Raw genomic sequence first — 144,179 nt, 5'->3', positions numbered from 1 at the left:
GAGAAGTGCCGGTACTCTCCAATTTTTTTATTTTTTTATTTTTTTTTATTAATCTTTATTTCGGCCAATTTGGCCATAAAAGATGTACACAAAAAACACACATATGAACATGTAGAACCATCAAGGAAAAGTAAACAGGAAACACATCAGATAAAAGACCATACAATTAAAAATAAAAACTTAAAATTAGATAGGAGCCTGCAACTTTAAAATACGGGTACGAATATGCCAGACATTGGTAAGGAATTTGGCTAGTGCAAACACAATTGGACCTGAAACATCAGTTTTTAAAATTCTGTAGACCGGGAGGAACTCCCTAAAACCAAGGTTTCTAATAAGTGGTAGGAGCCAATATTTCCTGGCGGCCTTGTAAGTTGGACAAAACAAGACCACATGCAGATCGCTTTCCTCTGCTCCCACACATGTCGGACATAGCTTGGTAGATGGCAGTGTTGACCAGGAGCAGGTGTAAGATCGCAGAGGCAATGTGCCATATCTCCATTGGAGAAATAGCTTCCTGGCCAGCACAGGAGACATAGCATCCAGAACCCTCTCCAGGCGGTATGAGTCCTTGCTTTGCGCGAATACAGATGTTAATGACCCCTCATTCTTGCAGTCTAGGGCCATAGCTAATTTCTGCTCGTGGTAAGCACTGACCAAAGCTCTTCGTGGGATCCTTAGTGAGGCGTTAGCTGGATCCGACCACAGATCAGGGAGGCCCAATCCCATACAGGACTTTTTTATATATTTTATCCACGGGATCTGTAAAGCTTTAGGGTGGGTTAAAAACTCCCTCAGTTCCGCCCTATAAGTAGAGAGTTCTTCAGTGCTCCATAGCCTTCGCCAGAAGACTATGGGTCTGAGACCTAATTCATCTACTATTGGTCTCAGACCCAGATCCATCCTCAGGCGAGGAGCGGAGTACTGGACGGGAGTGCTACTATCTGTCTAATGAAGTTGTTCTCAGTTATAGACAAACTGCAGGAAGCTGTGTGACCCCACAGTTCCGCCCCGTACATCAGAGCTCCTCTAGCCTGTGCCTTGTATATCTGGATAAGCGGCCCCAGCGGTCGATATGTGGAGCTTCTCATCAACCGAGCAATGCCGCCAGTGGTCTGCACTAATTTAAGATTAACCCTAGTCTGGTGGGTTCCCCAGGACATGGTTTCATTCAACGTTACACCTAGATATTCAAAGGTGGAGACTCTCTCTAAACGTGAAGCTCCCAGTAAGGGGTTCGGGCGTGATCTTGGGGTTGGGTTCATAACCATAAACTTGGTTTTGTTAGCATTGATTTCTAACCCCCTATCTGTGCAAAAAGCCACAAAAGAATCAAGGATCCTCTGTATCCCCATAGGGGTTTTGGACAGCAGCAGGGTGTCATCTGCAAACATGAATGCAGGCACCCTGCTGCCATTCAATTTTGGGGCATCAGTGTATTCAGTTCCATTGAGATGGGCGATTACCCCGTTGACGAAGAGGCAGAACAGGGTCGGTGCCAATACACAGCCCTGTCTAACCCCCCTGTCAACGGGGAATCTGTCCGTTAATTCCCCGTGTTTCCCGCACCTGACCCGGGCATAGTTGTTATGGTGCAATCTCTTTAAAATTATCAGGATGTCTGGGGGGACCCCCATCTCAGCCAGAACACTCCAGAGTTTCCCTCTGGGCACGAGGTCGAACGCAGCCCTCAGGTCCACAAATATAGTGTATAAACTACCCCCTTCCAATATTGCTGCCCTCCAATAGATAACGTTCAGACGAAAAACCTGGTCCACTGTAGAAACTCCCTTTCTAAATCCCGCCTGATACGGACTGAGGGCACCCGTTTCTTCCACCCAGTCCTGAAGCCGATTCAGCAGTATCCTGCCAAACAGCTTCTGTGACACGTCAATTAGACTGATTGGTCTGTAGTTGGCTGGGAGCAGGGGCGAGCCCTTTTTAAATGTAGGAACCACCTCTGCCCCCAGCCAAGTACTCGGAAGTTCCATGCCACACAAAACTCCATTAAACACTGCAGCCAGATAGGGGGCCCAAACACCGGGCTCCTGCTTGAACAGGTCCCCGGGCAGGCCGTCCAATCCTGGCGCCTTTCCAGCTTTAAGTCCCATTAGTGCTACCTTCACCTCCCCCACTGTTATCAAATCCCCGCCATACTCTACCAGTCCAGTACCGAAATCAATCTTAGTTTCTCCCTGCTCGGAACTGTAGAGAGACTGGAAGTGTGCCTGCCACACCCCTGCTGCAATATTTGGTTCTATTGCCGAATGGAGGTTCCCGACCCCCGTTTACTACTCTCCAAAACATTCGGTGGTCTCTTGTTGCGAGGGAAGTGGTAAGCTCCTCCCACTGGTTCTCCTCCCATTCGGTTTTAGCATGGATGACCAGTTTTTTATAAGGCCGTCTACTTTCTCGCAGCTTCTCTCTATCTGTTCCCTCCTTGATGCATCTGAGGAGTTCTCCCTTTGCCTTCCTACAGACTGCATTGTACCATAAGGAGTTATGTTGTTGGATCCTCTTCTGATTCTGGACCCTGGTAAAAAGCTCAGAGGCCGCTCCCTTTATAAGGTCCTCATGGGCCTGATATAATTTCTCATGGTGGACTATATTGCCCACATCGTTGGCTAGCTCTCCCACTTTTTCCAAAATGGGGATTAAACCTGCGTAGAGCTTCGAAAGTTTCACTTGGCTCGTAGCTAGTTTATCCCACCTGATTCTTCTCCTGTTATTGTCTAATAGTAGTTCAGGTTTGAACTCCCCCATGGTTGTTATGGAGGCCTTTGGCCCAGGATGGCTAAGATCGAGTTCAAGGGCGTTATGGTCACTATCCAGTCTCTCCACCACCCTAAAGTCCAGGATAGAAGACCAGTTCACTATCTGTAGAAGAGCATAGTCCAAGCGGGACTCTCTTCCCACTCTGTTGTACGTGGTTTTGCTTGGTACATCAGACTTAATACGTCCATTGCAGGCTCTAATTCCATGCTTTAAGGTGAGAGCAGTAATCTGCAAAGCCACAGGCGTCCATGCCTTTGGGGAAGGTGCTACAACAGAGGGTACTGACCACCTGGACTCTTCTTCCGTGGGAAATCCCTCTACGAGACCGACCAACGGCTCGAAATGGGAATTTAAATCCCCTCCCACTATGTAAGGGATATCTCTTGGCATTTCCGCTAAATATACTGAAAGCTCCTCTATAGTGGGGGATTCACGCGAAGCTCCCACTGGCCTGGAGTAAATATTTATCAGGGCAAGTTTTGCTAGGTTCGGCCAGGCTAATAAAACCACTAGGATATCATCTGATGGCACCGGTAGGCGTGAAGCCTGACATCCTAAGTGGGAAGCCACCCAAGTTGTGAGTCCAACAGAGGGGCGGCCCTTACCCTCCCACCTAGCCGAGATGGAAAATGACTCGTAACCTTGATGGTTGTAATCTTCCCTTGCCCAAGTCTCTTGGAACATGCAAACATCCCCGGACTCAGTGTAAGTTATCCAATCTTGGGTGCCCAGTTTGCTGACTAAACCAGCCACATTCCACCAAATTAGTCTCATGTGCGCTGGAGAAGCCACAGAACAGATTGCAGGGATGGAGTGGGGGGAAGAGCCAGTACCAAAGCCAGAAACTACACCAATTACTCTAACAGGGTCATTTACAGAAGTGGGTTCAGCCGGATCAGGCAGTTTACTGGGACCATTATCCAAGGTCACAGGATTTGAGTTCGGGTTTGGGGGCAGTCAGTCCACACCATCCAGACCATTCAGGCAGTTAAAACGATTGTGGTCCAAAAAGGGAGTCTCCAAAGGTCGATAAACTGGACGTGGAGCATATCCCCTGTATCTAGATCTTCGTTCCACCCTTTTCCAATTACCTTGTGACAAGTCATGGTGCAAGCGAATGGGAGGGAAAAAGAAAGAAACTGGCAAAGTCTGTATGGTAGAATCCAGTGATCTATTTTACCCAGCACAAATGTATAGTACTGTTCCAGGGTCTCGAAAAGACACAATGATACAGTCCCCTGCTATTGATTTCCCCGACTTCCCCAGCCATGGTATCCTTCTTACCATAATGATCTCATTGTTGAGGTGAGCTGGAAGAGGTCTGTTCCAATTCAACCATTTAATGGTTTTCCTCTTGAGTGAGTGATAGTTCTCATTTTCACCCAATTCTAGAGAGGGAACACCAGCCAACACCACCATGAGGCTGTTAGCCTCTGGTGGTAAATCGGGTCCTCGTGGTCTAGGGGCAGGCTTACCAGGGAGTATACGTTGGAGTGCTGGGCCATCTGTTTCTGATGGTAGGATGTTAGAGTTAGTAGGTAAAATTGGAACTGGGATAGCCATAAGTGGCTGTAAAAGAGGGGCGGCAGTAGTGCCCGAGGGAGGCCCCGTGTGGATCGGTGGGTTTTGTATATTGGGGAAGGTTCCTATTGGTAGATTGGACTCAGTGGTTCTACTCTGTTTGTTGTCCAAAATTTTCAGGGTGGTTAAAGTTGCCTCCAGAGTGGTCAGCCTGAATTCTATTTTCTGCAAGCTCTCGCTAATGGGCAACAAGAGTGATCTAATTAAAGATTCAATGCTCCCCAAAGAGCTACCGTGAAGTAATGTGTTAAGTGGGCTCTTCCCTTTGTCGCTAATGGAAGTAGTGGTAATAATATTAGTACCCTTGGGGGGAGTAGCCTTCTGCACATTAACTAAAGGCCTGTCCAACATAGGTACGGACTTGAGTGACTTTCCAAAATCAGAGTGGGGGATCTTTTTCTTCCCCTGACCACCCCTCATCTTCCTTCTGCGTTTATTTGGTGGTAGGTCATACACCTCTGCCACCACAGTTTGCTTTAGCTTATTAATCTTGATTTTGGCTCTGGTGTGTGTTTGGGTGAATAAGTCAACTGCCGAACTACTGGCAACTAATAGCGGAGTGGTGTCCGTAGTTTGTTTAGGAGGTGGGCCAGAAATGGGAGTGCTATCCCGGAGTAATAGGGGAACGTCTTCTTGGGATGAAAGATCCGGGCTGCCATTGAGGGAACCTTCCTCTTGGGAGATAGGATAGGGAGTTATGTCACTGAGGGGCCTATTTTTCATGTGTTCAATCGAGCGACGACGCTCTGTCCTACGCATCTCCAGAGAGGTTTCGATTCCCCCATCATCCTTTACCGATTTAAAGTAATTGTCCAGAGTCCCAGTGTTGGCTCCCCCCTCCTTCGCTGCTGTTCCACCTAGGGCTGATGATGGCATACCCAGAACCTTTTTCGCATATCAAGTAGGATCAAGGAAATGCAGGTGAAAGAGAGTGGGCCCAACCCAGCCTCCTGCGTGCCCTGTTCTCTCCAATTAAAAGTATTACGTTTTTCTTGAGATATGCCGGTACTCTCCCTCTCAAAATAAAAAAGTGCCGGTACTCAGTACCGGAGAGTACCGGCCCATTTAAAGCACTGAGTAGCAGGATTACCTGACACTTTGTTACAAATTGACTATGGGTGGATTTTATTTGGGCATAGTTAAAAGGTAGAGATTAAATTAACTTGTATACGCAAGGCCACCGGCAGTATAAGATTATGCTGCTGCAGTTTTTTTTTTCATAATTATGTATTTCCCGCATTTGCCACATAATCCAACATATGCTGCATAGTCTGCAGATTGTAAGGAAAAATGTGTCTGGCTCGAACAGTTAAAATGTTACTAAAAACGCAGCAACGTGTTGCTGTGTAGTTGAACGCCTTTTGCACAGTTTGCCTAATCAACTTTATTGCTGTATTGGGAGCCAGCCCGACACTAATGAGGTGCAAACTATGCCCAATGTTAATTAGTGTAAAAATGAGAAAATAATAAGGCAACACGATCACAGAACGTGCCGCATTATTTGGGTATAATTTCTTGCCGCATAATTTGGCCCTCCTTTGCCGCATACTTCTAGTGGTCCTGGGTATATGTAAATGATTAGAGACGAGCATCGTTCTATCGCTGCCGTTCACCTCACTGTAATATTGTGCATTGCTAATGAGAGAAGTGTAAATTGCTCCCACTGCACCATTTTAGTAAACGCAAAGGCGCTTTGTGGATTAGCCTACGCAAGCTATATTCTTTTATTTCAACCAGCAGGCACGTTTTGCACCCGCGAGTTCAATTTTGTTAATCTGACCCCTTGCAGGCCAGCTTGGGTAACGCGTACGGCACCCTACAAACAGCGGCGCCGCCTCTTAAATTCACATTAATTTGGCTTGAAAGCTGTTGCTGGAGTTCTGCATTTCATTAGAATACTCGGTGGTGTGTGGCTCGGGGAGTTATCACGGCTCTGCGCTCCAAGGAGAGCATTCTTCTGATGATGGAAATAAAGTGGGGCTTTACTTAATAGCAGGAAGCTGATGGCCGACAAATCGCTTTTCCTTCCAAGCATGAGATGACGTATTGACTTGGGGATTATGCATACTTCATTTCGGAATGGCTGGGGCAATATTGTGGAATCACACAGGTTACTCAATTCTGCATTGTCGGAAACATTTAAATTGTAGAACCAACTCTTCTGTGAACGTTCCTGGGAAACGCAAGTGATGGAACCTGCTTCCGGGGGACAGGCCTGCAGCCATGGACGGGCCTGGACATTGCAGCACTCGTTAGAGGAGGTTTGGGAGGTCTGGTGGGGGAGAGCGAAGGTTTGCAGAGAGGAAATGGGCAGGTTAAGCACACGGGGTTAAGTGGGTTGCCAGTGGTCATGCAATAAGTTACAGGGCCCGTGTGCACTAAGCGCAAAAGGCTCCTCCGTGAAGCCCATAAAGGTTGATGAGTAATGGCTGCTTGACCCATCGACTCAATAAATGGCGGCATTAGCATGGCACCTTCCTGCATTACATTAATGAGGGAAGAGGATGCGCCGTAGATCAGAAGAGCGAGGCCACGGTGTCCGCGCGGACAGCACGTGCCGCATTAGTTTGACGTACCTTTGTGAGAGTGTAATTGCTCTTGAGGGAATAAAGAGAAGAACAAGATAAGTTATTTCCAGGCTCCGGCGTGTAAGCGATGTAGAGCCTGGAATTGCTCTTCACATTGGAGAGGAGGACGCTCAGGGCCAGCCTAATCAGAGTTGTGAGCGCCATGAGGAGGATGGATAGGACTGAGCCAGCCTGTTGCAAAAGTCTCACGTGAAACCAAGAAGAATGAGGCTTTGCTTAGCATTTCAAAGGACCTTCCGCACTACTTCCGGAGCCGTCCGAAACCGTTCAGGGAATGAGTGTCGATCCGTGATGCTCGAAGCGGTGTGAAAATGGGCAGTCAGTAAGCAGGCGCGACCTGGTCCTTAAATCTCGCAACACCGTAAAGGCTCCATCAGTTTGGAGCAGATGAAAAGCAAACCATAGACTGTTACTATAGAGCTGCATGGGGCGTGTCCATCACCTGCTGCACTTCCGCAGGACCCCAGACCGGTCTCTGGGACTGGACAGGGACTTTTCAAATGAACAGACATTCAAAGATGTATACATTTGTTATAAATCTCTCTCTTTATACATGGATATTTATTTATGTCAGTGCTGACTTGTACCCGTGCACACTGCCGTATGGGCTCTTCAAAGTGTTGAGGGTAATGGTGGTTGGCGGAGACGACTGCAGAGTGAATGTGCAGGATGAGGAGGGGAAGTTAGCAGCTTGCTAAGCTCGCCACCACAGTAATTCAGCAGTACAGAAAACTGAGTGAGACGGGGATCTTTGTTAGTTTTCAATGTTGACCATGAAAAGGCATGTGGCAACTTTATCTGCTGCCATATATAGGTGGATATGTTACGGCAGAGATGTAATGCAGAGCTGATTGAACTAGGTTGTGGCTTACATGGTGGGAGAACACGATAATTACAAACCAAAACATACCCACCAGCCCAAGTTGTCTGTGGTTGATCTGCAGGTGAGAACATAGGATCCTTCATTGTTGCAGCAAGCTGTAGTCCATGTGGGAAAGGCTGAGTGAATTTTACATCAGGCATATGTTTCTGTATTGGAAAGAGGGTTTAAACATCTTTAAAGTGCACTAAGATATCAGTTTTGATAAAAAATAATGGACACGTGACTCCATTAGTAGCAGCATGATAAGTTTTATTTTTTATGAGACTTCATCCTGAAGGGATGAAGTATTCACGAAAAAAGCTATCAGACTCAATTGTTTTTGTGCATGCTTGAGATTCATGAGTTTTATGGGCTTAAGTTTCCAGCAGTGACCTGGCAAGATGGGCCTTGATAAAAGAAATGGAGATCATGTGCAGGTGCACGTTTGTATATTAATAATATGAGAGGGCATAACAGTTATGTCTGGATGGTTGTTCACCATATGGATGTGGAACAATGAGGGTGAATTGAGGATATCTCACAGCTGAAATTGGGAGGATCTAAACTCCACTGGCCCAGGTGGTAAAGTAACGTTGTCTCTACAAACCAATCATTCCAGAGTCTGGGATTTCACTATCACAGAAAAAGTGAAACTATACATGGGTCCATTTTGGTTCTTGGCATCAAAAACTGCAGGGTCCCTTAAGATCTGAAGCACCTTTTTAGCAGAGGAAGTAGGTAATCTTGAATTTTGTTAGCACCTATTTTTGGATTGCCTACGTGATTGAGCTGCATTGACCCTAGAACAGGAGGTTGTGTTTTTTTTTTTTTTTTTTTTTTTGATGGTTGGTCTGAGAGTAGGAACTGTGCTTCTCACTGATGTACTAACGATGAGGTGAGGTGGTTGCCGTGTTTGCAGGCTTTTTTGGCAAAAGTAATCCTTTCTGTGAAAATACCTGTTTTTAAACCTGAGGAAGGCACCTACGTATAGTAGTGCATTGAAAATGGTGGGCCAGGTAGACTTTAAGTTTACAGTTTTACAGTTTACAGTAAGGGAAGCCACATGGCGAGACTCAGGATGACAGACATGGGCCTTAGATAGGGTTATGCGTGGACTTTTTTCTACTGAAGGCCATGACATTGTGGTATAGGAGAAAGGAAGCTTCCAAACAGTCTCAGGAGAATGTTTGTCTTGCTGCTAGTGCAAAGCCTCTATTTCTTTAGTGAACACATGTATAGACCCCTGTCTTGCTTTACTGCAGACTAAGAAGAAATACACTGATACTGAAAGAAATTTCTGGGATGCAACCCTCAGTCCAAGGAACACAGTTATCAAGGTACTTTGCAATGATGTACAACACGAGTGCACATTTAAAGAAAATCACTGCAGTGAAAAAAAAGTGTGTATAAAAGGAATTCCACCAATGCAGAGCTCTTAGTCTGAGTAATACATTTATTTAAAGTACTGTTTCAGGTTCAGATAGAGGAGACGTAGGTGAAATGCAGCAACACGAATACTCTTCCAAAAATAATCACAGCAATAGAATAATGATACTTATAAAAACAAACAATTAACATACGCTACTTTAATCATGGATTATATATCTGCATATATAGTGATTATATATTCATGCACAATGCAAAGCTAGAAATAGTAATCAACCAGAATACATCACCATGGGGCTTGCTTGCTTCATCTCTTTGCCAGCGACAGGTCGTGAGCCCAGTCAACCGTGGAGAAAGAGGGACAGCTACCCTCAAGGAAGTGATGGCAGGCAGAGCGTCCTCTCCCGCCCGAGTTCAATCTTTTTCCACATCCGTCTAGTTTTCATCTCTCATATACCTTAAACAACCGAAGAGAAGAAATCTAGAAATCCCCCCTCACATCCTGTGAGTTGTGGTTCAAACGGTGGCTACCTCAGGTCGGTTTTGGGAAAAAAAAAAACAGTTGGGACTGGCCACATCCTAAGGTGCTTAGCTAAGCACAAAATGGAGTCAGTGGTCAAGATGGAGCAGTGGTTAAATACAAATATCATTACAACCCCAAACAACACTCTTGCTGTCTCATTCTTCTAATGCAACTCAGGTATTCTTTCATTATCAGTATTATTGCTTGTATTATATAACTCTTAATGACTATAAATACAAAATCATTTGATTTTAGAGGTGTGAATTTTTGAAAATACAAACACTCCAAATTCTATAATTAGACTAACTAAAAAATATAGTGCAGCCGTGGTACAGCTCATTGGTTTTCTATCACTGCGAACCCTTTCATTTGGTCAACCTGGAACAGCCACATTAAATAAAAAAGTGCTACCTTCAGTGAAAATGAGAGCTCTTGCCAGCGCTGGGTGCATGACAGAATACAAGGGCGAGCTGGCAGATTGAAAGCACCGTTCTGTCTTTCAGTGCAGAGGAACTGGCACAATAAGGAGTAGAGTTCACCATGCTGACGGGTGTCATGTGTGACTTCACACACTTGCAGAGGGTACACGAGGGTCTCTTGGGCTCCCATCTCTCTCGTCTGTAGTGCTTGGCGTGGTTGTATTGACTGTGCACCACTCAGTCTAAAGCACAATCAGTGTGCCACTGGTCGGACTGTTTATCCCTGCACCAACGTCAGTAATATGGAAGGGGTGAAAATGCACATATACAACCTCATCTGCATGGGGCGAGGGTCCTGTGCAAATGACGAAGCTGCAACCCCTTGTCTTACACAACACTGAAGGTAAACGATAAGCAGGATTGGCGTTTCCACTGATCGTTGACGGAAACACTGGACCACCTTCTCAATATGGCCGTGATGGCTCCTGGTAATGGCGGTGGTGCTGTGTTAGTGCCTACTTTGTGCAGGTGGTAGGCACCAGGAAATCTTTTGGGGAACCATGACTTATTTTCATGATTGGATTTTTACACAGAGCAGAAGAGAGATACAACAAGGAAAAATGAAAAAGTTTAGAAACCCGTTTCAAAGGAAGAATCAGGTATGGGGAAGAACCTGCAAGGCTGGGATAAAGAGACAAGAAATAAAAGGTGGGGGAAGAAGATGCACAAGGCAGCTTTAGACTTTGACATCAGTATTTGGCAGCACTGGTGACTCCAAGAAAAACTATGGGCCCTGCACTTATTTATTTTTGAGTTATGCAAATTAGGCACTGAATAGTGCTGTCTGTCTCAGCTGGTAATTCCCTGAAACACTACACCGCCTCTTGGATACAGTGGTAATGGTTGCCAGTAATGGTATTACCGAGGGGCCGTTACCGCCGTATTTGTACTGAGCTGAAGACCTCTGTGGCCACCTGTCCCAAGAGAATTCTGCATGAGCAGTGCAGGGTTTATTGTAATTGGAAACCAAGGTATCACTTTCATTACTTCTGACAAAGGAGCCATACACTGCATCTTGAGTTAATTCTCTAAAAACCGTCCCTGCAGCTCCTGGAAGGGAAGGAAAATGATGTCCAGAATCATTGACCTAACGCACCCAGAGCTATAAATATCTTGTCAGCCAAATATAGCTGCAGGAAGAGCTACCGCAGCTCAGCCTGGGTTCACTTTAAGTGTTATTGCAGTCAACAGTCAAATTATGCAGGGTTATGGGACTGAAGAAAACTGCACAAAATGAAAAAAAGATTCCACAGAAGCCCTTGTCAAGCACTTAATAAATGGATTAGCCTCGGTTTTGTGCCTGTGTGCTGCCGCTAATTGAATCATAAACTCAGTGAACTTTGCGGTGTGACTGTATTAAATATAGTTTCTGTTTCTTAGAGCTCAAACCCCGATTACCTGCCTTTTGTGCTGGGTTTCTTAAAATGGAGACTTTGGGCGTGCTTATGAGGCCTGTGGTCTGCATTGGTAGCCCCAACCTGGAATTCTTTTCTTTATTCGATAATTTGTTGAATACTTAGGCTATTGTAGTTGGATATTGTACCAGGATAAACATCCATGGGTTCAGTAGACCCCAAGAAAGGAGCAGTGACATTTTTGCTTTATGATTTAAATGACCTCTAATTTTTTTTTAACTTTCTTGAACTGCAAGGAGAAGGTATTATGGCGAGGTGAACGTAATTTAATTTTTTTACAGAATTGCTTCTCTAGTTCCTATCTCTGTGTCACAGAGGGAAATACAGTTCAAATCCTGATGGTCTCTCTTGGTCAAACGTAGACGCCATTTTCCTGATGCCTTTAAAGTGCCGTTGCTCTCCTAGCCTTTCTCAGCATGTAATTATAACACTCCTAGCCCGGGGTGAGATTCAAGGTATTGTTTTAAAGTATTGGATAATCACGCGAGAAAGCAGAGTTAGAAAGGCAAACAAACATTGGCAATGCCTAAAAACTGAGATGAGCCTCCGAAGTATAATACATACACACTTGGTCCATTTTCTATGTGATGCAGGAAATGTACACTTCTGACAGCACCCCCTCTCTGTGCTTACTTGCACATACGGACAGGAACAGCAGAGGTAGCATCAGCAGTGCATGTCCCCCAGACACACAAACATGTATTTCTTGTGCACACACAAATTCCAAGAACACGTATGAGCTTCAGCAGTGCAAGTTTCCATGCAGTGCTTTAAATGGAAATATGGATAGGGACGTTGCTGCATGGGGGGGCTACGTCCCAATAAATGTTTTTTTTTATAAATAGGTGCTTACCGTCAGATATGGTGAGACATCCATCGGATTTCATCAGGAATTTCGACATACACACAGACAAACACGCGCAGTCTCGCTCTCTCTGCCTTGAAAGTCCTCAAAAATATTGTTTATTATACAAAATATAGTTTTTTCTCTAACTTTATACTCGTGACAACCCGAATTGCACTCTTTCAACTGCCCCTTATCCCCTCTTGAGTGTCCTGCTTCTTGTATAATGTATTTTAACATTATTTGCCAGCATGATTGTTGGCAAATCTAAAGCTCCCCCTCCCCAATCTTACTGACTAAGCTTCGCCTCTGAATATGGAAGTGCAGGTACTCACTGTTTATAGTACCTATTTGCTCCTGAGAAGTGCTAGTACACTCTCAAATGTTTCGCAGCAGTGCTGAGAGGTGCAGGTCTGCTCTTTTAAATTAATGAGGTGCATGCACTCATCACAGGGCAGAGTCCGCCTAATTTAAAGCACTGTTTTGCTTGAATTCACAGAATCGATATAATGCTGGCATCAGCTGTGCAAGCTAGATACTCACATTTGCGACAACCCTCACCTCTACCCCAGCACAGTGCAGACAGCTGCATTTCAAGTTTCCCTAAGCAGCAAAGGCAGCAGTAAGTAATACCTGCACACAGCAGCGGCCGCCGCAAATCTCAAGGGAAGGGGCTGGGGGACACGGATGGGGATGTGGGAAATAAATAAAAAATCATACCTTTTCCTGCAGGCTGCCTCACCGTTCTTCTGATGATCTTGGTGTCCCAGCAGTCCCAGGGACACCAGCACAGGCACCGCACCGAGTCCTAATGCTGCTCTAATTCTATACTTAGAATCAGAGCAGCACCAGGATTGGTTTGAGCGGCTTGTTCAGCTGCTCAGACACTGCATGGGAGTCTGTGCAGTTTCTCCAACCCGGCTGTGTAACACAGCCGGGTTGAAGAAACCTAAGTGTGCATGTCAGTTTGGTCGGCCTGAGACAGCTGGCCAAATTGACATGCGCACTTAGTGCACTGACTCCACTCCCCCCCCCCCCCACCCTATTGACCAGCCCTGCTCCTTCCTGCACCAGCTGGCTGAGCCAGCAGGTGGAAAATAAAATGAACACAAAACATTGCTTTATGTTTCAGCTGCTGGCTCTTAGCCTGGAGGGTGACGCTCCTTCGCCTTTACTAAGGAGCCACCCCTGCCCACACACACAGAATTGGAACAGCATGTGCATTAGCAATGTAATGGTAGCGTTCTGTCTCGCCAAGTGAGTCGCACCTCACATAGGAAACTTATCCCACTCTATCAGTCCAGAAGTCCATCCAGTCTTAAAATGCAAGAGAAAGGACCTAGACACTTTGAATCGTGGTTATTTGTCTCAGGCCTTTATTTGAAGAAGACATTTGTGTAGACACCTCAATGAAGTTCTTCCTGATTCTAAATTCCCAAACGAACACATTCTTTGAAAGAAGCCCAAAAACATATTCCTTCAAAAGAAAAACCTAAATCATGAAAAAGGTTCAAAAGGAGGACAATGAACAATGTGAATAATATTTTATTCACATAAAGGCTTCAAAACAGAATACAAAAATCTAAATTCCCTTTATGCATTTATTAGGCATTGATGAGATAAAAAATATTGGAATGGAAAATGACTAGAGTAACTGCTACAGGCTCAGATTGATTCAAGCCTTCGTTCCATTACTTATCGAATAATAAAGTTGGCCTAAGCGTAATGAGTGTGCAGAGATGCTTGTGTAAAACTCACTCCGCCTTAGGGACTGAAGGCACATTTCACTGATGAAGACCAAAAGGATACAATTCTTCTGATTTTGCTTTTGCTCCCATCCAGATGGGCTCTATGCTGTCCCTTTTGGTCAGACCCCAGAATGATTTGCTTATGGTAGTCCATGTCTGTAAGGTCACAATTATACAAAAGGCTAGCATATATATATATATATATATATATATATATATATATATATATATATATATATATATATATATACACACTGTAAAATGCACGCATACTAACTTCACGTAGTTCTGATTGATTCCACACACTTGCAATCCCGCCAAGAAGATACCGCGTAGACATAGGTCCATTGAACTCGTTCGGTATTTGCTCTGGAGTCCCTGACATGCTGTGAACGCAAAAAAGTCGTGTTTACTTCGTTCTGCCTTTAAACATATTTTCTTTTGCTGTGCTTTTTGAGCGTTGCTAATTAGATGAGCCTTCCTGTTGCAAGGCTGAAAAAGACAAATGAGGCACATTTCGTTGCTATCAGAAGAGCTGGCAGACATCCTTCCTTGACCTTAAACAAAGCGACAAGTAGCTTTAGGCTGCAGCGCAGAGAAAACATAACATTGTTCCGTTTCAGTTGTTTTCTACCCCACTGAAACAGAAAACGAGGTTAGGCCGAAGATTCTGTAGCCATTGCAACAACATCGCCGGTAATCTTTTCCACATACATTAAGGAATTATGCCTTTTTAATTGATGTATGTAAAAGAAGGCACACAAGGCACGACAATTATTATTATGACTTGCACCGAAGCTCACATACCGATAATTGAAATAGCCGCTTTCTGAGTTCTTGGCTTGCTATTTTTCACAGCAAGTTTTTATTGACAGTCAGCTGTGGTATATTAATTTACCGCACATCCAGGCTTCTTAAAATAGCACACACATTGAGAAGTGAGGGCGAACGCTGCATAATCAATTTAAATTTAATGAAAACGCGTCAAATCCGCGCTCTGCAAAGTACAATAACCGCAAGCGTTTTAGGTCAGTGTGGAGGGGTATCGTGCAGTTCGAGGTGGGCCCGCGGGACGGCAGCTTTGCATCCCACAGGGGAAAGTCCTGCTCTAGCTTCAGTTTAACTGGTAATTTAGGACTGATTTCCTCACCTGCGCCATTAGACTTCGGCTGAAAGTTCTCTAAAAATCTTAATAGCCCTTAAGGCACATTAGGGATCATGGGGGCCTAGGCTGCAATGCAATCCAAGGCTCCGGATTTTAACAGACTACACTCAAATTCTCTGGAGGAAAATGACACAACAGAGAACTGTTTCCTTCTATTTTTACTATTTTCATGTGGCGGCTTATCTGTTTGGTTTTGGAACAGGAAGACCAAGCCATCCTTCTGCCATGTAGAATCTCTCCCTTGTGCTCTGAGGGCTAGGTACAGCGTGCCAGCTTGGAAGAGTGCATCAGTTTGAGAGAAGAACAGTCCAACACAGATGGTGTGTTGCTATCAGAGGTCACCTTGCAATCTAAGACCCAGGGGCGTAGCTTGGTCTGTAAAATTGGGAGTGTGTGAGGTTCAGATTTTCCAACAATCACACTGGCACATGATGTTGAAATGCATTATAGGACAAGCAAGGCGCACAAGAGGGTCTTAAGGGGCAGGGGAAAGGGAGAGGAATGCAGATTGGTAGGGGCACTAAGTGAGAGGAAACACATTATGTTGCAAAATAACCAACAATTTTAAGGTCTTTGCAAACAGAGAGAAGGACAGAGTGTGTGTCCGTGTTTGTCTCTGTGCGTAAAAATTCCTGGTAGAATCAGACACCTCACCATACCCACCGAAGGCACCCGTACCCAACTATTTATCACAAAACAAATTTATTTGGGGGGGTATTACATCCCTAACACCATGCCTCCAAAGCTATGCCCCTGAGAAGACCCAGACATGCTCTTGAATTGTTTGGAGTAAGGAAAATGATACATTGAGTGGATAGCCCGTGAATTTATTTGCGTGGGCAAAGAACCACAGTCGCTGTCTTTTCACATAGGTGACCAATCTCAAAGTCAACTGTGCTGCCCTCCAGTGAACAAAACCCATTTTCTATTCATTGCTTACAAATAAAATCCTCAAATCTGGAGACCGTAAATGAAGAATATAGAACTGGGGCACTTTCTTCACAGATTGGTCTCTAACTTCCTCTGACCTTCTAGCATGGAGGCTGTTATGTTCTTGAGGTCACTGGAAGATGATATCCATTCCTTTATTAAATCCTCTCATAAATAAAAATTAAGAGTGTTCATTGAAATTTTATATGTCCTGAAGGAAATTTCAAAACACTTGAGCAATTTGTGAGCCATTATAGCTAATTACACGTTTTATTAATCTTTTCAGTCAATACGAGCTACTGGTGCAGTTATATAGCTACACCTATATCAGGCCTTGGTGACATTTGCTTAACTTCCTTTCTAAAAATGATTGGAAAATGTCCAGAAATCTGTTTTAGTACTTACAATGCAGATTTCACCATTTTACACTTTTTCTTTTGGCATGGAATACATCCTTGCATTTGTTTGTGGGCATGAGGATACATTTTGTGCAAAAACTTCAGCGTACACCATAGGTAATTGGATTACTTGTTGAGAAGGTATCATACCCTACTCAAGTAGCAAACACAGTTCCTGTCAGGGTGAAGTCACAAGCATCCCAGAATTAATCAGTGCTTAGCCATCTGGTAGCCTGGCACAAAAGCGGTCAGGCTTAACATAGAGGCAAGGTGCAAAGTATTTATGCAGCAATTCAAACAGTAATAAAGTAAAAACAATATCCCTCACCAATTTAGAAAACATAGTAAAATTTAATAAATTATTCATACCAAAACAAAAACAGTCCATTCAGTAGAACCAGAGATATGCAATTTTAAAGATTTAAGTAGAAAAGGTACTTAGACGCACAGAGCGCTAATTGTGGCTATCTGGTTGGGCCGGACCAGGACAAAGTCACAAGTTTAGGATGGTTGCAATGGAGCACGGGCCTAGTAGTGGGACCAAGTTAGGCATGCTGAACAAAGTCCCTTAAATCCTGGTTGAGGAACATTGCAAGATCCTGCATAAAGGATGCACCGCGCAGCTTGGGTTCCAAAGGGCTTTGGGTAGCGATGCGAGTTTCTATGTGGGAGATGCATCGCGCAGCAGTGGTTCAGATTGAGTTGTCGATGGGGCTTGCGATGTGTGGTCCTGTGTCGTCATTGAGGTTGCTATCAAGGTAGGCTTGTGATGCGATATTCTGCTTCGGGATGCGTTGAGCACTGGCTGTTCTGAAGGGTAGCTGCAAGATTTACTGCACTTCCCAAAAGACCACAGCTGGGCCAGTAGATCACCTTCAGGCACACTTTCAAAGGTCCAGGTCTGAGGCGGCACCACTTAGGGGGGGAGAGGGGCACGACTCACAGTATACAGAGTCCAGGTGCTGGGTTCTAGGTGGTATGAGCCTTTTCTGCCCCTGAGGCTCTGATCAGGAGGCCTGCCAACTAGCCCTTGGAGTCACTCTTATGGTCCTAGGTTCAAAATGCTGGTCCAGTACATTTCACTCAGGCAGCAGAGTGTCAGTCTTTCTAGCAGCAGAGCAGCACAGCAGTCCTTCTGAGTCTTTCACAGGACCAGTGATGAAATGAAGAGTGAACTCTGAGGGTCCACTATTTATTCTTGTTGCTAGCTTTGAAATAGGAGAAGGGTCTGGAGGTTTCTACCCCAGTGGTGTTTGGAATTTCTTTCCTCCCTTTCTAGGTCCCAGTGTGTCTGGAGGTACAAAGGACTAGTGTGAAACCCTTTCTGAGTGTGCTGAGCGCAGACTTTGTGCTGTGTAAGTGCGGGAGGTGACAGTTCCTCCACCTATATCAAGTCAGAGATGGCCCATTTTGGAAACACCAATTCTTCCTTTGTCTCACTGTGTGGGACCAGTACGCAAAGGCCAACTGCTAGTTACACCTAGTCATGTCACCGAGGATACAGGCTGCAGACACCAAATGGTTGGGAGAAGAAAATGCCAACTTTCTAAAAGTGGCATTTTCAGAATTATGACTCAAAGAGGGCTTTGAATTACAATTCTTTAGACACCAAAAGTAATACTTACACTCATTCCCAAATTAAAGTTATCACGCATTAAATGTAATAACATAACCCAATTTTATCCTGTGGGAGATGTAGGCCTTGCAGTAGTGAAAATCAAATGTAAGGTTTTTTCACTACCATGGCATATAAACTTTAAAATTCATGTCCACCTTTTTAAATACACAACACCCTGCCCCCTGAGCTATGTTGGGCCTACCCTAGCGCTGACTTATATGTATTAAAAAGGAAGTTTTGCGGTCTAGCAAAAAGTTTATTTTGCCTGGTTGAAATGGCAGTTTAACACTGCGCACATAGCCTGCAATGGCTTGCCTGAGACATGTTTGACAGGCTACATAAGTGGGTGGCACAGTTAGTGCTGCTGGCCCACTAGTGGCATGTAATTTACTGGTCTGAGTTCAGTTAGTACCACTTTACTAATTCAGGGTCAGTTTTCCCAATCAGTGTCTTGCCTGCAGATATTTTGCTGTGGACTTTGGTTTCTGACTTCCACACTGTCTTAGCTTCTCAGAGGTTCTGTCACCGGGGCCAGTTGGGTGTAAGCCAATGTTACCATGATTTAGAGAGTAAGCGCACACAATTTAGCATTGGTTAGCAGTGGTAAAAAGTTTGGGGGAAGACCACCCTAAGGCTGAAATGTCTATTAGGTGCGAATAACAGCTGCTTGTGTTCGATTTGTTGGCGTTCTTCCTGTGTTTTCTGCTATAGGATTTTTTACCATAAAAATGTCTCAATTATGATAAAGGACGTAATGGTATAATCTAAGGCGTTTTGCATAATAAGCATACTATGAAATGCAGGAAATTATGGAAGAATACACTGGTGTAAATTACATTTTGTCCAGGTCTACCTACAATACATAAGTGAATTTTAAAATTACAGGCAACTTCTTGTCTAATGTATGTATTTAGGTTCACGTACAGAAGAGGAGAATCAGTTCAAATTAAATGATGCCAGACATATTTTTTTATCCTGGCTATAAAACCTAGCCTTTTTTAAAGTTGCTGGATCCGTTCTGAACAATTTGAAGTACCCACAGCTTCAAACGTCAAAACCCAATGAGCCCGATTCACAGAGGTGCGGGATCTCCGCATTCATGGTAGATTCTCTGCAGAATCACCACATGGCGCACTGTATGCAGTGTGTGCTGTGCGGGGATTCCGCCTTGAGTGCAGAGATTCTGCCACGAGTGTGGAGCCTCTGCACTCGTAACTTTACTACACGTAAGTACCTACATGAATCATGCCCTGGGGTTTTTATTGAACTCAACTGTGTATATTACTGATCATGCAAATGTAGCGGTTAGTTCATCTGCATTTGAGCTCAAATTATTCTAGTTGATCAACCGTTCTTGTCCTAGGATCGTCTGGCTGTAGTGGTGGTGGTGCCAGGTAAACCAAGGGGACTCTAAAAGCAGCTTCAAACAATCCAAACTGAACCTGCAATAATTGGCATAGTGTTTCCTATGTGAAATGTACATGATCTACATGCTTCCACCTCTTTCTTTGTATTACATTTCTTTTATTGTATTAAATATTGTATCATTGTTTGTAATTCACCGGGGTGAGTGGATTTGAGCCTAACATGCAAGCTTGTTCTTCATGCAGACATGACAATACACCATCGAACTGATATATGTGACAATTAAATCTACTCGCCAGAAATATAGTTCTCACTTCATGCTGAAGAATCCATCTATATGGATAATACGTGTTTGATCGGAAGATGATGATGCCGGCTTTCCCCCCAAACCCTCACAACCGTTAGGCCTTTTCTGAAAATGCAGTCGGTGGCCTGCCAACGGCAACTTTTTCTTTTGAGGAATCAATACTTTCTTTCTCTCAAGCTTTGGCTTTCAATTTTATATAAATCTATTTATTTTGTCCTCAAACACCAACGTTCACTTTTGTTAAATAAACGAATTTTAACTTCGAACACCAGCTTGTCATTCCCTGTCTTCAAATATGCAATTGACCTTTTTGTGAGAAAAAACAAAAAATATTAGCCACTCAGACACTCGCCTGCCATTTTCTGATTAGAAAATCTATGTTTTCTTCAAATATCAGATGTTTATCTTTAGTAAATACATCAATTATATTTCTCTAATAACAGCTAGTCATTTTCATCACATTTATTTTAATCCTTCTGTAAATGAAATCACAGTGTTTCACATTCACATACAGTGACATAGGTCCTTCTGGTGCCATCTAAAGACATTGTATGCAAATGATGCTGTAGTGTACCTGGGATACTCGCCGTTTTCTGTGGATAGCAACTGTAGGACAGTGAACTCCCAATGCCAGGCGTGGCCTCCAGAAGCTACTTATACAGTTATGTTCACTTATGCTGGGGATGTCACTGCATGCAAGGGATGACTACCTTATGCCGCAGATGTTCCCCATAATCCTTGAACGTCCACTATGTATCTGCAATAGCCACTATATGCAAGGCACTGTCATCATATGTCAAGGATAGTCACCTTATACTTGGGATAATCTGCATTCACCACGAAGTTTCACTGGTCGACAGGGACAAGAAAAGCCACTGAAGGACATCAATAGCAACCAGATGTGTTTTTAACCACTATGTGGCAGAAATGTCTGCCATATGCTCAAGATGTTCAATATATGGCACATGTAATCACTAGATGCATCAGGAATTACAATTAGATATGCCCTTTATACATCATAGATGCTAATGCTCACACACCTCCACACTCAACCATGAATGCAGGCACATACATGTTTATGCAGAGACACAAACAGACACGCAAACACCTCCCACTGAGTTCCTCAATTATCCACACAATACCACCTCCCACACGTGTATATCTCTGTACTCTCGGTTCCCCTACATGGCCCTTGACATGTGCTGGCGGCACCAGCACTATGGCCAATGTTTTGTGGCAGGTTGCCCTTGGGAAGGAACCTCAAAGTGGCACATGCAGACAGAGATCAAGGTTGTAACTGCAGGCAGTGGTGTGTGGGGAAATCCACAGGGAGAGGAGTGGGCTGAAGGCAAGGTCACTATGTAGAAGGCACTGCACCACCCTACAAAATAGCCAGAACCTATCTTAGCTCCTGCCAGTGTGAAGTGAGGACTACGAGGGCTGCATCATACACTTGCCTTCAACAGCTGACTGATCCTATACTAGGCTTAGCCAGGTTCGGAGGAAGAGCATTTGTCAGTGCTTGGTGAGAAACATTTTCACACCAGGATTTGGCAGCTTCTTCTGTTGTTCCTGCTCGTCCGCTTCATTTCGATCGTGGATATGACCCTGTGGCAATACTGAATGCCCACTCCTCCCACCTGAATATTGTGTGTTCAATAAATCTGTGGCCTGAATGAAGTTGAGACAACCTGTTTATTTCACTGATTTAAGATGTCCAAGTATGTGCATAATTGAACAGACACAATTGTCTCTTCCGCGCAGCAATGGCTAACTTTTCTGTTGAGGTCAAACCTGTAGCAAATGTTTCTCAAATATGGTTTGACAGGAGTAAGAAAAACTAAGGCAAGAATAAAAACCCACTGCTATTCTGTGAATTTGATCCATTTCATTTTATATAGGAAAACCAGATATGCCTTATGCACCCGGGCGTCTGCAGTTTCACATTTGATTCCACAATGTCCAACCTTTGGTTATAAATGTTATGAAAACAATTCATAATGATAGGTGTTTTCTTAGTGACCAGTCTTGCCAAAGCTGCGGTTCGTGATCCTCCCTGGTAGATATTAACCAGCAAGACACCAGTCAAAATGCAGCATTTTGTTATTGCACAGTTGTTGAATTTACAGTAGTTGTTTGTCTAATGCTTGTTTTGGAACACGTCCCAGTTAATTCCATTGAACTTTATAATCTTGTATGAAAGAGGTTACGTCTTTCATTACCAACCATTACAATTCCCTTAGATTGGCTGCTCACTGGATTATTGATCGGAAATGTTGGGAAGATCCTGCCCCTGAGTCTACGCTTCAGCGCAACAGTTGAAATCGACTTAACTGAGATGCACCAATGAAAGAATGAGAACTTTCAATCTTTTTGTACTGGATCTCTTCATCTAGAACAATTCTAACCTGTGAGAAGGGCACTGAGTGGCAAATATAGTGAATCTGTATTTGTGCCCAATACCAACCTCATGATTCCAATAGCTGAATGCCCAACTTCCTGCGAAAAGACACAGGGGTCCCGGTGAAGTCAGTGAGTGAGGATAATTATACAGCACTCTCACTGAGCCAACTTTCCCCTTGAGGTTGTAGTTGTTTTCTAAAAAAAACATTTTTTTGTCTCAAGAGTATAAATTTCTTCTGTGAGGCTTTTTCATCAGTCGCTTTGCTGCTGACAGTTCATGTTACCGCGCACAGCAGTTTATGTGCCGCTCAGCGCATTGGAAAGCAGCATTTCTGTTAGACACTGGAAGACATGCCATAAACTAATACTGTGGTTGGTTTTTGCCATTGGCTATTGCTTTTATTCTCATAAATCATAGATACCTCGAGGTGCTTGCACTTCCTTTGTTTATGAAACCCTCGTTTTTTTCTCTTAAACTTATGGTACTTACATTACATACATGCATATCTCTTAAACAAGAGATAACTGCAGGTTTAGCTGCCCTTGTCAGTTTTCTCTCTACCTAATTAGTCTTCACGTCAAACACAAGTTTACTGTCATTACTTTGTTATTTTTGCCTTTTCAACTGTGTTGTACACTAACTAGCGACTTAAATGCACCGCATGGCATGCTCTGCACAAATTTGATTGAAAGTAAACCTGTGCCACATGGCACTATATACTAATACTCGCCAAATAATACCTAGGTAGTAGTGACAGAACACCTTATGATTTTCAGTCACGTGTAGTGCCAGTGACTGGTCATTCCACAATGTTTTACCTGCACAATGAAGCATTGTCCTTCCATTCTGACCAAATGACTGCAAGGGCTCTTGCTTGTGTTTAAGCCAGTGCTCTGAGGGGGACGAAAGGTGGCTAAGCGCTACGGTCCTAAAAGTGGTTTGGCCTAAGAAGCGTATTGAAGAAACCTCCGCAAGTGCTGTGGCCTTTTAACTAAGGGCGAGCCATAATGCATGTGAAATAGAAGCCTTTGCTTGACAAATTGGTAAATAGTCTTAATGATAAAAAAATAAAAAAATCAGCAGGAAAAATATATTATTTTAATGCTTTAGAAAGCAACATTTTCCTCGGCCATAAGAGCAAATTTAACAATGCAAACTTAAAAGTTAGCTGATTCTTGATAGCTTGCTGTTCAAACCCTTGGAGAGTTGGGCGTATAAAAGGGATAACTTGGTTATTCAATTGCAATTAAATATTGTCATTAGTCTGTGGGCCCCAGTGGTAAACAGCTGTATCCACCATGTTGCTTTCGAACAGGATCTTCCGGTGATATTGCTTTACTGGTTTGTCATGTGACAGGCACATGCATTTTTTTCCCTTCAGGCAGGCAAGGTCAGAACTAGAGGTTCCCATATGACCCTTCCTCAGTACCTGGCAAGCGAAGTCTCACTTAGAGCACTTCTCTGAATGTGGAGTCTGCTTTCACTTGTAAATTGTCATCCATTTTTACAAGAATGCAAGACATTTTTTTGGCAAAGTTCTGCTTGTCAAAACAAACTTCCTTAAACCTCATATGTTGATCCACTGAGTGCCAATGCAAATGTTCCAACACTGCAGCATCCTATATCTTCTATGGATTCAAGTATCATGAGATGTATAGGTTAGCTAGGGAAATTCCAACCTTAATATTACCACAGAAATCTTACTTTGTGTTCTCTGGTGTCGGTATATATATGGGTATATCCTTTTTAGTTCTATTAGCTAAAATATTGGAACCTTTATTGTTTATTTAAGTAAAACCATAACAGTATTACACATTGCATACAAATTAAGCTAAAAATATGTTTTTACCGTTGCTTAAAGTTTGAGTGACGATGATGCATCAAAGAGGAGGCCTTAGTCTCTGACCATCAAAGAGTAGCATACACTTACCTGGGTCTGTCAGCTGTATATGAATTATGTCACTATCTTCAAAGTGGTTGTGGTGCACCTCAGAATGCAGTTGTGCATATGCATCCTTATGTATGAGACCAATTAGTAATTCTCGAATCCCACTCTCCTAAGTACTTGAAGGAGTTTTCTTAAGAATTTAAACTGGTTAGCACGTGACCCTGACAGCCACATTTTGGTAGTTTTAGAGTTGGGTTGCAAAACTCTGTGGCGTAGGGCAGAGCAGCAAGCGCCTTTGCTGTGCTGCCCCATGCCACATGGAAAGGGCAGAAATGCACTGTATTTACAAGATACAGTTCATTTCTGTCTTTCCCTCCTGTGCTGGCACACAAATGTCTGCCTAGTGCTAACACATGCACCCTTTCACCATGGTGCAAGTGTGTCTGCCTTCTGCAGGATTGTTTCTGTGCAGCAAGGGACACTTTTGTGCACAAAAACAATCCTGGGAAGAATTTTCTGCAGCACACATAGAAAGTGGAAACAAGAAGAAGAAATAAAGATATTTCTAGTCGTTGCACCTGCCCTGGGGAGGTGTACAGTTTGAGGCATTCCCAGGTTTATAGATTCTTGTAAATCTGTGAATGCGTCAAAACTCATGGGTGTTGCGTGGGAAGAACCACTGCAACACCCATGGTATGCCTCCCTGATGCAGTGTAATGCAACGCAGCAACTTGCGCTGCATTGCCTTACACCATATCTACAAGGCCATGAAAAGCCATGCAAAGTTGTTTTATGTGGCCTTGAAGATATGGGCGTGCACTATGCATCACAAAAAGTGACGCTCAGGTGGCACATGGGGCTTGTAAATATGCCCCCTGATGTCACTGTTTTTTTCGGATTCTATTGGTAGACTCGCGCAAAAACTCATGCTCTCCAGTCCAGTAGAAAAAAATGTTTAGTTTCAAGTACCTAATAAAGTCCTGTACCCTGTATCATGCTCTTTTAACTTACCTGAGCAGCTTGACGAGTGCATTTTCCATTGGTGAATCAACATATTCTTTGACTTTAGCTTTAAACACCAACAATGCAGTAATTAAACCAGGTAATATTTTATATTGTGACTGCTCTCTCCCTCGTGGTGAAATATTACAATAATAACCACTGAAACTCCTGCTGTAGAGCTATTATTACTCGAGGCCATGGTGCTTCAAGTTTTCGATTTTTTTCCCTAAAGAGTGGTGCCCTGGGCACCATAAAATGGTACTTTATAGCAAACAGCATCACAACATTGTAGAAAAGCTCATGAATATTGAACATATCCAAAAGCATTATTTGTATGTAACGAAAATTGCTTTTATTACTTTTCCTAAAGGAGAATTCAAGTAGCAACACTTGACATTTCAGTATATACAGTTAGCAACCTGCGGCATTTCGAAAACCTTGGCTCCTGAAATCGGATTCCTCGAAGCAAATGAAGTCTAAAGTGACTTTTTTTTATTTGGCCAACATAACAAAAATGACTTATCTACAATTTTGTATAAGTATTAAGGTTGTCCTGAGAGGCCTATATACAGTCTACTTGGCCGCAACTGGTTTGAATCTATGTGGGCATTCATTTAGCAGAAACCTAGCGAGAGGCAAGGAAAATGATAAGTAATCAATTGGAGGAAAGGGCAGGAGACTGTGTAAGGTATTGTGATGTAGTCTTTTTTTGAAGCGGTGTGTCTTCATCTCTTTCCTGAATTTAAGGAGTGATGCAGGGGTCCTGATTGAAACTGAGTTGTTTTTCCAGATCCTGAGTATTTAAATTGAGAATGGTTCATGACATTTTTTCCTTTTTAAGTTTCTTCATCTCCAGCCTGCCCTTTTCACGCATCTGAGTTCATTGAGAGCTGGTGGAGATGGCTTTGTAGATCATGCAGCCGTTTATGAATGGTGTGGCATGGTATGGGGGCCAGTTATGATGCAATGTTGTGGTCAAATTTCCTCAGGCCCTTTTTGACACAGGCTGCAAAGTGCAGGACCCCTTTCATGGGGTCAGTGTCTTCTGGGTTTACCTCCAAAGATCAGGCATGAGGGCTTGGGCAGAAGTGTGAACAGAGTTGGTACCAGGCTGTCTTGGTCATTTCAGTGATCTGTTCCTTGAAGGTCAGGTTGGTGTTCTGAGTGAATTCAAGTGACTTGCCATTGGATGATTGGTAGACTTGAATCATCTAGGGTTGTGTTATTGAGGCAGCGCTGGAGTAGTTTGTTTGTTTGGATTATTGTTGCTGGAGAATAAGAGGAATATATTCTTGATGGTGTTGCTTTTCAGTTGAGTGCTGGACATCCATGTATGATGAGGTGCTGGAGTGCTCCGGGGTAACTGTGCATGTGATAAAGCGCTTCTGAGATCTGGAGGATCCTGTTTGAATGAAATGGTGTCTTTTGGATAGGTAAATCAGACTTCAAACTGATTTGTGGCCTAGTTTAGAAATGAGTACTAGTGTTAAAATGGACGCATGTAGTTTGCACCCATTTTGCATCATTCAGATTGTGCTTGTCTGCTCAGCATTTTTCCCTTATATTTACCACCAGGTAATGGTAACAGCAGAGTGGAGGAATGGTGTGTTTCCTGACACATATTTAGTTTATGCCTGTTATTCCCAATTTTTTTAAGAATTCAAAATAATTTGAAAGTCTGTTTCTGAATATTGTTAAATCCAGGCACTGAATTGTTTGCTTCATACTTCTCTCACTGTGAGCCCCCCTTTTTGAGCTATAAAGTTCTATATTGAGGTCAGTAGGATTTTAGGTGAGCAAGTAAGCCCCTGTTATCATAGTATATAAGGAATCACCCAATCTTTGAATCACCAGGAAGAGGCCTAGGGTACTTGAAGATTAGCTGAAATAGTTTTGCTTCCATCTTCAGAATGAATGAGATTGAGTACCGCCTGTGATATATTACAGTGCGGTATTGATGCTATTGTCTTGTCCCAGATGGGTATTGATAGCACAACTAGAATTATAAAGACATATTATATGGGCTGCTATCTTGAATATTGTTTTTGGTTTGAAGCATGCCTGACTTTTAAGTTTGCTTTGAATGGCACTTACACCTTTCATAGCAATCATACTGTATCCTATACCTACCTTATGGAATGTCCGGTCAGCCATTGCGTTTGTTTCCCTGGAAACTTTAAACCATTGGCTTGCAACATTGTCAATCATATCTTAGATCAGTCCACAAGAGTATTTTGATGCTGTGTTTTTTCTACTGGCTGTTTAGATTTGTTCTTCCTCCTCCTTTGGAATTCACAAGAGACTTAGGCTCTCATTACGAGTGTGGCAGTCTGAGGACCGTGACACTTGCGGTGACGGTTGGACCACAGGACTCCAGGTGGTCCAACCGCCACATTATAACCCTGGTGGGCGGACCCGCCTAAAGACTGATGTCGCTTCTAGGAACATGGTTCCAGATATGGTGAAGGAGGCCTGAGTTGTACTCAGCCAGGGCGGTGCCGAACTAGGCACCGCCTGGCTGATTACAACTCAGATTTCTGCCAGTCTTTCCATGGTGTGGACCCCGCTGTGGAAAGGCTAGTGGAAATCCAGTGCCAGGCGCCACATGGGGCCCTTACACTGCCCGTGCCCATGGCATGTCATGGGCATTGCAGGGGCTCCCTTGCCCAGCAAGGGCACCAAGACCAATATCGTACGACGTTCCCACCGGGCAGCCGTGCAGGAACCACGTATTACAATGTTCCCGCCGGTCAGCCCAGCAGGAATATTGTAATATATGCGGCCGGGGAATAGCACCGCCATGGCGGTGATGTCCTTCCACGATTTTGGCCATCCCGCCAAAGACAAACAGGTTATTGTAAAAGCAGCTCAGGCTGACTTCTCTATGGAGGACATGAGATCCACTGATTATTTTTTTGTTTAGTTTTGGGTTTCTTCAGCTTACTGGCTCCTCTTCAATGGCATTTGCCCAGTCCCCGTAGGCGTTATGTGATTTCTGTACTGAAATGGCCACCCATACTATGAGAGACTTGGAAAGCTAAGCAGAAGAATAAGCAAAATGATATTTTGCATGGTATACTTGAGTGCACCATGGTGCATATCTCTGCATCACCACACGGTTGCAATTTGGGTGGCTTTCTCTTCGTTTTTATTCCCACTCTTCACAAGGAGCAGTGCCTGCCGATTCGTTTTCCTATTGTATTAGGCGTCTGCTATGTGGGTTGGTGAAGCATAAAGTATATCCCCCAACTTATTCTTCAGTTATGAAATCCTGCTGACCCGTGTCAAACTTGGTCAAAGTCCTGGCACATTCTTGTTCTGGTCAAATCCTTAAAATATGATATGAGGTCATACATTGCCTTACCATCTTTCATTAAAAACGTAACTGTTCAGAACATTGTATTTAACACTGCATTAAAAAGATTGAAGAAACAATTATGACACATAATGAATAACCACAATGTCTAACAGCTTCCGCCACTGTAAGCTTTGCCTTAACCTTAGCCCGAATGCATTTGCTAAATCTGGTCATGAGTTACACCTGAACTCTGCAAGCCTGACCTTCCTATGACTGTCACCGTTTTAGAGTTTCCAACAACCTCCCTGTATGTTTATCGTGTGCTATGTTTACATTCCGGGTCTGGCAAACTTAGGACTCCAGTATGCCTCCTTGTCTATATTCATTTTCTATCATGATAAGATTGTTATATCTGATAAGCATCTTTCTCTAACTTGTTCATCACTCTGGCACCTTTGATTATTTTAACCAAAGAAATACATAAAAAAGAAAGCCCTAATATTATCCCTACCCATTAGCTGATACTTACTCTAACTCGGGGGATGATTTGTGCTCTCTTGCAAAACGTTCCACATTTTGTCCTTTTTGAAGGTCGCTAAGTTTTATGATTCTTGCGAAAATTTGCCTGCAGGTAAAAATCCTTCCAGTAACGGGTTTAAGAAAGAGCTTTTGTGCAAAGACTTTTGTGTGAGAATCCCCCCAATCAAACTGAGTATTTATTCTTCATCTACCTTATTAGCTGGGCTATGTTTTCACAACCTAAACGTCTCAACTTTTGTGAAGTTGTCAGACCTTGCAATGTTTTTTAAAAAATCAAGAAGTTTGTAAAGGGAACTTCTCACACATAACCCGAATCCTTATGTATTAGGGGCGAGCGCAAAGTGCTACATCCCTCTTCTAATCTCTCTTTAGGGGGATTTTAACCACGCCCATGTTATGTTAGTCACTTTCATTGGTTTGTGGGCTTGCCTTTTAAAATCCACTTGTTTTCATTTGTGAAAGGCATGCATACGTCATGCCTTTTCCGGTGTTTAGCCCTCCTCGAGAGCACCAGTAAACTATTGGAAACATACGAGGCTCCATGTTTTCTGTATGGTTTCTGGACTACTTTTTCTCTTTATTTCGCAGCACGATTGCTCTGTGTTTTCCACAGTGCGATCGCACTTTTTTTTTCTTTTTTTTTTCTCATTTAATGTGGCAGGAAAAGTCTGGTTAGGAGTTTCCAACACTAATAGCTCTAATTCGACGTAATGCGAGAACCATTGCATTGCAAATACTTTTTTTTATATTTGTCATTGTTACCTAAACTAAAATATGTCCTCATCAATCAACTTGCCAAGCAAACATGTTTATTTTGAAAACTACAAACCCCCATTAAGCATACACTAATTCATCATACACAATAAAGCACTAACATTTTAAGCCTCAAAAGCAATTTGTTATGATGCCATTGAAATACACATTGTTTACAAGGCTCAAACAAAGCAAACCTATGGACTCCATTTTTCAATGCATTTTGATTTCTTGGATGCCACCGGCTCTGTTTGCATTGTTAAAGAGAAGCTAATTGTTTAAAGAAAATTTGATTATGTGTAAAATTGTGACATTTTAACAATGTATAGTTTACCCCTTTCCTCCATTTTTACTGGTGATGGTTTTAACTTGTTGCTATTGCGAAGATTGTAAAAAAACAGCTGTTTTGATAAATAAAAATAATGAATGCCCACAAAGTTATGGACATTCAAAGATTTCACTGCAAAGCTTTCTCATCCTGGAAATTATCAGACATTTGCTCCAGCAAACAGCTAGATTAAACCCCATTGCCTGGTGGGTGGGGATTGAAACACTAGCAACATTTGTGGCGATGTAAGTGAAGGGGCTTCTATACAGAAATAAATGCTCACCCTGTAGAGAAAAAAAGTGCAAATATGTCATGCAGAGTGGCGTTCCTTTCCCTGAAGTGTAACTGTACTCTGCCTACAAGTACACAGTGGGGCAGTAACCTGTCGTAAAAACACGTGTTACAACACCCATCAAGTTGGGCCCAACTTGAATCTACTAGATTAACTTTATTGTCACTCTAAGTGCTTTGAAGTAACTGAGAGAAGACATGTAGGGCCCGATTTATACTTTTTTAGCACCGCATTTGCGTCATTATTTGACCCAAAAGCGCCGCAGACTTACAAAATTCAATAATATTTTGTAACTTTGTGCCACTTTTGTGTCAAAAAATTACGCAAATGCGGCACTAAAAAAGTATAAATCATGCCCTCAGTGCTGCAGGGCTAGCCACCTTGCTGAATGTATTGTGTGTGATGCAGCGTAGATGGGTCACATGTGGAGCTGGCAGCAGACTACCCAGGCGTTCTTGGATTACCGCGCACCGCATTGAAAGTGGGTGAGGTAAGGAGGACTTACCTTTACCCCAACCCTTTAACATGGGGATCGTGTTACATAATACAGCCCAACCACTATGTTGTACCACGTTTTAAATCTAACCTACAAACTTCATAAACTGACCTCACACTTTCATTATATTGATTTGTCAGCATTTTTGGTAGTTCATACCAGGCTCGTCTGGCTTCAGAATAGCTTTTTGTGGTCTGGCTAAAGAGCGCAGCTGTTGCCAGACAATTATATGAGAAATATTCACCAGGAGAGGGGCTTTGGCACATCCCACATGTTGGGAGTCAGGAATACATCTTTTGGCAGAAGTTGAGTACTTCCTCAAAAAAGTGCTGTGAGCATTTTGTTTATTTATCCAGCTTCCTGAAGTTGAACATTCAGGGGCACACACATGACAGTGAAATGCTATTAAACTGTCTTAGATTCCTAGACAATTTACAGTGATTTTCTCTGGCAGCAATACAGATGGGAAGAGGGCAGTCATCAACCTACATGGATTTTTAGGTCGGGCACCTAACCTCTTAACCTACAACAATATTATTCTACAGTTGTTTACTTCCATGCAAATACATATCCATTCCAATGCTATCTACTTTTAAAGTTTCACACTACAGTACAGACTTCTTATAAAGCCTGGCCTATTGGCATTGCCAATGCTTTCTGAGTATGTGTGGCCTTTTTGGTAGGTTAAAATGGCTGTAGATTACCTGAAATGCGTGTTTGTCATTGGTGGGACCAGCCGTTCAGACAGTGATTTGGGCAGGAGGATTATTTTCAAAAATAAAAGAAACGCTGAAACGATGGGCCACAAGCAGTATATTTATATGTTGATGCAAAAATGATTAAGAGCAGGCATTTCAAATGTGCGTCTAGAAAGAAATATAGAAACTTTGTGAAACAGTTGCAGGTCGTGTCCAGCTCACAGACGTCGACATTGTAAGATTACTTCTGCTTTTTTTAATTGACATAACTTGGCAGATGGAAGCAGCACCTCTTTTAAAAACACAGACAGGAGGTCCTTACAGTATCCGTGCTGCCAGAGTGAAAAAGACCGGCGCCATCTTGGCTCGCGGTGAAGTGAAATGCTCTCTATTTCGATCACGTCGCACCTCTGCGCCTCTCATGAAACATGTCAAAGTCTCCATTTGGCACCTTTTCCCTTTCTGGAGCTTCCACGCTGTAGCTAATTTATGTCCTGCGCAAGGGACCAGCCGGTGGCACGGTGATGTGTTGGCTGGGTCAGGAGTCAGCTTGGTTCGCGGCCTCGGACTTTGCAGTAACATTTCCCCTGTTGCTGAATGCCATCAATGGTTCGTAGTAGGTTAAAGATTCACCGTTAAGTAATTATTTGAAGCTTGATGGTATAAAACGGCAACCCTGGCTAAATGATGTGATGCCCTCTTTTCACTTCAAAATTGCCCCTCCTTTTTTTTACGGACCCAAGGGACTTTTTAAATGCTTTTTTTACAGCTAGTGTGACCACAGGACAATATACTGTGAATGATATCATTGCATTTGAAGGTTGGGTAGATTGTTCAAAAATCCTGTAAAGTGTTTAAAACTTTGCATGTTATACTCAAACACAGTAAGCCCATGTGTGTGGTACTGTCTAATATGTACCTTTCCTTTGGTTACAACCTGTGGCATCATCAAACTCTATTTAGTTTACAGAAGTCCTTACAAAACTACTCACACTTTAATCAAGGGTTTATACTTATTTTTATAGGTGTCATTTTTATGTTATATGTAGCCCAGCTTTGTTTTGGTATTATGTAGTGTTTTGTGAAGAGTGTAAATGTATTATTTTCAACTGGAGAGATGGAGCATGAATTTTCACAAATTCACTCAAATAAACTATATACAAATTAGGACCATCATGCTTGTTCTTAATATGGCCTAGAGTGCAACCTTGTACATCTGGATTTATATATTTAAAGGAACAATGATCTTTGATTTGTTATGCAGCCTAGCAAATTATTTTGTGCACACATTAACCTCTGTTAAAAACTAGACAATTTCCCCACAAATAAAGGAGAGAAAATGTGTTTTGCTATACAGGTGAAGGTAACTGCTCTGTGCTGCACTGCAGTCGCCCTCGCCGTCTAGTCCAAGTCAATATCTAGTTCTCAGCATCTCAATGAAAAAGAACTTTGAGAAAGTGCTTACACTAAGCCGACATTCGTGATCGTCCAGGGACCGACTTGTGCCTAGCCTGTTTAAGGATCCGTCCAGGGACCGACTTGTGCCTAGCCTGTTTAAGGATCTCACGCTTTCCACAGTGGCACATTTTGTGGGGCTCCTTGCCAACTGGCATGATTTCTTCTGTTTTGAAACTTACACTGGTTATGCCACTTCCTAAGAAATACCAGAAGACCATTATGACCTCTCTGTCTACCTTTTAATCTTTACATGTAGTCACCTGCCAAACCCATTCACTCCACATTGTAAATGTTTTGGTACATCAACCGCATGCCTGCAAATCCCACTTAAAAATGCATTATGATCATAACACTAGAATTATGAAGCTAGGGAGGACCAAATTGTGCATCAGGGTTGACTAAATTGTGTGGCAAGAAAATGAAAATTGTGTGGTGTAATGCACTACATTTTGTTATAGCATTGCTTCATTATTTTATCATTTTTAGGATCGAGCCTGCAAGTGCATGCGCTAGCGCACGTGTCTCGCTTGCAAGACTGTTGTGTACAGTAAAGGGTTTGAAGCCCGCCTGTCGCTCACCGTTTGTTAGTTTGCCTGGCACTCTTTTTCACAGCCTCGTAATTCATCAAGGCAGGCCAAGCATAATTTCTGTTCCTTTGTTTGGAGCAGGGACCAAGCACTGATTGATTCAATTTATTTAGTGCCCGTCCGCTGCTCCAGACGTGATCAAGATACTATTTTGTTCTTTTTAACTTCCAGTCCCCTGCAAATAGGCTTGATTGACTGTCAAAAGTTGTGCCCAGCAGGACAAATAAAATTACAAAGTTTTATTTTTCAAAGCTAACTTTCTTTTATCTTGTGAAGTCGTCTTTTCTCACATTCCACTTTTTTGTTTTTGCTCGTGGTCGCTCTTCTCAAAAGACGGTGATTAATTTGTTTGAAAAATTGCAAAGCAACATTGTTTCTTTATTATTTGGAATTTCTGAAATTATACTTTAACACATAATCGTGCAGTACACCCCAGTCTACCCCACTACAATCCGCCCCACTACAATCCACCCCACTTTACCCAGCACCTATCCTCTCCAATCCAAACTACTCAACCTAATCCAATCCACTCAGGTAGACCCCACTCCAGTTTTCCCAACCCACCTAAGTCTATTCTGCCCCATTCCAATTCTCCTCACTCCAACCAAAACAATCTGCCGCACTCCAGTCCAAAACAATCAGCCTCACTCTAATCTGCCCCACTCAATCCAAAACAGTCTGCCCCACTCCAATTCAAAACAATCTGTCCCACTCCAATCTGCCCATATAAAACAATCTGCCCCATTTCAATCTGCTGCACTCCAATCCAAAACAATCTGCCCCACTACAATCTGCTCCACTGTAATTCCAAACAATTTAACCCACTCCAATCCAAAACAATCTGCCCCACACCCGTCCACCTCACTCCAATCTGCCCCACTTTATTCCAAAACCATCTGCTCCACTCCAATCTGCCCACGCCCAACTGCCCCACAACAATCCAAAACAAACTGTCTCACTTGAATGTGCCCCCCTACAATTTGCTCTACTACAGTCTGCCTCACTTCAGTCTGCCCCAGTCCAATCCAAAGCAATCTACCCCATTCCAGTCTGCCTCAATTCCAAACAATTTACCCCACTCCAATCCAAAACAATCTGCCCCACTCCCGTCCACCTCACTCCAATCTGCCCCACTTTATTCCAAAACCATCTGCCCCACTCCAATCCGCCCACGCCCATCTGCCTCACTTCAATCCAAAACAAACTGTCTCACTTGAATGTGCCCACTACTATCTGCTCCACTACAGTCTGCCTCACTCCAGTCTTCCCCAGTCCAATCCAAAGCAATCTACCCCATTCCAGTCTGCCCCACTCCGGTTTGCCTCAATTCAAACTGCCCCAATCTAAAACACACCCCACTCCAGTCCAGTCCACCTCACCCCAAACCACCCCACTTCTATCCAGTCCGCCCCACACAAACCAATCCACCCCATTCCAATCCACCTCATTTCAATCCACCCTAATATAATCTGCCCCACTCCAGTCTGGCCCACTGCATCCAAAACAATCTGCCCCACTCCAATCCAAAACAATCCGTCCCATTCCAGTCTGCCCCGCTCCAATCCAAAACAATCCGTCCCATTCCAGTCTGCCCCACTCCAATCCAAAACAATCTGCATCACTCCAATCCGCGCCACTTTAATACAAACCCACCTGCCCCACTCAACCTGCTCCACTCCAAGCTGCCCCACTCTAACTTGCCCCACTCCAATCCCAAACAACCCACGCAATCCAAAACAATCAGGCCCACTCCAATTCAATCCAATTCACCTCACCTCATCCCAATCCAATCCACCCTGCTCCATTTCAATTCATCCCACACCAATCCACCACACACCAATCCAATCCACCACACGGAGTTCGGATCTTCCCCATCCAGCTCAGTCCAATCTACCCCACTCCAATCCAGTACACCTCACCCCACCACAATCCAACCCACTTTACTCCAATCCAATCCACCCCACTCCGGTACAATCCATACACTCCAATACAATCCACTTTAATCCACTCCACTCTAGTCCAGTCCACATTAATCCACCCTGCTCCAGCCCAATCCACCTCATCCAAACCACCTTAATCTACCCCACTTCAATCCAGCACACCCCTCTCCAATCAAACCACCCCACACCAATACAAGCCCAATCCAATCCACCCCACTCCAGTCCAATCCACCAGGTCTAGTCAAACCCACCATACTCCAGTCCACCCGACCCACTCCAATTCACCCCATTCCAATCCACTCCACCCCATTCCATTCCATTCCACCTCACCCCAATCCACCACCCCTATCCAATCCACCCAATCTGATATACCACACTCCTTCCAATCTACCTCACTCCAATCCATTCCACTTCACACCTCCTGAGTCCAATCCGCCCACCTCCAGTCCAATTCACCCACCCCAATTCAATCCATCTCACCTAAATACAATCCACTTTAGTCCAATCCACCCCAGTCAAACGGACCCCACCTCAATCCAACCCACCCCATCCTAATCCAAACCACCCTCCAGTCCACCCCACCCTATTTCAATCAACTCTACTCCACCTCACCCCAGTCCAATTCACCCCACCCTATACCAATCCAATCCACCTCACCTCATTCCAATTCACCCCTCCAGTCCACCCTGCCCCAATCCACCCACCCCATTTCAATCTACTCCATTACATTCCACCCCACTCCACTCCAGTTCACCCCACTCTACTTCTATCCACCACATCCCATTTTAGTCCACCACACTCCAATCCAATCCATCCAGCGCACCCCACTCCTGCCTTCCCCACTCCAATTCACTCCACTACGATCTACCCTAGTCCGATCCACCTCACCCCATCCCAGTTCAGTCCACCCTCTCCAATCTAATCCGTCTACCTCACCACTTTCCAGTCTTCCCCACCTCAGTGCAAACCACCCCACTTCAATCCACCCTAATCCAATACACACCACCCCATTCCACCCACCCAGCTCCAATCCTTCCATCCCACTGCAGCCCACCACACTCCAATGTAATCCACTCCACCACATTTCAATCCACCCCATTCCAATCCAACCTACTCCAATCCACCCCACTCACTCCAATCCACCACAATCTATTCCAATCCACCCACTCTATCCCAATCCAGTCCATCCCACCTCAGTTCATCCCACCCCAGTTCACCCCACTCCAATCCATCCATTCTGCTCAATCCCAACCACCCCACCCCAATCCATTCTCCCCACCCTAATCCAATCCACCCCAATTCAGTCCAATCTAACCCACCTCACTACAATCCAGTCCACCCCCAGCCCTATCACTCCAGTCCAAACCACCCACCCCATTCCAGTCTAATGCACCCCACTCAAAACCACCCTAATCCCATTTACCACCCATTTCAGTCTACCCCAGTCCAGTCCAATCCACCCCACACCAATCCACCATACTCCATTCAATCCACCTGCTCTACCCCAATCCAATCCACCCCACAGTACCCCAATACTCCCCACTACCTCAATCCACTCCAGCCCACTCCACCCTATTCCACCACACTCCACCTCATGACACTCTCTGCCACTGAACCACTGAACTTCGCTCTCCTCAACTCTACGACGCTCTACTCCCCCACTCCAAGCCACTAAATTTTAGCCATGTTGAACAGCAGTCACACTGGTGTACAACTAACATAACAGATTGCCAAAGCCAATAGCTCTTGTATAGGTGAGACCTATTGGCTTTGCCAGTGCTTGTTATACTTGTTTGGACATAGGTTTCACCTCTTTAGTACCAGTTTAATGCCCAGAAAGGGTGACTAGTCAACTTTTGTGAAGGGTCTTCTACTGCACGACAACACATGTTGTTGCATTTAATAAATATGTGACTATTTGAGCTAGAAACAACTTTTTTTGCTCAAAATCTGCAGACTATACAGACGACGATGGATAATGTGGCAAAACTCTAACTATGCTGAAAATGCTACTGCCACAAAAACATATAACCACATTGGCCCTGACTATGTATAAAATAACATCTTTAAATTCAATATTTAATTATTAAAACCAAATTGCAGCCGTGCATCTCCAGAAGTAATATTCATTGATTAAGCAAGGCCGGTTTTATGATTGATATTGAACATGGCAATTATGAATTAGACCCTTAAATATTGTATTGTTCTCTCGCATTGTAACAGGCCTCGTCTATGCGAAGGAAAATCTATGCATGAACAAACATAAACAAACAGTTCGGCGTTTTATTTTTTTGATGTGGACCGAATGTGTGCAAGCTGCAATGTGTGCATTTAAAGCAGTGATTATAGCTGTGGTTGGTAGAATTTACATAAAGTTCTTTTCATGGGATTGGGTGGCTACAGTCTTCTGCTCGAAATAAGAGTTAGTGAACTGTTTTCTTTGGCACTGCAATGGTATTTGTCAGAGACAGCAAAGGCCACCGCTTTTCATTCATCAGCACCCCCAGTACTGGGGCTGCAGGGTGGCTTCCACCTAGAAGAGTGGCAGTGAGCCCTCACCCAAAGGTTTGTGTGATCTTGGCCTGCCAAATCTAACACTGACACGAGATGATCACCAGGTCCTCGTCCTCGCGACCTTTATGCAGTGAACCGGAAATCTATATGAAGGGGAATTCTGCAGTTCAGTGCAGCCCCTTTGGCTCTCAGGGTCACCACCAATAAGTGGTAACAGGGTGTAGTCACTTGCGGCCTTTTGTGGATATGCTTGGTGGCCTACTGAGGTCTCGTTATTGGCAAACAAATTATTACAATTCTGCTTGTATGCACCCTTTCCAAATTTGATAAATGGATCCTGCTATTTTGTGTTACTCCACTGTCAGTGTCATATGTGGTCTCAGTATGAAGACAATCATGGGTTGTAGATCAGTGTTAACTGAAAGTCGTCTGAAAGTAACTTGGCATTGTGGTGCTTGTACAAGCTTGAGGGTCACCCAAGGTGCAGTATAGTTAAGTACGGTGTCTTGCACGATTCTAAACATAGCTATGCCAATCTTAAAATTAGTCTTGCAGAAATGGCTGCACCAAGACCCGCCTCCTTTCGTTCTACACTGCAAATCAAACACAGGCAAATTGCTGTAGCCAGCATCAACAACTTTGGGTTCATTGAAGGCTTTTGATGATCACATGATTTTTATTACAACCGATGAAATTAACAAGCAACAAAGATCCCTTTCACTCAGGGCTTAAGTTAAGGATGGTTGAGAAACGGACTTAAGTTAAGAAAAAAAAGTTCCTTGAACATTGATGGCGCAGTACGGGAATTTAGTAATAAAACTTGAGCTGCAGGGGTTAGATCTGTGTAGTGAATAAACGTCCTTACTTACTGCTTGCTGTACACGGAGGCTGTTGCAAAACCCATGTGATGGCACCCTGCCGCCTACCATGGATGTCAGTAGGTCTAGTGGGGTGGCAGCTGTTAGCGGTTGGCGTGCACTTTGTTCCCTTGGTACTGCCCTGGTTACTTCTCGTCTCATGCTCATGAAAGCAGCCGCTGGAAGAGAGCCTGGCATGTTTACTTTCGGTAGTTTCTGCTCTTTGATCTTCTTCTAGCTCATCCAATCCAATGGGTGGCTAAGCCTAGGTCAAAGGGTCAAGTATTTGATTTCATCTGTGGTCAGAGGGTGTGCGTATGCGACTCCACTACTCTTGGCTTTTTGATCTGTTGACTTCCGTGTTTACTACTACTGCTGCCACTACTACTACTACTACTCCGTTAAAGTGCGTACGCCCTGAGATCATGCTAGTTTTAGTTGCAGGTAGATTGAACCTGTTAACTAACAGTCCCTTCTGTTTTAACATGTTGAAACCTTACCTTTTCCATAAAAGTTCTTACAAATGTTAAATAGCTCTTCACTGGGTAAAGGTTATGTGAAGGCATTTTCTTTCAAATAATGTACCCAAAGGGCTGGTGGCCTCACTTCCACCGCCTCTTTGAAATCGGAGAGGTGATTCCACCGCCTTCTTTACTGGGACAGATTTAAATTGATGCCCATTGAATATACTATATTTTGTGTATCAGATTGGTCCGCAATTTGCGATCTGCTTTCTTGCTCTCCATTTAGAGCGATGTTGCTGTTATATCAACTGAATTACCCTGCCGGGGGTGCAGATCACAAATAGATATTAGACTTCCGCTTCAGTGCTTAACTTTTGTGACTCTGTAGCATAGTCTTTTTTTTCTGTCTGCAAGATAGCGTTCTTTTAGTCATCTGTCTCGGATAAATTCTCAGGGCAACAATCACGGATCTGCAGCTGGCAGCTTATGTACTTGGTGCATCTGTTGAAGAATTGTTCTCGGTATTATTCATGGTTTGGGAGTTAAGCTCTAGTAGGCTCAATCCAACATGAAGCAGCCTTGTCAGTGCCGCACGACGCACTACTGAGATTAAAATGGCTTTGACATGGTACTCCATCATCTTCCTGCGCGCCTGTCCATGTAGCTTTTGGGGTCAGTCATGTGCTCCGCATTAGAGGTGCTCAAGAACTAGTATTTGCTGCTTGTTGATGGAAGCCTGCCAATGGCAAACCGAAGAAACTCCTGACCCAACACTTGGATGCAAGGTCAAATGCAAGACATATGCTCCGTTGCAGCATACACTTGGCTTGCCTTCCGCTGAAGCATGACTGTTGTGATTATTACGTACTTACATCCGATCTTTACCTTTTTCAGAGCTGTATAGAAGTTTGCGCTAGAGTTGCGCCTAAGTGTGTTTGAAGGTACCACAGAGCTGCACCACCCATTCTTATTCACTTATATCTGGATATAATTAAGAAGCACTTCTGATAAGCCTATAGCAAACTATTCCTCAGGCCAGGCAATTGTCAGGATATGGTGGGGCCCTGTAGCCAAGAATGTATTAAGTTTGGGTGGTGCTTTATGTTGTATAATGTTAGAGTGCAGCATGTACTCTAGCTAGGCCTGGCAGCTGTGTAGGAGTTCAGGAATCTTCGTTCTTGTGGAGTCTGAATGTTCAAGCAGAGTCATCAGTAATGTAGATGCAGGTAATTTCCTGTTCCCATGCGCTGTTGTAATTGTGTTACAGGGTTTAATCATTTTTGATGCAGTTGGTTGGACGTCCTTATTAATTCAGGCAAATGTTTGAGGCTGGTGTCTAATCGAACTTTCCACACCGGGTAGGAAGAGTACAGACAGAAACAATTAAGTACACATTTTTTGCCTTTCTTCGTTAAACATTTATTTTATGCTATTAGTTCGAAGGGTATCAATCGAGATGGTGCCCATTCTCTTTTGTATTCCCTGATATTTGGCAAGTGGAAGAGGAGATACACAATTCCCCCATATTGCTTTGTAAGATTATATCACTTTTCGTGAACCACACTCATTGTTGTAGGGCACCTATGCAGGCACACTTCTCTTAATCCAGAGTTAGCAAAGCTGTCAGATGAATTTACATTAACTCAAGCATGGTAGTTCATGCCACAGGTGGTGCCAGTAAACAAGTGCTTAATCGGTGTGCCACACGTGAGTGTTACTGTAACAGCCATGGATAATCAAGCATCATTTGTGACTTCTATTTTTCTCAAATAGAAGTCACAAATGATGCTTGATTATCTTCTTAGAAATACACCAGTTGCTAATAATAACTGACAGGCAGTTCGTGTCATTTGAAAAAAACGAACAACATTCTTGTTTGAAACCGAGCACAGGGAGGGAACTACCACCTGGAGAATTGAACTCGGGGACTTAGTCCTGTGGTTTTAAACAGACTGCTTGGTCGCGCGGTCTGTGCTTCTTGCTTTTAGAAACAAGAGATAAGTGCGGCATCAGGCCCCCTCTTTGCTGACATTTGGCAGACCATTAACGGGTCTACGGGCAACATTGACGTGTCATTTTACCGAGTTGTGTTTTTGTCCCTAAGAGGTGCTTGGTGACCTCTGACCCAGAGTTTTACAGGTTCTGTGGCGAGTATGAAGATAGTAATGCATGTCACCACGCGCTCCCTGCACACCATGAGAGCTGTTTCTCAGGATTTATCTCTGTAGTTACTTTAGTTTTTTTACAGAACTTATTAATTATGCTTCTTTTTATTGTAAGCAGTGGCATGAATTCAACTGACTTGATGTGAAATCATAATGTCCTGTTCTGTGTCTTCAATTTGACATTGACTGTGGTAATTTTGAAGCTTTTCGGGTCGATACGTCGCTGACTTTTATGCTTGTGTGTACGTGCATAAATGGAATAAATGCATTAGTTGAACTTGTCTTAAGGACAAATGTTCAAGTCTGTGATTGTCTTCTGTAAAATGTTCCAATTATTAGTCAAGCATTGACACAATTGCTTTGGAGCTGTTTCTTCACCTTACCGTTGTCACAATTCACGAGCACCAGGCGGCCTCCATCATGTTGTTACTTATGGAGCACGTGTTTGTACGCTACCCAATGAAGATCGCTAAAGTCAAGAGCAAGGTTCTGCGTGTCTTACGATTGGTCATCGCGTCAGGATGCTGTGACAGCCTCAGCTGACGTATCAAATTTATTTTACAAATTGGTGAGACAGACCACTGTGCTTTGCTCAGTTTAATGCACCCGGGTTCTGAAGAATACAGTGTTATCCTGGAATAAAATACTGTACCATGCATCAGTGTTACTTTAACAGGTATAATTTGATATTGATACACAAGCTTGCTGCCAGTGACTTCTATTTGAGAAAGTTAAACATATTCATGGAAATACCCAATTTGCCCATAGTGACTGACAGACAGATCATGTCATTTGAAAAAAACAAAAAGCAAATTAGACATTATTGTTTCAAATGTAGCATGGAGACTAAACTACCACCTGGAGAATTTATTGTATTGACAGCAACAGTCCTCATACCGTTCAATTTCTTATAGAGGTTTCTCCTATGTAAAATAAAAAACACATACTATGAACTCACAGCTCCATAATATACACAGAAACCTTTTCTTTTCATTCAGCGAAGCAGTGTGGAATGCCTTTAATATATGGTCACCTCCACGCTTATTATGTGGAACCTATTTTTATATGATGGACTGGGATTCCTCCAGTTACAGGCACTCAGGAACGTGCTCAGATAAATGCTCGCTGGTGCTTTTGATTTGCTATGAACACCATGCTTTACAATGACAAGTGTGATTTAGAAGGCAAGCCATTGTACAACCTGACACTCCTTGAATGCATAGTTTTGCATACTTAAAAAAATGAGACCTATCTGTATATAGTGTGTTTTCCTCTTATTTATGCTTTGTTTTGTAAAATGTGTCCTTTCAATCTAAATTCTGTATATTTTCTTGCTACAAGTTCTTCTGTAACTATACAACAAAACAAAGTTTTTCTGGAGTGAATTTCCCTGGGGGCTGTGCTGTTTTGTTTCTTGTGTGATACAAATCGACAACTGTTGGTGACATGAATGCTGGAAAACGTGTTCTGTTTCAGAGAATGTAATGCCTGTGATCTTAAAATATCTTTTTTTGTGGTGTTGCAAACGTGTCAGCTCTTGATTAAAGGGGTGCTGTCATACTGAAGGGCGTATGTTTTAGTCAACAAAAAAAACCTTCTCAGTGATTGCGCTGTAAATCATCAGAAACATCGATAGTGAAAAGATCCAATTGAGCACTATCACATGCAACAATTATTTAAGAATAGTGATTATAGAAATCAGATAGTGTTTTAATGCATGACATCACAGACATCACATTTTAAGTGGTGTGACAGAGCCCTTTCACAACCTAATATCCAATTCCTTCCATCTAGATAATCACAGATTCATTTACATCTTGAGTTTACTATCTGGTTGGGCTTATGTCGCTTATATCTTTAAAACATGTATTCTTATGTATTGTTTGTAACATTCTCATATTTGATTTATCTCCAAGCACTACACAAACTAGTTTCAGAAGTTTTGTCCCGTAGATTTCCTCCTACTTATCTTCTTTTGGTTCTAAGTAAAGAAGAACTTAGTAGTTGAAGATGTACAATGTTTTTGTATTTTTTTTCCAGTAAATTATCATTTATTTCAATAACAGTAGAGGTGAACATTGTCAAAAATTAATATGAATCCTGGATGCTCCACAAATAAAATCTTCTAAGTTGATGAGGTGTGAGCAAGCCTATTAGCCCTAACCATTCTTACTGTGATATATTATCATTTTTGTTAGTATGCTAATTGCTTCTGTCATCCTGGCACAGGGCGCTAAAACATTGACATTTTGGTCTAATTGTATAATTCAGTGGTGGCAAAATGGATTCACTATTAGTGATACTGAGTTTGCCCCTACTTTCTTATGATTTGTAGCATCACATTTTGCGAATAAGGAGAACGTAGTAGCCTGACTTTTGAATTTCATTATTACTTGGGTTAGGCCATAGTTCAACAAATTGCCTGACAATTAATTTTGGATATAGTTGATTATCACTGGCACCTAATTAAGAATGAGCAAAACTAGTCAGAGAGCAAGGCTCAAACCATTAAATAAACAGTAGTCAATGCTACTGAATCCACTAGAGAGTTCTGTAATGTGCGCCATAAGATAGGATGGAGGCATTAAGGATGGATTCATAATTGTTATATATCCTCTGGTCATTCTCGTGCACCATTTATTGAGGTTTTTTTATTCCAGAAGAATGGTGCAATAGTTATGCCTCTACCTAAATAAAAACTGGCTGAATCCCTCAACAGATTGTCTTTCTTTACATTCATACATAGTTTCTTTCAGGATTGGTATCAGAAAACAGAATCTGAGATTAGTTTTTGTTTGGTGAATGTCTTTTTGCCACGGGTAATTCATTTTAACAATAGAGTTATCCAGGAAGTTCTCTGTACTAGTTCATGTGAGACTCTTTCAAGAAACAATTAACACATCTTTAACGGTTGTTAGAAAGTGGGGAAATCTTTGAATAATTGTGAAGGATATTGGCCTCGGGCATATGAGCTGCAATTCCCGGTTCAGAATTATTCTCATTACCTCTTGTTTACTGGTGCGAAGAGGGAGTGAGGAAATAGACATGAAGAGTATGGAGGACACTGCTATTATTTTTGCTATCTTATTAGTAATAATTATGGCTCAAAAAGCAAATGTGAATAAACACATTTATTTCATGTGATATTCTCTAAGAAGGTACTGGTACACACTTGAGACATAAACAATTTACATCGTGGTATTTCATAGATATATATTGGTTTCACAGTACAGTGTCTGTTTCACACTTCTTTTAAACCTGTCATGATATAAAAATACTTTCTCTACTCATTCCTAAAGGAGGAATCTTATTATATGTGGAAATTATTCTTTAATTGTCTAGGATATGAAAGTAAAAGGTTTGTATTTTGTAGCTTCAGAGAAGGTGCTGTCTTTTTTATTAGCTTAATTTGCTAAACAGTTTCTAAACAGATGGTTCTGTTTCTTCTTTACAAATCCCATTTTAAGAAATGTAAATTCTATTGATGTTGTGGATACAATGGGCTTCTAGGAGGCCAGGTCACTCTGCATTAATAATAGTATTATGTGGTTGCTATCATTGTTGCATTTGAAAATGCAAAACCCCACTCACATCCGTAAAAGGACGAATTAGATTAGGTGGCTATTGTGTCTATCAATAATGTAAATATCATCTTAACTTTTATGTCTACGTGTTGATTAAGAGCAAACGTATGTTTGAAAAACAAATAGACCAATGGAAAGGAAATGTTCATTGACCATTCATGGAGCAACTCAATGCAGCAGTTTAAAAGGGTGCTAGTTTGCAACAGGCAGTACACAGGACCTGGATCGTGGACCAATCAGCCTTCAGAAGGGCGTATGCACCAGTTCATTAAAGAATTGTTAGGAACCCAGTAGGATCCTAACCATGTCTGATAGCAAAACAGGTCATAGTATCAACTCACGCATCAAATCCTACAGAAAACCGCAGCAGTTTCAGTGATTTCCTGAAATGGAAGTTGTTTGCTGACGTAGTGACACTGCAGTAACATTCCATTGAGAAATGTCCATTATAAATCTTCCTCCAGTCCTTAGACGTTTAACCTTTTATGGCTATTAGAGCGGATACTTCTGATAGATTATAGAGCGGATGCTTCTAATAGATTTCAATGAGATGCTAGAATGTTGGGTAAACCATAGTGTTGCTAAAATAAAGCCGTGGATCGGGATACAGTTGTAAATTGAATACACTCACCAAGTGGCAGCCAGTGCAGGGCATCCAGTGGGGCAGGATTAGTGTTTTGTATCTACCTAAATCGTCTTACAAATCTGGTTGTGGTTATTTATGGGCAGATATAATCAGATCTGTGACTGCGGCATTACAGTTGTCCTGAAAAGAAACTATGACGACAATGCTTGTTAACCTTTCTGATAGTGAGTTGAATCAAGAATATGTTGATTTTCAGGCAGAATTGTTGACAATCACTTTTAAGAACAGCGCACATGTGAGGTGTGAAGGACAAATTATATTCAAATTGAAAGCTGAGTTTGGAACAGGTGTGAGTGGTGAAGATCTGTTTTCCTCAGATGACACTGTTTAGTTTCATTCACTCACAGGTGAAACAGGGTGGATCAGAATTTCTGATTATGCTCAATTACACTAAAATTTGTTTTATCTCTTATCCCCTTAAGCCTAGTGCAGGCATCTAATCACGTCTTTGCTTTTCTGGCTTCATTCTTGAAGTGCATTCATATTTAATATACTGTCAATGTACCACTGGGGCCATATTCTTCAATTTTTTTCAGCCTGTCCGTATAGCTCACTCACAAGCACAGGTGAATCTGTTTTAGCCGGGGAATTTCATAGGCTGGTGCACAATGTATGGATTGGTTGAGTGAACCTTGCAACGATGTTACTTACAACTGTGAAATGCCTACCAGCTCTTTGGAATATGGATTAATTCACTGTTGTGAAAGTTGTGGGCAGTGAAGAGGGCATTACTAGGGGAGTTTTCATGTAGTGCACAATGCAAATGACATTCGCAGTTATTTCTGATTTCTTTGACGCATTTGATCACCTTTATAAACTCAAACCTAAGTAGGTGGTAAAATGAGTGTGGAATACTGCATGCAGCACTTTATAGTTTTGTGAAGGTTATAGGTAAAGGAGTATCTTCATCTGGAAAATAATTTCTGTAATCCTGGAAAAGCTAGGTAATTTCTTATTCAGACAGAAATGGGTTAGGTCGTTAGTTCACAAGCTATAATGTTTTGGCAATGAAACTGTAGATCCCTTCACTCATTATCAACCATTTGCTGAACAGTACACCTGTTAGGAAGCTACCTGGTTGTATTGGGAAGGACTTTAAAAAAGAAAGTCATTATTATCAAAACTACTTGAGCAGTTCTTCAAAATGACTTGATAGGGAGGTGCTTGAAGACAGTAGGCCACATCACTGAAGAGACCTTCGGCAGCTCCAGCTGGTGAGGAGAATAAAGCAAATTACTCTGCATCATTGTGAAGCAAGTAAGAGCAAAGTCTCAACATACTGACCGTCTCTATTTCCACTTTATATTTTCTGTTGAGGCGTGGACAAGGCAAAGGGCTGTTCAGTTTCTTTCTTGATTGCCAGACAAAAGGGTGGCTTCTCCAAGTAGCCACAGTGTCATCCTGCACAGAGTAACACATGCGAAAGGTGTCAAATGTATCCATCAAGACCGCCCCAGGTCGGAGGAAAATAAATTATGGTAAGAAGTCTCCTTGGCAATCTGAAAATGCTTGACTGAAGATAACTATTTACTTTTCAGTGGATGAGACAGGCATCACCCCTCCCCCCTCCCCCCTACCGCCTGATATCAGGGAGAAGAGCCCAGCAAAGATTCCAGGAAAAGATTCAAAATGGAATCTAGCTGCAAGAACCAAAGAATCAGCGAGAAAATGATAGAACATTTTTGTGATAAACATGATGAAAATGAGAGAATGAATGCGGTGAGACCGTTTTTTAATCTCGTGATTACCTTGATTGACCATAATTTAAATGGAAACTGACATGACTGGAGTAATACTTTCCTCTTTGATTGGTAATTTCTAGTAGCGTGCTTTGGACCTTCCACCATCATGGGAAGGGTAGCTCATAGACTTGACTATGCCTCTTGCTTCAGAATCATGGCATTAGCAAAATACATGACGCAAGAAACCCAAGGGGCTCATTTACAAGCCCCATGCACCGCCATAGCATCATCTTTTTTTAATTTTGATGCTACGGCAGCGCAAACAGTCCCCCACACAGCGCTGCATCTACAAACTGGCGCAATAGTATCATTGCGCCAATTTGTAAGGCCTTGCACCACATTATACCTTCGCCAGGTATAATGTATGCAAGGTAGACGTTGCTCTGCAAAAAGGGCTGCAGAAACGGCGCAGTGCAATCTACACGATTTCACTGTGCCATTCTGCACAGTCATAGCGTTGTTTTTTTACACCTCTTCTGAGCAGGCATTAAAGTGAAGCTGTGATGTTTTCAATGCCTCCCCCCACCAGCATTGCTCGACTAGAGTCAAAATTGTGATACTAGTCCAGCAATGCTATGGTTTATCGCCACAACTGCATCAGAATTTCTGACGCAGCTGTGGACACTGTTCCATGGAGCACTGTACTATAAATACAGCGCTCCCATCGCGTTGTTAGGGGGCACAGGGCGACGCAAGCAAAATGTTGCATCATGATCAATGCGCCAGTTTATTGTAAATGAGGACCCAAGTTTGGCATCCTTTTCTGCTACTGGATTCTGCAGCTCCACTGCTGCCTGCATCCTCCAACTGATTGTGGAACACCGCTTCAGAAGGCCACAATCACAGAATCAGTGCTGTGTAGGCTTCAAAGGTGACATGTTACGCAATAGACGGGGCCTCTGTAACACACCCTCTGATTGCATGATATGTGCACAATCTTCCTGTGACTGCAACCATTTTCGGTGAATTCTGGACACAGTTATGACATATACCGAGCCAGAATGGGTGCTTGGCGATGTTGATCTGACCACCCAAACCAGTTTCAATCTCAGAACCCATAGCTGAAGAACATCCAACATCTAAGAAATCAAGCAAATCTGGTAGCCTTCCTATCTCAATGATAGCAGACAGCACTCCTCTTAAAGAGGCTTTAATACCCTTACCTGAAAACCATAGTGAACCCTTTGCCTCATTCCTGAAACAGATAGGGTCACTTCAAGCACAGTTCCAGCCTCCCTGAAATCTAGATCTGAAGGGGAACATATGGCCTATTTAAAATAAGAACTGTTCCGAAATAATCTTTAGTACAAAGAAGAGGCTGTTGTCAGAAGCTGGTGTGTGATAAAATAGTTAAATAAGTAAGCAAGATAATGCACACCTTCCAGATCTGTGATGCAGTCTTATTACTGTTCCACGCGGCTTGGGACATGATGCCATTTCCTAAGAACAGTGTAACTCATTTCGTCTTGTGAAAGAAGCTTAGCAAAACACTGATTGCCATAAACCAGATGACAAGGGCAGCTATGTATTGTTGTTGACTTTTCCTAGTGGTGGCTTTTTCATTATCTTATATGAGGTGGGAAGCATTTTACTTCGAAATTTTACATATTCCGAAAAGAAAAACAGTAACTTTGAATATAATACTTTTGAAATTGTCGTGATTGCAGATCCATTTTTGAGCTAAGGAGCCTGTCATCCCTTTATCACTGAGTGAAGACTTTAATCGAAATCTGGAAATATGAATTTCTACTGACCTTTGCTGCCAGGAATGCAGAAAATTACTTTTAGTATTGAGTAATTTTTATTTTACACACACAGACCTCTTTAGCTTAATGTACAATTTTAAAGTATGCCAATGGTCAAATTGCTTCGAGGCATAGAATTAACCCCAGATGGTTCATCCTGTAGCTTCATGAATCTCAAATGAGAGAATGCTTTACTGAAAATGCTGGGCGGGTCAATTAGAAAGTGGCCTTAGATGACTGATACGCCTAGCCTGCTAAACAGTGATACTATTTGTCAGGGCCCCCTTGAAAATTATTTAGCCTGTGAGTTATAAGGCCCTCACAATACTGTTATTTTTTTCGTATAATCACCTGCTATTTGCATTGTTTATGCTGAGGGAGAGGAGGGCATCTTGGATAATTTGAAGCTCCCCTTTTTAGAGTGATATCCCACTCATAGTCACACAAAAGGTATGGATGCCGGTTTTCTCCTTATCATTACTGGAATAAGTCATCCTAACCTATGGGAACAAAAGACAAAGATTTTAGACAGAAAAGACTCATTCACGTTATTGTGGCATGCGTCCTCATCGGATGCTCTGCCCCACCATAATATGGTATTACCACTATGGTGGACTTGACCTCTGAAAGAGGGAGTTCAGAATAGGCATTTCTGTCTATAGAAGAGGTCCAGACCAAACATTAAAACTACCATGGAGTATACACTAGGAAGGGCCTTTATTTAGTGGTTACATGGGGCAGGGTTAAAAACGAATTTAAGATGATATAATGAGCGTATGTCTCAGTCATTCTGTCTAGTTGCAATCTGCTAAAATGTTTCAGCCATTCTCAGAGCCTAAAATAGGTCTGGGGCTTTTGTCAGGGAAGCACAGATACCTCTAAAGTTAGTCCTACATCCTCATGCATACATGCGGGTAAGAATAGTTCTTACCTTTACTGGTTCTGTCAGTTCTTTCACCCTATTGACCATATTTCATCCACGAAAAGCTCACCGATTGTCAGATACGTGGATGGATGGGACGTGTACCGTGACTAATCTGTTACCTCAGGAGCGGTCACTCTCTGGGAATAGGGTGATAAAACTGACAGGGTTGGTAGAGGTAAGAGCTATTCTTACCAAAATGTTTGTCTTGTTCTCATAGGATAGGATAACTTATCCCAGTAAAGATAAAGAGAAAATAGGCTCTCTTACCTTTTGTGTGGACTAGGGTTGGAGTTGAAGGTTGTACAATACCTAATAACTTCTACCTTTTGTGTGATTCAGTGATATGCCACACAATCAGTTCACTGAGAAGAATATAAATGATGCATGTAATGCTGTTGAGAGTTTCAGTTGACATCACAAAAGATTTCTAAATCTGTAAGATGCTTTATTGTGGTTCATCTCTTATTTTCATTAAATAAAACTGGTCTAGCTAAGTTTTGGAAGGCCTGTCACTGAGGAAAAAAAGTGGGGGTAGGAATACTTAAATTGATCTTTACTATATGAAATTACTTGGGCTATATTCCAGTCCATCGTTTTTTTTTTTTGCCTAATATGCTACTCCAGAGAGAAATCACCCTTGGTTCTATTCCAATATGAACAGTTAACCTAAAATTCCCTGGTGTGGCCCCACCAGATGGGAACAGAGATTTGGACCTGGTCTAATTTTTCATCATCGGATCTTGACCCACAGCAGAAGAGAGAAAGGCAGAAAAGGGAGAAAGAAGGAGGAAGAACAAAACATTCAAACAGTTGCGAAGGGAGAACACTGGAAACCTGCAAGAGCTGAAGAGACATGAAGTGTCGGGTAGTAGAAGAGACCTGAGGTGGAATCAAAACTAGACAGCCTTGCTTTTCGGCTATCCTGGGATTCAGCGTAAGAAAACCACCTAGGCTTGTTTTTGAAAATTTAGCAGAAGTGTGCCTTCACTTACACTTTCACTTACACCTCCTGTCAGTTTGGTGAGTTGGCACCCACGCCTATTGGTCAGATTTAGGAATGGAAGGGAACAGAGGAAACACAGTTAACATTAAATGTGAAATACATCTTAACGATGTTGAGGCTAGCAAGTGCCTTTGCGTTGTATATGTAATGAGTTTACATATATGCAAATGCATGCCTACGCACTAAAATTACAAGATCTGTTACAATCAGAGACAGCCAAGTGCTAATAAACACCTTTTTGCGTTTCCTGAAGCCTTTAGCAGTTTTCTAAACACAATCAGGACGCCAGTCGCTTTTTAATAACGGTGAGGCATTTCGTTCCACAATCATCACAGGGAAATTCCTCCCTTTGAGAGGAGATTAGTTCTCATTAAACTTCAGTCTTGATGGATAATCCCATTTAAGATTAGGAAAAGCTTTGAAGCTCCTAGATAAATTGTTCCAAGTTAAGGAGCTAATTAGAAAAAAAGAGACGACAGCTTTCATGATGTCAAAATGTGTTGTGTATCCACCTGCTGGGTTCATGGAGACTTCAATGTGAAATAAGTTATGAAAGCAATTAATAAAACGCGATAAATCACAGGTAGTTCGTATTTTCATCATCTTTTTTTCATGGCTGTGTATGTTCTCCTGGCAGTTCGACTTGTTTTCCCACTTGAGACACAATAAAACTCTAAAGAGCTTGTTTGGTTCAAGGGTTAGCATTTCCCATTGCTCACCTAAGGAAAGAAGGAAACATAGCACCCTTTAAATGTTCAGGTTGGAAAAAGTGTGGTGGTTACTCCATTTCTATGATTAGAGTGCAAGCAGTGCTTAATTAGAGCCCTTGGTTGCCGGACGGCCACCTATTTTTCCATATTAGATATTTACCAAGTGCAAGAGAGGGTAAAACACCCAAATCGGAAAAGCAGAGGAAGAAACAGAAGATAAAACCAACACAAACAGAAAGCAGGAACATGAAGGAGAGAGAAAAAGGGGAAGGAAGTGTCTGATAGTAGATTAAAGACTTCAGGCCTTGGTATTTGACTCACCGATGTTTAATGGCGTCTGCCGTCGGCTTGTGAGCAGAGATTCAGGCACCGGCACTCATTCTTTCACAAATTAAGCACTCAGTGCATGCTCCTCCATGCACAACCTGTAATAAAGTGCAGTGAGGGTCGAGACTTGGCAGTCTTGGTATTCAGCAACCTTAACATTCACCAGCGCCACCTGTGTGCTGCTAACAAAAACCTGCGTTCTTTTTTTCATAAATTGGGCACATCTAGTGACATTCACAAGTCACAGTAGCAAAATAAATCCGCAATAACACGTGTTATGCCATCTAAGAACCCATTACGATGTGTGTGCAGTGTTATTTCCAGATACCTGATTACAACTGGTCCAGTGTGCCAGCACTAGGATTTACTAGATGTGCAGACACTGTGGCCGATGTTACCAGCCCAAAAGTCAGCCAGGAAACTCTGGGAGGATCAGCCAGGGGCTTAAGACACAAGCTCACCCTGACCCCCCCCCCCCCCACCCGACGCCCTCCAGTTTGTGGGGAGACTGAATGACTCTCAGCTGTGTTGCTCTAGCCTCCTCTTCTGTATGCTTTTTTCACCTCTTGCTACCCAGCCCAGGAAAACTCCCCTCCCTGCTCCGGTTTACCTCAATCGAGGCCATCAGTTAGACAGATGGTGGAAATCACCTACCCCTTAGACCTGTGAGGGAAGAGCATAAGCAACGACCTCTAGATCCCTTCAGCTTGGCAAGAATGCATTCCTTAATATCTAAGTATGGCCTACATGATTCACCATTGGGGTAAACCTTGATGCCTATATATTTCTTTAGGAACATTTAAATAATTTGCATGTTTTGCTCAATGTGACACATTTTTTGTAAGCTCATCTTGGCGAATTATTTTAGGTTGACCTAACTGTGGAATCATCTGTGTTGGTGTAAAACGACACCCTCACATTCCAATCAAGAAACTCAGATCCAAGGTTCAATAGAAGTCCATAATTAGTTGATATTTGTCTATTTTTAGATTTGACGAGAAGGATGCATGAGTGTTCAATTTGTTTTGTACTCCCCAGTATTTTTTTTTAAGGCACCTCCCCATTAAATACTTGATGGTGAAATATGTATGAGGAGTGAATCCCAAGTCAACTGCACCGTCTCAGTTAATGGAGTCAATTCTTTCAAGGCACATGTTTGTAGATTCTGATAAGCATATTCCTGTATAGCTCATATTCACCCAAGCAAATGACTTGATGGTGCCCCAAGGGGTGGGTAGCAGGTATCATGACTTGGAACATTAGCTGTCCCTTTGATTTTGTTGTAACCTGTCGGATGGAAAGATACAAAATCTACAACTGCGCTGTATTAAGACATGGCAACTACGATAAGAAATTTGGTCATACCTCTGATCTCCTAGTCTAATTTTAAATTCAGGTTTAAACAAGCATTTGCAATGCAATGGGCCTCACGTTTGCTCAAGTTAAAGCTATTAGTGTTGTAAACTCCTAACCGGACTTTCTTGCCACATAAAGTGAAAATGAAAAGTAAAACAGTTTCACATAAGCGAGCCAACGGCCGCCGTGAGCGCAAAGCAGACACACAAAACGAAACAGAAGTTCGCTCGCAGTGAAACATATCGGCAATTTGCAGTTATCCATGTAGCGGCAAAAGTGCAATTATCCATGTAACCAGCAAAAGTGCAAACATCCATATAACAGGGTAGATGTCATGCAAAGCGCTAGACTACTGCCAACGAGATTGCGCTGCCTACGAAATAAAAAGACAAAGTAATCCAGAAACCATACGTAAAGCATGGGGCCTCGTATGTTTTCAGTAGTTGGCCAGTGCGCTCGAGGCGGGCTAAACACCGGAAAAGGCATGAAGTATACATGCCGTTCACTAATTAAATCAAGCAAATTTTAAAAGGCAAGCCCATGAACCAACTAAACTGATGGGCATGACATGGGCGTGGTTAAAGGCCCAAAGAGAGATTACACCAGAGACAGAGCGCTTTGCGCTCGATCTTAATAAGATGTTTCTGCTTTGCTATCTTGCCTGGAAAACTAATGCTGATTAAATGTTCATAAGTGTGACATTTTGAGCAACAACTTTTAGTAAAAGGGTGAAGCCACAAACCTTTATTAAGGGTGTTTTAAATGCATTAGAGATTTTGGAATTTTGCCTCACCCTAGCCAATAGTAACCATTTTGGGTTATTTAACTGAAGATTGCCTACATCATTTGCAAAACATGAAACTTCACCTGCCTTTAGTGTTGCATAAGTAACATTAGTTGATGCAGGCGCAGGTTTGTTCCTTCACATATGAGTAAACTGTACAATAATGTAAAACATATGAAGCGGGACTCATACGTGACAGCCTGTGAGAGACGTATGGCTAGATTTTACAACGTTGTTGCATTTTCAATTAACAATGTTGTTTGTTTCAAGGTTGAATGCCTAATGAGCGCATCACCTTGTGTCTAAATCTGTCACTGGGTTTCTTATGATGAGATCATTGTATTACATTTTGTGTTTAATAAAAGAAACACAGTGCTGCACCCGTCCTGAAAAATAAATCATTCTCCAAATTAACGAAAGAAATGGTAAGCCATTGCTCATTATTTTTATGTTAATTACTACTTTTCTCATTACACTCAAACTTTGTTTGAAAAAGCAAAAAAAAAATGTTTTCTTATTACTTAGTTCTACTTTCCCTTAGTATTTGGCAATCGCAGTCCAGCCTGGATTAGTTTAGAGAGAATGTTATGTGACGTTAATTAAACTTTTCAAGCACACGCATGTCATTTGTATGGCCTCACTGATGATATACTGGCTGGTTGCACTCAATCAACTAGAGGTGGCAGTTTCAATTAGAAAACTGTAATGTGTTGTGAATTAGGAGCAGTTTCTTGGGTAATTTAGCCATTTCATCATTACTGTGTAAGCCTGGAGGTATACTCTTTGTTTTTGACTTCACGGGCACAATTCAAAGACACCTGCAGTATTCTTCATTAGAGAGATGCACAACAAAGCCACACTTTGATATCCATCAGGTCCTCAAAGAGTAATGAAGCATGAAAGAAATTCTTGATGGTTCATCTCTAGGAACTGTGGTCTCTTGCACGAAGGAATTCAGTATAATATTACACGGGAGAGAATGTCACTCAAATGTGTGAAACCGCAGCTCATTTCTGGGAACTCCAAGCATCGCATTTAAGATTCAACATTGATCATATTTCTGGAAGCCAGCGGAAGTGTTGCGCTTTGAACAGATGACAGAACCATTGTCATTTCCTTGGTGGGTGGCCAGGCCAGTTCTGAAAATCATACTGTAGCTGCTGTGTCTCACAGGCCCTAAAGGTAGCAGCCGCAAGGCCTGGCATAGTCTCCTTGGCCCTTAAGACCCTACCTTGCCTTCCTGTATAAGAAATATCTGAGCGGAAAAAAATCTGCCACATACACATAACTTTGCTCCACCTTACATTTAGGTATATTTGATATCTTCCAAACTTACTTCATTGCTAGCCGTTTCAGGTCTTTGTTGCTTCACTGTGCATCAAGAAATATCACTAATATCTTGCAACCTTATAAAACTACGAAACATTTGAGGTCTTCTAGTCACAACCTTGTGGCCTCTAGGCCTTTAGGATGCACTGATGTGTTGGCAGAATCCTGCATGTGTCAAACTCCACACTCTTGTATGTCCTGCCTACAAACTTAGGACATGAAATAAGTGTCCTTAAGTTCAGGCGAGTTATAAAGACTCACCTCTTCCGCTCAGCCTTGTGCTAGCACCTCATTGAAGTCCCTACTGAAGTACAGTGAAAACTGAAGGGAGCCCTCGTCTGATCAGATGCCAAAGACCAGACCGTTGGTAATCATCTAAAGGTCTATACACACCTTCTGGATTTTTCTAAATATTTCACCCTCATTCTTCCTGTCCATATTGTAGAACTGCCCTCAGACTTAAGTACAGAGGTCCCTGCTTCAGCCACAAGCACTACTCTTGTGACTACCATCTCCCTGTTCTCCCACTCACAGCACTTAGAAGCGCCGCTAGCTATGTGACATGCTTTACAAATGTAACAGTAAATAAATAATGGCAAACATGAGATCACAAAGTTGCCCGTTTTAAAGAAAACCTATAGAGTTCTGAACAATGCTTGGCAAATGTGTGACATTGAAAAAATGCCCGACGTGAACGAGTTATCTCGCTTCCCATATTTAGAATGATGTTGAAATCCACACTTTCTTTATAGAGTTAGAGAAGCTGTCATTCTTAAGAAAAAGGTATGCACAGGTTATTTGAACCAAGACTGCATTTAATACACTTTAACCTCAAATGAGTGAACAATCAGCACAGACAGTAGGCATCTGTGTACTCCATTAACCTGTTTCAGGCTTAAGGCAATACTGAAAATCAAAATGAGTACTGGCAAAATGTTCACATCCACCCAGCACAGCAGGAGGCCATGGCAAGAAAAGGGACATTGGGGCATGGTTGGGTCATGACAATCCATTTTGTTCAGAAAGCTCGCTTGTACCCCGCCAGGACCTGAGGGAGCAGTGGAATGTCTGGCCCGGCCACAGTTATGCATTAAAGGAAGGTTTAAAAGTATTAAATTCTTGATGATCTATATGTCCCATTATGTCATTTTTGTATAAGTAACAGGAGGGATATGTAATCGTAAAATTTATGGTTGCGCTTGTGTATAGATTTGTTTGCTTGTGAGATATTCAATGTGTGAATTTTGTCATTTTTTTGATATAGTGTGTCATGCATGTGACGATCTAATAGTATGATTGTTATTTGTATTTTCTCAACACAACATTTTTTTAAAATATGTTCTATAAATCTAAGATTAAGTTTACTAAATGCCATTTTGACAAAACACAGAGATGAGCATGAGAGAGCCTCATGCAGCTAGCTTATCTCCTATTTATTTAAACAAAACATTATAATTAAATAACGGGGCTATCATTTTTAATCTTCCTCTTATTTCTGAGAAAGATTATGTGCATATGCAGCATAGAAGCACCCGAAGGTCATGATTGAAAGAAAGGTCAGATATGAACTCTTACAGTCCGTCGCATACATTGAGATACGTTTCTGACTATTATTTCTATAATTGTCAGACATTTCCATTACTGCTAATGGGAAGTTGTGAGTGTCACAGCTTCCTTGGAAAGCTCGCATGCGCATGTATGATATGTGTAGAAGTAGTAGATATATTATTTTGGGGGCGTCCTCCGCATTTCCACCCTGTCTATGGGCTTTCTCCTGCCTTTGACTGAAACAAATCTCTGCCCGCATCCATGGTGGAAATGCACCTGCCAGAGTCTGGCACTACGTTTACGTTAGCATGTTTTTGGGTGTTCACCCCTCTGGCAGGCGTGGTCACCCTAGAACACCCACAACTCACCTTGTGAGCTGGTCTCCTCACGCATAAAATTACACAACAGTGATATAAAGGTATGTAGAAATGAATCAATATACCAGTGCAAATTCACTTTTGCATTGGAGATGCTAATCCACACTCTAAAGTGAATGTATGTGTGCACCATGTGAAAATGCCTCTATGAACTAGGCTTTTAGATGATGAGGCGTTCTGCCAGTCACCAAATGCAAACCACAGCAACGCCATCTACAAACGTTGCTGCCCCTGACCCTCCTTGTTTTGTTATGCACCTCATCTGTTAGGCTTTTCTACACACATGGGTCTGATAGGCCGGACATTTTTGATTCCCTTTTATAATTGCACTCTGTTGAATTTTAAAGCAAACTAATACCGACCAGTAACAACTTTGTGCCTATCATCATTATTTACCTAGACTGCTTGGTTTGTCCTCGAGAATCGCATTCCGTGCTGGAAACTCCCACCGATTACAGTTCACCAACATTCTGAGTGCTCTTAAATAGGAGAGTTAATCATTTTTTTTCAGAAATAAATTCCAAATAGAATCTGCCATTTCATCGCCTCCTTTTTCTGCTGAATTTCTTGAGTCACTGTGATCGCACAATGTAAATATGTCTCTCAGCCATGGTGAGTTTTGACTTTCCTACGCCTGGCTCATTGCAAACTTTAAGTTATTGGGGTCTTAATAAGCAACTGACCTTCTGGTAGCCCAAACATTCTTTCAGAAGCCTTCGCCTGTCAAGGATGACGCAGTGCGTGTTTAGCGCCGGCCCCCACTCATAAACCTCTGTCTCATTAGAAGGCCCCCAACCTGCAACAGTAGCTAAGAATCGTGTTTGTTCGTGTCTACGCTGCCAATCTATTCACGAGATACCACATTTCTCCAAAATATTCGAAACTGAAAATGCTGCCTGGGTTGTATTTATATTAAAAATTGGCAGCACCTGCTGGGAAACATTAACAAGCGAGTCATGATAATTTAGCCTGACACGCTGTGATTGGACCACGGGTTGATGTGATATCGTCGCGCTCATACTTGGATGTCCATAATGTCCTGAATAATTGATCAATTATTAAACAGCTAGTAGGGGGCGAAGCTTTCTGCTACGTCGCTGGTGTCCCATTACCTTTGCCGGCACGAGGAAGGCGCATGCGCACGCGACCGATCACCATGCACGCGCCGCACGGTGCTGGTGGCAGTTCTTTAATGATTACTTTTTAAAATACTTTTTTAAAAAACACGTCAGATCCACTAATAGCTTCCGATTCTTTAAGTGCTCTGAATTAGAGCAGTGTTTTCATGCGCTGCCGGCCGCCCGCTCCCTGGGACGTGGGTTGCCGCGCCCTGCCTGCTACTGTAACTCGTTTATAGTGAATCTCATGAATAAACTATCGGCACATCCCAGCTCTTCGTTCAGTTGGGTTTTTTAAAGTGCTCGGTTACGATATTCATTAGTATTCAGGGCACTTTACTCCGTGTCGCTTCTGTGTTCAGTAAATCACTGCAGAAATAGAAATGCGTAGCTGCGTGTTAACTAAATAGTGCGGTTGTATTGCTATAAGGCTTTCCGAGGCAATCTGAATAATAGCGATGCCTCGTTCCTTCTCCAGGCAGACATGCCTTGCAGCTCGCGGCTGAAGCAAAACTGGAGGTTTATTTTAGGTTCTTAACTGAAAGGGGGCAAGCAGGATCATTGCAGTGGCTTGGCATGGACGCAGTAGGCTGTAATGCTAGGATCGAAACTGGACACCCCCCATCCCCTAGTTTGGTAGTATAAAATATCTATTGATTGGGTGAAATGAGGCCCTCGCATCCCCGGGCCTCGATGCCACTGGACCTGCAGCACTATTCATATCTAATAGCCCCGCCCTTGGCTCATTGGTCTGAAACCGGTAGAGTGACAGGGTGATAGGTCTATGCATATGGATGTATATTAGCCATCTGTTGCCAAAGACTGCTTCAGGGCACAGGCACATTCAAAGGTGAGTGTGACCTTTCAGATTTCTCAATATAGGGCCAGATGTACAATGCTTTTTCCTGGTCGCAAATGGCCTGATTCACAGAATCACACCATTTCCGACCAGAAAAAAAGCGTTTCTGGATTTACAGGCCCCATTTTGCGATTCGGTAATCCATTACAAAATGCACTGCAACATGTTTTTGAGAGTCGCTATTAGGAAGTGGCGTGCAAGAGCCTCCCTTCCTATTAGCGAGTCGCACAGTCATGTTAGATTGTTTTGCAACTGTAACTGCAGTCACAGAACAATCACAGTTACCAGCTACTTCAAGTTGGTATTAACCCATTCGCAAATGGAAAGAGTTCCCCACCGGGACCCTTTCCCCTTTGGGAATACAAGCAAAAATATGTTTTCAGAGCAGGCAGTGGTCCCGCAGACCACTGCCTACTCTGAAAAAATGAAAAGCAAACTCTTCATTTTTTGTATGAAATGTATCCCATTTTGCTTTAAGGAAAACGGGCTGCATTTTTTAAAAAAACTGCTTTATTTAAAAAGCAAACACAAACGATGGATGGAATACGGAACCAATCAAACATTCACCCCCAGTCACAGATCTTGGTTTAATCCATCAATTCTTTTGTTCACCATGCCACCCCAGTTTGGACCCAGCCATACGCAAATCAGTCTTGACCCTGTTCCCCATGGGAATAGTCCAGCCCGAACTGCCAGGCTAGGTCCTCCCTGGACCGGAAACAAGCATCCTGGGACCGGTTTCAGGGTATCACCCTTCATCAGCCAGGCTAGCTTGAATCCAGTGGCACAGTGAGCCCGGGACCCACGTCTGGGCATACCCAGAGCATTTATGGCAACAAAAGCAAACAAACACAAATGATGGACAGAATGCAGAACCAATCAAACATTCACCCCCAGGCACAAATCTGGGTTTAATCCATCAATTCTTTTGTTCTTTTGGGAACACAGTCAAGACTGATTTGCATATGGTGGGGTCCAAACTGGAATGGCATAGCAAGCAAAAAAACAGATGGATTAAACTCAGATCTTGACTGGCAGTGAATGTTTGATTTGTTCTGCATTCCGTCCATCATCTGTTGTGTTTGCATTTGTCACCCCAAGTGTGAAGGGTATGGCCAGACATGGGTCCCGTGCTTGCTATGCCACCAGATTGAAGCTAGCCTGGCTGATGAAGAGTGACACCCTGGAACAGGTCCCAGGATGCTTGTTTCTGGTCCAGGGAAGATCTGACCTGGCAGTTCGGGCTGGACTGTTCCCCTGGGGAACAGGGTCAAGACTGATTTGCATATGGGTAAGTCTAAACTGGAATGGCATGGCAAGCAAAGAAAATGATGGATTAAACCCAGATTTGTGAACAAGGGTAAATGTTTGATTTGTTCTGCATTCCGTCCATTATCTGTTATTTTTGCATTTAATAAAAAAGCAGTGACAGACATGGTGGTCTGATGTCCTCAGCAAGCCACCATCCCTGTGAGTGCAGCCATTCCCAATGGGGTCGCAAATTGCGACCTACCTCATGAATATTGATGAGGCAGGTCTTTGTGACCCCACTGGGAATCGCTAAATGTGTCTGATACACATTTGTACTTTTTCATTTTGCAAGTCTCCAATGCGACTCACAAAAAGTTGCAATTAGAGACTCCGAAAATGAAATGGTCATACATCTGGCACTTAATGCCTTGAAGTCAGTGCTTTATTTGAGCTGATGGTTTTCCGGTGGGGGCCACCTGCACATATTTTTGAGCACCAGCATTTATTTTTCCTGATTGGATATTTTCTGGGAACAAAGGACAAACAGGAATGAAGGATGAAGAGAAAGACAGAAAAACATCACAAAGGAAGAAAGCAGGGACCTGTAAAATGAGCTAAAGGAGGCAGGAGTGCGTGACAGTGGAATAAATAGTCTTGAGGTGCATTCAGGGCTACGCAGCCTTGCTATTCAGCGTGCTGATCTTTCATTCCACCAGCCATGGGCTCCTGAGGAAGGCTTTGGGCACCAGAACTCTTTCTCTTACAAATTGAGTACTGCTTAAAGTACTTTAAAAGATTAGTTCTCAGAATCACAGCACACTACTCATGTTAACTTGAAAGGTTGAATGATATGAATTTCACTCCAGCAGGATGTTATGAGTATTTTATTTACCAGAGGAACATACAGCCAACGCTTGTTCCACTTCAACAATTAGTGGCAGAGCTTTTTCAAGGCTGTGTATAAAAGTGTTGAAAAGTGATTCAGAGAAATATAAATGTTTGCAGTATTTACTTAACTGACTACAAAGTCACCCTTAAGATGTGAGAAATCATGTAGCATATACTGTATCCTCAGGGCACATCTCCTAGAAGCTCCTCTGAATTTTAGTCTGTCTGCATTGTAACTAATGGTGCGATGAAACAAACTAGAATAAATTGTCTTATCTGCAGCAAGTGTGCGGTCAATAGGTTTTGCACCTGGATTTCTTTAGCGTGTACCATTTCCAAGAATATGGCCTAAAACATCCATCAGCCTAATGGATACTCATGTTGCGCATATTCTGATAATCAGTGGCCATATTATTGCATTGTAATAATTCCTTTTTAGGTCAGAATCTCTTACCACGTGTATCAATTATAGTCCGGTAAGAATGAGTTGTGCTGTGGTCCTTGGTCTATTTGGAATCATGAAGCAAAAATCTGCGCAGAGTTGTGCTATGCCATTTCCAATTACACATGCAAAAAAACGGAAATGGCACAACACTTTACATGTGTTGACCCCTATTGATTTAAAGAATACACTCTAGTAAGATGGGGTTCTACGATATTGCTATTAAAATTAAATCTGGAAAAAAGAGTTGTGATAGGAAGGAGACATGTGCATGCAAAATATACGTGCTAGGTGGAATGTAATGCTGAAGGTAACACTGCTTTCGAGTACCTTGGCTGGCTCTCAGATTGTTTATAAGGTGTACTCTAAGGTCTTCGGTCAGCAATAATTTCGCAATTAAAGTCGCAACGGATATTGATGTATCCATAAAGAATCAATTTTTTGAAGGTTCTTTGTGAAAACCAATTACACTGTTAAGAATGTTTTAATAAGATGGGCAGTGGTTACTCTGATCGGGTCTTATGGGACAACTAAACGTCCTGCTGACGCTGTGTGATCGGTTGAGTAAATGGATGATCTGCTGTTTTGTCCGAGATGCTGCTTATTAATGTGTATGCAAGTTACACGAATCAATGGTGGTTGGCACGCTGGGGTTGAAGAAAATATGAGATAGAAACTCAGTGTGTGAAAATCAGTAGTAATTGTGACACTGAAAAGTGGTGTCTTTGTTCGAATATTACATGTGCAGTGTATGTGATGTCATGTGTGGTATATTCAGTAGGTGTTAGGATGTAATCTTAGATAGCATGTACAAGCTGTCATACAAAGGGATACGAAGTGACAACGCACAGAACTGCATCATTCTCCAGGCCGTAGATCTATCAGAGTCATTCAAAGTTCTAGTAGTAGTTGGGCTGGTAGCCATCTTAAGGTCCTGTGTTAAAGCAGTGGACTGATGTCTGTTCTTCACTACTGTGATAAAACTCTTTAGGTATGGGTGTGGAGTGCATAATAGTGGCCTTCATCCAGATTGATGAACCCTGCACATTGGAAAGCGTTGAATGTGGACAGTGGGAATCACTTGATGGAAAAGGTGGGTGACTGTCAGGTCAGAAGCTTTATTGTACACAGACATGGCATCCATAATGAAAAAAGGTAGGCTTGTAAATGTGGTGGTAGGGGTTTTATGAAGGGAATAGAAAAGCGGGGAATCCACAGCTGTCTTGGTTTCTGAATCACATACGTAGTAACATTATTAGGTGAGGGTCCCTAAGGGATGTAGCACAGAACACAGATCTAAACACAGCTCGGGAGGGAAGTAAGAGCATTGTTAAAAGTAGTTTAAAAGTTGGCTTTGGTGGGTCAATGGGTGTATCATGTTTTCATTCCTGATTCTGCATGAGGCTCAGAAACTAGTGTCTGCCCCCGCTTGTAATTGATGAGTATAAAATGAGTTACATTAGTTAACAGGAGTGTAAATCTGAGATGAGCACAGGTCGGGAAAATCTATAGAGAGAGTAGGGACACAAATGCATGAACTGGTCCTCTCATGATGAGTTTCTGAAAATACAAAGTCTGATATAGTGTCAATGGAGCAGTTTATTCCAAGACAAAATGTTGAATTTTGTCAAAGTGGCACCTAGATGTTGTCATGTTTCCCTGCATCCACCTCGAAATTATTTTACTTTCATTTTTGTTAGACGCTCCAGTAGGAAACCTAAGGATAATATATATATTAACCTATTATTTGCTTTTAATGTAAGTAAATAAGCATTATGTTTAGCATTACCATCACTTCTACAGTAGTAGAGCATCCATGATAACCCTGACAGGCATTACTAAGTACGGGGACGTAGTAGGGTCTCAGCATCTTTTTTGTTAGACAACTATACAATAACATGTATTCTCTGTTAGTCTCTCGTTCCTTATAGAGTTTAATGCCATCCAACTACTCTAATAAATTGTGCTCTTAAAAATTCCACTTTGCCTACTGTGCTCCTAAATAAATATTTCGAAAACAATCGAGTCAAACACTGGTGTTATTCCTTTTGTTTTTGTTGTTTCTAGCCACGGTTTCACAAGCATGTTGTTTTCCAGCAACTGCCATTCTAAGAAGTCAGATTTTGATCTTTTTCTGTAAAGTTTTGAAAGGTCTGCTGTCACTCGGGAAGTGCTGCGTTTCATTTCTATTTCAGATTTTCCTTCCTTTGTGCTAGTGGCTTTGAGGCTTAGGCACAAGTCAAATTCCAGCTTTTTTGCTCTTGATGTATATTTCCTTTTGAGTGTCAGAATGCTGTATTTTCAGATTGTTTTTTTTTTTTTCCCTTTGACAGTCTCACGACTATGAACAATTAATGCATTTGCTACCTTTGCTGATGGAGCTGAAAGATGTCATCTCGTGTTTTCAGCAGAATCGATAGAATCTAAGCAAATAAAACTACTCCCACCAATGCTCCGCTAATGCATCTTTAGGATTCTGAGGATGCTCGGTGCTGTGTCTCAGAGACAGACATGAGGGCCGGTGGTATCAAGTTGTTATTGGTAACTTGCCCATCACTATGTTGGCTGCCAGGAGTCCCTTTGTTTTCTTAGGGACACCTATATTGGCTTTGATACTTTTTATTTTACTGATGTTTGTATCTTTATCTTAAATCACTTTGCTCCTCCTCCTTGGGGTTAAGCACGTTTGCACTTTAGATGTTTTTAAATATTATTTTTTTGTGAGTCACTCTCATGCCACTACTTGCATCTGAGAACTGTGCTGAAGTAGGCTCCAGTAGAATAAAATTATGTTTGATCTCAGACATGCAGACATGTATGAACATAGCTATCTGGACATTTAAGTAGCTTGGGTGCCTCTGGTCTCAACTAAACTACCTGTTTCTAGTGATGGGACACCTGTTGGTCCAAGGGCAATGAAGGCACTGCCAAAGTAGGTTCATTTTAGCCCCTTTAGGAAGCAAGGGCCAGATGTAGCAACCGTTTTGCATGGCGCAAACTGCGAAATTCGCAGTTTGCGCCATGCAAAACGGGCATCGCAATGCACACTCCCATTTTGGGAGTCAGTAACGACTCGCAAAATGGGAATGTGACTCGCAAATAGGATGGGGTGTTCCCTTCCTATTTGCGATTCGCACCGCAATGCAGAAATGCTTTGTGACCGTGAACGCGGTCACAAAGCAATTCGCACTTAGCACCCATGTCAAGTGGGTGCTAACTCATTCGCAAAAGAGAAGGTGTCCCCATGGGACCCCTTCCTCTTTGTGAATGTCGCCCAAAATATTTTTTCAGACCACTGCCTGCTCTGAAAAAATGAAACCAAATGGTTTCATTTTTTCTTTTGTATTGGGCTGCAATACAAAAAAACAACTGCTCAATTAAAAAAGCAGTCACAGACATGGAGGTCTGCTGTCTCCAGCAGGCCACCATCCCTGTGAGTGCAGGGAATCGCAAGGGGGTCGCAAATTTTGATCCACCTCATTAATATTAATGAGGTGGGTCTTTGCGAGCCCCTTGCGATTCGCAGATGGTGTCATGGACACCATTCTGCATATGATTTTGCGACTCGCAAATTGCGAGTTGCTCAGACTTGCAATTTCTGAGTCGCAAAATCATATATACCTACATCTGGCCCCAAGTGAGGGCCAATGCGCTGACATGGATAGAAAAGGAGAGGCAGAACCTAGGGCCTCACATTGAAATAGTTATCCATTCCCCTCTGACCATTGTATGATGGATCCACGAATGCAGCAACCACGCATGCCTGAACAATGCAGTCGGAACAACAACCGCTTTGCTTCCACGCATGCCTTTACCACGCATGCCTTTACAATGATTTTTCATTGTAAAGGCATGCCTGTAAAGGCATGTGTGGAAATGGCATGAGTGGTTGTCACATACCACCCCCCACCCTAAAAACAGAAGTACCCCCGACCCCCCACCCTTAAAAACTACCCGGATACCCCCACCCACCCTGAGCCCTAAAACCACCCCACTGCCAAAAATTAAACAAACCCTAAAAACAAAATTTCCCAACCCCCCACCGACCCTAAAAACAGAAGTACCCCCGACCCCCACCTTTAAAAAATACCCAGATACCCACCACCCTGAGCCCTAAAACCGACCCCCACCAACAAAAATCAAACTAGCCAACCCCCTAAAAACAAAATTACCCCGACCCCCACCCCTAAATACCTGCCGTAAATACAAAATTACCCCGACACCCCCACCCTTAATAACCCGCCCCTTGCCCCTAAAAAACCCGACCCTCCCTAAATATAAAATTACACTGACCTCCACCCCTAAAAAACCACCCCACCCGGCGTAGAAACATAATTACCCCAACCCCCAAATACAAAATTACCCTGATCCCTCACTCCGCCCCTAAAACCCCCCCCCACCCGCCCTAAATACAAAATTACCCTGATCCCCACCCCTAAAAAACAGAATCCCCAATCTCTAAATACAAAATTACCCTGACCCCCACCATAAAAACAATACTGACCCCCCACCCCGTCCTAAAATAAAAACCATAATACCGACCCCCACCCCTTAAAAAAATAACCAAGCCAGCCCCACCCCCAAAAACTACCCACAACCCTGCCCCCGCCCCATTTAACTGACCGGGTCCTCCTCCGATGGATCTCTCTGTTTCTCTGCCTTAACCACGCACGTGCGTTGTTCAGCACATGCGTGGTTAAGGCAGAGAAAAAGGCCTGCGTTGATCAGGCAAGCTTCGTTCCTCTTGCCTGAGCAACGCAGGCGTGGTTCCGGACACGTTGTTCAGGATCTTTCACCCCTCTGCCAAGTGGTAGTAGCTCACACTGACGTTCTTTGCGTGTTTCCCCGAGGGGCAACCTCGGGGGATTCTGCTGTGAGCAGCTACAAGTGTTCTTGTGTCTCAGGGCCGGAATTATCAAGCCTGCAAACTCAGGGCCTGATAATTTCAGACTCATGGACACAGGCCACGGAGTCTGCTCTGGGCCCATATAGGCTCCAGGCAGCTGCTGCACTGAGGTTCTGCCTACTCGCAGCAACATGGGAGCAGAAAAGGCTCCCCACAGCTAAAATTAAAGCCCTTCTTCGTCCCCTCATCTGGTGCTCCCGTGGCCAAGAAAAAAAAGACCCTGCTCCATTTACCCCCTGCTAGCAGATGATACGTGTGTGTAGAATAAGGTCCTACTTTTTACCCATGTAGTGGAAAAAAACAATCAAAATTGAAGCCGGTAGTCTAGATCTACATGTTATTCCCCGTTTCGGGGAAATACCTCATAATCCCTATGAACTCACAGTGATATATACCAGTTGGAATTGTTCATTCCTTCACTGGTATCTCAATGCAGAATTCACGTGGGACTCGTAGTGAGCTACAGTGCCTAGTCTGAGTCTTTCAGGCTCATACAGAGTTCAGCCGCAATACACTTTCCAGGAAAGATTAAGTGGTAACCCAGTTACTCCCCATCTTTGTAATTGATACGCTTTTATAGTCATGTGGTGATGCCTGGCATCATTTCTGGCGAACGGAAGCTGCTGCGTACCAAACAAAAAGAAACTAAGGGCCATCAGTGCTACATATAATAGCCCCATTTATGTGCTAAGTGTTGAGGTAATGCTCAGTAGCATAGCCAGTATGTCATGGGCCCAGTGCAAGGAAGGAAACGGGGCCCGTGGCCTAAGGCGTAACGCAAAATCATAGGGACCCCTTGCAGAATGGGCTCAGTGGGGGACCTCTGAATGGGTGCCACCACCCACAAAGTGGCTTTCACAAGCGTTTAACTATTTCTTTTTTCATGCCATTGCACGCCATTCTGCAAAGCAAGCGGTGGCATGGCATAGAGGTTTAGGTGGCCCCCTCCGAAACAAGGATCCCTTGCCCTCACCACAGGAGTTGCTTGGGGCCTCCTTTACACCCCTGGATACAGCAGTGCTCTTCTGAGCACTAGGTAAATCGCAGGGTGCTGTGCTGATCACACCACAACCACTGTCCCCGGCAGGTTTCTCATTAAAACTACGCCACCTTGTCCTACCAATGCAGTGGCATTGATCTGACACAGCAGGGTGGGTTTGATGTCACTGTGCACATGCATTTTTATAGGTGAGAAGGCAGCGCTTTCTGAGTAGTGCGGTCCATTGCCTTGGGTTACTTTCACACGAACTGCCAACTCAGCAGGGGAGGTTTCTCCTCTAGGGCTAAGGGGCTGCACCCCTCTGAAAGATCCATTTGTTTAGAGATACAATTGTATCTCCAAAAAAAATCTATGTCTTTAACTCTGATCTGTCTGTCCCAGGCTGCCTGCCCTGCCTTTCTTTGAAGGAGACGGAAGCCAGGCAGTAAATCAACTTCTCTGCATTGTGACGCACGACGCAGGGCTTAGCTATCTAAAGCCCTTCAATTCCATTGTTGACCACAGTGGTATCCACTACAGGCCAGTGATGCTTTTAGCATCATGGTTTTAGGCGTTGAAGTCTTCATCCCTGCGTGAGGGCAGGCATCTGTCATTCACAAGCATAGATTCCACCTTTTCCCCATTCGTTACACAGTAGGAGTGAATGCAAGCATGTCTGGTTTAGTGCCTTCTCCTCGGTAATGGTAAGTGTTAAAATTATTATCTTGGGTTATTTATATTGTGCTGAGACCCATTGTCACCTGAACCTCCCCCACTTGGACACCCCAGGCCCTGGCTGCAGATCGCTGGCCCCTTCAGAAGTGGGGCTGCTGTATTTGTTCCTTCGCTAAGTTGTTCCAGAAGACGAGCAGGGTTCTGATTTCCCATACAAAGTGTGTCCACATATCCGAGTCAAGCTCAAAGCGAGAAATATTTGCTTACAGGAAAGGCACTATTAAAGTTCTATTAAACTATTGCTCTATTAAAACTGGCTCTATCTTCATGCCCTTAACATTAATGCCAAAAACATGGATTGATTTGCGAACAATGAATGTTAAAAACGTTAAGTTAATATGCATTGGTGATCTCATTCCTCTCTCTTTTCACATTTTATTTAATGTTGCATTCGCCAAGAGAGTTAGCTGTTTCATCTGTTTCTGTGCATCTTATGACTCTTGCATAGTGCATACTTTGACTTGTGTCAGGTGTTTATGAGGGGCTTTGATTGAGAGTGCTGGTGCTGAGGCTAAAGGAAAAGCAAAGTTCCTGTCAGTGTGTTGGCACCTCTGCAGAGCACACTGAACAATGGTTATGTATTCCAGCTACAAGTGAAAGTCAGTGTAAATGTGTGCGAAGGTTGTGCAAAGGGTCAAAATATGTAGAGGGTAAAAGGAAATAAAGTGCTCAAATGTGTATGAGTGTAATGTATGTTTGAGATAGTAAAATAAGGGAGATGTGAAGTAGTGTATTCAGGCAACAGTCAAAAGAGAAAGAGGGTGCTGAGAAGAAAGAGAGGAGATTGAAAATGTGCAGATGGATGAGATGTGCAGAGAAAAGGGTATACATATTTAACATAAAGCACCCTTAACTGAAGGTCATACTCCTTCCACAGGCCTTAATAATATTTAATTCATAGTCTCGCAATTTCAGATTTGAAGCATTTCCAATGTTAATTATTTATAAGATTCCATTGTTGTAACTTATTTATCTTAAACAGATAACAATCATTGACAAAGCCAATAGAACTGACAAGTTTTAGGTGTATGTCAGTTGTGTTAAATTTTTGGATGCAATAAAATCTCAGAGAGAAACCAAAATACAGGTCGGGTGGCACACTAAGGGAATCATAGAAATGTATTTTACATGTCCCTTTTAGAGATCCCACACTTTTTAAATCCCACTTAAAGACCTGTCTGCACATATTTCTGTATGAACTTTTGCAGCGAGCAGCTGTGGGAGCTTCCTGATGTCTGGTTAGAACATTTTCTTCCAAAGTTGATGCCTTCTGCACTGGAAGACACTGCACAGGCACACACTTTAAAGGGCCTGAATTCATCACACTGTACAATTTGCACATTAAAATAGCTGTTGAATGTATTACTGCAGTAAGATATGGGGCAGTTTTTAATGTGTTTAATATTTCAAGGCTATACATTCGCAATGCATTATAAACCTTACATTCTCACTAAATTTCTTTGCTTTCAAATGCACCATTTGTCCATTTAAAAAAAATAATCTTCGGATTAGGACCCACCCTGGACCCCATGTTTGTCCATTAGGCCTGCTGCCTTCACTCGCTACAAAAAAGTCATACCCAACGTTTACGCCCCACCACTTTCAAATGTCACCAGCCACCACTGCCACTCAACCATATTAGTATGCACATTGTGATTCTGTTAGGGGCAAAATTGAGGGCACCAAACTCATTTTACATACTCCTAATCATAATGAACTCTCAGACAGGGGTGACAAGGAGTAATCGCTCTACCTCGGTTATTTAATCCTTATCATCAAAGTTATGTTAAAAAGGCGAGGTTCTTTGGTGTCACACGTCTCAGAACTGATTATATGAATGTGCATACAATGCAAAACTGCCCACATCAGCCCTGGCTGAAGTGAAGCGCTGAGTTCACCTTCACCTGCCTTTTGTTGGGTCACGCCCCACCACACAGCACATGACTTGGCTCCATCCTCCTATTCAAATGGAGATTGTTTCCAAAAACAGATGGGGAAGTATCTTCGCAATTACCAAAACCCAGCTTCCATTTTCATCTGAAAACTAGTTTTGTAGCTGCATTACTCCCATTACTTGCTTCATTTAATATAATGTCTTATTTACAAAACATTAGTTTTCCTAATGTTGGCTGCAGATGCCCTCTGCTTGGATGTTAACACTTTCTTGAACCCGGTCCTTTGTCTACGAGTGACTTTGAAGTATTCCGCAGCAAACGCACCAGAGGGATCCTTCCGCCATCAAGAAGGATCAAGGGAGCGAGGAACCTCGAAGGTTAAATCAAGTTGAATCGATTTTGCAGGCCTGGAGCCAGCAATATTTTCTGAGGTTACACATCCAACTGGTATAATTAACGATGGAAACGAATGCATTTAAGTTCCAGAACAAATTCTGAAAATGGTAAAATTATCTAAGATCCTGCCCTAGGGATGGCGATTCATCATAGCTGCTATAATTGGGGAGAGTTATTATGCAAGAGAGTAGACGACTGAAGAAGCTGACTTTTAATTTTATAGTATTGCTACTTTTAGAATGGGGATCAAAAGACGTTTGCTTCATATGTGCCTTTCTGCATTGTGAGAATTTGAAAATGACTATCAATATAGAATGCATCTCATTCAACTGTAAAGACTTGCATAATAATTTTACCAATCTTGGAAGCATGAAGGGTTGAGCCATCCCCCCCAGTGTTGGAATCGGTGATCTTACAGACCTCAAAGCGGACACTAAGCGCACTGAGATGCCTTACTAATTCCCACTATTTAGCGAGATCTAGTGGTTGCAGTGCTTTTAATGTTGGCTTAACACAGGTCATTACTTGTAAAAAAAAAAAAAAAGGACACATACCTGCATTGACCCTGAACCGAGTTCCAGTTTAAGGTGGCTAAAAGTTCCAGTTTAGGACAATATAAGGGAAAAAGACATCCCCTGCTTGGTCCTCTTCAATATGTAATAGTGTAGATTCATAAAAATGGCTTAATCTACTTTGTATAGCTTGTCTAATCGTTACTGAAGTAAGTGGTGATGTGTGCACGCTGGACCCTAAGTACTTGACGGATTGTCTTCCCAGTGCATCCTTAAAAGAAGAGAGAGCACCATTGAGAGACTCCCGATAATTTTGCCATGAATTGAATCACACCATTCTCTCCTTTGCAGTTGCTGTTTGGATCTAGCTATAAATTGCAATCTAAGTGGTCCATTTTAGCATTGTCTCCCAGTGGAAGGTTGTCACGTGTCAATAAATGTTTGCTCAGTCTATCCTTAAGCATTTAGTAAATTGGTGCAGTTGGAAATTTCAGATTCTGTTAGTGGTGGAAACTGATATACTAGGTAAAAATCACTATTAATAACTAATAATGTGTCTTCATATTTCCAGGGCTGGATTTTCCAATTACTGCCCAGAACATACTTGTTCACATCCCTACAAAGTAGACTGGACCGCCAAAGTTATCATGGCTTTTACGTCACCATTACAGCACCAGCAGCCAATCACACATTGGCTTTCCCAGACATTGTGCCTGATTTAGAGTTTGGCAGAGGGGGTTACTCCGTGACAAAAGTGATGGACATCCCATCTGCTGCATTACGATCCCATAATAGCCCATGGAGGCCGTGATATGGCAGACAGGACATTGGTGACGGAGTAACCCGTCTGCCGAACTCTAAATCAGGCCCTCAGTCTTAAGTATTAATTTGGGCCAAAATAGCAAATAGGATGGCTCGAGTGAGTTAAATGCTAACCACTAGACGGCAAGTTTGAATCTTGGCAAGAACAAAACAGTTATCCGTTCAGACATGTCTGCAAATTGAGTATCATATCATCGGGAAACAGTACATTAATGCTTATTCTATGCATTATTCTTTGTTTTTCTAAATATGCTAATGCTATTACCCCACTCGTTTTAAGCTTAAAATGGTGATCCTAGATCTTCAATAAAATACTTGACAGCTATCTGACTTGTTGATCCAATAAACATGATTTATTGGATTCCATATGTGTGACAACAGTACTTTATTATGTGGTAAAACCATCTTGCTGAATCCGTGGATCTCACTTAGCATACTCTCTTATGTTGAATTTAATCCGGTTTCATACCCTGTATGTCCTTTTTGGCATTTATAGTCCTTTAAGAAGTTTGGTTAACAAGTTGAAAAAAATGTGAGTCCTTCACAAGTAATAAATCCACACTTGTCCCGTTACTGGGAATCAAGCCCCCGTGGTAGCACTTGGCTCTCTAAGGGTAGCGAAGCAGAGCAGTCCAAGGCCTACTCAGAGGCAGTGATGTGGGCTAGTTATCACACTTCACCCAAACTCAACAATAGCAATCAGTAAGTTAATGCCTAGTCAGTGATTTTTCTATTAAAAATGAAAAGTACTTTCATTACACATACACCACTAAATACTTATACATTAAATTATAAATATGTACATCAGATAGATGGAAATATATTTGGTGGCACCTTCATAGCACAGAACACGCCTAGTGGGTCCTGAACCCTATAATTACAAAACCACCCCCCTATACCAGATGAAGCATCACAATATAAAGGAAGACAGTATATATAAAGTATGTCTAATTGTTTTGTCAGGGTGTTACCAAATTACAACAATAACTGCCTGATATACATTTTTTATGTAACACCATTAGAATTACTAGGAACAATCTTAATGTTGAAAAGCATTCATTATAAGTGTAACATTGCACTGATCGGCACCAGTAACAATGTTGAAAGGATACCCATTCTGGAAGGAGAAGCCACTGCATGCCATGCAAGCATGGGCAAAGGATTTTGACTCCAGCTGACCCAAGGACTTCTGATGGGTCTCGTCAGGGCATGTGGCGCTGGCCCACTTAAGCCCTCTGAGGAACAGTTGGGAGAATGGGCTTGCTGGGGAACCCTGGATGATTCCCCTCGGAGTTCTATGAATTGATCCTTCACTGATGCACCAGTACCCTTCAAGAAGACTGGGGGCTCTTGGACAAGGGGCTGCATCAAAGAGGATGTTTTGCTTGCTGTTTGTATAGGGGCTCTGCTCAATGACCCCACAAGCAGGAGATTAGCACCAGGAGCCAAGCACAGGACAGATTTGGTGCAGCAAGCAGTACAAATCTAGGTCCACAAGCAAAAGCCAGCAGAAAATGCTCTTGGTGGTTAGGGCTGGCCACCAGGAGTAAAACCAAGCCAAAGTAGAATATCAGCCCGATGGTGGCAGAACTGTGCCAATTTAAACATTTTCCCTTTTTAAACAAAAAGAAGCAAAAGAAAATCAGGTGCCTAGCGCGCCACCGTCTTTTTCTAATATACCACCTGGTGTAGACCAATACCTGAGGTTCGGCATGACATTCGCTTTAATATTTCCATTGGTGCAGGCAGGTGTGGGGCACCTGCCACACACTATTACTGCCCACTGTGGGCCCATCTCTGTGGGGGCCAGTTCAATAAACAACGGGCCCAGGATTGCAATCTCCACAAGCAAGCCATGTGTGTTGACCACTTTCAGACCCATGTCAGTGGGAAGGGGTTAGATCACACCAGTCTCCAAACCCCTGCTTGCTCTCATCACAAGCAGGGGAGTGTGTTTGCCCCCATTGAAGGTGGGTGGTTTTACTCTAACTGGCGGGAGCACTGAAAAGATGTTGCCAGTTGCCACACAACCCCAGAGGACGGAGGCAGTATGCATGGAGCCGACAGGCCTGTAGGTGTGGGTGGAAAGGTTTAGGAGCCAGACACCTATGGCCAATCCTAAGCTGCCACATCATCATTCCACCGCTTTCCCAGCTCTCCCGCACAATCCAAAATGGTGACTTCAAGTTGTCAATGGTAGAGTTCCACTGAGAGCCTCAGCTCCATCCCTCGATGACACAGCTGCCTGACCCCTTCCCATCAGAACTTCAAAGGCAAGCCCCTCCTATGTTGGCTGTGGCGGTCGAGGCACCTTCCTTTGTTTGAGAGGCCTAAGCTGCACCAACCATGGTGCGCTGTGACAAGCTATTTTCTTATCACATACATATTGTCCCCCCCACCACCCTTTCCCTTTCTGGTTCAAGCACTGTTATTTGTTCAGTTGTGTGTTTGAGCCCTCTGTCGGGGGAGCAGAGTAATTAACTAGGCCCAATAAGGGGCAAAAAGGTCTGGCTTCTGATTCTTAGATGAATTAAATTCATGAATGAAATAATATTTATGTAGCGTAGCAGCTGCCTCAAAAAGTGTCTCAGCTCTCAGTAAGAAACACCACATTTTGTACCCTGAGCAAGGGAAATGTAACAATTCGTAAAGTGTCACAAGATGTTTATGTGGGATGTTGGGATGGGAAACTCATACTCGAGGTGCATGTTTTACCCCAAATTAATACCTCACTAGTCCTTGTAGGCCTAAGTAGCACCAAACAATACTTTAGGGTAAATTTTACTTGTACTGTTTAGTACAGTGAAAACACTAAAAATCTTCAGTAAGCACTACAGACCTACATTATGAATGCTTATTTACATTTTAAGGCCTTCCTCAGGTCAGCACCAATCCCTAAAGACTCCCTTTTGCAACATGCTGCCCGTGCACAGATACCAGGTTGTGCAAGACAGTAGTTTCACATGTGCAGCCTGTGCAAGTCCTCACATGCATGTGCACACATGTTCATGAGTAACACTCCACGTGCCTCTTGCCGTAGCTGTGCTGCACTTTTGTTATTGTCAAAGATGGACAATGGTGGTTAACACGCTTAGTCTAATTACAGTGAATTTACCACGTGTGAGATTCTGGTAGGGAGACACATTCACAGTAAAAGTCTTAAAAACAGGTAATTAATTACAAAAATCCTGATGGAGTAAATGGTTGAACCCATTTACTACAACTCACTTACTGGTGACAGGATTTCAAGGACAAGCTGTTTTCTTCTCCCCCCACCCCACCAGCACAGTAGAGCCTTGAATAGTTCTTCATTCCATTCTTCAGTCATTCTGTCCTTTGGATGCACCATGTTACCAGCCTTTGGTTATTGAAGGACAGGTGGGGAACAGAAAAGAGAATATTCTCCAAAGCCTTACGATCAGTGGACCACTGTGTTCACTTTTCTACAGCACTGCATTCTATTCCTGACCACCCCCTGAATCCTTCTTTGCTCTTTCAACCTTGGTCCTAAGAGACAAAGAAGCCAAGGAATTGGATCATTGCACCAAAATGTTTTATTTGCCTCATACTTGCGGAGGATTGTCTATTCTGTACTACAGAGAGCAAAAATGATGATATTGAACAGTCCCACACATTTTGTGGCGACATACGGATATGTTAAACATCATCTTTCAAAACAAACCTGATAAGTGGAATGTTTGAATCAATCTCAGTCACTGGTAATAATTTGGGTACCTTAGAGGTCACCGTCTTCATTCAAAATTCTCCACACAAAGCCTTTGATTTTTCCTTTGGATGGATTTGCATCTTCAATTCGCCCACTAATAATGTGCATATCCAGTGACACAGACTAGCAGCTGAAGCTTCAGGTCCAAGAGAGATTTCTTGGGATGCCCTTTTATCTTCTTGAGGCCCTCCATCTTCAGCGCTTTAAACCTTCTATGATTCAGGAGTACAATGGAGGTCCAAGGAAATTAGCTTTCAGCACCAAGAAAATTGACTTCTGCTCCTGCTGTACCAAGACTTTGGCCTGGCACCTTGTATGGTCTGGCTGCTTCACCGTCCACTCGCTTGCAGAGCATTCCCCTTTTATAATGTATATGGAGTCTATTTAATTGCAGGCTCTTGATGATTTCAGTTGCTTGATGTTGTGCGGTCAACCTTGTGAATGTTAACAAAGATGACTATAGGCTCTTCTTTTTCATAACTGGCATTTACAATAACGTTGACATTTCCACTGCAGACATGTCAAGCATTTCAGTAAACACATAACAGTGATAACGAAAAAAGCGGACACATTGATGTGGGTTTTATTTTTGAGCACTAAATTCTGGCAATAATTCGTTACTATCCCGCAGTTTGCTGTGGAGTGAAAAGTGTTGCATTCAAATTGTTAAACCATCCATGCACTCCACAAACACTGCAGATAGGGTGAGGATTAGTAATTTCCTGACTGGCTCCCCAAATCTAATGTGATGGAGATTTTAAATCCTAAATTTTCTCCGCTGACCAGTACGATTTATCTAGAAGAACTATTGGAAGATCTAAATATTATGGAGCCAGCAAGCTTAACCTACCAAAGGGATAAAACGTATTGATCATAAAATTGTTTCATGACATTTTGTGAAATAAAGCAATCTTATGCAACATTTTGTGAGAAAATTGAATGAAAGGGACTACTTTTCATTCAAAGTAATTTGAGATATCAGCACGAGACTGGTTGGAGGAGGATATGTCTCTCACAAGATATTTTCTGCATCAGCCATTCTCATGTGGGCAAAAATGACGTGAAATGACATGGCCACAGAATAATCTGACCTAATCAGTATCCTCATCTGGTACCTCTCCTGAGATCCTAAAATTGTGTGTTTTACTGTTGACTGAACACCTGAAAGCGTGATTCATCACAGGTGTTAATTTAGGTTGTCAAAGAATAGTCTTGACGTAAGACTAAATCAAACTGAGGCCCATATTTGTGAGGCCCTTGCACCTGTGATGCTTCACTTTTTTGACGCAATGGCAGCCCAAACCACAAACTCATATTTATGAGTCCACGCAAAGCCACTTTGCGTGGCTTTGAATGCCTTATAAATATGGAGAAAGGGAAGGCAGCGCAAATCGCTGCTTTACTCTGCACTAGGGAGGCGTTCTATGGGCATTGCAGTGGGAGTTCTCACTTAGCGCCCATGGATTTTGACGCATCCCCAGATATACAAGACCTTGTAAACCTAGATTTGCACCAAAACCTTACGCCTCCCCAGGGGAGGTGCAATGAGGAGAAATATCACTATATTTCCTAGTTGTTTCCTCTTTTTATGCGTGCTTATTTCTGCAGCACGCATAGAAAGTGGAAACAGCCTCCCACGGTTGTGTTTGTGCCTGAAGGTGCCCCTTCCTGCACAATAGCAGTTATGCATTCAACTCAGGCATGGTGTCTGTGTTGGCGTTAGGCTGCCAAAACTGTGCCAGTGCAGGGGGAAAGGACAGAAATGCTCCATATGCCATGAATATGGCACATTCGTGCCCTTTCCTTGTAGCGAGAGCTGCGCAGCAAGGTAACTTGCTGCTCTGAACTGCGCCCCAAAACCGTAAATACGCCCCTGAGTTTGGGATTATGAGGGACATTTTACTGTTTGAAAGCAGTGGCATACATTTTACCTGATTGGCTACTCAGGGTGTAAACATTGGCGTATTGCCAATAAAAGTGCTTTATCAGACAAACATGGCTGTGACTGACCCACTTGGCTGTACTTCCTTTCAGGCTGGAAAACTTCTTTACAAGGCCATGAAACTCCTAATTCGCCCCTTGGGGATCCATGTTAAAATGTGTTCCCTGCAGGCTGACAGAAGAGGCGCGCCCAGATTTATTACACTGGCACCTGCAGTAAAAAAATGACAGATGATGAAAATGGATTTAATTATCATTCGTGCCACATCCCCTTCTGCTTCTGTCTTTGTGGTGCAGCTGCTGGCCTGGGCTTTATGCACTTTATTTTAAAGTCAATGTGCTTATCTGGCGAAGCGCATGATCTCCCACAGAAAACTGACGTGCTCCGAGAAAAAAAATGAAAACGAAGCATGCAAATGTGTTTTTTTGTGTCCTCTGATTAACTGTCTAAACATAATGAGGGAGGAACTAATTTCCAATAAGTTTAACCACCCTATTAGAATATTCACCATGTGTTCAGGAACGTATTTGCGAAGATCCGGGATCATAGTACAAATTATTCTTCTTCTGTTCAATAAAACTGCTGTGATCATATGGTATCGGTAATGCTAAAAATGGAAAATTAGGCAGTATGTAGCGTCATATCTCCTGAATAAATAAAATGGTGGATTACCAGCGCCAACGAGTATTTACTAAAAAGGACAAAAGGAGATGCTTCTAATTTTATTCCTAGAAAAAATACACTGATGCATGCTCACAACTCCTTTGTCATGCCACGTTTTTCCATTTCTACTTGAAGCACATCAAAACTCAATTAACTACACTTTAAAAAAAATGGAATAAAGCATTAGTAGGATTTTGAACCATCTCATCTTTTTTAGAGAACAAGTAGCAGACTATATAAGAGAAAATGACGTCACTTATAAAGGCAGACAGATTAAGACTAATGATCAGGCGCAAAGATGGAGCTGATCTCGACATGGTTGGCTGAAATAGTAATAGTCCTTAATGCATGCACAATATACAAATACCCATCAATCCCAACTCGGGGTCTAAAGAAATATCAAGAAAACAAACATTTTCTCTTTTGTAGCACCTGATAGAAGTTGTTCTCCCTTTAGTCACTAAAGACAAGGGCCTCTTAAATTCACAGCAAGTAGAAACCCAATAAGCCCCTAGTTCATGTAGTGTGCAATGAAAATAAAAGGAGCTCCTCATAGCTTCTGCGAGAAGCAGTGAGGAAAAAGCACAAATAAGACATCGCAGAAACACTCGCAAAGCTCATCTCACGAAAAGAGAATTGGTGTGATCAAGTCAGCTTCTTTGGGTTGATATTCAAAGGCATTGCAGCACTCTAGCCAGAAAAACAGGGTAACGTGACTAAGACCACTGATCAAAATTCACAGACACAGAATTGGTAACTTGTGACGTTTAATACAGAGTGACACACCGCAGACGCCCGCTCCACTTGCCAGAAGCATACACTTTTCAACTAACCGTTCCACTGAGTGCATTAGTGGAGTACCTCTCGATGGACATGGGGCTCAAGGAGAGACCTGAACGAATAACCAAATGGATCACCATTGCCCTCGTGATAAAAAGAGTGAACTAATACAGGGGAAAGCCCTCATTACAGCATTTCTGCAAGTTACTCTGCGAATTCAAAATCTGGTTTGAATCAATGTTTCCTTTTCTTTAATGATTTTGCAGGAAAATCTAACACTTCCATCTTGGAGTAGTAATGTAGTGGTTCTTCTGTGCAAATGACAGGTACAGTCTCTCATAGACCAACCAGCTTTATTAATAATGACGTTAAATTGAGCAGCTTAGTTTCGTTATCCTAAAAGTGATGCAAGCTTGGAGCGTGCCAAAAAGATTCAAGGACCTAGGCTGTCTGCAATTAACCAGATATTCATGTTATCAATAACAAATACTCAGACCCATATTTCATCAGAAGAACCCTTTCAAATATCCAACTTGAATTTCTTGCAATTCTGTGACTGTAGCAACCCACCAAGGATCATCCTCCTCATCTTCATTCTCATAATGGGATGAAGACAAAAGTAGACTGCTAATCGCTGGAAATGAGCAAAAAATGGAAAGTATGGATGCTGTATTCGGATGGAACAAGATTTCCATGTCTCTTCCTAAGAACAGAGGCAAAAAACTAGTGGGTATAACTCTGATTCTTTTCAACCTTTATAGTGATTACATTCATGATCAGATTACAGGCGTTTTAGACGGGATGCTAAAGATTCATCACTGATCTGTTACTATAGTACCCTGAGCTGACAACTCTTTATCCATCACTACTACACGGATAGCTCAAAAGAAATACATTATACTCCTGGGACAACAAACAGGCTGAATATTGTGAAATCAATGGGAATGCTGAGGGCAGACAATACTTTTAAAGAAGTCTCTTCAAACTAGACCACAACGCTTTTCGAAAGCTTGAGAGAGGTTTTCTACGTCCGGTCAACTATCACTGTAAATCACATTGAGGTGACGCTTTCTATGCTAGCAATGCAAATAGCTGTTTCTCAAGATTCCTATAAACACTGAGAAGTAAGGTTCTCGCAGTCATCACCACAGGTGTACATTATATAGCAGGTTATCGTAAGGGAAAGCCCTTTTGGAGGCCTTTGGTAGCTTGGAACACTTTTTCCGGTAACAGTCAAAGGTGCCACATAGTTATACAAAATTATTGTCAGAACACAAACGGAATTGGTTGACTTTGTATGAGAAAAGGAAACCATCAAAATGTAATCTGCAGCAAAATACAGCAGAACCTAGGGACCAATGGATTATGCCTCTGACTGTCGCCTGTTGAGTGAGGGTGTGTTGCACCAGTTGACATGCAAAAACTGACAACTAAAACTAGGAAACCTGGAAGCACCAGAATGCTTTGAGGAGAAAAACAGAATCCAGAACTAAAACCACATGGATTTCAATCCCCTACCTGAGCAGCAAAATGCAAAACCTGGATCAACTCACTCCCAACATTTAGAACAGGGAGAGATAGAACCAAGCATGGGATTCAGCCCAGGTAGAATCAAATAATCATGGAGATCTATGTTCAAAAATTACGAGGGATATTTGTCTGTGTCTGAAGCACAGAGCATATACATCTGGAGGATTTAACCAAATATTTGTATAAGTCTTGAAAAAGCACCAGGCGCTCATAGCCAAGAAAGGGGGCAAAACATGTGTTGGCTAAACCTGAATATACATGATACATTCTTAATACATCTTGTATACTATATGAATAAACCGACCTTGGGACAGTATGTAGAATAAGTCATGAAATCAATATTGTTTAAATACTAGTGATATAATTCATGAGAACTCCTAAGGAGGCTAAACCTGAATATATAAGATGCCTTCTGAATACATCTTAGATACTATATTAATTAACCAACACTGGAACACATTATGTGGAATAGGTCATGAAATAAACATTGTTTAAACACAAGAGATGCAATTCATGATGACACCTACGGACAATAAAAGCAACTTTATGTAAAAAGAAAAAGGCAAACTTTGACTATTGGTATTGTCAAATATTTCTTCACGTGATCTGCACAGGTTTCTTTTTAGATTTGGAATGTTTGGGTGGGTACACTCTATGACACTCTTAACACGTCACAGCAACGTTCAGATAGGGAATCTTCAAAATCACTAGGCTTCTCATTCAGAAAAAACTTCAGTGATCAAGCACAAATCAATGAAATACAAAATGCCTTGATAGCACGAATTCTGAATGTGCTTCAAAATCATCTTATTGCAACCTTCCATACAGCCACCAGGATCATCATGGGCACCACAAAGTTTGACCGCATGTCGCTAAGTCTGAGCTCAGTGAAATGGCTCTCTTTTGAAGTGTGAGCATAAAGGTCTATTCCTGGGAACACAACTATCTTGGCCAAAAACTGACAATCTTACATGGACAGTTCCTCCTCAGAAGAAGAGGCAACCCGCTCCTTAAAACATTCAGGGTTAACAAAGCAAAACCCCTAAAATCATTATTCTCAAGATGTGGTCAAACGATTCAACCATTAGGACAATCCGCCATTCAATGCCTTAAAAAAATTACTGAGCATCATTTCTTAGTGTAAATGATCCTGTCACCTGAAACCTTTGAAATGTTACCCTTTCCATTAATCTTTTGATGTCTTGATATATTATTGTTTCTTCTTTTAATAACCAGCTCTTACAATCCTGTATAATGTGAGATTATATGGTGCAGTATTTCATTAATATGTGGTATATTGTACATGTGTTTGATTTTACCTTTTGTTACCTGCAAGAAACTGCAACCATATAAAGCTCTCTGCTCCCCCACTGGATGTTATCTGAACTGTAGAAAACACACACAAAAAAATAGATTGACTTTGGGTTTGGGAATTCCAGGTAGCAAACTGGAATGTTTGAAATAGACCTGTGCATTTTGCAGGGCTCCCTTGCTAACCTTTCTCTCCTAAATGGAACAAGCTGGCTTAGGGTCTCCATCTACATTTTCCAACCCATATGACTGTTTTTCAGAACAAATATTTAAAAATGTTCGTGGAACCCAGTCCTGAGTCAGGCAGGTTCCTATTCTGCCCCCTAATTATTAATACAAGTTGCGGAGTCAGCATCAAAAATCCCTATACTATCTTTTTGTTAACAGGTGGGGCTGGGAGAGGCCAATAGTTGTGCTTTGGTCTCTATTTTCAGCGGAAAGTCTGCTTTGAGCCATAAGCTGTCCACGAGTATGGTGTCAAATATATTTATACATAGCACATGTTGAGGCGAGCACTTCTTCCTAGTGGCAAAAAAAAAAACGTAAGGTCGAAGATGCCCTTCATCTCTATTGCTGGCTTCGACCATACGGTTTAGCAATAGCTCTGCGTGCAAGGCAATAATTCAGTGTACAAGGCTAGATTTATTCCTAGACACTGTCCTCTACACTTTGAGTAGCAAACCATTGGCTTTTTAGGTATGTCTCCATGTGCATGACAATCGTTTGGCGTAATTTCTCTACTTTTTGTAGATTAGCCACTAAGACTTACTTATAAAGCAGGCCACAGTAATAAACATTTAGCAACCAATTTGGGGACCTCGATTGATGTTCTCGCCAATGGTAAACATTTGACACCTTCATAAGCCTTAAAAGGGCTTAGTGGTCTACCAGGTGAAAAGTATGTGTGGACTCTGGCATGTGCGTTCTGAGCTGGTCTCTGGTACACACAGTGGCACTTGGGAGCTAAAGTAATGCATGTGGCTAAGCTTAGTGTAGGGGCTTGTATGCAAGCCCCAGGGCGCCCCTGGAATGTCTCTTTTAGTGACAGTCCGGTGGCGCACCCTGCAGGGCCATATCTACCAGGCCATGTAAAGCCGTTCATGGCCTTGTAGATATGGCCTGAGGCAAGGCAGCGCAAGTCACTGCATTGCCTCACCCTGGGATGAGGAGGCTTGCCGTGGGCACTACAGTGGGTGTTCCCAAAAAACAACCATGGCATTTGATACATTCCCAGATTCACAAGATTTTATTAGCCTGGGAGTTCGTCAAAAGCCTCCTCTTCCCCAGGAGAGGCGCACGGGTGGGTGCAACGAGGAGAAACACTTTTATTTCTCCTTGTTTTTCTTTTTTCTGTGTGCTGCTTTCTGCAGCACTCATAGAAAACGGAAAATGCCTCTCGTGTTTTTTTTTTGTGTGGGAATGAGTCAGTTCCTGCACAAAAACAAGCATCCATGCAATGCAGACACGCTTGCACGATGGTGCAAGGGTGCCTGCGTTGGCACATGCCGCTTATTGCGCGCCAGCGCAGGGGAATAAGACAGGAATCTCATAGATGCAGCACATTCCTGTGCTTTTCTTTTGACATACGGCAGCGCCGCAAGAATCCTTGCGGCGCTGCCCTGCTCCAAAACCTGGTCAATCAGGTCCAGTGTATTTCAATAATTGTCATGGTAGGGCAGCCATCTTGTTTTAAAATCGTATATTGCATATTTCAGAAAAGAGTCAATCATCTAGAGAAAATTTAAATCATACCAAAGTATCAAAATGTTGGCAGCAAGTGCACTTTTCGCTAATCTTTCCTGTCAGCCGCAATCTACCAACAGCGACGAGAGGCTGAGAGAGGTTCAAAGAGGTGACTGGCTCGTGCCCCGGCGAATAAAGGAGAGTGTGCGGTGATAGAGTGGAAGCGGATGAAAAATCTGATTGAAGTGAAGGCTGTTAAACCTGCGAGAAGGAAGTCAAGGATAGATGGCAGTGATGAAAGAGGTGAACTAAACCTCTTAAGGAAGGGAGAACGAACGTTGTAAAGAGCACCGAAGTTGCTTAAATATGAAGAGTTATTGAAAACCTGTCAGCCAAGTACCGGCAGGAAAAGGAAAGATTTAAGCAGGCCATCTTCGAAAGCCTTCACTGCCTTGAACAACCCCAAAACAAACATTCTTAGGTAAATATTTTGTTATTTTAATGCTATCCTTAAAAAATGGATTGTAGACAATTTTGAAGGTAGCATCACCACTATTAACCTGCGTACCAGCACACAATATATTGTCAAACTATGAAAATGGAAACCAGTTACAATGGGATAGGAAAGGCAGAAGGGCAGTTGTTTGGCGGCAGGATATCTCAGTGAGTTGAATGCTAAATGATAAAGAAATTGGTTTTCTGCAGCTCAAAAGTTTTAATTCTGGCATATGACTCACCATCCATCCTTCTGAGATCAATAAAGTTAGTATCATTAAGATAGTCAGTATTGGCACCTACTGTTTGGACTGCTTAGAAATGGCCGAACAGCACAAAGGGGACAAAGTAAACAACAGTGCTTCTGGGTGAATACCTTGAAAGACTGAATCAGGATATATTTGGTCCAGTAATATCTATTTCTGTTATTATTCAACTTTGGAGATAATTTTTTTGATGGAGATCATTTTTAAGACACTGCGGGCCATATTTATACTTTTCGACGCACAACTGCGCCAACGCAGTTGTGCGTCAAAAAAGCTAACGCCGGCTAACGCCATTCTGAAGCGCCATGCGGGCGCCGTATTTATTCAATGACGTTAGCCGGCGTTAGCCGGTGGAGCTGCCTGGTGTGCGTGAAAAAAAATGACGTACACCAGGCAGTGCCGGCGTAGGGGAATATGGAGCTTGGGCGCCAAAAAATGGGGCAAGTCAGGCTGAGGCAAAATTTTCTCCTCAACCCGATTTGCGCCATTTTTTTTTACTCCCAACCCCCATTGAAATGACTCCTGTTTTAGCAAAGACAGGAGTCATGCTCCCTTGCCCAATGGCCATGCCCAGGGGACTTCTGTCCCCTGGGCATGGTCATTGGGCATAGTGGCATGTAGGGGGGCACAAATCAGGCCCCCCTATGCCACAAAAAAAAAAAAAAAATTACTTACCTGAACTTACCTTATGTTCCCTGGGATGGGTCCCTCCATCCTTAGGCGTCCTCCTGGGGTGGGCAAGGGTGACAGGGGGGGGTCCCTGGGGGCATGGGAGGGCACCTCTGGGCTCCTTCCGAGCCCACAGGTCCCTTAACACCTGCCCTGACCAGGTGCTAAAAAACGACGCAAAAGCGGCTGGACGTCATTTTTTTTGACCCGCCCACTCCCGGGCGTGATTTTTGCCCGGGAGTGTAAATACGGCGCACATGCCTCGGAGTCAATTTTTTAGACGGGAACGCCTACCTTGCATATCATTAACGCAAAGTAGGTGTCCACGCTAAAAAATGACGCAAACTCCATTGACTTTGGCGCTAGACGCGTCTAACGCCAGAGTATAAATATGGAGTTCGTTTTGTGTCGAATTTGCGTTAAAAAAAACGACGCAAATCCGGCGCAAACGGAGTATAAATATGCCCCTGCATTCGGAAGAAAAAAGGTTCATTTTCTTATTGACCGCTCACCATTCAGGTGACAACTTGAAGAATTGTGTTCTCTGTAGAAGGGGCTGTGAGGAGCAGGCAGACTGTCGCAGATGGTTGTCTAGGTAGCTTGAAGAGCAGGCGAGGCATCGTGAGTGGTCATCACTGTAGTGCGAAGATCCTGTTGCATGTCTTGGATAGTCATTGTTGGAGGTTTGCATTGGCAGTCACTGCAGGCTGTCAATGCTGTAACTTGAACTACTGGTTTTGCGTTGCTGAGTGTTCCAGGCAGTCGCTGTGGCATGAAGTGTCAGGTTCACCAGAGCTTTGTGTTGGTGCATGGTGTGAATGGCAAAATCCTGCCATGAACCAAGCCCGTTTGTGATCTCGAAGAGCTCAAAACCTCAGGATTTCTCCTTTTCTTTGAAAAGAAGTTGTCTCATGCCACACCAAGGGTCCAGGACCTGACGGCACCTCTTGGGGATGAGGAACTCACTACAGCAGAGGCCGGCAGCACTCAGGCAGGTCCAGTTGCAGATCTAGATAGCAGGTCAGCTTGGCAGATGCAGGGAGGTCTTGTGTCCCTGTAGCTCAGAAAAGAAGGTTAATCAGCAGCCTCATGGAGTCACTTCAGACTGGGATGAAGGATGCAAGTCTAGACATCCTTCTCAGCAAGGAGGGCAGCATGCAGTGGGCAGAAGAGTAGAAGGGCAGCAATTTAGCACTCGTTATGGCAGCAGACCAGCACAGCAGTCCTTCATCCATAGTACTCACGGTTCCAGGAGTGTACTGAAGAATCTGAGGGTCCATTACATATACTTGGTTCTCACTTTGAAGTAGGATAAGTTTCTAGAGATTTCCCTTTAAGGTCCTAGAAGTTTCCTGCCTTCCTTGTCCTGGCTACAAGCTGGCTGCATGAAAGATGCACTGGTGACAAGTCCTTTGTGTGAAGGCAGGGCACAGCCAATCCATTTGCAAGCATGGCTGTTCCTAGCTTCGCCCCTCCATCCTGCCAGTTGATGGCCCATCCATGCATGCATAATCCCTCTTTTGTGTGGCTGTCTGATAGGAATAAACAAAGTCCAACTGCCAACTACACCAAGATCTGTGGGCCAGGAATGGCTTCAGGAACCATACAGTTAGGGCAGGGAAACCCCAATGTTCTAAAAGTGGCATTTTCGAAATTGCAACTTAAAATCCAACTTTACCATTAAAGAAGATTTTTAATTAAAAATTTTCAGACACAAAACATGACATTCCTATCTGCTCCCAATTGCACATGACCACTTATTAAATGTAATAAGGGAACCCAATGCTACCATAAGGAAGAGAAAGGCCTCACAGTAGTGAAAAATGAATTTAGGAGTTTTTCACTACGAGGACATGTAAAACTTCAACGTACATGTCCAACTTTTTAAATACAATGCATCTTGCCCTTTAGCCTTTTTAGGGCCCATCCTAGGGGTGGGTGGCTTATATGTATACAAATAGAGGTTTAGGCCTTGCAAAAGGTTTATCTTGCCAAGATGAAATGGGAGTTTAAAACTGCACACACAGAGTGCAGTGGCACGCCTGAGACATGTTTGAAAGGGATACTTAAGTGGGTGGCACATTAAGTGCCGCAGGCCCACTAGTAGCATTTAATTTACAGGCCCTGGGTACATGTAGTGCTACTTTACTAGGGACGTATGGGTAAATTAAATGTGTCAGTTGGGGTAAGTCAATTTTGCCATGTTTAAAGGAAAGAGCACAAACACTCCAGGAACTCCATGACCATGATAGATTTGCTGGAATAAGTTTGGGATGCTTTCTGAATCCCTAAAAAGTGGAAAATGTGTTTGAAACTTAGGAGCAATCCTACAGAAGAACATTTAGGACTTTTTACATTTTATTTTTTGTTATAAGGCACTAAATGACAAGAAGGGTAATTTAGACTTTGTAAACACAGGACATCTACCAAAATTGACAGATATCCCATCCACCATATTTAGAGTGAACCCCAAAACTCTAAATGCCACCCAAAGACTTTCAATAGAACATGATACTTTTCTAGTTATGTGCTTCTACCCAATGTATTGGAAGGCACTGAAATTTGAAAGTAGCATTGTTACTGATAATCCCTACCGCATACAATTAATAATATAGTGAACATGTTGGACAGCAATAAAAATTGAATTCCATACTCGAACAGTAAGGGAGACAAATGTTCATTGGCAGAATAGCTGAGTGAGATGAATGTTTGTCACTGAAGCATGCAGTAGTCTACTGGTACAAGTTAGAATCCTGGCAAGGCTGACTCAACCTTTCATCCTTATGGGTTCAATAAATGGAGTACCATAAAATTTGGCTACAGTGGCCCCTGTTTTTTTGCATTGCCTCGAATCATCAGATGTGCAGTAAGAGCACTACATTAATAGAGCTCAGTGATTTCCTTGCTTGATTTCTCTCCTCAGGCTCTGTTATTAACTCTGTAGCCCTTCAATGTGTGTGTAATAGGGGTAAATATTATTTCCAGGATTCTGTCTCACCAGTGGGTCTACTTACTTGGTAACCCACAGGGACACCCTCTTAATCCATTCCTGTTGCTGGTTTACCATGATTATGTCATGCCAAGCTGATAAGTAATCAGTGCTCACAACTAGTTTTTGTTTATATCATGCATTTATTCCATTCTGTGCTTAAATTAAAATAGTTCAAATCAGTGTGTTTAAATCAATATGTTCATGCATGTCTGTTATCCCCATTGCATTTCAGACCATATTTGGTCCTTTGTCCTGGATGGGCAACAACAGATAATAGCTTCCACTTCAAACAATTCACATCTGTCTTTTATACATATAAGACAAGCTTTAAATGAAAAATCTAAAGAGAAAAAGGTACCAAAAGAAAAGGGGTACAAAACCGGAGGGAGAAGAAATCCTGACAGTGAACATTTCCAGTCTTTTGGAAACCAGGAGTTTTCGAAAAAGGAACATCATTGATACTAACTTATAACACAAATGAACATGAAATGGAGATAGGGTTGTTCAAATTCATGTGTACACTAAGATTGCTGAATTTTGTGAGAACGTAGTAGACACACAGACCGGTCGTGAGTGAAGGAGTGTACATGCCAGGACTTAGCTACTGATTCAAGGTTCTCAGTTCCAATGATCATCTATGATCTGCAATATTGTAATTGCCTAAACTTCCTGCAAGCAGTAAATCGTACACGGTGATACTAGTATTAAAGACAAATGTGTTCCCTAATGCAGTCCTTGTTGAAAGGCAAAACACGTTGGCTGGGCTGGATGTATCTACTTTGTGAAGAGTAAACGTTTTTGAAGACTCACCTCTGTGTCTTTTCATGTGTGTATGGATTAATGGAGGAATTTCTTGACCCATCTGGATAGAGTTTGTTATGAATGATCTGCCTTCTTGTTCTTAAAATGGATATTATCATAATGCCCCAGTGATTTTTAGGTTTTTGCATTCTGGATCAGAGGGTGGCATGCCTTGAGCACACAACAAGAGAGATGGTATACCTGGAGACAATTTTTTTGAATCCACAAGTCAAAAAAAGTGATCTTTAATTGTTGTACAAAACATTTAATGACCCCAAACTTTGATATCCTTCTGGAAATGTGGCAATTTTAAGGCTTGTGTATGGGCACCTATACAATGTAATGTCTCAGTTAACACAATTAATTGTGAAGCTTAGCCTGCCATGCAGGTAGTCTTCTACATAACTGTTCTGAGGAATTGTCAAGCCGACATGACAACAGTGTCATACTGCTATCATGAACGATTGATACAGCCACAAGCACACAGTCACCCTTGATGAAGGAAAATATATACCTCATGTGTGGTGTGATTTGATGTTCATGTATGACAATAACTTTTACTGTCTTAGGACCTAGGTTCACTAACTTGATTGGAAAATACTACTTAGAAAATGTAAAATGAATCCCACTCCTCGCACGCTTTCTAAAATGTGGTTTGGCTTTGCTTTGGCACTGTTGTAGAGTTATTCTACTTTTGTCAGTTATTTTGTAGAGGAAAAACAACCCATAGCTATTAGTAAGTACTATCTTGAAGTGGTTTTGTGTAGCCCAACTATTCTTGGATATTCCCATTACATCCTGTGAGATAGAATAGTGTTGTAAATCCTTTTAAAAAGTATGATTTATAGTTTATTTTCTTTTTATTGTGGTGTTATTTTTTAATGAATTGTTCAACTGGATATTCACTTGTAGTATCAACAGAGAACCACGACCTTCAGCCACCACTAAACTAAAATCCACTAACACACAGCATAGAGGCTACTACATATCTGTCTGATTTTAATGATTTTTGCTCTAACTACTGACGTCAGACACCTAAGGGCTACTGACCTTGAAGGAAACTAAAGAAAGTCGTTAAACCTACAGGGGACATAACCTTCTAAACTTTTACCATACAATATTTGTAATGCCTTGTTTACCTAATCAGTGCCATGTGATATTTTCTAAAGTACAAGCACTGATATACTTTATTAAGATGTTTTTATTTCTTTTATCTTAGTTATTTTCTTTCAGGGGGTTTAAGGAGGGTCAGGGATGTTACTTTTTATTATCCTACTTTGGTCTGCGGTAGACCCTCCACATGACCTCCACTCCCCTTTCTTTTTATTGGAATGGTTTTGAACACCATCTCTTTTTCCTTCAGTACCTTTACCGTGGTCTTTCCATTTTTGTTATCCCTCCTCAGTTTGTGCCCTGGGCTTCTGGCTTTTTCCCAATGCAGCTGCAAGAGTGCAGTACACGTTTGCTGCCGGAATACAACATCCTCAGCCCAACAAAATTAAACCTTGAAAGTAGTAGAATGTTTTATCTTGGTGTTTTTGAAATCAGTGTATTTATTGGAATATAATTCTAGGGCAAGATGAGAAACCGTGGAATACGGGACTCATGGAACTCCCCATGGTTGTAAACAGCACCTAAATCCCCAAGCATATGAGCTTTGTCAACGCTTTCAGCGAATATATTGTATAGAAATACGGAGAGTAGATGCATTTGAAAACACATTTTTCCACATACTCTAACTCCAAACAGGTTTTAGTTTTGTAGAGAGTACTGAAGGGGAGCTACAGAACATACCAGACCCCAAGGGCCAGATGTATAAAGGGTTTTACCCATTCTGTGTTTACGGGAAAATGCGTTCGTACATATGGCCCTAAATTCTGCCACAGGAGATGTAGAACCCTACAGGAGACGCATCACCTATGCACATGTCAGGAAACCCTAAACCTGGTGGAAACACTGGGGCGCGCAGCAGGTGAATGACTCTCTCAAGGAACAAGAGCAGCTTTGCAATCCTTCACTTCCTAGCTAGCCTAGGCGCTGGATGGAAGGCGCACATCGCTGCCTACAAACGTACTCTCGCCGAGTCAAGAGACGCTGAGAACAGTATAAGCGTCCATCTACTAAGCTGGTCCTCAAGCCAGACACCTTAAACTTACTGCAGTCTTATGGCCTCGGCTGTCCAAGAGAAATAGAGTCCATCCGGGGTGGATGGGAAAATTGCCAGAGGGTGTAGGGATTGCTGTTATAACAGTGACGGTTCCACTGACGCTGGGCTTTCTTAAAATAAATCTTAAAGATTATGACAGATGGAGAAAATAAACTATTTCACTTGTGGAAGGTCATCCTGCCTCTGTTATGTTGACAGATTCATCTGAAGTCCAGAGATACACAGCGAACCCTTTCATTTCATGTTAAAGCATCATAGATTTCCTTGTGAAACTTGCCTTTCCCTGATTTGACCACTCGATGTTTTTTTAATCTGAAACGATTTATTTTTGCCATGCTCCCTTTACTCTTATTTACTTCAAGCGTTTTATTTTCTGTTGTCAGGGAGTTCTTTAATGTTCAGTAATGATTTTAAGTAAATCTACCTGTTAGCAACAGAAAGGCATGGCGGTGGGTGACCACAAGCACTCAATGCAAGTCTAATAAATCCCTTTCAACTCGGACGATTTACTGCGAGCTGTACTTTTTAAATACTTTTTGAAATCTTGACTGTTTTTTGCATCTCATTCATGTTTTTATTTTGCTTTTTTGGGGATTTCAGATTTTGAGATCCTAACCTTCTTGTTCCGCTTTGGAAGTGTTTTATATTCCCACAACATTCCCCTAAACATAGTGACAGCTATGATTTCTTTTGGTAAAACATCAATTGTCCTCATTTAATTTTCCTTTAATGTAACACATGGCATGAATACGCATGTTTGTGTGACTAGTGTACTCATTACAGTTTTAACCAGGTTTATTGGTACCCTAATCCAAGAGTTAAGCTTTAATCGGTGCATCAGGTGCAGTGAACTTGGGCCCAGAGCCAGGGCCGGTTTTAGTGCAGTGCGACCAGTGCCACCACACCAGGCACCGACTTTAGGTGGAGGTGCCGTGTTTGCAAGTATATTATGGTTTTTAGCACACCTGCTGCCTGTTCCTTGCCTCCAGCAATTTTCAGACTATAAGAAAAATGTCCACATAACCCCAGTGAATAATGTCCTTTCTGGAGAGAGCTCCAAGTTTTGTCCAGTGGAAGTTTTGACTCATCATAAGGTAGTGCAGGGGGTTAATATGCTGCAAATAATGTGTATCATGCAGATCACAAGGTGTATATAATATAAATAGGTCAGTAGGTTGCTGCCTTTGCTGGAGACTTCGTTTTGTTACTTGCAGTTTATAACTTAAATTCCTAATATAGAACAATGAGCTATTACCTGTCATTAAAGAGCTGCATGCAAACTGCAAGGTATAGATTAAAGCGTTAGGATTTTTTCCCAGTCTTTCATTATCCTAATGTTGCAAAAAGGGATCATGTGGGTAGAAATCAATTCGTCTTATTAAAGAGAACCCCCAACCCTCGTGTCACATTTTAAATTCTGAGTTTGTGCTTCTCTAGACCAAGCACTCTTAAACTATACTGCCTACCAGTATGGGTGACATGTGATTCCTAAACCTTGTAGTCCTTTGTCTTGTGTAACATTTCATTTACACTGATTAACACATGTATGATTGATTGTCTCTGTGCTCTGACACCCTACACTGGTATGAGTGGTGCTATAGAATGAATTAAATGCATGTGGAGAGAGTGGTTATGGAGACTTGAGGGCTGTGTTAAAGGGTGGTGGTGAAGGAATCCATGGCAGAGGTGGTCATTGTGGGTGCCAACAAACATTGTTGTATCAGGTGCCACCAGCGCTAAAGACTGAACCCTTATAATTGCTGTACTTACTACTCCAGTAGTATTCACAGGGGGCATTTTCCTAGCTTGTACCAGTGCCCATGGCAACCTTGCTACACTACTGCCCTAACCTACATTGCTCCAGGTGGACTCAGATTATTTTTGAGACTGTTTGAACTGTCAAGTAGTATCAAAATCCTGCTATCAAAATATCTGTTTTTACACCTAGAGAGACAAGGAAGTTTCTAGCCCCTATGCTACCACCCCGAATCAAAAGCCATACACACAAAAGGTATGGGGGATCTAGCGAATGAACCGTCAGGGCCTTTTCAACTTGTAATAAGATCACTCTTTTCTGTGACCTAATTAATGATAAAGTATGGTTGTGATAACCGTGTCTTGGGGACTTATTAGAGGGGTTCCTTCTTATGGAATAGGTGGTCTCACATACATTATAGTGTCATGCATTATCACTTGACCACCTATCGCCACCCAAGTAGGATAATACCACCTGGTGGGACTCATTCTTGTGGTTAAATGAACCCTGAGGGACTGCTGAAATTATATTTCTCTGGATAATGTAGGGATCCAGTTATATGAATGAAATTACCTAACAGATCACCAGTGTAGTTACACCTTTTAAGGATGGTGTCTGTTGGTAAAATAAAAATAAAGTTGGGACACTATTGGGTATAATGACTCATAATGTCACTCTAATCCTACTGGCCAACATGTTTCTGCCCACTCATCTAGCCATTACTGGTCTGGGGCATTCATCCGGGCCTGAGATCCCTCCTAATTCTAGTGTGATAAGAGTACCTCTCTTAAATTTATGCTGAAGGGCTCATACATAACACACTCTAGGCCTACCTGAGTAAATATGGGAGGCCTAAGGAATGGAACGGAGGAGGATAATTTAAAACACGGCATGCACAGAGGCTGCATATACGTGAGAATAATCACAGCAAACCACTGCACACAAGGAGTAAAAACACATGCCATAAATCATATCACAACCATGCAATTACTCATTGTTGTTCATGCGGTGCCTAAAGGAATTAATTATTGTATGCACTGCATCTACAAAGAAAGGGACTAAGGCGGACACCGCCAAATGGCCGCTCCGCGGTCAGGAGACCGCGGATGCCATTCTGGCTTTCCCGCTGGCCGGCGGGCGACCGCCAAAAGGCCGCCCGCCGGCCCAGCGGGAAAGCCCCTGCAACATAGAAGCCGGCTCCGAATGGAGCCGGCGGTGTTGCAGGGGTGCGACGGGTGCAGTAGCACCCGTCGCGATTTTCACTGTCTGCAAAGCAGACAGTGAAAATCTTCATGGGGCCCTGTCAGGGGGCCCCTGCACTGCCCATGCCAGTGGCATGGGCAGTGCAGGGGCCCCCAGGGTCCCCACAACACCCGTTCCCGCCATCCTGGTTCTGGCGGTGTAAACCGCCAGAAACAGGCTGGCGGGAAGGGGGTCGGAATCCCCATGGCGGCACTGCAAGCAGCGCCGCAATGGAGGATTCCCTGGGCCAGGGGAAAACCGGCGGGAAACCGCCGGTTCCCCTTTTCTGACCGCGGCTTTACTGCCGCGGTCAGAATGGCACTGGAAGCACCGTCAGCCTGTTGGCGGTGCTTCCGTTGCCCTATGACCGCCAGGGTTGGAATGAGGGCCTAAATCTCTTACCCTAAACAGCAAGGGTTGGGGAGGGGGAGATGCCCCTTATAGTCACACACTGTGAGAGAAAATAAGTGGAATCAAAGGGAATCAGAAGGCAAGAAGAACGAGTACCATAGAATAGTTAGTAAACAGTATGCTGGTCACAAATTGGTAAAAGCCCCCCAACGGGGCAAAATGGGGGAGCACTCCGACGGAGGACCGCAGCATAAGTCACTGAAAAGTCAACTCTGCAGAATGTATAGAAGAGGCCTTCAATTCAAGTAGGTAACTCGATGGGCCCACTAGGCGTCGCCCTAGGTTGCTAAAGAGCCCCCATAGCAGATGGGAATGTGCATTAATAGGTCATGAAAATACATGATTGTATGGCTCGATAATTAAATTAAGTTACACCTCTGCATATTAACCAAAGAGCCCCCCCACAGTGAGCCCATGAGCCCATTGATGTCTGTTCATAATTGCCAGACCCATCTCTGCTCATATGGTGTTAGCTGTTGGTTCATTAAAATATCTGCACAATGTTTTGCATCAAAAGACTTTGGGCCTTATCATACTCCTGTTCTCTGCGCTGTGCCAGTGCAGAGGGCGGTCTTTGAGTCTCTTTTCTGTCTCCAGTGCATACATTAACTTTGGAAATGTCCGAGTTAGTGCACGGGCTGCAACATCAGAGTTCGGGAGCGCAGAGCAGTAATTTCATGTTTTCGAGCTGTCACGATATGGCCACTGATTGTTTCAAAGCCTCTGAAATATGTATCATGTTGGTGGAAAATATTAAAACATTTTAAAATACAAAACAACAGTTGAACGTTGGAGGACAAATAAAGGTAATGTAATTAAGCAAACAGTTGTACAATTTTGAGAAACCATTCATTAATGCGATGAGCTTCCTGACAAAGTGTCTGCTGCGGATAAAAAGCCAGGCTTGGCATATTATTGGGCAGTATTTTTCCCCAGCGGAAACCATTTTGTCTAGTAGAAACCAATTGACTTACACGCCGTTTCCTGTAGGGCACTCCCAACACTTTCTTGCCCTTTAAACACGTTGTGCTACTTCTTGCAGGTTCTTCTGACGCAATAAACGTTATGCAAATAATTTGTTTCGTTTTCTTTGGTGTGCACATGTTTTGCACATTTACATCCTACCACACGTCACCACACCTCTCCCCTCACACTGTTCCGTATCAAATCCTAACATGAGCCTGCAAAAGGGCAGCTAGGGAGGTGGCTAGGCTGGCATTTTTAGTTTATTAATGTTGGGAATTAGGGCTGTACATATTAGCAGGCCTAATGGGTACAGAATATTGTGAAGTGGAAATAGCATAAATGAAAATAAAAAATAAAAAAACAAAAAACAGCCATAGTTCAGTGTCGTTTTTTCCCTTTTCGGGACAGGTGCCTGGCAGGGTTGAGCCACTGAAAATAGGGCTTTGAGAAGTGGTCTACATGTGATCTTCTCATGAGATAGGTAATACCTCAATTGCTTCTTTTCTTACCATGTCCAAGCAGGGCCGTAGCCAGAAATATATGTCCAAGGGGGCATGGCCCCAGTGATGACAACCCATTATTTACATACACAAAGTGGACGAAGGAGTCTGATTAAAACTGGTTACTCACCGGAAATATAAACAAGAATTGAAGCACATTGGTAAGGGGATAAACCTCTACAAGGGGAATGGGCTGTACTATTGCTGTAATATTTCTGACAAAAACAAGATCATATACAGTTAGTGGACTTGTTTTACTGCAGATTTTTAAACATAAAGGAAATCATGACTTTGATATGTAGCATATAAGATAAATCCTGAAAATGAAGCTTGTATTTAATGCTTGGTGCAGTGATGCTTTTATCTACCACTGAGGTCATTCCTAGAGGGATATATATGCACATTGAATTCCTTCATTACAGAAGTGGGTTCCCAGCATATGTTCCAAACATATGATTGCAATTGTCTTAGATGTTGTGATAAAAATGTGTTTTCTTTCCATGAAAGATGTATGTATCTATAGCCAGATTTACAAGGCCCTATCGCCACTGGAGCGTCATTTTTAGTGATGCTTCAGTGGCGCTATGCACTGGGCCGTATTTACAAAGTGGCATTAAGCCACTTTTTGTGGCTTCACGCCACCTTGTAAATACGGCCTCTTCACACGCAGCACTTTGCGTGGAAGAGACGTTGAATGGGTGTAGCTGTGGATGTCCCACAGCAACACCCATTGCATTTTGATGCTGCCCCAGATTTACAAGGTTTCGTAAACCTGAAGCAGTGCCAAAACCTACTCCACCCCAGGGGTGGCATTAGCACCTTGTTTTTTCTCTTTCTGTGTGTGTTGCGGCACACATACAAAGAGAAAAAGGCCATTGAAAATTGTTTTTTTGCAGGAAGGTGTCCCTTCCTGCACAAAAACAATCTCCCCCACAGTGCAGCCATCCTTGCACCATGGCTCAAGGATGGCTGCATTGGCGCTCATCAGCAAATTGAGCACCGGCACAGGGGGCAACACAACGGTGCACTGCATTCTATTAAATATGCCGCATTCCTGCATTTTGAAAATGATGGAGCTCGGAGCTGCCAAATTTGACGCACAGATGTGCTCCATCATTTTCTCATTAATCTGGCCATATATGTCATATAGTTGTGAAGAAGGTGAAACATAATTAAATTGCACCAAATTATTGTCACACAACCTACCAACAATAAACATTCTTTTATGATCAAAAGGAAGTTCATGGATGCTCAGTCATATGTATGGTAGAGGGGCATATATTCAAAGACAGATTGATTTGTCTTAAACAAAATCTTCTTTTTTGTAGTTAGGTGTGGTATATGTTCTTTTATTTTATGTATGTGCTATTTTAAAACATTATAAACACATGTTTCATCTGATTAAAGCTCAATATATTTTCTTGACATTTGGTATCCACATTGGTTTTCTTCAGACTTGGGGCAGTGTATCTGTGGGTTGTAAAACGGAGTGCTTGTCTAGTAAAGGTGATCACACTTCTGTAATCCACACTGGGGGAAGCATTGATAGACTTGATCTCAGTGATGACATCATAAAGGTTCACGTTCAGTAATGATCAGGGGTGTAGGACAGAGGAATGTTTGTGAAAAAATGATGCAATCTGTCAATACTTTTTAACGCAGACAGTTCATGTTCTATTGTAGTTTTTAATTATACATTATAGAATAATTCAGCCATAAATTATTTTTAAATATGGAAAATGATGCCATATCCAATTGTAATATAAAAACAAATAAAAAAGCGTGCAGTCATAGTATCTTAGGGGAGTCTCAATTCAACAGCTGACCAAAAGGTTGTGCGATTATGAGAAGATATTTTATCTTCATGTAATTTAAATTATAAATATCGGCACTTGGTGAATATAAAAATCTGCGAAAAACAATCCCACAGGTTATACTCCTAAATATCATCTGCAACCTACTCCTCCATCACAAAATCTGGGTTTCTATATTCTGGTGTCGTCAAAACCCCAAACATGATATTGGTCTGGCAGAGAATCTCATGCTAGAGGTGCTTCTGTCACAATAAAATGTTCTTTGCAAATCCCGCCGCTGCTTTTCGGAGCTATGCATGTGTTACATTACATGTGCAAAATCAATATTTTTCTTACTATCTTGCTATTACAATATTACTGGCAATGAAAAATATTGTCCTCAATCTCTTACTCAAAAGTTGATCGTCAGGGTTCCAAAATGTTGCTAGCCAATCAACTGCTAAACGTTTGTTCACTGACCAGCAGTTCCACCCCATGAGCTCCCTGTGCATAGAGGTGTTAGCTCTGATGTCACTGGATTGACTATGGTTCCTTTCTTTTTTTGGCCTGTAGTGATTAAAACGGATGGGGGGAGTGGGTTGCAGGAATGCACAGTTCATTTAACTTCAGCTGCATGGAGCTTTTTCTGCTACCCCCCACACTGAAGTACAAGATTGGTTGCAGCCAGGAACAACAGCAGCCCACAGCTTCTCAGATGTCTTTAGGTCCTCTGTTTCTGGGTCCAGAATTATAGGGGTCCGGAGTTTTAGAATTCAATAACTCCAGGTCCGGAGACTCTGAAAACTTGTAGCTGAGAACGAGTATCTAAGTGTCCCTGTATTACTTGTATTATCTTCCAACAGTTCTGACTTTTAGTCAATAGTACTTGGTATGCTAAGACTAAGTATTTCTTTTTAAGTGAAAAATAAACCACAAAACACAGGATATAAATTCCTGTTGTCTACACCTTTATCACATGCCCACTTTCACACCATCCTTATCATGTTGTATTAAGGAGCAAATATTGATTATCTTGTAGACAGCAGGTTCATTTGCACACCACCAGGCAGCTCAAGTCCCAAAGAGAAGGTGTTAGGGTCCCAGGAACACTCCTCAGACCATTGCTGAATGAAAGTGGCAATGGGCAACCTTTAAACCTTTGAAATGTTTCTTCAGACCAGCACTTACTCCCGCACACCACGCAGAGACTATGAATGTGGTGAAAACATGCACTGATACCTGATGGCTCTGTAAGAGTTGATGCAGAAAAATGTCCACATTAAAAACCATGTTTCTCAGCCTTTCTTCCCTAGGAGAAAGTGTTACCTTGTTTTTTGTTACTTTGATCATTAGAACAAAGGTAGAGAGAAGAGGGGACTAGGACCACCACCCAGTCCCCCACTGCCTTCTTCTAGCACAGAGATGCCACATACATTGACAACAACACACAAAGTCACTAGGATATTTCAATGAAAGTAATCAAAGAATGTTGGTTCTGTGTAGGTTTCAACTTGGATTGTTCGTGTCTAAATTATTCTTTTCTCTCTTTCCTTCTTTGTTTTACTTTAAGGCTTTACTTCTTTGTATGAGCACTTCTAACCTCATACCTGATTGGTTTGGCACGGACCAATTGGCCATCTCCAACTACCAATACTATCTCTGTTCTCAGTCTATCCATCCCAGTAATGCACATGAAGAGCTGGCAGGTAATGGCATCTGCCTCCAGCGTCTTCCATGTTTGGGCCTTTCATGGTAAGATGGCATATTAGGCCTCCTACCATAAATTCCCCCTTCTCCACCTTTTCCAACCTACTAACCATATTACTTGCACTGCACTGCTGTATTACCAACATTCTTACCATAGGTGCACTCTTCAGGTACATTGTCATACTGCTTGTATCTTGTATATGCCTGGGGTTGCTCCCTGTTGCTTATGGCTAGACCTACATCTGCACTTACGATGTCTGCCTTCAAAATGCTGCATTATTCTGTTTCCACCTTTGTCATTCCTGAGTGGACATTTCAGGCCATTTCCTGTGTTTGTCGGTATCCAAGGAATTCCATTAAGGTTGCCTTTTGCTGCTTTTGGGTAAACTAGAAAAGGCATTTACCATGGCTGCACTTTAATCCAGTGCTTTCCTTTTGGGTTTCTCCCCTGCTGCGGAAATCCAACAAAGAACTGTAATCCTTGCTCTGACTAGGATGATGGGAAAAGTCCAGATGTGTTTTTATGTCTGACACTACTTCTTTTCACTTCATTCATAAGTGCAGCAACACGAGGAAGGCTTTCAGTATTCATCACGCCCAACACCAACACTTTCGACGAAGGCTATACATTAATGTAAAGCATGTTTAGCATCCCTCAGTTGTCGCCCCCCTTCTATGCAGTTAGGGCCTATGACGTAAATCAGATTACGAGCACTGATTTGGTCAATCACACACATGTTCAAAACACTTTACATAGATGCAACGCTGCAATTCAACAAACTTCGAACCAGGCACTTTCAAATGGTGCAGCACATGGACAGTCTGTCTGCGAATGTGCTTTGGTGCTTTATCGATGTTGTGAACCACGATGGAAAAGCAATTACCATACAGTATCAAAATATATTTGCCACGGTGGGGGGTTGAAATGCTCCCACTGACACAAAAAGGCTCTCTGGAGGTGGCTGAGTCTGGCGGGGTGCTGGGTTTCTGCTGCTTGAGCTCCTTACATCATTCCCATTTTTGGCTATGTGAACTCTTATGGCGATAACAGTTGCCACTCTGATTAGGAAAATGCACAGATTCCACTCTTGGAGAGGGGGCTTCTCATAGGAAAGTGATGAGAGAACTGTCACTGTGTTCCTTCCTTATTACTAAAAAGGCTGTGATACTGATTAATGCTCTGCAGGTGGAAGGTAGAAGGATCATCTTGTTCCTGTATATCAGCTCGACGTGCAGACCAATACAAAGATGCTCCAGACTGTGGCACTACAACTGCTTGCCTAGAGGTCACATCCTCCTTAGTGTAAATGGCAGGGCTAAAATTGGTGGACGAGGACAGAGTATCAAGGAATATGCTGAAATGGTGAACTCTGGCTGGCATTTTGCAGTAGAGGTTCTATTGATGAATTGGACAATACTATTTGATTCCCCTTGTAGGCATATGGGGCTATTGGGGAAGAGGTATATTAATAACACTGGTATATTGGTGGTATTCTGATGTGGTTTCTCCCTCCCTATACACCACCTGCATTCCTGCAAGAACCCAGCATTTTCTTCCTTCATTTCTGCCTTTCCCCTCTTCCCCTGGATTATCTATTTCTCTCTTCCCACCCTTTTTTCGAAGCTTTTTATATGCGTTCTGGAATTTCTTAGTAGGCATTTTTGGTAATGGAGTCACCATGTGGAGCACTGTTTAGTTAATTACTCACCTGCTTAATTGTTCTGTGTGTTCAAAACAGTGGCATTTTTACCAGGTTACATGAGATCTATATTGGGATACATGCAGGGGCGGCTCCTCCATAGGGGCGGAGGAGCGTTGCCCCCCGCCAGCATCGGCAGCTCTAAACTTTTTCCCAAAAAACTATCATAAACTGTGTGTGTGATCGTTTTTTGGGAAAAGGGGCAGGGCCTTGCGGGTGACGAGCAGTGAGGGAGAGTGCTCAGCACTCCCCCTCATTGCGTATGCATGTTTGGCCGCCCGTCTCGGGCCGGCCAAATACACATGCACACAGGGCTCTCTAGCCTGCACAGGCTCCCCGTCTGCCAGGGAGCACCCTGGCTGGGGGCTCCCAGCCAATCCTAATGCTGCTCTAAGTAGCATCAGGATTGACGCAGGGCAGGCTGGGAGCCTGTTCCTGCCTGCAGCGAGACGGAAGGAGGAAGAGGAGCGACGCGGGAGCGGAGGTAAGTGTGTCCCTGACCACCCCCTGTGCGCTGCCCTGCCCCTTTTAATTAGCGCGAGCTGCGACTGGATACATGTTGGTGATTGTTGTCCTGTTCTATTCTAAATTCAAATAAAAATTACTTAACACTAAATATATTTTATGTAGTGGTTCACTTCTCCTTGGAGTTGGCTTCACACTGCATAAAATACATGACACAAAAAGAGAGCTCGTTATTCCAAATACTTAAATCTAAGTAGCATATGCATTAACCCACCAAACACTATTGTTGGCACTTCAAACTATGACCCATATTTTAGTCACAGATTACAGCAGCAGGCGCGAAACCTCCTTAATTTACTCATTGGGTCTGGTGTTTGTAATGTGAATGTGACAGTTTCCAGGGTATTTGTTCAAGACACTTATGTATTAGAAACACATCTTAGTTTCATTTTCGGCCCACAGTGATGTTTTTAGACAGATGGGAAGGGCGTCCACAGTATTTTGTTTTACTTTTCATAATTTCTTCCTGGCCCTGATGCCTCCCCCCGTCCCTTTCTTCCCTTCAGAACATTCCTTTCACCCTAAAAACAGTGCCTCGTTCAGGCCACCCACCACTATGTGATGTTTTTAGTTAAGTATAATTGTATACGAACATGTTCCCTCGTATATGGCAAACTAGGATTCTCCCACCTTTCTGTGTACATGAGTTCTTCTTCCATGCTAACCAGATTTCGCTACAACAGGCCTCGGCCCCAGTTTTACTCCGACTCCCATAAGTGACTGCCGCCATGCTAGGCCAGGGAAAAGAAGCTAATTAGACAAACCAATCAGAGTGCGCACAGTGCTTCACGATACACTCTTTGGGGCTCCTTTGAGGGAGGCGGTGGACTGTGAGCTTATTGGAAGTAGCACCGGGCCCAGCAGAGCAGAAGTGAGCCGTGATGAAGCCAGCGCTCCTCAGCTCCCGCCATGCTGCCCTAGCCTCAGTGCCTGAGAGGAGGCGTGGCGCCACAGCGTCTGTCAGTCACCGCACCACATCCTACACAAGACGCCACGTGCAGGACTCCCTCTCTAAATAGATTCAATTTCAATCTATGTAAACCCTCACATATAAATGTAAAAGTTCCGCGACAAAGGGCTGGCTAATACAAAGGTTCAACAACGTTCTGGCCTCAGATTAAGGGGGGGCAGGCACAAATATAGGGGTGCCGGCCCCCCGCTGGACCCCGCCGGTCCTTGTGTCCCAGTTCTTAGACAGCCACGCAGCTGGGGCTCTTGTGTTTGCAGCACGGCAATGGAAAAAACACCTCCAACTTTGCTTGTCAGGTGCCATCATAGCTATGGCTTAGGACGCAAGTGTAATTGCAGAGCAGCGCCCAGGGCCGGCGAAGGCCTTGGAGCTGTTATTAAATTGCCTGCATTACTTTTTTCTCAAACGGATGCTCTGTCTGATACCTTTATATTGGAAGCAGTAGCGTTTCCCCTAGCGCCTGGACTGGGATTATGTGTCTATTAGCACTGAGTCTAAAAGTCTCCTTTTCGGTGTCATTGCGCCTGTAATGTATACTCTGTGGTAAGTAGAGCCTCGGGTACCTCCAAGGTTGCAACACAGGCAGCTGCACCTGGATGGATGGGCCACTTTAGAGTGTAGCTCTGTTCTTGCCTGGACAGCGAACATCCATTTGGAAGGATTATTATGCCCTTAGGGGTCTCCTACAGGTGTTAAAAAAACAGAATCACTGAATAAAGATCTTATTGTGAAAATCAGCCAAGTGCTGCCAATGAGTCTGCCTTCTTGGTGCACATCTCCCTGTGACTATGTCAGTCAACAAGGCGGAAAGCGGAATATATATCGCGTAAAGGTGTTTACTAGATTGTTTTTTCACAATGGCAGTGTAAGCATTTACAACCAATGATGGTTAATACTCTTCTCAGTTACCCTCATGAGTTTACATTTGCTTTACAATAGGAAGTTGCTATTCAAATGGGCTGTGAACTGTCCACAGCCATGTCATGTTACATCTGTCAAACCATAGTCCAGGAACAGCAGAAGGGAACATCAACCTTTTTTCGCTTTTTGGTCTCCAGGCACAAGGCAAGGTACTATTCAATATCCGATGCCTTATGACAAGAGCGGTGACCATACTGTAATCTCCTCAAATACCTTGTGAATTTGTTCAAGATGTGAACGTCGTGGAGAACGACGCTGCTCGATATAGTTATTTTTAAAGAACACCCAATTCATTTTCTGAAGTGGCTACAGAATCTGCTTTATTGATTACTCCTGTGGAACGTTTTCTACCTGCCTTTGAAAACGATAATCAACAACCTCCAGTTCACAATGGAAGTCAGAGCTGACTTTTGACGTTTGTCAGGAAAAAAAGGGCAGCTGTACATGCAACGGTTCCTTAGACTCCATTGAAGGCTCCCCAACTGTCTTCAAAACAAGCTGTATCACTTACAAGAAGCTGTCCAGACCAGCACCCCTGCCTATCTGGTTCTCAAGCTCACTATCTCTAGTGGCTCTCATCCCACCTCAAGCGGGCACACTATCAGACAGGAAGCAGAAAAGTGCAAACCAAGGCAAAATGTATTCTCTGTGCATCCAAGACACAACATCCCTGTGTCCATCAAGACCACCCCAACTCTCTCTATTTTTGGAAAGAGTTAAAAACACACACCTTTAAAGAATCACCATTTCATAACAGTCCACTTCTGCTCTCAGAATTCAGCTTCCTCTTCAAACGTTCGTTGTCTGTATCCTTGCCTATGATCCAGTACAGCTTAGTGCGGTTCTTGGCTATGGCCGTGCAGTACAAATGCCGCATACATACGTATATAAATAATGGTTTGTTCTCTATCTTACTACTCCTAATGCTTGGCCTCTTCCTTTGTGACATTATCTCATACTATGACTCTTCCCCCACTTCCTAACACTCCAGACGAGTAAAACAGAAAGAAGGACTCATTCAAGTCCAAATTTTAGGTGCAGAGCATGTCAAGTGAAACACATGACACCAGCAGGTACATTGTATTTTCAAAAATCCCTCACATGCCTGAATACAAGTTTTTAAGGGCAGGATTTATTTAAAAAATAAATAAATTAATTAAGGCTTCTTACACCACCTGGAAATAACAGCTGTTTCATGACTAGTAATGTATCTCCCAAGTATACAGATTTTGAGCTGATAAGAGGAGACCCAGACATAAATATGCCACTAAATACAAGTGAATCAAATTTGCCCCTAAATTGAACTATAGTGTTTGACTTAATTAAGCCATGCAGAACAGAAAGATAAACCATTGCACGCAAAGAGTATTTAAAATGAAACCCTTCAATCTGCATGACAGTCTATTTTTGCACACTCAGATGTCGTTATACACCAAAGAAATGTATACGGTAATCACTCTATTTAAAACTATAGCCCAAAATCTCTGCCCTTCTTCCCCCCTTCTACCTATTACGTAATCATCGTGATATTGACCGTGTCCATCATCTATCCCTCTTTCAACTAGAATCCTATTCACTTTAGGTCTTCATCTTTCCTGGATGTCTTTGAAGAAGATTTCTAAAAACCTCCTCCTCTGTTTCGGCACCACTGGTTTCTCAGTTGAACTGTGAAAATCACAAGTGTTCATAGGAGCTTTAAGTAACTGATGCTTAATAGGCACATACTTACTATTGCCTCATTCACAACCTCCCCTGCCCACTTCCTAGTTTATTTTCCCACACACTATAAAAGCTTGTGTACGTAGCTTGCCTCATTTAACTTTTTGATAATATCAAATAAATATAGCATAAAATATTTTTCTCCATCCATATACACTGTATTTTATGATTGATAGTAGAAAGTTGGCAAGGGACCAAAGTATTTTAACCATAAAATTAATTTGCTACTGATACTAGAATTAAATTTAAGCTCTAGAGAAAAGCATATGGGGCGCCTTCAATCAAACTCTTCTTAAATTACTGTTTGAGCTTATAAACATATGTTAAAAGGACCTTTATCATTTTGTGCAATTGTTTCCCACTGATCATTTATGCCTTTAAACCTGGTAACTATCACAATAGAATCGTCTCTTGATGATATAGTGCTTTCCCAAAGTTGGTGTTGCCAAATTAATTTGCATGATAGGTTCCTGAGGCCTCAGCCATCAATGCAGCCTTTCTGCAGCTCTTATTCCATAGCCACACTTTTTCTTCCCACCTTCTTTGCCTCAGCACAGAGACACAGTAGTGGCTGATGTCAGGGAAGGGGGTGGAGCGGTGGGATCTGGAATGGGGGTGTAAAAATAAGTCAATAAATAAAAATAAAAAACGTATCTGCCTCGCTGAGGGATCGCCACTATTCTGCTCCTCTGGCTCCATGTCAGGCACAGGCTCCAAGCCTGCCCTGCAGCCAATGCTAATGCTGCTCTCATGCTGCTGGCAATATGAGAGCAGCGTAAGGATTGGCCTTACCACCCTTGATTTGTGCTCCCAGGAAGACTGGAAGCCTGTGGCACGTGTCTCCAACCTGCAACACAGCTCAGATTGGAGACAGCTCAGTGCGCATGTGTGTTTGGCCATCCTGAGATGGCCAGCAAAACACACATGCACACTGAGGAGAGTGCACACCACTCCCACCCCCCTCCATGACTGTCATCATTATGATGACCCTGGCCGCAAGACTCGGCCAGTGACGAAAAATAAAATGATAATACACTTGGTTTATTATCATTTTGTTTTTCAAGTTTTGCCTCTGCTGGCAGGCGGGCGACGCTTCTTCGCCTTAACGGAGGAGCCGCCCCTGCAGAGACAAACAGACTCCTTTCAGTGGAGCAAACTTCTGGTAGTTTCATTCTGAAACACTGCCAATCTCTGTGGTTGATGAGATACCAATTATTCCACCATCCTTCTACCAGGGATGTGCCGAGACTGTTGCAGTTTCTCTGGCTTCAGAAAATCTGGAAAGCACATTTTCAATTTCACTGAGGTAGTTTCTGTGTACCATAGAGCAACATGTTCTGAAAGAAGAGTGTGGAAGGCACTCATATTTTACTTTGTTTTCCTTCTACAAAAAAAGTCCTTGATTGTTTTAAGAAGTACTTTGCTTGTTTGGAAGACCATATTTTTGACAAATGAAAGACTTTGTCATATTAGTCACTTATGATGCCAGTATGCACTTTATTATGAAGTGAGTTTGCACGTATCATACAAGCAATTTGTAAACTATTTAAACTACTATGCAGTTCCAAGGTTCTATTTTGCTTAATATTGTCAACAAACACTTTAAAAGCAGCTTACAGCTGAACCGAAAGCTGCATAAAATACATTCATAAATAAATATATGTCTGTAAGAGCGTGCTGTGCTATTTAATAATGAATTGCCTTTCTGTGGCAATATACCTGTGCACGTTTTATTCAGTACATAAGCGGTCCATTTTCCTTTTGGAAACCTACCCTTTTTTCTTCGTATCAGTCTAAGCAGCTTACATCGAAATCCTGTTTTTCATCTTACGTCCCCCTGTTTTGCAGCTGCACGCGCCTGTGGTGCTGAAATGAAAGGTGACCACATCTGACCAGGCAAAACGATTTGACGGATGCCGGGAAATGGCAAACTGTGTGCAAAAAACAGATTCTCTTCTCGATTCTCATTAAGTTAGCAGCATGACTTAATGATGTGTTCGTAAGAGGGTCTTTTAATGCCCTTAAACATCTGTTAGCATGTTGAAATCCTTTTACCTCGACTCTCGTGCGTGCTGAACCTGAGGTGTTGCTCCGTTCCTCTATGATAGAGTTCTTCACAGAAATTGATGTGGTGCCATAGGCCGAATCCAATGAGGAAAGGCTGCGCGCGGCATTATTCGTGTTTCTCTGTCTGATGCTGCAGGATGCCTGTGCTATTTATTTTACCGGCGCGTCTCTAGCCTCGGACCCATGGGAGCATTAAAGAATAGGAAATGCCTTGCCACAGGGTGGCTAGAGCAGCGCGAGAGCTGAATACAAGAGTGCGATTGGGCAGAATAAAAAAAATGAATGGTGATGGAAGACTAGAATGCAGTGGTGGGAGACTCCTGCTGGTGCGGCTGCGGGGAGGCCTCTCTGCTCGGAAGTCTGGGAGAATAAATGTGTCCTTCGGAGAATCACCGGCCTGAAATTAAAACCCTGGTGTTATCAGAAGGACGCCCCACAACCAAGCATCCTTTAGGCCTGCTGTGATTTTGGGAGGGGCAGCCATAATCGCAGTGAATATGTTATAGCTCACCTCCGACCATACCTTCACCCGGAAGAAACAAGCATTGGCAAAGCCAATAGGTCTTGCCTACGCTGCAACCCAGAGCTATTGGCATTGTCGATGTCAATGTCTTTTAGCCATGTGTAATGGAATGGAGTTGATCTATGTGGTGATGAGAACAGCAGCGTGTAGGATGTCACGGCAATTATTACAGAGATCTATGTGTGTATTCTACTGCTCACAAGTTTCAGTAATCAAAACACTTCTCAGCGGGTTAATGTGCCTGCTGCAAAGCACTTTTAACCTGTTGAAACATTTTCAAATCAGAATAAATGACACAGTGACGTAAAGTTCAAAGGAAAACAGAGGAGAAGCAAACGTGATCCTAGGAAAGAAGAAAAGAGGGGGGCAAGACCAAGAAAATGAATAGGGTAGAAGAGAAAGGATGTCAAACATTTTACTTTTTTTTATAGGGAAGACACATAGGGCCAGATGTAGCAAGCAGTTTTGCCCATTCTGTGTCTATGGGAAAATGTGTTCGTACATATGTCCCATACTCACTTTGGTGCTGCATTTCCCTAATATTGCCACAAGGATTACCTGCAGCAAGTTCGTATGTGTGCAGTCCCCACTCATCACCGATCACCCAGACACCATGTCTTAAAAAGTTCAGGTAGTCAATTTGCAAACATAGGACACTTTTTGCTACCCAATTAACAGATGGAGGGGCACTTTTACTTTGGCACCCTAATCTGTTTTTAGCCCAATCTGACCCTACTGTTAGCGCAAGGCCACCCCTCCTCTGGATGATCACCAGCACCACAAGGTTGACAGACACACCACTAAACACGACGCATTGGGCAACAGACTTGGGGATGGATGGAATTTTCAATCTGCACTTAGCGTCAGCAAAATTACCCAAGTGTATGGACCTATGCCAGTCGCATCGTATAGTGTTCTGCTTCTGTTTAGATGTGATGCTTCATGGCAGGCAGACGTGCCCCTGGGTTGTGAAGTGCATGTGGGGAGTTGGCAGCTGTCCCATCTGCTTTCTAACAGCCACTAAAAACAAAACATAGTTTTCAATGGTGTGGGTGGTACCTGGAAGGATGGGGCAAACTAAGTCGGCCAGTGAGTTTATCTTTTTTTTAAATCACACGTTTAGTCCATTTCCCTTAGGCCAGACTCTGAGGCATTTTTACTTGTGTTCAATGAAACAAAAGCCTAATTCCTCCTAATTCTTAGGAAGCACGTGGCACACAGGCAGCTGAGGGTGAGCCCGCTTTGTCCTATTCCTGGCTTTTATTCGCCAGAGTGGGGCCTTAGTTTAGGTACATTTTAGCTACAAGCTTCCTGAGTCTCTCCTCCTGCATGTCACGTAGGTGTGAGGCGCCCATCACTGGCTGCCCTGGGACTGCCTGCAGTGGAGCAAGCAGCAGCGCTACTCCTGGTGAGGGGGAGGTGAGGAACAGGCCCTAAACCCTGTGCTGAGAAGCGCACGTATCAGTAGACTATTAGCTCTTGCAATTGTCCGCCACCAAACATCACATCTTTTTAAAACATTCTGAAAAGGAAGTTTTTTGGGCACATGCTGCAATGTACACAAAGAACTGCATAGGCTCCCTTTTCAGGAGGAGACCTAGTATGAGAATTGGGCAGCAGATGTGACGAGATAGGAACAAAACTTAGAGGCCTGTTTATAGAGGAACTTGGAACAGCGAATGAAAACATGAGCTCTCTTTTTAAGTGCTTTTGAACAAAGCAAAACATAGTTTGTGAAACACATGCTAAAGTAGTGGCCAGAGGATGGATATAGTACTTGTTCCCTGCTCTCAGGGAGTGTTTAACAGAGCAAAAGGCATGACAAATGTATGACATGGACACATGGGGAGAAAGAGTAGGAGAGCGACAATGGAGCCAGCAAATGGGAAGCCTATGGCGGGCTGAAGTCCACAAAGCATATGCATGTCTCAAAGAGCTGTCTAGCTGATATCTAAAGATCAAGGTTCATGTTGAAGTATTTGTGTTTTGCCCAGAGTTAGTGTGGTCCAGGCTTGAGGTTTACTTTAAGAGCGATGCAAGAAGGGCTAACTACTTAACAATCAATATTTTCAAATGAATGAGGAACACAAATTTGCAACCAACTTCCGAAAACATCAATGTATTATCGAACTTCCAGAAAAAATCTGTATACATTTTCAGGGGGAAAAACATTTAACCAGTTTCATTTAAAGTAATTTAAGACAACAATTACTTTTGTCATTTGGCACAGATTTAGGGTTTGGCCCAGACGAAAAGAGTTGCAGCTCCTACATTCACTTCTGCTGGCCCAGGCCTTTTTCAGGAGTGAAATGCACGGTGGAAGTTGAATTGTAGGCAATTCCAGATGTTTGGGAGTTTTAGTGATGGACTGCCACCTGCACGTCAAGTCTTGGCCAGTACCTTGAGTCACATAAGTATGACTGAGTGAAAAGATGATCATATTAATGCCAAACTGTCTACCAAGGGTCCAGTATAGTTAGATCCATGCTAGATATTCAGGATATCCACAAAAAATAAATATACTTACTCGAAACTCATTTATGTGCTCCTTAGTTGTCATGAAAATCTGCAATGAATGCAGCTCTCATTGACTTGACTCAGGATGCCACTGCCTCAAAACGACTGTTTTCGAATGGCTACTGCATGAAACAAAGTCAGCACACTATTATGAACTTGAGAAGTCTTTTTGCTATGCTATGCTTTACAAGAGCAGTAGTCAGTTATTCTGTTCTTTCACAGAACAGTCCGCCTTATGATATTTTAATTAAGGGCAGGCCAAACCTCTCAAAATGTATCCCAATGTGCAAGAAAACGCCCCTGTGATGGGGGTGGGTGAGAAGCTCCATGCTGAGTGACTATACATCAAAGTGCTTTCAGGCTTCTTTCATGCCACACTCCTTATCAGAAACGCCCGCTCTACTACTTTGCAAAGTAGTTTGCATGGTGATTGAAACTAATGTTTGTTGTTTGTGAAATCTGTGCTGAATTGGTCATTTGCCCATCGTTCCCCTTTGTGATAAGGAGCAACATCTTAGGCTCACGGTTAGTAGACTAAAATCCATCACTGATTTCCGATCTCAAGGAACCTCTTGAATCTAGAAACATGATAATTGTTAAATTCTTTTACAAACGGGTTATCAGTGGAACTATGGGAAGAGCATTGTATTTTCCAAAATGTTGGGGCATTTCAATAGCACCAGTAATGATATTCCTATTCCACCAACAATCTTTCTTTTGCAAACAACATGGACTAAGTCTCAATCAAAACTGTCAGTCATCTTTCACAAGCCTTCACCACCCCTAATCAGAAGTAAAGGACAGGAATCTCAGAACCATTCTTCTCTGTTCCTCCCTTCAGTACCCTACAACACATAAATACATTTATACATATATTAGATAGTTAATAAATTAATTAACCTTTACTCATGACCACAGGACATAAAAAATCACTCTGCTTGTCATCTTTATTTACTGCTGATTTCCACAAGTTATGCCTATAGGTTGTCTTGTTAATTTGGTGCTGTGTAAGCTAGCTGATATCACAATATATGTGTTGCCTAGAAACAATCTTTGCTAATTATAATTACATTAATATTAGTATTTACATTTGGGCCCTGATTTAAAGTTTGATGGACATACCCTGCCCTCCAAATCTTTGATCTGCCTGCCTTATTTAGTTGAATGGGCATTATGTATTCAGTCTATGGAGCCCCCATTTGACTCTGTTGATGGAAAACTTCCTCTGACATGTCTGACAGCCCGACAGACTAGCGGCCGTTCTACGAACGACATTACACCACCCACCCAGTTTAGGGTGGACAGTACAATGCCTTTTCTTCCTGTCTGTCACCTCCAGGAAAAACATCAGTATGAAGGATAAGAAAAAAAAAAACATATTAATGACATCCATATCCAGGTTAAAAACTCCCAGGGTGAGGGGATTTTTTTTTGTTTGTTCAAAACAAACTCCAGCTTTGGAAGTTTATATTTGTAAAACAATTTTTTTTTAAAGGTTTGATGGACAGCTGGTAAGTCCTACTATGGCCTCACACCGAACTTATAGTATGTTGAAAGGAACCACGGTGACAGTGGTTTCTTTCATGTACAGAGATGTCTGTCGAGCAACCATTCATTTCTAAATTTGCCAGTTAGTAAATACTGATGCGCCACTTTCTTGTAAATCTGGCCATATGTGCTTCCTTGTACTAACGTAGGCACACTTGCCCAGTGATGCAAGACTGCCTGTGTTGTAGGCAGGGTTGTTTTGATGCAGGAATGGGCCCCTTCCTGTACAAAAACAATCCTCAGAGGCTTTTTCCTAATTCTAAGTGTGCTGCATTCTACAAAGAGAAGAAGTAAATATATTTCTCTTCATTGCTCCTCCGTTGGGAAGGCATACAATTCTGACTCATTCCCAGGTCAACCAGTGTTGGTACATTTGTGAATGCATCAGAATACACGGGTGGATTTGTGGGCGCACCCACGCTCTACCCATGTACACCTCAACCATGCAGTGTAATGTAAGGCAGCGACTTGCCCTGTTTTGTATTACAGGAAATTTACCAGGCCACTAAGAGCCACGCAGGGTGGCCTTGTGTGGCTTGGAAAGTCTGAATCTAGCATTCCCATCACCCTGTGTCGCCTTGCATGGGGCAAAGGTGACGCAAAACATTGATAAATTTGCCCTTAGTGTCTGACTGTCTGGATGGACCAGAAACACCACATTAAGGCAGGGTTAGTGAGGAAAAGGGTGCTACTCTGCCTTGCCTATCATTTAGGCAGATAGTGCAGGGTGTTAAAAGGGATGATTGAAAGTTCAAGGGGGTCTTGGTGACAGGGCTATGTTTCACATACCCCTGGAAGCTGATGTTATGAGGTTGTGGCTAGCTGTGTGAAGGCAGAGTAACACGGGCCATCATTATGGTGACGACTTCCATTTCTGTGGGATTTTATTTTTTACATTTCCTTCTGGATGTCTTCTTCTCTTAACTTACTGGGATTTATTTAATATTTGGTGAAAAAATAAAGTCACACATAGTATATTTCTACATTTATATCATTGATAAATGTGCACTCACACTTTGATATCTGCAGGATTTTAGTATGTAAGTTGAAAACATACAATCATAAAAACATAAGCAGTATACTACCAACATATCTGCTGCTTACATTTCTTTAGAAAATCTGAACTTTTTTCATCTCTCAGTGCTATCAATATTCACAGCACTTGACCTTGCTGTCATATCGGACAGCTTTGAGAGACACTCAAATGAAGAACTAACTTCTTCTTTTTCCAACAAAAGATATTGTTTTCTGGCTGTCTTTGTACGTAGCAGGAAGCCTTAATTATTACCCTTTAGAAATCCACAGCTATTTGCAATTCATATTCGTTTTCCTGGCCCTTCCCGTGCTGTCTGCAAGGTGAAAACCTCCTCGAAGGCCTTGAAGGGTTTAAGCACTCACTTGACATGCGATGTCTTCAGATAGCTTCTTACCAAATCTTCGGAAGACTTACCTGTTCATCACTAACTTCCTGTTGCAAAGCAGGTGCTTAGCTTCCCACTGGACATCAGGGGCAGTCTACTCTGCCCCCACGTGACCAAACAAGTGCTCCTTCTATTTCAGCATCCTGGGCCGCTGCACCATCCATCTCTGACCAAGCTGGTGTGGCCGTGTCAAATCCAATTTTATGTTTACTCCTGGATGATAACAACAGTAATTATAGCTCAGCTGTGAGATGAAATACATGACTAAATTATGATACTGCTTGTGCAACAATGTCTTAAAACCACTGACCAGGCAACAGTTGGAAGATTGGGTCATAAATACTCTTAAATGAACCTGTCTGCGGAAATGGTACCTGCGTGTCAGTGTTTTGTAGGATATAACCAGGCTTAATGGGCTTAAAGAGGAAACACCAAGAGGAGCTCTGTAAAAGGAAACTTTGTTCTCTGCCATGAATTCCTCTTCTTGTTATTAAAACAAGGTACTCAAAGCTACCGCATTAATTTTGCCGTTGGCTGTGGGACATGTGGCAGAAACCATCTATTTGACATCAATCAGGCCTTCTGATACTGAATTCCATCATCTCCCGGCGTAAAGTGGCTGCACCAAACCTCCAGTGTCTGTTGTCCATTTTCAACAAATGTTGGCAAGGCCAGTAGGTCTGGCTGTGACAAGCAAGTGTGATGGTTCGATTTCTTTTTCATTTTCATTGTAAGCATACGCTGCAAAAAAAATAAAAAAAGTCACCTTCTACATGTGGTGTCCATTGGCCTGCACCAACATTTTTATTAAATAAATAACCATTGAGTATCATTTTAATAGGGTTCTTCCTAGAAACTATTTTTAGTTTTAATGCATGACACAGGAAAATTGATTAAGAATGACACAAAGAAAGAGTACTAATATGAGTTACTGTCATGCGTTTGAACGTACAAGGATGAGTGTACAAATAAAAAGGGTAAAGAACAGGATGGAAACGAGCATTGGCAAAGTAAAGTTTTGGCACACCATCCCTTGCATTGCTGTGCACTTGATTTCTGTGGATATGCCATTGATCAGGCAAAATGCAATCATTCACAGTGTGAGCCAATGGCTATAGTGAGCTGAACAAGACCGCTCTATGTAGAAATATTGGAATGTGTGTTTCATTTATGATTTTGTTTTATCTCAGGAGGTTGTCAAGACAACTAAAGCTGTATCTAGACTAGATGTAAAAAGTCTCAAGGACAGTAAAAAGAAAATAAAGAGATGCTAATGTGTTCATAGATGATGTGTTTTTTTGTTTTTGGCTGCGGAACTATTAATCTATTGACATGCTTAATTGTAACTATCAGTCCTGAAATCTCAGTACAATGTCACATATCAAAACATAAGTGCTTATGTATTGTCATTGTTCTTATGTAAAGCGCCCTCACACCCTTACATATTGTCTCTGAGATAAAAAATATAAATTAAAATAAATAAAAAAACAAATGAAAGTTTAGCAATGCAACTTATCCTAATTGAGGTACACCAGTTAATTTAGAAAACTCATCTTTTTTGAGCAGATGTTCTGTGTGTCATTATTTTCTAAAGAAAGAGGTAATGTTCTTAACAGTAACTCTCTGGGGTTTATTTACAAAGCCCCTTGCTTCACCCGAGCATCGCTTTTTTTGCGCAGCTCCACTTTTGGTGGCTTAATGCAGTCTTGTACATATCGGCCGCACCGATGCAGTTTTCTGCAGCAAAGCACGTCCAATGGGTGTTGCTATGGACGTACCCACGCAACACCCATTGCTTTTTGACACTGCCCCAGATTTATGAGAAATTGTAAACCTGAGGCAGCACCAAAAACTAATGCCACCCCAGAGGTTGCGTTACAGTCGTACAACAAGAAGAAATACTTTTATTCCTCTTAGTTTTTTGCAGCACACATAGAAGGAGCAAATTGCAATTAATGATTATTTTTGTTACCTGCACATAAACAATCACCCTCACAAAGCAGGCACCATTGCACCATGGTGCAATTTGGCGTTAGGCAGCTGATTTAGCTCCAGCACAGAGGAGGAGACAAGGATGCGTCGTATTCCTGCAAATATGGCGCATCCCTGCTTTCTGGAAATGATGCAGCTCGGCGCAGCAAAATTGCTTGAGGCACTGAGCTGCCCTATTTCCTAGTAAAGAAGGCCTGCTTTGTGTAAATTTATATGATAGTAATCTCAGTGCTTTAGGGATTAACATTGGAAAGTTTGTTATTTAGTCACAATTACCTATAATCATCAAATTTTGACGTTGGATTTTATATTCGAAGATGAATATCGTAACAATTTTGTATTTTTATATTTTGCTCTCAAACCAGTGACTTGAAAATGTATGTTCCTGGTCTATGAAGTTTTAAGAAAAACACACCAAACGAAAGAAAAGAGAAACTCTTGGGTTCTATATCAATGATGAAATCAACAAACGTGGCTAAACATATTTCAAATATTTGATGACATAGAATTTCAAAGCAAGACGCATTGGTGTGATTGATGTTTGCGAAGGTGATTTTTTGCACTTTCCCTGATAGACTAAGGGTGTCTTTTAAATTAAGTGCGGGATTATGGCAGGGTTAAGCAAAGTTGCTTTTAAAAAAACAAGCCGCGGTGCCCAGTAGTAAGACACAAGATTAGCACATCAACTAACTATATCCACAACTGCAACATTTTTAGACATACTGACCCGTGCAGACCTCATGGCATCCTTAATCATTGAAAGAGTCCGTGTTTTCTCCATACATTGGTTACATTAAGGAAATGGGCTACTTTAAAAAAAATGTGCTCCTTGGGAATGCAAACACAGGGATAGTAGTCTGCCTGACCTGCAGGTTGCCATCCCATTGTTGACAACAAATCAGCAGGGTTGGAAAACAGCAATCTGTATAATTAATATTCATTAGGCATGTTGTTCTGCGAGTCACAATAACTTGAGATTTTGTGATGTGACCTATTAGTACTTATGGCACATTGCAAACTCAGAGACAGGTTGTAAAAATCGGTGTCCTATGTGCACCCACTTTTAGCAACTTGTTTCTTAGTAGACCAGGCCCTTTGTGAGGGGAAAACCTGGGTGTGACTCCTAAGTGGAGTGTGACAATATGGGAAGAGGATCAATCCTTGTGGATTTGAAGGCTACAACCTAAGTGTGATGGTAAAAAAGAAGAGAGAAGGCTGAGCACTCCTCTTAGCCTTTTCTGGGGCGACGGTGCGCTCCACAGCTTTGACATCTGTCGGTAAATCAAGAATACCTAGAAATACTTTATTATTTTGAAGAGTTGACCAGTGGCATCAGGTGAAATTAAACAGAGTTATGGTAAACCCTAACAAGAATCTTCTAGAGTGCTGTTTGGGGTCTCAATACAGGCAGCTCCAACTGTCTGTTGGGAGACAATACTGTACACCAGACACCACAGAGTCTATCTTTGCTCGCGATTGGACGACTTTTGTATCAATCTCAGTTGCCTTGCTCCTATGTCTCGCTCCATTTCAGCGGTTTATATTTAAGGTGGCCTCTGGTAAAAAAAAAGGGAGAAGATGTGGCCCTGGTCAAGCCCATGCACGAGTTACAGACATTCCTTCCGGAAAATAGAAATAATAACTTATCTTTATAGCCCCCCCCACCGCCCCCACATACAGCACTTTACCCTTTCTATGCACTCGTATTTATAAGACATGAACACAGGAATGAAAAACGCGGAAAGACAACTGAGATGGAGAAGTTTCTAAATATAACACCATATGAGTCCAAAATGTAGGTAGGATGTAGAACTAGAGTGGGGTTTCACTTAATTAAACACGTCACTCACCATAGCGCTAAAAATTGTGTATTGTCAAGAAAACGGGCAATGCCATTTGGTTAATGGCATTTTAGTTGTTACATTGTATGGACACCAGTTGATAGGTCTGGCCTACCGACAGCTTTTAGCCCTCGGTTGTTGAAAAGATGTTGTGGATTATGAGCAGGCAAAAACTCACAGAGGGCTTTGTGCCAGCCCATTGCTTCCCAGTGGCCTGCTTTGTTGTTACTCTTATTTGTCTGGTTCTCATTTGATGACTGCACTTCCTCTTCTTGTGTTTGTCTCTTAGCAGAAGCGCAGCTTCATTACCATTCTTTGACTGGATGACTTGTTTCCTTCCAGGGATCACACATGCTCTGATGCAAGCAAAATAATTTATTTGTTTGCTATTTTGTTGGAGAGCCATGCAGCGGGTATTTGCTGCCAGTCTGCTATATTTTATATATTTTTTAATATAAAACAGCATGCAATGTCTGCCATATTCAAATGGCAAATAAAAAATGGCAGCTGCATCATGCCGTGCAGACATGACCCAGGCGCACAATGTGTCATCAAGCTGAGCTGCCTTGGCATCATGACTTGTACGCACGCATGGCTGCATGCACCACATCGCAACTTTTGTTGTTTTTTTCACAAGTGCTGAACAGCAAACCATTGCAATAGTCAATCGTACCAAAAAAGTGGGACCGGTTTGCTTTGCTGGGGCCTGTTTATAATGTAGATTGTTCTCCAGATGCAGATGTACTTTGCTGAGCTGAGGTTCGGTTTATTCTTATGGCTGTATCATGGGTAACAGCATACATTTCCTCTTGCAACTTATGTTTTCGTTTTGATTGTAACCATCCCGAAATGGTATTTTCTGTGGGACCACAGATTGTTGTTTATAAATGACACAAGGGAATCCTTGCTACAGAAAATACGGGCCTCTTGGCTGGGCAGTATTGTTCATTCATTAGGCAAAAGTACTTGTGGTCAAAAGGGCAGTGAGGCAGTGAGGCACTGACTCTTTCTTGTTGAATTGGTGTAGAGAGACTGCTTTCTGATGAAGATTGCTTGATTTTTATTGGAACACCCTATGCAATTAGGGTAGCCACTCTGCGGGAGGTGGAAGTTAGAAGTTTTCACTAGTGGTGAATTAACATCTTAAAGCGTTCCACCTGTGGACATTCAGGCTTCAGCAATGCCAGTTATGATTGCAAACAATGACAGAGAATTTCTATTGTTTAACTTCTAAGTTTATACATATAGGCATTAAGCGATCTATATTTTTACCACCACCAGCGGTATCAACCCTGTTGGCAATAATAATTGACTGCAGCGTTCCCGGGTTTACTACCTGGTGGAGCAGTGATCTTGGCAGGCCTGTAATTTAGGAATGCCAGTAAGAGTTATGAACTGTGGACCACTGGCGCTGCCCATCCCTAATAAACCATCTCTACTGTGTCACTGCGGGTAACGACAAATAGGTTCTTATTTAGTTCATGCCAAAGGGCCCTTCTGACTTTGTACCACAGTATCTCATTGAACAAACCCAGAGTGCATTTTAGCACTGAGCTTTTTATCCATTTGAGAAGACCACATCCAGCAGCCTTCTTTGATGTCAACTTGTTAAAGGATAAACTTTACCACTTCGATCGATGCTCCAGACACCAAAATCTAAAACAGCCCTGAGGAGCAGGGGTAGGAACATATTTCAAAGAGCCCTCCACCATCATCCTAAAGGCATTGCTACACTGGTGAAGGGCACAGACCCCCCCTCTTTTTATATGCGCTAGCTGGGCCAATGGAGCTTAGATTTAGAGGGACTCAAGCAGCTGACCTTGTGAGCGCCCTTGAGTAATGTTTCATTCAAGGTCTCCAGTTCAGTTCATTGGCTACAGGATGTCCATAAAATCTTGTTTTCTTTAGTTTCCATAGTCTTCCTCTATCCCTTTCTCCTGCTCCCTCTCTCACTCTCACCTTTGTCCCCTCCCATGGACTGTCAACTCCAAGTTAGCAACTGTACAGGTGATCAGGTGGGGGGGCGAGGAGCAAATGTGTGTTCACAGGATGGTCTCTGAGGTATTCAGCAGGGCAGGACCTGTGAGCACAGAAGGGCTCCCGCTATGGTCACTAACGGGAGGGACCGATGGCGAAGGGATGGGGAGGATAATCCAGAGGGCGGGGGCAAATTTAGATCAGCCAGCGGTTCTGTCTGAGGATAGGCTGGCCTTGCAATGAGCATCTTCTTATATAAGTGAGCACGGGCAAGGATTCCTTGGAACTTGGATTTCTATAGTAGAACTATCAGACTGGTTCTCTTGGAAATAAGATCACTGAAATTCGCCATTTTGCACAATGACAGAGGGCGGAAGAAAGGAAGGAAAGAAAATATATTTTTTAGCTTTGCAAAAACATATATCATAAAAGATGTAGTTTGAGCCGCAGCGGGTTACTTTTTTGAGTTGGTAATGTGGCGTGATGCGTCGTGTTATTTTTGCGACCTGTAATAAGTAATCTGGAACTGCTTTCTTTTGAGAGGCACATTAATAAACCTGAGCGATAGTGCCAGCCTCCGCCTCGCATGTTTGTCTAGTGCCAGTCCTGGTTTTCCCATCCTGCACATTTCACCGCCTCTTAAAATATGACTTGGATTGCAACACTAATAAATAAGATATATGTGGAAAACAAAAGGAACACAAAATTTACAGCGCTGACAATTTTCGGGCTGCTCCTTGCATTCCAGTTTTTCAAATTGATTACAGAACAACTGACACTAAAGGTTTTATTATGATTTTTCATTAAAGTAAGTTGGGTTTTACCAGCTCTTACAGACTGTAAAATCTATCAGAGAATAAGGCTTGCTCTAATTTATTCTAAAATACTTCTCTCGCTAGTGTCCAGCAGTTTTAGATTTCTTCTGTGAGAAAATTAATTTTATTAAAAAAATAGGATCCATATAGGTAAACATTTTGTTTTGCATATGGTCCATCTAACTGTCCGTCTCTGTTGCGATATAGCGGGCATCTAAGGAATATGCATGAAAGTGATGCAAATGATTACCATAAAAATGGCTTTGTAATTGCACCTTGTAGGTCAATGAAAGCACTATAACATTTAAATAAATGAATATGTTGTTGAGAGTTTTTATTTATGTTTGGTTGTTCCTTGTTTCCATAAATTGTTGCCAACCACTTTTTCGAAGGGTGCCCTCAAAATAAGGGCGGAGGTCAGAGAACAAGACTGAAAACCCCTCAAAACAACTTTTAATTTGTTGTTTTACTCCCACATAACAATGGCTAGGTAAATCTGTCTGTCATGCCATCTACAGTGCTGTCCATCACAGCTGAAAACTGTATCCCCAAAAATATGCTTATAAGTTGTTTTTATTGATATTATGATTTTTATAATTGTTATAGTGATACTGTCGTAATAATTACTGCTAGTATTATTATTTTTATATATTGTGTACCATCAGTATAAAATGATGACATTGACAAGAATTAATACACATAGAAGAAGTAATGGTTTGTACTTCATGTTCTGCACATTTTTTTCACCCAAGAACTGAAAAGACATCCTTTTGTAAACCAACCCTGGCCCAGTTTAGGGCACACTTGAAGTCACAGCTCTTTTATAGGGTGTCCAGATTCTTAAAAACGAAAACCAGGACATTTAATAAAAATAGAAGTCGATCTAGAATTTGACATCACAGAGGGGCACGGAATTACTTAAAGGTCTGCGCTGACCAACATAGCAAATACAGACACCGAAGCACTAAGGGACATAAAGTAAATACAGCATTTGCACAGACTATCATAAGTGCTAATTAAATTGATTTCTGAAAAGACTGGTACCTATTCCTGCATTGGAACTCATAAAAACATGTTCAGTGGAGCCTCTCTAAAAACCTGGAACAAGAGCCTAATTTTTTGAAACCTGCTAAGACACATAATCAAAAACCAGGACTGTCCCAACGAATCCTGGACACTTGGTCACCCTACTCTTTTAAGAACGCAACAATGTAACAGTCAGGGTCCGATTGGGATGCAAAATTGGCCCGGGCACTCCATAAAAAGTGGCCCACATTTGCAGATCACAACCTTTCATGAATCATTGTGTGGTTAGCATTAGGGGCTTATTTTGGGGAGAAATGCGTGGAAATTATGCTTTTAAAAATTTCAAAGGCCAGTAGCATCATCCAAGGCTGGGAACGCCATTATTCCATTACAGATCATCCACTTGTCTTCTGATACTTAATTTCGGGTCAATAAAGCTCCCACCCTCAGGTCCCTGAACGCATTGCTTTCTCTTAGATCCCCAAACCCTTGCTCATCCTCGGATCACTGGATCCCCTGTCATGACATAAAAATCCTAGTAAACCTTAGAGGTTCTCAGTCACTCCTAACCAACATGCCCCAAAGGTTCATATTCATCCTCAAGACTTTAAGCTTTTGCTCATCTCTCATGGGTGAACTCATGGGTCCTGTGAATCCTAAGGACATGAGGCTCAAACTCCCGATCAGTTGATCCCTAAACTACCCACTTACTAGTAGGACCCTTAAGCTCATTTCCTTTCTTTGGTCCCCTCAGGATCCTGCTCGGGCTCAGCTCTCTGAGGCATCAGCTCACTCGCACGTGCCTTTAGTCCAGCTCATCTTCAGGCCACCCGATTTACCTGTTTACCGTTGGTATCAGTAGTTCTTGCTTACTCATACCTAAAAGCTTCAGGATACCTTCAGTTCACTGAAACCATATTCACCTGGGGCAACGCTTATATTTCTGTGTAGTTCCTTTGCAGCTTGGCACATAGTCACCACCAGTTCTCTAAAGCTCTCATTGGGCATCAGGGAGGTGAATATTTGCTTCAGGGGGATTGCTACATTTAGGGCCTTACTTCTGCAATTCACCCTCAGCTTCTTGGGGTTCGTGCCCACTCTCAGTTACCCAAAGCCTTGCTCACTTTCTGCTCTTAAAGGCTCCTGGGTGCCCCCAAAGACGCAGTAGCTACCTGCTGTAGAACACCTTGCCATTTTATGAAGAAATTCAATGGATATCTGTGTTTGTGAGTACTTTGATTTCTGTAGTCTCCAAAGATGACTTCAGGAAGTGGAGGGACCTTCTGCTGGCTCTGGTAGTGGACAGACCAAGAGCCTGATTTAGAGTTCTGTGGTAATAAAAAAATCCATCTATTTCTGGAGAAAGTATTAAAACCAGAGGAAAATCGACTGCTGGAGTTTCATTTACCATACTATCTGTTTTTTGAAGGAAACTCCATTGGTGGGTTCTGCTGTGAATTCAGTACTTCTATTAGGTGTCCGCCAACTCCTAAATCAAGCCATAGACTACTGGACTGTCAGAGAACTAAAGATGTGTATGAGGCACTAATCCACCTGCTCCTTATTCTCTCTGACCAGGAAACTTCTGACATCCTCTGCTCCATCCACGGTTTGTTTCATCATTCGCTCTACACTCTTTCTCCATTCTCCTTTCTCTCCACTTGTTTCCCATCCTTCACTTTCCTCATCTATCATTCAACCCTTATCACTATTAAATCTTTGCTCTCCCTTTCTCTATTTGTCTCTTCACTCTTCTCCCTGCCTCGTTTCCTTTTCTCTGTCTTCTTTATCTTTTCATTTTTTTCTCTTTACCTTCTCCGTGCCTCTTGTTTCCTCTCTCTCTCTCTCTCTCTCTCTCTCTCTCTCTCTCTCTCTCTCTCTCTCTCTCTCTCTCTCTCTCTCTCTCTCTCTCTCTCTCTCTCTCTCTCTCTCTCTCTCTCTCTCTCTCTCTCTCTCTCTCTCTCTCTCTCTCTCTCTCTCTCTCTCTCTCTCTCTCTCTCTCTCTCTCTCTCTCTCTCTCTCTCTCTCTCTCTCTCTCTCTCTCTCTCTCTCTCGTCCTTTTTGTCTTTTCGTCTCCCTGTCTCTCATTTCCCTTTCTCTCTCTCCTGTCCCTTTACTCTCCCCTTTCATTCCAAGGTGGAGAGTGAATGTTTTTATAACAGCAACACTGCCAACAAAAGTAATTTCCTTTTATCTGTTTCTATTCCGATACTTTTTTAAATTGCAAAGTTATTTAAAACTTTTGTGGTTCTTGGTGTGTTTTCTTTCATTGCATTGCACAGTATTTGAATGAAACTCTCACTATCAGTCCGAGACAACTGACAGCAGGCACCTGCAGCTTGTCTGACGAATTGTTGTGACCTGCTGTGGAGAACACAACAATCCTCCCCACACCGAAGACTTGTTATTTTGGTGCCCAAAAGACGCACCGGCCTCAAAGGCTCACTGCCACTTGTGAGGCCTATGGAAGGAGGTGCACCACATGATGTGCGAGCTTCAGCCGTCCTATTGTCATTCTGCAAGTAACAATGAATGGGCCTAAAACACAGCTTGCTCAGCCGTGGCATGTGGATCTGCTTTATTCACAGATGAAATAAACGTCCCACTAGCTCTCCTCTGTCACATGCCCCTCGGGCACGGCTTAATGCCCACCTTGCCAATCCGGCCCTAGTACCAGTAACTTTTATCTCAGAACCCAGTTTCCCCTCCAGTCACTTTAGGACTATATCTTGCCTTTGGGCTTCCACCATGTTGTGCTTCCTTTTGGTTAGCTTTTTGCTATACAAATACCACACCCATCCTGTTAGGAAAAGCATTCAGCTATCCTAGCAGGAATACTCTCCCATATATGATGGTTGTAGTCTTGTCACTGCCAGATATAATATTTGTATGTGAATGATGCTATTTGTATGACTGTCGTACCACAATTTGAGCAGCAGAAAGACATGATCTATGGAGTCTCTGTCAACCGTGAATGGCTACGTGGATCTAATGTGTTCAGGTACACAAACTTTTTGTTCAACTGAGTGAAACATACTTGGTCAAAAACAACAATTTATAATGTCAACTCTAAATCCTGTTTAACAGATTATGGTTTTGTAGAATTCTACATCTGTGATGGGTGTTTATAAACGTGAGAAATGAGCCAGTATCATGAATTTGCTACATTTGCAAGCTTGGGTTTTAAGGGTGTGAATCTGGGTTTTTCTGGTAAACATTGGATAAATTGGAGAACACTGCAAACCTGGAGTGTTTTAGCACATCCGTGCCTCTGACAGGTAGTCCCTACTCTGGAAACCCATGCAGGCAGGAAGGATCATGTACTTTTCAGGGTGGGAAAGGACAAGGACGCCCCATTTTTACTGGACGAACCAGCAAAGGTGTAATTCCGCATGGAAAACAATTTCTCTGAGAAAAAAGCTAAACTGGAAAATGGATGGGTTTTGTGTTACAGTTACCTGTGTGGTAGTTTCCCTTTGATGGATGTTCAGAATGCATAGATTTTGCACATTGGTGTACTCCAGCACATCTACGATTGCTGTGTTTTTCTTGATGTATCACTGAAATTTCTTGTATATTCCAGGAAAACCTGAGATTTAGGTAGTACTCAGGAAATTTACGGGAAGAGATTTCTGACATTTTTACCTAGTGAGATGTGAATCGAGCACAAAGTATTTTTATACCATAACACTAAATACATGTCACTATAAAAGAAAATGGTAATGCTTTGTAGACTCTAACAAGCAACATAAAGTAAAGATGTTGGATGACTGTCTAAACGCAGTGATCATTTGACAACAGTCTTAATTATTTTCCGCACAGTCTCCTTTGAGCAGCCCGTACACAGTTTTATTGTCAATAAAAAAAATAAACCTTAGTCATGTCAGACTCAAACTTCGATTTACAAGCGAGTTTCTGTAACGACCTTTAAACCTTTCTCTTTTGGGACTTCGTTTCTCTGGGTTAAATGTCTTCTCTGCTCATGTTCGAACTATAAACCGAGTCTGCCTGCGCGGGGTGAGTCTCAGGGACAGGTTTCAGCCGACAGTGAACATGACCTTTTAAAACCGAAGTACGTGTGCAGGCGAATCGCGAATGCCAGGTACATGACAGCATCAGAGCTTCGGATCACCTGCTTTGCATTTTCCATGCTTGTTTACAAAACTCCTGGTCCGTCTTCCAGTTCTAGCGAAATATATCAGGCAAGCATTAGCAAAGACAGTAAGTCTGGCTTGAGTCCTGATTAAACATAAACGCAGCATGATTTAGCAAAAATCAAAAGACTATGGGGCATATTTATGAGCCACTTTGTGTTGCTCTTCCAGCAAGCTCCCTAGAAAAGGCGTACCTAGGAGAAATGTATTTTTTCTCCTTGTTTTTTCCTCTTTCTAGGTGTTCTGCATCCTGCAGCACACATAGGCGGTCATTCTGACTCTGGCGGTCAAAGACCGCCAGGGCGGAGGACCGCGGGAGCACCGCCGACAGGCCGGCGGTGCTCCAATGGGGATTCCGACCGCGGCGGTAAAGCCGCGGTCGGACCGGCACCACTGGCGGGCTCCCGCCAGTGTACCGCCGCCCCATTGAATCCTCCACGGCGGCGCAGCTTGCTGCACCGCCGCGGGGATTCCGACCCCCCCTACCGCCATCCAGATCCCGGCGGTCCGACCGCCGGGATCCGGATGGCGGTAGGGGGGTCGCGGGGCCCCTGGGGGCCCCTGCAGTGCCCATGCCACTGGCATGGGCATTGCAGGGGCCCCCGTAAGAGGGCCCCTACATGTATTTCACTGTCTGCTGCGCAGACAGTGAAATACGCGACGGGTGCAACTGCACCCGTCGCACAGCTTCCACTCCGCCGGCTCGATTCCGAGCCGGCTTCATCGTGGAAGCCTCTTTCCCGCGGGGCTGGCGGGCGGTCTGAAGGCGACCGCCCGCCAGCCCAGCGGGAAAGTCAGAATTACCGCCGCGGTCTTTCGACCGCGGAACGGTAACCTGACGGCGGGACTTTGGCGGGCGGCCTCCGCCGCCCGCCAAGGTCAGAATGACCGCCATAGTCTTCATTATACGTGTGCAGCACGCGTAGAAAGAGGAAAAAGCCTCTAAGGATTGTTTTGGTGCAGAAGGAGCTCCTTCCTGCACAAAAACAAGCCTGTATGCAACTCATGCACCCTTGCACCAGTGTTGGCGCTAGGCAGCCCATTGTGCGCTAGTGCATGGGAAAGGCCAGGAATATGCCGTACTGCTTTAAATACAGCGCATTCCTGCCCTTTCCCAGTGATGCAGTAAAGCAAGGCAACTTGCTGCACTGAACCACTTTGACATAAATATGCCCCTATTTTTCCTCTAACAGAATGCGTCTGTCTGTAAGTTAAAGATTGGAATGTGTGGTGAGTCAGTGTATGTTTAAAATTTAAAATTGTTCCTCTTATAGCAAAATACAAGTACTCCATAGGAGGGGGAATGATCCACTTTAAAGCCAAAAGCATGAGGTGAGAAATGTATACTCCTGTTTGTGGAGCCAAATCCATTTCCTCGAGGAGAACAACACTCTGGACCCATCCCAATCTGGATTCCGCAGCAACCACAGCATCAAAACCGCCCTCGTTGCCACCACTGACGATATCAGGACCATACTTGACAACTCTCTGCTGCGTTCGACACTGTCTGCCACCACACCCTACGCACACGCCTCAACGACCCTGGAATCCGTAACAGAGCCCGGACTGAATCACCTCCTTCCTCCCCGGAAGAACTCAGAGAGTCCGCCTCCCTCCATTGTGCTCTGAAGCCACCAAAATCATCTGCGGCATACCCCAGGAATCGTCCCTCAGCCCGACCCTCTTTTAACGTCTACATAGCTCCGCCCGGAAACTTCGCCCGATCTCACAACCTCAACATCGTCTCATATGCCAATGACACCCAGCTGATCCTCTCCCTCACCAGGGACCCCGCCATAGCCAAACCAACCTCCACGAAGGAATGAAGGCCTTCGCCGAATGAAGAGCAGCTGCCTGAAACTGAATTCCGACAAAACTGAGGTCCTCATCTTCGGCTCCACCGCCTCCGCATGGGATGAGTCCTGGTGGTTTGCCACACTGGTAACCGCACTGACACCCACCGACCACGCATGCAACCTAGGATTCATCCTGGACTCATCACTATCAATGACCCAGCAAGTCCACACAATCTCTTCCTCCTGCTCCAACACCCTCCGCATGCTTCGGAAGATCTACAAATGGATCCCCACTGAAACGAGAAGGACAGTCACCCACGCCCTTGTAAGCAGCAAACTGGACTACGGCAATGCCCTCTATGCAGGAACAACGACCAAGCTCCAGAAAAGACTGCAACGCCTACAGAACGCCTCCGCTTGCCTCATCCTGGACATCCCCCGCCACTGCCACTGCCACATCACAGCCCACCTGAGAGACCTACACTGGCTCCCCATCAATAAGAGAATCACGTTCAAACTCCTCACCCACGCTCACAAGGCACTGCACAACACCTGACCAGAATATCTCAACAGACTGCTCTACTTCTACACCCCGACCCGACAGCTTCGCTCCGCCGACCTTGCCCTCGCCACCATCCCACGCATCCACAGAACGACTGCCGGTGGCAATCGTTCTCCCACCTCACCGCCAAGATGTTGTGTGCGAGTCCAGAGTGAGTAAGCACATTATTACAGGCTTGTCCAGAAAACTGTGGCACACAACTTCCACAGTTGTCACCAGTTTGAATCTACCCTCTGAAGGATTGTGATTCAGCCAGCAAGAATAATGGCTGGTTTCAGTACCGTGCGTTTGAGAATTCGTAGACTCCATGTCTCCTTGACTACTTTCTCCCTCCGCCTGAATTGATGGTGTACTGTCTGTATCTTACCACAAATGAAACCCCGCACATACTCCTTTGTCGAGTATAGGCTTTACAGCCTCCCTCTCTATTCTTCAATTCTACCAGTGCACCCTCCCATTGCTGTTTCTTCTCCCCTGACACCACTTGCCCTGTCCTTATTTCTTCTCCCCTCCCACCTGCCCTCTCAACCTTGTTTCCTCTTTCTTTCCACCTGCCTCATCTCTGTTTTTTGTCTCTCACCCCGCCCCGTTAGCCACCCCCACCCGATCGCCAGAACCAGTAGCTCTTACATGGATGAGACCTATTGCCTTTGCCAATGCTTGTTACTTTCTGTTTCTCACTTCAAACTCTCAATGAAAGACACAAGATATTCCATGGTTCAGATGTCCTTAACTTGGAGTGCCCCCTAAATAAGTTTACCCTATAAAGTGTACATTTGGATATTATCCAATTTATGTTTACATAAAGAAAAATGATATCTCCATCAACGATACTACAGTGGAATACATCATTGCATTATACGTCCATTCTACGTCCATCTTTCCAAGAACCTGATCCATACCACTCATTTGTCCCCAGTCACCCGCAGGAAAGAGGTCTTTCAGGAGTGGAAATAGAAATTGTTTCAGGTGGGTGAGAAACCTGCCCTTTGAGGAGTCTGCCTTGCAAGCCACTCTGGTGATAATTTTAGTCTCTTGGGTCTATCCTTGCAATGATCAAGTCATTTGCCAGGTACTCCCAGAGACGATGGCTCATACATTTCTGACATTCAAAGTATAGACAGAAAATATTACTATTCCTGCCGTTTTTGGACAAATGAGAGGGAATCATAATTGCCTGGATTTGGTTAAGAAAAGTGAAAATCGATACATTTGGCTTTGTCCTTTGGTTTGGCTGATTGGCCACACCCTAAATGGAATAATGATTTCTTCAAGGGACAGGAGAAGTTTATGTGTTAGAGTGCTGTAGTGTAACCTTTATTAGAACATTGGAATGCTGGAAGCTCCATTGAAAACAATGAAGTGCTGCGGGCTTTTACTGGCCGGTAAAAGCCCGCAGCACCAACATTCCAATGTTTGCTTTGTTCATAGCAACAGCTGTGAACAAAGCCTCACGGAGCCCGAGGGGATTTTAATCCCCTCGGGCTCCGTGAACATTTTTTTTTTTAATAGAACATTCTGCCCTGAGTGGCAGAATGTTCTAATAGCCTTAGAACCCGCCGTAGCGGGCTCTACCGGCTATGAAAGTCCCTCTCCCTTGTTAAATGCCCTCGCCTTCGGCTCGGGCATTTAACGCGGGGAGCGGGCCTTTAATAGCCGGTAGAGCCCGCTACGGTGGGTTCTAAGGCTATATTAGAGCATTGGAATGTTCGGATCTCCATTGCAGACAATGCAGTGCTGCGGGCTTTTACTAGCCGGTAAAAGCCCGGAGCCAACATTCCAATGTTCTCTTTGTTCACAGCAACAGCTGTGAACAAAGCCTCACGGAGCCCGAGGGCTCGCCTTTGGCTCGGGCCTTTAACGTGGGAGCGGGCCTTTAATGTCCGGTAAAGCCCGCTAAGTCGGGTTCTAAGGCTGTATTAGAACATTGGAATGTTGAGTGCTCCATTGTTATATAAAGGAGTGGCTCTGGGCTTATAATGGCTTGTATACACCTTCGGCTCCAACATTCCAATGTTTGTCTTTCTGTTTTGCCCTTTTTAATTTAGAACATTCTACCTCATAGCCCTTCTGCCTTGGGCTTACTTGTTGTTAAAGACCCCCACCTTTGTTATAGGACCTCACCTGTGGCTCAGGTCCCTAATTCTGGTTCTGGGCCTTAAACAACTGTATAGCCCTCGGCAGCATGCTGTAAGCCAAACAAAAATGACAGGCTGAGGTCAGAGCAACTGTTGTGGTTCAAACCAGGACCGGGGCTGGTCACTGACCAGTGGTTGTGCTAAATTAATTTAAAAGGATGGACATTAGCCTTTTCAATGTATCGGGCGCTCCAGTAAGCAAAATTATATTTTGCTAGGAGCATTGACAATCCTCGCACTATTCCTGGCTAAAACAGTTATGTTGTGTACTCTGCTTCCCCCCTTAATAAGCTATATTGCCACATCCGCCGAAAATAAGGTAGACATTAGACAGAGAAACGATAACATTGTAAATTGGAGATGAAGTCTCATGGCACACAAACTATCATATTGCCCTGCAGAGCTTCAGACTGAACGCAGAATAAAAAGAACAAACAATGTTGTAATTATTCCTCTCCTCTAGTTGTGCAGCATGATATTTTTTCTCCCCAGCAGGCTAGTTCCTTCAGCAGTTACACATGCTTGGCCACATTTCGTTATTATTTACAAAAACGGAAGAGCCTAAAAAACGGCTCCCGGTGCACAGCAGGGCAACCTCGCAATTCACTGGGTATTAGAGAGTTGTAGGACTTAATTTGGATAATTAATTTCTATAGTCAACTGGGTTTACTTTTAAAAAAAATGTCGCAGTCCACGTCAATAGTCATTAAGCCGTTTTCCTCTTGTGCGCTAGTGGATGAATTGTACGAATCCCCATAACTTTTCATCAACTTAGAGTTCCGAGAATTAGGGTCGTGTCTGTAAAAATTAATTTGAGGCAAGATTTCCTAGGAGTTTACTCAGCTTGCGCTCGGGCTGTGTTAATATTCATTAAATCAGTTTTCGGTCGGAGGGCAAGCGTAAAAAATCTTCCCTTTGCACCTGAGGGATTGAAGCATCACGCGCTACATGGTTTACAATTTAGTCTGAAAATCCGCGCAATTTAAGAGAGGGACATGTAGAGTGATTCTCAGTGAATATATTAGCTTTTACTTCCATCAGGAAGTTACTACTTTCAGCCCAGCCCAGGCCTAGAAGTAGGCATTATAATGGCTTTCATTAAATAAACTTTGCCGCTGTGGCGGAAATTACGATTTTCAACCCACTGCCAAAGCTGAGCTGGTGAATAGTGAATGTTAACACAGACCTAGCGCGCGCTCGGCTGTGGGCCTGGCCTATTGGTCATTTCTCCACCTGTCTATGTCATTTCTGCCTGGGGCGCCATTAAGACTGCTCGCAGGAATGGATCCGCTGATAGGAGGGTTGCAGTGTGGCCACCAGGTGCACAGGCGTAGCATGGCCAGTAAGAATGGGGCGTGTGAGCTTCAGATTTCCCAACAATGGTGCTTGCATATGATGATAAAATAGTTATACAACCAGCAGGGCGCATGAGAGGGGCTTAAGGGGCAGTGGAAACGGAGAGGAATGTGGATTGGTAGGAGTACTAGGCAAGAGAAAACAATATTTTGTGAAATAACCAACATTTTTGAAGACTTTCATAACAGGGAGGGGGAGAGTGTGTGTGTTTTTGTCTGCATATGTAAAAATCTTCAGTGAAATCTGACAGACCCCCCCCCATACTCGACTGAAAGCACCTGTACCCCACTACTTAACAGAAAATAAATGTATTAGTTGGGAAAGTGTAACATCCCAAACACTCCCCTGAAGCTACATCCCTGACTGTCTGGGGTGGAGCTCGTCAGGCTTCCTCCCCTTTGGTCCGCAGAGTCCCCACTAACTCCTTGGGTCTTGAGGAGACTCGTCACTACTAGACGTACACAAGCCCACGTTTAGCGGTTGTTCTTACCCTGGGCCATGTGTGCCCTCCACGCTGCAGCAGTGGCACATAGACACTGGTACGCCGCCAGCTAACACAGGAGGGGGCAGTGCCCACAAACCAATCCTCATTTCCCATTCTACCATTTGCGCTAGTAGATGGCAGTGTCAGGACACGTAACTTTTACTTCAGTGCTCAAGCGATTATGTGGCACAAGCCCTTTAACCGAGAACTCAATTATGCCAAAAAATTAGCAGTGCTTTGAAACTAGCGAAATGGCTGAATTAAGTGCTGCTTAGTTTTTTTTCTTTATTTGTTATACAATGTCCTCATAAAGGCCAAATTCTATGAGCATGAAAATCACTGTTAATTCTGAATGTGCGTCGCCTTTCTGCATTGTGATGAGCTCTGTGATTCCGCTGAAAACCTCTACAAGTTTTTAAAGGAAATGATTATGTTTGTCTCACTTGCATTTGACGTTATTTCCAAGAAATATATATGCTATGTCTTTTGATTCGCCAGCAATGAAAGCAAATTTCTCAAAAGCTAGTGCCATGCTTACTTGTCCCTGACTCTTACCTGATTATAAGAAGTTAGCTGCATCACAAAGAGCTCACTGTTCAAAGCAATTTCACAAGTAAATTAAGGTTCCCTCAAGCCCTAAGAAATGAATGCACAAAGTCAATTTTTTAGTGGCATGGGGATTCCTTTTTTATGGAATGGATACATCATGAATGATAGTGGAGACAAAAATCTCCATATATAAAATTGATTTTTGTAGAATAAAGAAGGAGGATTAGAAGGAAAGAGCCTGGAAATCCTCTCTAGAACACAATAAAATAGCACATTATTAGACCAATATGTTATGCCATTCTTCTGAGTTTAGACAACTCAGGGGCGGGGGAGGAGTAAGCTTACTTTGGCGTTAAAGAAACAGAAGGAAAAATATGGCAAGGTTTAAGGAAACCTCATTAAAGGAAGAACGTTATTTGCGACTCAGCAGGATGCATAAAACTTCATGGAAATCTATTGATGGCAATAAAAAAAGAGTCATTCTGCTTTACTTTAAATCGCCACAATAGTTTTCAGATGGGATCCTGCTGATGACGAAAGTCTTTGTTTGTATATTTTCAACAAGTAGCACGAGGATTAGACTTCAGATCTTCTGGGCATAGCCCTCACTTTTCAAACCATGAAAAACAATTGTAGCATTTTTTTCATTTGATTAGTCCACCTTTGGCACGACCTAGACAGTTTCCCTACAGTAGCCTACCCACGCAAACATGCTGCCTGACATGAGGCAAAGGACACCAGGTATTGCATTGTATTGAAGAATTTATATAGCGCTTACTACCCAGTTTTGTGGGAGGCTGAAGCACTTGCCTACAGGCAGGGGTAGCGGGCAACACCGTGTAAGGTTAGAAGGATGTTGCCTTTGTTTGATCCTATGTGGTAAGTGTTTCCATGTTGTGCCTGATGACCACTAAGGTGCTGTTATTGTGTTACGGGACACACCTCGTGGCAGCGCATTGAATGATGAAATATGAGAGACAGATGTGCAGTTTTATGGTTTTCAGTATGCTAGTTGCTTCCAACAGCACTTCAGGTCACTCTGTGATATTTCATATGATACAGTCTGCTTAGCTGGTTACTGCACTGAGTTGTTTACTCTGAGATTTAGTGCATAGATGTGATCCACAGTGCTTACCTATGAACCCTAAGAAGGCACCAGTAAATGTGGAGCACATACGAATGAGGAAAGGTTGATTTGATTCTGCATATCAAGTGAAAACTAGAAGGAGGCACACTAGCACTGACATGTCGTCATCACTGATCTCTAACATTATTTGCACATTCTTTAGAGAGGCACTAAGGATTAATGACCTCTACATAGAATGTAATAGTAATGTGAGACAATATAAACATGTTTAATATTGATCGATGAGACCTTGAAGATGAGGGATTGTGCTAGATCCAAAGTCTTTGTTTCAAACATACAAGTATACTTCGCAGTAACAATAGCATAGAGTATATGTGATAAGTTGGTAAATCAATTAACTACAAAGATTGCATTATGGATGTGTTGGATGAAATTGGAATTCTCGTAAGTCGGGGAGTGTATCTCTGAAATGCCAGTTGGGGAAAGTATTTCTGAAATGCTTAGTGTTGATGTGATTGTTTACAATAGCGGCAAGTTTAGTTTTGCACTACTGTGCATCTTCATGAAAGTCAATGTGGAATGGCAGAGTGTGCTGGGTTTGTTCCTTAAAGTGCTGCCTGAAGCGAGAGAGAGAACCATTTCTACCAACTACACCATATAGGAGAAGTGCAGAACCTAGAAGGTGGTGCCTTTATCTAGACAGATTTGCAATAGGTTGTCTGCAACTTGAGGCATACTGTGACAACGAATTGTGTTCCATTCCAGATATTCTAGAGACCGTGGCTCTATCTAGGCATCCTTTGAGGTTATAGTCCTTTTGCACAGCACTTGCTGGCAACTGGACTGTCTCCTGGATTGTCCGGTCAGTGGCTAATAATACACATTTTTCTGTGCCAGTGACGGTTGACAGTGGCTGATAATGAAACAAATGGCCCTGGGTTCCCATAAAATCTGATCTGGTCCGGTGTCCTTAAGACTGCAATGACCCTGTTGTTCTGATATTCCTCCACCAGGACTGGCATGTGTCCTTAAAATGATGACCAGGTCCCAAATTCTGATCTAAGTTTCTATTTATTTCTTGTTCTAGATGTTCAGCACCTCTTAGCTTCATATTTTCTCCTTTACCCTCACAAATTGGTTTTTAAATGGATCATCCTGTTCTTCCCTCTTGATTCCTGGGTGCTCAGACACCAGGCAGTCCAGGAGATCAGTGATCTATAACATGTGTAGTGTCTTTTCCTCCCAACTCCCACTCCCTGCCGCCCCCAGGCATCCACAATGTCATTTTTCCCCATGCATGTGTATCGTTTGATTGCTGCTGTCAAGCTTGATTAGATGGTACACAATAAGAATTGTCTTTGAAAGGTAGGGATAAGAGGCTGTGAAATGTATCCCAAACACCCCTTTTATACACATGCCTTCCCAGTCACAGGAAGAGCTGTACTCCAGCAATATTTTAATGAAATCTCCTTACACGCACACTTTTTCCTCTCCTCCTATCTCCTCAGAAAAGAGTACTATGTCCTCCATCTTGAAGTATGTGCCATACCGCCTCTGCTCACAGGATAACTGGCTCACATGTCCAACTCCCTAAGATAACAAGTCTCCAATACCAACATTTCCAAACCTTGGACTCCTTGAAATTGCTTATCCCTTTCCCTGCCACTTGGTCTAAACAGTGGTCCTCAAATCATCAAAATGCAAGGGTAGCAAAAGTGACATTGCACTATTTGACCACTAGTGACATTATAGGGATGATCCCTTGCCCCACTCTTGCCGCCCCCATAGCCACTTATTTGCAGCTGGAGGGCTCAGGGAAGAGAAAGATGTGAAACTACAGAAAGTAAACACAGCTACCTGAGATTGTTTTCTTCCTTTTTTCTTGCTACTGCCTTCACTGTTCTTGCTTTGCCAGGCTGCAGTGAAATTAAGTACTGTGCCAGAGGTAGCAGCCGCTACCCTGCCTACCTCTAGTCAGATTCCCACTCTCAGCTTGCATAATTCATATCCTAACCTTAAGCGACTCTAGCCTCAAATGAATCACCCCCATGAAATAAAGCAACATAAGTCCCTAGGTGCCTAAAAGATGTCTGAGATGTAATATCTAAATGGAACTGGCCTTTGGTATCTGTATGCAGGGGATGTACACATCTTGCATAACCACACTTTGTCTATTTATCCTTAAAATATATGACAGTATTTGAATACTTTCTATCAAAATAGCCCTAACCTTAATGAAGGGAAGGGATCCCTGTGAAATGCATTAATGCAATATGGGAATATATAACCACTTGATCTTTTCACAACATTCACAAATAAATCATGAATTTGAAAAATCCCAAGCATGTAAATTAAAACATCTATATTTGAGACACCAACCAGTAAGTATTAATTTTCATCTTGAAAGAGTGTGTACTTTTGCGATCTATTGATGGGATTACAACGATATATTGGGAGTCAAGCTCACACTAATGGTTGTGATTTAAATGACATCTAATGGTATAGTTTGCCAAGCCCACTTTCATGTTGCCCCTTCATGGTTCCCGGTTCTGCTACATACATCGAATCCTGCCTATGTACCAGGGGCCTGGTCGACACTATTTAAAACTCAACAAAATAAGTAAATAAGCAATGCTATTGAATATGTGCTGGAAAGTAGTCTTTAAAGTAAACCTTTACACTACTTTGCAACTAGAGGTAGTCCCATGATTAGTTCATGGGCATTACCACATTAGATGGATTAGAGCCCATGGGTTTTGATGCAAAGTCCTACTTACAATGGTAGAAGAGCTTTCTACAGCAAATAACGCCTGTTAGAGGCAGAACCTAACAAGGAGAGATGGGTTTATGTCTCCTGATTTTTAAAACATTGCATGTGTGCTGCACTGTAGAGCACACATCCAATGAAAGAAATGTTTCAAAGCTAGTCTCAGCATAGTAGTTTGTAGTGGAAATGTATCCTGGCAGTACAAAACCTAAGTTAGACATCACATTGCACATTAGGGTAAAGGTGTGTGGGTGGTGCTAGGCAACCTGTTTGTGCGCCAGTGAAGAAAGTAGCAGCGCCGTGCCTTAGGAGATATGGTTAAATGATGTTCTCTGCAATTAAATCTGTCCTAGAAACTAGTGAATGTGCCCTTTTGTGTTCCCCTCTGTTTCCACAGACCGTACCTAATGTTCCTTGACCCAAAACTTCCTTTAAATGGAGGTTGCCACTGCCGGTGTTATATGTATGTGCTCATACTGCCCTCCTTGAACACTCTTGCATTCTCAGACGCTGAGGGTGCAGGGTTGTCACTAGGGCAAGGGTCATTGAGCCACCATATATCAAAATCTAGTTGGGTTTTGAAAATGACTGTTGAATCCATGAATGAATGAGAATATGCTTTAAATCTTTATTGATATTCTACCACCATTTCCTCACATTCATCGTGGATATCCTCAAAATCTAGTGTGAAGTTATTACTCTGAGTCACATTACAGGTACTTCTCAATCCAGTGTGATAGTTGCACACCCGGTTAATGTCAATACTGCTGGGTGAGATATTTAACGGACGTACAAATATTGTTCCATGACATGTTTTTCTGCTGGGACGGAGGCATCACAGCCGCGGTCAGTGTTTGCAACTGGATTTGGGACTTTTTCACCTTTCTCGAGCAGTGTTTCCCAATATCTTCCACCTGAACCATAAAATAAAATGTGTGTGTGTGTGGTTCAATTAAATGTCAGCACACAGAATGCCACCTTATCATCTTTAATCTACTGCCAGACACTCTCTGTCCCTTCATCTCACTCTTGCAAGCTCCTAATTTCCTCCATTGCCATGGGTAGTTGGTATTTTTGCTCCTCTGTCTTTTTGCTTTCTGTGTTTGTCTCCTCATGCTCTTGGAAAATGTCCGATCAGGAAAAAGAAGTGTCGGTCCCCAAAAAGAAGTGCCGGTGGTCTCTACTGGCAACCACGGGCTCAAATTAAGCACTGGTGGGGAGTGGTGTTTTATAGAACATGGACATTAGAGCAAAGTGAATGTATAGTAGGGCCTTTCCTTTAAGTCATTAGCGGCTCTCTCTATGAGTATTTAGTCTAAAGGCTGTGTTCATGCTTGTACCTTGAAGTGGTTGATTTCAAAGTGGGCGCTATACAATAATTCTTCTGATGTGAATAAATGGCAACCATCAGAGAGCATTTTATTGGACTTGTCGCTGAGAACTGAGCATACACTGCTTGTTACGACCACTAATTGCAAAGCAGGGAGAGAATAATCATGCAGTAATTATGCAATAAAATTAGAAGTGATATCATAAATGCCTGTACATGTTCTTTATTTCATGCTGCATACAGCTGTTTCATTGTTTTTGCCTTTTGGGCATAAATCAATGTGACTTTCAAACCTGCACAAATAAAACATAGATTAGTTTGCTAAACAAAAGATCCCATGCTAGAAAAACGGTTGGTTCTGACTATGAGAATGCAAACACAATGGCAATGTCATTTGAGTAATAGATCTTTATTTCCCAAGAGGACGATTAGATCCACAATGGCTACATCCAGTCCAGATTTTCCTCGTAGCCACTAACAATGTACATGACTTCCATAAGGACTGTTTATATGGATCATACTTATGAATCTGGATACCCTGAAAATCTGACATGGAGCCAACCCTGCTGGACCTATATTGGTCTTCCCTGGTAAATACAAATTCAAAGGTTTAACAGTGTTTTATATTACAACTTTCGTTTCGAGTCACTGACCTATAAAGTAGTTAATAAGGGCATTACTTTGTAATATTTGAATACAGTTTAAAGCAATTCTTCGGCTACTTCTCAACCATAATCAACTTGATTCACTGGTGAAGCGATGAAAACCTGATTTTAGATGCAGCCCCTTTACACAAAGTAGTCTGGCAATGCCTCATCAATTCCTTGAATAGGACACAGAGAGCTGGCTCTAAGCAACTTATGTAATGGAGATGAACTCATCTCTCCAGATTTTATTTTTCGGTGCTAGGTTTGCACAGATTCAGCTATATGCACAGGGTGCTTTTCAGCTTGGGTGGTGGGGGTGAATTTAGTAAGAGAATTTGAAAAAGTCAGCATGTTGTAGCAGGTACTAAGGACCATGAAGATGCATCCGTGTTAGACATGGACTGAAGGCCCTTTTTATACTGTTGAACACAACCAAGGAGAGCCCCACCTTGGGTACGGACAGCCTGTCCACAGAGTGAAAGGGGACAATTGCATGGGAAAGGGATGCTAACAAAGGTGTCACCTCTTAAATACAAGAGGAATCGATACGTATTCATAAAGGTGTAGAGGTGCTGGAAGCCATCCGATTACGGGTAGAAAGGAAAAGACGGAGAGATCAGAAGGAAAATTGACACAAATATCACAGTGGGGAGCTTGACATAGATTGAGGCAAGGGTGGGGTAGGGGCATAGATCAACATTTGGGAAACAACATATCCCAGCTTGGGGAGGATGGGCTGTGGGAGTAGACACTGGTGGTAATTGACACTTATAACGTGAACCACAACCTTCCAATCAAATTATGTTTACAATGAATGAGGGGAAGGAACAATACAGACGGGATGGCTTTGTAGCCACCAGCCATTCTAGCCTTATTTTTTTACACCTGAAATAGTGCCTAGTGGCCATTTAGACGTGCAGCAGGCAGTGAGATCAGTGATTTGATCTGGCCTAACAGTTCCTCATAGGCCTTCTGTATCGGATGATTTGATCTTGCATTTTATTTTTTGGGACTGGCAGCCAATAAGATGTTGTGATCTACAAAGATCCTCTCACCAGCGTGAAACAAGATGGGCTTTTGAATTTTTCCCCTTTTGCAATCTTCATTGAGGCCCGCCCCTTGCGCAAAACATGGCGCCGCCAACATGGGGAGTTACTAGAGGCTTGCAGCCGAGGTAACCTCCAGGCGGTGTTGACCTTGGTTCAGTTTACACCCCATTAGCTGCACCTCATTAGCCGAGCACAGTCACCGGATGACTTGGGGAAATGCTTTCAGAAATATAAATATAGAAACCATTTAGGTGTGAAATAAAAAGCAAATAATACCGGTTTAAAAAATAAACAACAGATATTTCCCAAAGGTTTGCTGCAACACACGGACCATGACAAAATTGTCTCTGTGATTGCCTTGTCTCATTCTTGGATATTGTTTTTTTGTTTGCCAAGGGCATGTTTATGGGGCTGATGGGCTCGGGAAGTCAAGGGGGACTAGCCAATTTGATAGCTAATAAGCTTGCAAGAGTATTGCAAATATGTAAGTAAGAGCGCACCAAAGATTGCATTCTGGAGCTCATGACAGTAGGGAGCGTGGTGGGAGCCATATTAGACACACAGATGACATTTCGTCACTACTGTTATTTTAACTACCGTTGTCATAAGCAGTGCTTTAAATGGAAAAATAGAAGTGCAGGTACTCTGTACCAGAGTACCTGCTTGTTTCTGAGAAGTGCCGGTACTCTCCAATTAAAAGTATTACGTTTTTCTTGAGATGTGCCGGTACTCTCCCTCTCAAAATAAAAAAGTGCTGGTACTCAGTACTGGAGAGTACCGGCCCATTTAAAGCACTGGTCATAAGCAGCGGTGGATTCACTAAAACAATGGCTACTTTAAGTGCACAATGCACGAGCACCGGTTAAGTAAGATGCTCGTATGAGGCATGGAGGAACTAACGTGCTTTTTAATGTGTTGAAGTGTTTAGAAGTAGTAAGGTGAACCAAGGCATGACAGAGGATGGCGTATCATTTTCATCAATAGTGACCCTGAAAAATCCTCGGCGCGTCACAGAAGGCAATGTCTTCCATGAACTGAGTGAGTCTCTGGCTGCCCTTCTCCGTGTGACTGTGAACGTAATGTGTGTAGAAAATTAGTGGCTGGGCAGCCATTTTACAAATGTTGTAATTTCCATTGTACTGCAATTACTGTAGCACGTTTTAGACTCACTTTTAAAACTCACTTTTAATTCTAGGTTTTGTGTACAGAAACATAATAAATAAATCGATAGATAGATAGATAGATAGATAGATAGATAGATAGATAGATAGATAGATAGATAGATAGATAGATAGATAGATACCCTTGCCAGGTTCTCCACACTGCCTGCCGTTTTTAAGTTTGACATACATGGCACCAGCGCCGCTCATGGCGAACAAGTATGCTACACATGGTTTAATGGTCTTTGGATCAGACTCATTCAGCCATTGACCTCTTTTGTTCTAGATCCTCCAGCCATTGACTTGAAACAATGCCAATCACATTTTGGAACAGCCTACTGAAGTATTTCACGTTCACAGTTTTAGAACTGGCTTTTTGGGTATGCCCTTTTAACTCTACTGGAATTTACAAAGGACTGTAGCACATCTTAAATCAGTTTAAATTTTTTGTGAAAAGCTGGAAAGGTGGCATAGAAGGTCTCTGAGTATTTAAGTCAAGCGTAAAGGCAAAGGATTTAGTGGAATTTTCCACCATTCTTGCTACCCCCAATCAAGCGTCCACCTAAGCTGAGCAAAGGCAGCAGTCTGAGAACGCCTCCCTGTAGTACTGCCAATTTACTAAGATGCTCTTTTTTATCATATATAAAGACCAGGCGGCAACATTTTATTTTTCCTGTAGCAGTGTAAATCTTTGCATCATTCCTGCCCTCAACCTTCGGTATTGGGATTATTAAGAAGAAAGGCAGCTGCATTCTTAAATATTCCCATCCCAAGTCTCTTTAAGTCACCCATAGATTTCTTGTCCCAAACACTATCTAGCTTTCTTTGATTTGTGTCTCTGCCTTTTTGGACTTATGTACACTTCGCTTTAAGCGTTTCACAAAAGCTCAAATTAAAAACACAGCGTTCAAAGAAAAATGGGATAGAATCCACTAAAATGTACTTTGGTTAGGTTCCTTGCCATGACAGATCACCTGATAGCCAGCCCCACACAATGATTTATCAATGTATTTCACCCCAAAATTAAGGAAGAGACTATGGCAATTTTCCATGAAAGCACTCTCGTTGCAGGTTCACAGATTCAGGGGTGTATTTAGAAGCGGCTTGCTCTGCTGGTGCGCCACTTTTTGTGATGCACCGGAGGCGCAGGCCCTTATCTACGCGACCACACATAACCACTTTGCGTGGTTTTTCAGGCCTTGTAGATATGGAGTAAGGCAATGAAGCACAAGTCGCTGTGTTGCCTTACTTTGAGCCAAACAGGCGTTCCATAGGTGTTGTGGTGCATGTTTCCACACAACACCAATGGATTTTGCTGCATTCCCAGATTTACAAGGTTTTGTAAATCTGGAAATTCGTCAAAAGCCTATACCTCCACAGGGGTGGCATACGGGTGGCGCAACAGGGATAATATCTTTATTTTGCTCTGTTTTTTTCTCTTTCTATGTGTACTGCATTCTGCAGCACACTTAGAAAGAGGAAAACTCCTCTCATGATTGTTTTTCTGCAGGAAGGTGTCCTGCAGAAAAACAATCATCTCCGGAATGCAGGCACCCTTGCACCCTGGTGGAAGGGTGCCTGCCTTGATGCATGGCAGCAATTTGTGCGTCAGCGCAGGCGTAAAGGACAGGAATGTGCCTTATCTTGTAGATGTGGCGTATTCCTGCCCCTTTGTTTTGGCGCAGGGCAAAGCCGCAAAAAGGCCTGCGGCGCTGCCCTGCGCCAGAATGTTGTAGATGAGGCCTTCAATGCTAAAGATCAGTTTATAATCACAGGCCTTAGGCAGTGCAAACTGTGAACAACTGTTAGCCAAAGACAAGCGATCAAAGACCTTCTGTACTCAAAGCAGCGTGTCACAGTCCTTCAAACTCATCAGTGAGACATCTGTGCACATAAATCCTCACACTGATACATAAGTGGATCTAGCCAGCCATTATCCAGTATAATCCATCACTAAACAATATATTATTTATTTAAATCTTTCTGACATCTAGCCAGTATGACCCAACTAAAAACTGGACAAAAATGTGGCGTTAGGCACAACAATACCAAATGCATCAGTAATTCCTCATTTTTCAGGGGACAACCATGGTCTCACTTGGAATTTGGAAGCAATATTAACAATGCCAAGGCGATCAGTAATTTCACTGTTGGTGAACAACATTAAATATATAGTACAGAATGTGGTGCAAGATAAATCCAGTGCGACCTATACCACTGGAGGTACAGCTACTGAATTTACTTATTAACTATGGGAGCCCCAACAGCTTTACACCTTGAGATTTCACACAAAAACAGAGGACTGATTCACACCATCTTAATAATGTAGGACCTCTTCTATCCAGGACTGCTTGTAGCTTAATCCGATCAGGATTACACCTCTTTACAGTGCATACCTTGTACCTTTACTTACGCAATTTATTTTCTGCAAATATTCCGATGCGTTAATCTTTTTACAGTGATTTTTTTAGTGCGACATTGGGATGCAAAATGTGTAATTTAAGGCTGATCATATAGTATGCCAGCAATTTTCACTCGTTAGAGACCGTGATTGGTGGGCGCGGTCCTTCCGCTGCTTCCGCCGTGCTTCAGCACTCTCCGCCAAAGTCTCCCTGAGGATTGTGGGCAGTGAAGGACGCAGAGTTTATCCTGACTTTCAGAAGGAGATAACATCCTTGTAATCACATTGCCCTCAGGTCTATTCCCAGGAGCTGGGTCGTTTGGTATCACAACTTCTCATGCTTTGGAGTAAAGCTTTATTTTTATAGCGTTTGCTTTCACACTGAGTTTGTCTAAGACATACATAAAAATAAAGAGTGTTGTACCGTTTTCATTCCCTGGCACCGCAATATACTATTTTCTGTTTGATAGAACCGCTTTTTTTTTCTTCCAATTTTTAGATTGAACTGTGCATTTGCCACTCATCCTTGTGTCAATATATATCTTAAATACACATATATAATACATACATACATATATATTATATACATACAGAGAGAAACAGAGCACTCCACTACAATCTTACACTGTGTTTATTTGATGCTTCAAATATTCAAACATGGTGCGTTTTTCTCTTTACGAAAAGCTTTTCTCAATTGGATGTGATCACCTTACCTTCTGCAGAGACTTGTACATGTATATATATATATATATATACTGGAAAAAACAAAGGTTACAGTAACATTATAGTTAGGAGTAATCAAAATATTTGTTTTTGAATCAAATAAACCTTAGAAATTCACTGAAAAAAACAGAGGTTAAAGTAACGTTATTGTTAGGTGAATTTCATGTTAATGTTTTGAACTTAAAAAACACAGAAATATATTAGTGCCAATTGAGATGTCATCAGTGATGTCATGAATGATGATATAGAACATATGAGGGATGCCATATATGAGTTCATAAGCAATGAATGGCTCAAGATATAGTTGGTGCTGCTAACTATAACTTGGGAATTTCTGGGTCTTATATTAGTTCAAAACATTAACATTGCCACTGAAAAATTCACCTAACTATAACTTTATTTTCACCTTTGTTTTTTTCAGTGAATGTATAAGTTTCTTTTTAATCAAAAACAGATATTTTTACTA

The sequence above is a fragment of the Pleurodeles waltl genome, chromosome 6 (genome assembly GCF_031143425.1).
Source record: "Pleurodeles waltl isolate 20211129_DDA chromosome 6, aPleWal1.hap1.20221129, whole genome shotgun sequence".
In the NCBI taxonomy this organism is placed as follows: domain Eukaryota; kingdom Metazoa; phylum Chordata; class Amphibia; order Caudata; family Salamandridae; genus Pleurodeles; species Pleurodeles waltl.
The sequence above is the reverse complement of the archived record's forward strand: the minus strand, read 5'-3'. Positions refer to the sequence as shown.